The following is a 144,179-nucleotide window of genomic DNA, read 5'->3' as shown; positions in this document are numbered from 1 at the left end:
ACACACACAAGCACAAATGATAATTCATATCCATTACATGATTGAATCAGTGGTTTGCGGCACCATTTCTAGGTTTCATGAGTCTCTATCCCTGGAAAGAGAAACAGATTGGCCTAGTGGGTGTAATACCAAGACGGTAATGATGTAAAATGAAACTGATTTCTTGTCTTAAGCATCATCACACACACAAACACACATACATAAGGGGTTAGCTTTGCTCTAGACACTGGTGTCAATGCTATTTGTGTTTGTAAATGGCAGGTATTCTCTACAATACATCTACATAAAATGCAAGCCTATTTATTTTTGCCTCACAATTTATAAAACACAGGCATATGCCTTGAGCCAAGATGTGACAACAAGATTAAATCTTACAGGATGCACATTTTGTAATAATCCCGTTCTGTGTGTTTGTACCAAAACGGAGGAAGGAGCTCATCCATATTCCCACATATAAGACTGTCTGTCTAACTGCACTATTTCACACCAATAATGTCAACGATGACATGAAAGAAAAAACACCAGCAGATTATATCTATCCATCTATACCTGTCCATCTATCAATTTCTGACTTGTAAGACTTTTTAAACACAAATTTAAGACCAACTTTACCCCAAAAATCAACCTCAAGAGCAAAATACACAGTAAAATATGCATCTGTGCAACCAGGGAGACTTCTCACTAGGAAAGTAGTGCACCAAGGAAAAACTAAAATTTTCAGACTTAACATTTTCAGACTTTTCACAGACCTGCAGACACCCTGATCTCTCTTTCTCTCTGTCTGTCCTCTTTGCCTGTTTGCCTGTCTGTAAACCTAATTGTCAGTCCCTCTGTCTTTCTCATGTCTCCTGCTGTTGCGTTTCCTGTGTCTCTCTTGGTTGGTTTCATTCTGTTTCTGGTTCGGTTGACTGGGCCCATGTGTTCAGAGCCTTAGTTGTGGTATGCAGCAAGAGCCAAATTAACGCTGCATGTTGCCATCTGAGAGATTGAAGTACAACAAGTAACACAGAACAGATGGACAGCAGGGTCTGGTTGTTGGAAAAGTATTTTCCACTGATGTTGCAAACTCCTCGCTCGCTGTCAGTGCAAGAGAGGGGGGGCGGGGGGGGGGGGGGGGGGAGAGAGAGAGAGAGAGAGAGCGAGAGAGAGAGAGAAGCACTGGATGGATGCAGACAGAAAAATGCACAAAAATAAACATGCATAAAAGCACACTGAAACACATACACATTTGACTGTTGGTTTAATGAGGCATAACTCCACATTTGCCGTGCTTACCAGGCCTATTTACTCCTTTTATTTTCTTTTTACTGAAGGCTCAAGATAACGTGTCACATGACCCTGATGGGACGGAAAGGCCAAGAAAAGACAACGCTTTTACCATATAAGCCAACATGCATCAAAATATACGTAAGAACGCACAGAAAGTACACGCACGCACACATCAACTACACACAAACTACACACATTCTCACAAAGTACACATACACGAAGTAAATACACACACAGAGGGACAAACTCAGAGGAACATGATACATACTGTAGCCACACGTACGCACAAAATGAAACCATGTGGAAAAGATTAAGGCTAGAAAAGCTGGAACAAACATATGCAAGAGCACAAACACTCATACACACACACACACACACACACACACACACACACACACACACACACACACACACAGCTGAGATGAGAGTGGTGTGATTAAGATGTAGCCTACAGGAGGTCTAGAGGAAACATATCCGCCATCAGACAGCAGCAGTCTGTGGGAACTGACTTTGTAAGACAGAACACCAGGATTTTCCTGGCAAGACACTTTGACAGAGACAGAAGGACAGAGGTAGAGAGAGCGAGGGAGAGAGAGAGACACTAACCTTGTCTTTGGCCTTGACTACTGTACATCAGAAGAAAGGAAAGTGGGGTTCACTGTTACCTCAGTGGAGATCAAGTCAAGACCACAACTCAAGAAGGTTCAGAGACATTTTGCAGAAAAACTATCCAAGTTTTTCAAAGTTACACTATTAACGACATCCCACAATCAATGTCACACATTTAGTTTCTTCTCTGTGCGTAAGGTGTAGTCTAAATAATCAAAGTAGCACAAACATAAATGTTTGGCTTATGGAACATCATAACATGTAAGTTTATTCTCACCAAGAAACTCAAGACCAAAGCTAAAGAACAAGCCGAGACAGATAATTTAAGGCCAGAGACTGAGACAAGACCAAGACCATTAGGTTTCTGTTTGTTTCAGCTGACAAACAAGTTCCACTTCTCCAACACTGCTATATAATATTGCCTGAATTAGGCTCTTTGTCATTCTATTTCCAAAACAACATGTAGACCTCAAACTCTGCTTGTGTATAATTGCCAGTTAAACACAATCATGAGGTATGACCTCAACATATCATAACGGATTTACCCTGCAAACCAAATCAATACAAACACACCGGTATAACAATGGATCACACCCATAGTATGAGCAAGTGGATTGTTGTAGAATTTTATAATATTTTCTTTTACTCAACTTGTAAGAAATTCAGTTAGGATAACTTTCATTTACATAGCTAGTTAAGTGTTTGGCACAAGATTTCAGGTTCCAAAGAAACAAACACACATCATATCACGCTTTTTGTTGATTCAAAATCAATTCTCCAAATGAAAATCACCTAGCCCACACTATTTCACAACTGTAAAACTGGGGCACATGCCATTTTTACTATTATCGTAATCGTAAAGACTCCCATAGGTGTCTGTGTCATACTGATCTTTTCACAGCTTACATGGAAATAGCAAGTGACAGACGGCAGCTCTAGCTACTAGCAAGGTTTTTTTTTCACCAATAATTAGTTTGTCTTGGCTCAAACCAGAAGTGAAATTATTTCTCTGTGGCCATTTTTCATTGGTTTTGTTATTTTTCCTATTGCCAGCAAACAAAACATACTTTATGGATGAAGCCATGTGATCATGCTGGTCAAAATTTTGGACTGGACAAATACAAAACCTGTCATTTCCACTTTGACAACAGAGACGATTAAAAAATAAATACATAACATTTTTCAAACATCGAGCTGCATTGGTTACACAGTTCACTGTCAACGGCTATGTTTACATGCGCATAACAATGTGACTATTGCCTACCTATTGTTCAAGTAAGACAAACAGTGTGAGTAAGCTATTTACATGATTACATGATTCTATAAAGTGAAATCTCTCTGAACAATACGGTTTACATGATACTTGTGGTTCCTGCGAGTTTTGCCTCGCCTCTGATAGAACAACATGAGCTCTGTCACCAACTCCACACGCACAACTGCATCACACTTGAAGAAATGCAATTAAGGTGTCTACATGTTCTGACTGGACTCTATTAATGCAACTAAAACTGGAGTCCTCTGCATATATAATATATTTCTGCGATTATGCATACTCCAACTAAGAACATACAACACAGTTACAGAAGAGTATGGAGTTTACATGGGTCCTGCCTTACTCACATATTGTACTAAGTTTTGCAGTTTTGTGTACACATCAACACGCTTGATATTGCAGCATTATTTAGCTAAATAACAGAAAGCATGCACATTTGGAAACATTCGAAGATGTTCGAAAAAAGTCAAATCTCTAGGCTGCTTTCCTGTCTTTGATCTGAATGCATTCTCACCTCTAACTAGCTGTTTCAGAGCTCATTTGACAGCGATATAAGACCACCTCTCTCAGGCAAACTACAAAGCGCTCGTTTGTTGCACACCTAAAGTCCACTGGGATGCTCTCACCTCCCCAAGTGAACTAAACTTAGCGGGTTAACACTTGCGGGTTCATCTGCAGCAAACAAGGCAGAGATGAGAGCAACCTCAGTTTGACATTTGAAAAAACTGAACAAAAATTCTCACAAGGACCAACGAGGATGGTTTTTGTCCCCAACAATGGAATTGGGGAGAGGACTATGGATCCGTCTCCATCTGTTCATTCGCAGACTCCACTGATTGATTTTGACGAAACTTGGAGAAATGTTGCATCTCGCCACTGTGTTCCAGCATTTTCCAAATATAATTGGCCCAAGGAGGGGGGTACGATAAATACAGGTCAAAACAGGGTGACATTTGTTAGTGCTTGCCCAGAGGGGGACTGTATCTTCCGTGGGGGACGACATGTTTACTGTTGCTTTGTCTTTTTTCCAAATTTTAGCGTTTAAACTAAAGTCCATAGCTAAGCCTGATGATAATGAGCATTAATAATGTAACGTGTTAGTATGAAATCTGACAGCAGAATATCTTGTACTCAGTCTTGGGAGCTAGGGGCTGCCTTCCCTGGAGCCTTCTCACGCAAACACACACATTATCAGCCTCTATGCAGCTTCCTCTTTCTGCAAAATGAATCCATCAACATTGCTACTGTAGTCCGCACACATAAGAGACAGGCATAAGCATAAGACATATGCATAAGAAGACACAAGCATGTTCGCTACCCATGGATTTCTTTGTATGCAGTCAGGATATGTGTACGGTGTGTGCACACACCTACAGACACACACAGTCACAGACAGAAGCCATCGATGTGTGAAATCTCTCTTTAAGTCTGCAAAAAGGAACAAACGCAATAACATAGCGACCCCAGCAAATTCTAAGTTTATGCATCTAAATTACTTTTTTGTAGAGTGTGAATGCATGTGTTTTTTGTGTGTGTGTGTGTGCGTGTCTGTGTGTGTATGTTTAAATGTGTGCATGCTACTCCACAGCTCTCCTTCCTTTTAAGGCTATTCTCAGGGCCTTAACTCTCCGCCCTGCCAAGATTCCACACACACACACATACACACACAAAACCCATAAGGAGAGGGAGAGCAGCAATGCAGTTGGCTAACTAAAACATCGTTGCAATCAGCCAGGCAAATCCCCACCACCAACGCCTCCCCCCTCTGACCACGCATACATGCGCACACACACACACACACACACACACACACACACACACACACACACACACACACAGGGACAGCTCTGGCTCTATCATCAACTGAATTACCTCACACACATGGTTAGGGCTGCAGCTGGCTGAAGAGCGCAGGGCTGCTAAATATAAAACACTACAAGCAAACGCGCACACACGCATGCAGAGTCTTTTTATTAAGCCATGTTTGTGCCAAAATACACACTTGCACACACCCTGAAGAGACTGACTTCTGCATCCAATGACCTGTAAAGATGGTGGCGGCCAGGACAGCATTTAACCTAGTCGCTGTGGTTACTGGTTTAGGGATCTGGGGGGACTGGGTGTGTGAGCACATGCAGCCCTGCAGCTGGCCCCATCGGGACATTTCATAAAGTTGTATGCGATCGGTCTCGTGGGGAGCCAAGCAACTGCATACAAGACAAAAGACATCCTGTTGTGCTGTGATGAGCTGTCAAGCAAAGTCAAGGGAACACAAGATGATCTTTATTGTTTCTATCCCTCTCATAACCCCAAGGATTCAAACCTACATACTGCAAATATATGCATGTGATGTAATTTTCTCATGTTCTGATTGCTGTGCTTTTAAATTCTGATGTGTTAATGATGGGATGTTAAGTAAAAAAGTCAAGACTGGCTGAGGTAGACCCCAAACAAACAGGAAACAGTGTAGGAGGCATATCTAACTCACTCACCCTCGGGTAGAGGAAGACTACATTAATTCATGCCGATTCCTCGAGGTAACTGAGCACAAAGTTAACATCTAGGCCAAGTGCTAAAGCTCAGAGTGCTACTACGAAAAAGTAGTCTATGATGAGGGAACGTTTCACAGTAATCAGTAAAACCTCAAGAGATTAAATCGAGGTAATGATACCAACAGCCACTCTTCTTCCTCAAGTTTCTTCAGCCAGGTTAACAAGCAATAATTCTCTTTTATCTTAGAAAGTTATCAGTCTGACAGAAAGGATAGGATGGATTTTAGGCTAACAATGACGCCACTGCATGCATGACAAGCGAACATGATTTTCATTACTCCCAAGCTCTGACTAGACTAGTACTATCACTGTTTGGCTACTTCAATACAGTTAAAACCAAGGCCTGCTCTACATCACAGCACACTCTGTAGCTGCAGTTGAAAAACAAATCAATCACTCAAGGCAAAGATGTGATGAGAGCCGTCGGCGAAACGTGAAGTTTTCTGAGGCAATGCTAAATGTCATCACTACTTTGCTCTTGTTCTGTCATGTGGCCTACTGTATACCAAAAGGAGCTTCTTAGATGCAGCAAAGATCAATTATGAAAACAAAACAACACTAGGGAGAGATGAGAGATGGTTTGAAGAAGGAGGGGGGGGAACCCCTGAGACTGAAACAGCTGGAAACAGGAAATGACTGTGTGTGTGTGTGTGTGTGTGTGTGTGTGTGTGTGTGTGTTACTTTATGTGCATGTATTTGGGACACAGCCTGGTATATCGGCACTAACAGACCCTAAAAGGCTCTTGTGGTTTTTCATTTTATTGAAGAACACAAGCAGATCTACAAAATGATGCATCTTGCACCAATACCAAAGAAAAATTGAGGAAGCTACCGGTTGTTAAATGTTTCTACGCTGTGGAGAGTTCTGAGAAAAAGCTCCCCAAAGATTTGCAAGGTTTGCAGGCAGTCAATAGCTCCAATGGTAGCAGATATCTACTGCATTTAGAACTACAGAAACCCTATGAAAACTGTCAGCCATTGATTATGCTACACAAGTGCAGTGATTCCATGCTGAATATCTGATAAATTTTTGAGCTGTAAACATGGTGATATGGCTTCTATATAGTGATTAGCATTAATCCTGTACTTAATTTCAACATTTTTAGCTGCGACCAGCATCTAGTGTAAGTTATTCTGTCAAAGTATGTCACATTTAAGTAAACCAAAGATTAATACACGACCAGAATCAAACTAGTAATGTGTACATGACTTGTGTAATATATGTGCCAGTATAAATGTGTACGAGCATGTGTTTCTACCTTTGGAGGATCATAAAGTTCTAGCTGGTACTTCTCCCCTCCTCCTCCTCCTCCTCCTCTTCCTCCTCCTCCTTGTGCGTCCCTGGTCCTCCTGACCAGCAGGCGGCAGCGTTGCCAGCGAGGCTGAGTGTCTGAGATAGTGTCGTCCACCAGCAGGTACCTCAGTTGGCCCTCTTTACAGCAGCCACTCACCTCCGACCTCCTCTGCCTCATGCTCCCGCTGCGTAACCAACGGAAACGATCCAGGAAGTGAGAGGCTGCTCCAGCCATAGAGGTGTGAGAAGAGGCTGGGGGCGTGGCTTCAGGGTTTAGGGAAGAGGAGGATGACAGAGGCGTCACTTGCTCAATCATGGAGGAAACCCCGCCCACTCTGTCGCCATTGTTTGGTGGATTGCTGTTGTTCGTGGTGGGGTTGGGATTGCTAGGAGACAGGTCCTGGTGGGAGGGGGGACTGGGAACGGGCCGTTTCTTGAAAAGCCGTCTAACGCTCTGGCGGATTTGGCTGACAGAGAAGTGCGTGACGTCATGGCCAGGGTTGGAGGTTGTGGAGTCGGAGGAGTACCGTTCAGATGCCTGGCGACGATCAGTGCCAGAGACCTCCTCGTTGCTATGGCTACGAACCAGCAATGACCCGCCGCCAATACTACGAGTTGACCCCCTGAGCACCACTGGGTTTCCTGATAAGGGGTTTCCCGCAGAACATCGCAGTGGCTGCTCCTGCTCCCGGCTCACCGCCACCGGCTCGGCCTTCGGGGACATGACAGCGAATAGCGCGGCTCCTCCACTCGGTCGGCCCGCCTCCCGGTAGTCCAGCGCCCCAGAGAAGGACGTGATCCGCAGTCGACCGATCACAGCCTGTGGGGTAGGGGGAGGCGGGAGGGGAGGGGCCACTGGAGTGGTAGGGGAAGTGCTACCAGCAGTGGTAGAGCATGTGTTCTGGTTGAGGGGAGTTCCATCTTTGTCGACCTCACAGCAGAAGTGCTGCTGGAAGAGGTCGGTGAACTGCTTGGAAAAGGTTTCCGGTGGGAGCACGTCATGCTGGGGCCGCTCTCTGGCGAAGCTCCGGTAGTGTCCAGCCAGCTCCCGGGCTGTGGCGATGGCGTGCAGCTCGCAGAACTCCCTCCAGCCTCTTGGGGGCGCTGCCACGCCTGGGCCTCCTCCTGCTGTTGTGGTGGTGGTGTTGGCTGGATGGATAGTGTTACCATTCATTGCAGTAACCAGACCGGCTGAGAATCACTGCTGTGAGAGAGAGGAGGTTGGAAAGCGGAAGACATGGAGACACAGAGGCAGGAAGACAGAGAGAGAGAGAGGGAGGAATGGAAGGGGGGAGAGAGAGAGATAAAGGGGACGATGGGGGAGAGGAGAGAGGAAGGATGGAAGGTTTAGGACAGGAAAGAGAAAATAAAAGACGATTGAGGGACAAACAAGGGAGAGAAATAGAAATATAATTAGAGGCAAATCAAGATATGTGGAGTGTTGTGCAAGAACTGGAGAGTTAAAGATGGAACTGGCAAACAGTCACAGCATTTCTTTGAACTACTTGAAAGTTTGAAACAGTTCAAACATTTAGAAAGGACAGCCAAAAGTCTGATTTTATCAGTACTCAATCTTAATCAGCCCAAATTGGATTACATGGGATTGCAAAGGATCTCTGGCAATCAACCAGTCATAAAGTATTTTAATAGATGAGGACAGTCACGGTTCACCAAAAGAAACAATGGGCTACTATTCAGTTTGGAAAAAAAACATCAATCGAATAAATCGCAAAAACAATAAAAGTGGAGATACATTCAAGTCAAAATTGTGGAAATCTTATTCTGCTAAGGAGATGAATAGAGTTGGAAAGAGCAATGGAGCAGAGGGAAGGGGGGAGAGAAGGAGGGAGGCAATAAAAGTCAATTGAATCAGTTCCAAATCACGCTGATACGGATGACACAGAGGCAAGTAGCTAAGATGAATGAAAACAGTAATAAGACAGTCAGACACTGAATGAAGTCCTGACTGAGGAAGTACGGTTAGAACATTTCTCAATCAACCACACTGCCTGCCTGTCCAGCTGTGTGTGTGTGTCTATGTGTGTGTGTGTGTGTGTGTATAAACATGTGACCTGTTTGACTGTAGCTTCTCCTTTCTTTAGATTCATAATGTCAGGGCCATAATATGGATTATTACTGCTATGGTCTCTTGACTCCGTCTCCCATTTTCTCACTCTCTTTGTCTCTTTCTCAGTGGTCACTGTGCAAGAATTTCCCTAAATGTTGTAACAGTGGCCATGCAACAACTTATGAATTTGAAATATCACTGTATATCTAAGAGTGTTTTCACACCTAGTTTGTTTTGAGCCGTTATTTTGAACTGTGGACCGGTCTCCCCCTTAGTTCGGTTCGTTTGGGCATACGATAATACCACAGTTGCACTCGGGTGCGGTCCAAAACAATGAGACAGAGACCTTACTGAGGGTGGTCTTGGTACATTCTCGGTACCACAGGAAGCCTTGTGCAGCAGTTAGGTCGGATCACGGTCGGATCATGTTCTCACTCCACATACAACAGATGCTCATGCTCCATGTTTGTTTACCTCGGAAGAAAGTCCTTTCCCACACCAAATTTCTGACCAGTGAAGGAAATGACTGCTCCAATGTGGCTTTTGTTGATGAAATTATGGTTTGTTTGAAATTTTGCCGAGCATTACTGAACCAACGCGTAAAAGCAATAACTCGTCCTCCGATCTGGACCAAAGCAAACGGCTTATAGGTTTGAAAACGGCCTAAAATGTTTCCAATCTGCCAATTTCAGACTGATCACTTTAGTAGTAACATTCCTTATGATCAATAGTGTCCCAGCACCACTTTATCACCAAATCCTGGGGAGAATTTGGTCGTAATTGCACATGCCAATCCTGTTCTTCTACAGCACACGTGCTTTTATCCATCCACCACGATTAACTAACAGCTACCACTGGAGTAACGAAGAAATGAGCCAATGGTTTAAGAGTTAGCCACATATAGTTCCACGGAAAAGAGGAAACAGGATGCATTCCTAAACTATTCAATGAGAGCCCTACCCTAACCTTCATCTTTTCAAACGTTCTCCTGCCGTTCCCTCATGTGCACGCACTATTCACCTCAAGTGCACTCAACCCATAGTTATGGGAGATTAGTGGAAGGAAGGACACATTTTCAAAGAACCACAACAGGCCTGAGCTGATGAAAGAGCTGAGCTTATTGGCTTATGCAGACAGTCAATGGATGAATACAATGCTATCTTCAGGCCCATATAAGGATATTTAATGTTTTATCCCTCTAACTGAAAATGTGCTTTTATGAAAGACGTCTCTACACCAAGCAATGTCCTTGTTATTTTCTGTATAAATAAATTAAAAAAAAATTTTTTTTTATCAAGAAGCCTGGGGAAATAGTTTCTGTTTTGAACCGTTATACAGGATAGATTGAATACAAACTATAGCCCACTTAAGGTCTCCCTTGAAAAAGATATTTCAAATCTCAATGGGATCTATCTGGTTAAATAAAGGTTAAATAAATGCAGCATGATAGATTTTTGTAATTGCATTGGGACAGTAATAATGGATGACTATTTCAGCAAAAGCAGTGAACACGTTAACATATCACAAAACACTTCCTAGCAGGAAAATGTTATGCAGACCTCTGAGTAAGTTAGTTAGTAAGTAAGTAAGGCTTTATTTATATAGCACTTTTTAAAACACATTGTTATGAAGTGCTGCACATAGAAAAGTGGCAGAGGATGCAAAAACAGTAAAAACAAGATCAAAATCAGACATATTTAAACAAGAGGACAAACAAAGATAAAGTTTTGGCGAGGCTGAGGAACCTGAAGATGTTTTTGAAGATATCACCATGCATTATATAACAACTCCAGCTCATCTCTTCACACGCACTGTTGCACTCATGGCTTGCACCTTCTTTAAAATGAGCTGCTAAACAACAACAGTTGAATACTGTCATAGTAAGAGATCAGCTATAACTAGGGTTTAGCCTAAATGTTACTCAAATGTCAACATGTGCCTACATACCACTCTTCCTCCAATGCAGCAGAAAAGGGTCTATTCTAGATAGCGGAAGTATGAGTGTGTGGGGGGGGGGTTCACTGACTGTGGTCCAACAGATCACAGAAAACCACGAGAAAGGGGGTGGGGGGGGGGAGGGGTTGTGGTTGGGCCAAACATGGAGCAACATGTCTTGTTATCTCTCCGCTAACATCTCTCTCCCTCTCTCTCCGTATCACACACATGACTACATTCAGGGAAGAAAAGTCGTACATTCTTGCTCGTGTGTCACGCGATGAACCCATACTTTCTTATTGGTATCATAAGACATACCAGGGGACACTTACGTCAATGAGGCAGTGAAAACTTGGCATCGTGAAATATTGCGTCACTTAAGTTCCTGGATGTGTCCTGTCACAACAACTAATACCCTTTCCTGTGCTTTTTAGAGCATGCTCAGAGCGTGCCCCCTTGTGCCCCTCCAGCTGGCCCCCCAGAAGCCTGTTTCTATCTGCCTGGCCAGCCCAGCCATGACTCAGCACTGGCTGGCTGAGTACACCACACGCACGCACGCACGCACTCTCTCACACACACACACACACACACACACACACACACACACACACACACACACACACACACACACACACACACACACACACACACACACACACACACACACACACACACACACACACACACTTCCTCTCTCCGTATCCCTCTGGGGGCTTGGCTGTCTCTGTTCCCATGGTTTTCCCTTTCTTTTCATCCTCTCCGTCTTCTAGTATGAGGATCCCCAGATGTGTTTGAATTCAGGCTTCCTTTCCTTTTACCTTGATGGAAAAGCCTAATCATATGCGTAAGTTTCAAGGGAAGAAGAAAGGTCAAAATACAGTTTTGAGTCTCCTCTCCCTGTTCCCCTACCTCTCCCCCTGGACTTCTGACCTCAGCCATGGTGTTCCTGTGTTATATTAATTTATTCATTTTTTTAAATTTTATTTCAGGGCATTTCTGTTTGCAGCAGAAACCAAAAATAGTCAGAAAATACAGGCCATGAGCCCCATTTGAACTCAGTAAGTTGCAAGTACATGGACAATGTTGTAGAACAATCACCTTACTCATCATCCCTTCTCTTCTTCCTCAACAACTGCATTCTTCAGTGTGACACACACTGACACACTGACTGCTATCTTTGTCTCTCCCATGTGCTTTATAGCGATCTGGAAAAGCAATTCCTGCAGCATCAACACCACAAGCAATTTGAGAAATTAGTCCCCGTAAGTCTATTTGTTTTGTGCTGAGCAACTGAGACAACATGGCTGATGTTGACAGTTGAGTGGAGTCTGTTGGCAAGAAAAACTACAGTTCAACTTCCGAGCAGCACTGCGGGTCAGTAACCAATCACATGCCACTGTTGATACGTCCCACCAATGACTGTGAAACCACTTAGTTTATACTGGCAAATGAACAGTGAATGGGTGCTTGCTATCTAAATTTATCCTCAGGCATGCACTGACTGGTCTACTAAATGGGAACAATGCACTCTTATTGTAGACTTTTGGTTGGTTCTTCTGCAATTGAATCAATTCAAAATGTAAGCTGAGACCATGATTGATTGATAAATTCACTTCATTATCAATAGGCTAAAGGCCTACACCAATGTGCCTTGTTTTCATATTTCAGTATTTAAATTTCGAAAAGAATCATTTTCTTGAATGGCTGAAAAGTGAATTAATAATATCCCTCATGACATCATAGTAATTCATTGCTCCTGAGACCAGAAATGGAACCAGATTTTTAGCTGTGACCAGCAGTATAACTCACTCTGTCAGTCGGTCAGAAAAATTTCAAAAAACATAACATGCATGTGTACAGTGTAAGTGGTACACACTTATAAAGACTATATGAGCCTGATTACTGCATCATTTTGAGTTCAGCTCGGTCGGTAAAGCATAGGTTTGCCACACCAGAGATCCCGGGTTCAAGGCCAGTGTCCACCAGAGCTGTTTTTGATCCAGTATTTAGACATGTGTGTGTGTTGCTGTGTCCACCGGGCGCAGTGGGGGAGCCGGAAGGGAACCTTGTTTATTTTTGCCGCAGTCGCTTGAGTAAATATTGTGCCTACAGCAATACTATAGGAATATTATAGTGATTTTTTCCTCTATGTTTTTAGGCTGTATTTGAGCCTACCTTTTTTCTCTGGGTTCGACTGCTCTGTAGCCTGGTTTGTTATTGGTCTTGGCAGCTCTGTGCCTAAAAATGAATATATAACCTAAAGTAACCTTTTTATTGAGCCAGGAGTTCAGATTCCTGACTGAAGCCACAGACTGAAACGAAAAAACGTGATGCGACTGCCACGCCTTCTCGAAGCGCCAAGCTGGTCGCAGCTTATCACGAATTACGTGCTTGTTTTGCTGGGGACAGCCTAAAACCGATTTTAATCAAACAGCAAGGAAACAGGATACGAGAAAGACACACATGAATTGATCTTGTCAGCCTGAGTAACCACTGTGGTCTTGAGCGCTCTGGTCACGTGTCAGCTCACCAAGTTTATTATCAACAAGACTCAACCCTGACTCAACCTTGGGACACCTTGGGGGATCAGTGGGCTAAGGTGCGTGACATGAACTTGCGATGTTGTGGGTTCAAATCTGGTGGTCAACCCGTGTCATATGGCATCCCCCCTCATTCTCCTCTCTTTTTCCACTCCACTTTAATTAAGTAGGCTACTCTTAAAAACAGGAACATCGCTCAAAACCCCATGAGGAAGCATCTACCAGCATGCCTATAGCGGCCAGTAAACAGAACCCTATAGCTGTGGCCTATTGGGAGCAGAGCCAAAACACAGCTCCTTGCAACCAGCATTGCCTTCAAAATGCACACACAGCCACAGACTATGATGCCAACACAAACATTAGAGCAAATGGTCACAGACACACACACAGTTCAATTTTTAGGTATTCATCGTGACACCAGAGACTAAAACACACATGATGACACAGTGAGTTTGTGGATAGAGAATTATCAGTGTTGCTAGTGGAAGCCCTGCTGCAGGGTGGTCCTATTTATATCTCAGAGGCTGGTATCAGCTCTCACACACCACTAAGTGCTCCCTGTTATCCCCAGTTGGGAACAGCTCTTGTTCAATGCCATGGACGCACACAAACTCAAAAGAGATTCTCTTGAGTCTTTGGGTCATTTACACATACACAACTCGCCGTTAGGTGGCCGTTTAGAGCATTTTTCACACACACTGAGAGAAAGAGAGAGAGAGAGATGTGTGTGTGAGAAAATGTGTCTGTCCGCACACCTACATGCGCCTTTTGTTTGTTAATTGCAATAAAAGAGGATGTGCTCTTAATCGTCATCCTCGTTATACAAAATGCAATTAACTGTTTAACCAGAGCACAAGCAAAGACATCGGCCTCGGTGATATCTCTTACAATAACCCACATCCTTCTGACCTTTATATAGCACTGGCCTTATTACCAATATCAGCCGGATCCAATCTATTGCTTACGACTCAATTAGTCTGCATGGCATTAAGGCTCTTTGAGACAACAAACACTGTCTTTCCAGTAAAACAGGAAAAAAATAAAACAGGCAGCAACATGTGCGTAACAGAGGTTGGGATGAAAAACAGATTTTGTTACCACCTTTGAATTTTCATTCTCTGAATCACTGAATGAATCACAGAGCTTGGATAAATTTACAAAGCAGAGAGAGAGAGAGAGAGTGTGTGTGTGTGTGTGTGTGTGTGTGTGTGTGTGTGTGTGTGTGTGTGTGTGGGGAGGGGTGTGTGTGGGTGTGTGTGTGGGGGGGCTGAGTAAAATTAAGTGAGTGAGAAGAGGGCGGAGAAAACGATTGCAACCACAGTCCTGGCTGCAGTGCCTGAGGGGATGAAACAAGAAAAGGAAGCGCAGGAGAGAGGCCAGAAGCCAGACACACGACACACAATGAGAGAGAGAGAGAGAGAGGGAGATAGATAGAGAGAGAGAGGGGGGGGGGGGGGGGACATCAACAGAAATGGAGAGAGAATGAGAAGGAGCCAGGCAGGAAGTCAGACAAACAGAGCGGGAGAAAGGTGAGAGGAGAGAGGAGATGGTGCCAGGCGCGGGGTGAGAGTCCAGGTGGCAGAGAGGAACAGAGAGGAACAGAGACCAGAGGATTTCTGCTCTGCTCAGTCTGGGCAGCAATCACAGGAACAGGAAGCCCTGCCCTGCCCTGGCAAGCAGCGACCAGGCAGCGACCAGCACACACACACACACACACACACACACACACACACACACACACACACACACATGCACAACACCCTGCATGCCAAAATGCACCCATGTATGAATGCAAACACAAGTAAAACATACATGAGTGTAACCTCACACAGGATCGTCATGCTAGTCTATGCTAACCTTGTCATTAGAAGAACAAGGTAAGGAATTTCCTCCCATGCAGTTACAACATGGATATAACAGGCAAAACAGTCCATTCCACTGTTAGCCAACATACCAGTTTGTTGACTGAAAAGACTGAAAGAAGACCATTATCTTGTCCATGTGACCTTCCTCTATGTGACCTTTTGTTCATGTTTCATACTTAAATGCATCAAGCTGTTGTGCGTCAAGCAAAAACGGCATAACCTAAAAACAGATACATGCAGCATAAAGTGTTGATTTATTTATTAACTGATTGATCCGCTACATAAAAGAAGAGGCCTACATGAAAAGGTTTTGGGTTGGAGGCATGGGATTGGCTGAGACTCGGTGTTCCTGTTTGTGTGAAGTGAGATGTGAAAGAGCTTTGATAATGAACAGAGCAGAAAGCGAGACGCTTACATAATTGAAGAACATATTGTAAAGGAGGAAGTGGTGCTGAAACATGAGATAACCTCGGCCTTACTTTCCATAGCCTGAGGAAAGGATCAGCTGATTCAGGGAAAAACAAGGGAGGATGAGGCTACACAGTAGATAAATTGCAAATAAGCTAGACCAGAGTCTATTCTGAATATATCAGTAAAACGAATATTGCAAATAACCTAGACAAAAGTCTTTTCTGCATCAATAAAACAAACTGACTCAAGGCAAGGAGGCAAATGCTCATTCAATGTCATTAGAAAAAAAGAAGGCATGTAGCCTATTCTGAAAGATAAAAGAATTAGCACAGAATAGCATGGGATCAGCAAAGGAAAATGTGTCTAGGATGGCAACTTTGTGACTTATTTAGTTCAAGAAATCTTGAAGTGTTTTGATCCTACAAGAGGTGGGAAAGGCATAGTCATTTGGTCTCAGCAGTAATTATGTAGCTGAAGAAGCTGAGAATAGCCCAACATGAGGTGTTACCAGTGGCTAACACCTATTATCTATTGACAGTAACAAAGAAAAACATTGATATGTCAATATATCAACACTACATAAGCTATAGGCCTATATTTTTACATCTAGGCCTCTATATTAGGCATTTACTGCAGCTGAAGGTCTTATCCAGAGCAGCTTACATAAACACCAACAGCAGAGCAAGTCAATATTTCTGAATCTGTATAACTGCAACTAGCCCACTAATAAAATAAAATAAGAGAGAGCAAAAGCTATGAACTAGTGAAGAATAGAAGACTGTTTTTTTTAAATATCGCATATGCAGAATGTGTGAGAGTTTTGGTGAGAGTATTTTCTAGCTCAGTCGTACTTTCCCACAACAATGCAGGCTCCAACATAACACAATGCTGCTATTCTTGAGACCCACAGAAACAAGGCCCGGCCACTCTCTGGCCATTTCCTGTGGTCTGGGAACGGAGAGGCAGGTTGGGAGAGAAGAAAAAAACCGAACTGAGTCTGAGAGTGTAAGAAGGAATTGTGCAGGGCTGCAAAGGGTGAAAAGTAAGCAAGAGAGAGAATCCTATGGAAACTAAATGTTGGGCTGTCGAAAAATACTTTCCCCCCTCAGTACTTGAGTGGAAAGCAAATCTGGGGTTCGTGTTAAATTGAAACAGCTTATGATGCAAGAACATTGTTCAACTGCTATACCACACTGTCACAGTTTTGTATATGAAAGCTGTAAAAGCAGAAGGTGTTCCCAGTACTTTCCAGTATGCTGGTTAGACTCTTTCAGGGGTCCATTAACCAGCATCCGTCTATCTGTCAGGCTTTCTACCAGTGACTAATACAAAGCATCTCTGTACGGTTTGTAGTCTGTCATTAGCCTTCCAAGACAGACCCTGGCATGTCAAAGAAATGCTAAACTATAGGGCAACTGAGAGACATAATGACAGAGAAAAAGCCCATGAGAGAGGAGAGGAGAGGAGAGGAGAGGATTTAGGGTTTGGATGGATGAGATGTGAAGGGAATGGAGAGTAAGGGAATGGGGTCAACGGACCGGACTGTCTGACATCAACAACAATTCAACCTCTATGCAACTTCTCCTCCACTCACACACACCGAGTCCTAGTTAAATAAATAAATAAATAAATAAATAAATATTGATTGCACACATTACGTTAAGTACTCCCAGACTGAACATTAATAATTAGTAAACAGTTGAATTATGTTTCTCAGCTACTGAGTCACTCCAGGCTGATCTCAACTCGTTATTGAGGCTTTCAAACGCAGGCTTAGTCTCTAACAGGCTAAATACAGCATTCCATCTTTCATGACTTGGCCGAGTCAAATCAATACAATTCAGCCAATTCAAGCTAGACTCTGTTCCAGCTCTGTGAATGCAGCAGACAACTCTCGCTGAACTCTGCAAGCACTTTATGAATGAGTCACCCCCTCTCTTGATGGGTTTCTGATTGATTCTGAATAGTGAATGTATGATAACGTTTAGGGATGTGGGGTCGGACGTAATTGACTCCTTCAGTCACCCTAATTGGATGTGAATCATTTGGAGCCAAGTGAATTCCTTGGAAGGCTAATTCAGGGGGTTATAAACTTTTTCACATTGGGACCCAGGTTAGGGTTAGGTTAGAACTCACTACTGAATAAATCAACATTTTAAACTAAGGTAACATTTTGATTAGCCTCTTTGACCTACAAATATTATGTTTCCTTGACTTACTTCAGTCAAGGATGCATACGGACACAAAAAGAAAGGAGAAAGGTGCGGTTAGAGATCTGGCACAACGGGACCGTCCTCTACACTATCAAGCCTCCCGGTATGTAAAACCTAAAGGAAGCAGGAGCGCATTCTCCCTCTATTTAAAGGAGGAGCCCATCATGGGATTAAAGGGGACAGGAGGACAGAATTTTGAATAGATATCTAGCAGGAAACCTGTTCTGGGTTCCCACCTGTGGTGAGAGGAATGCCGGGATTTTGTTTGAACGGGGGAATGAACTGAAGTGACATGATGCGAGTCGTCTATTTGGCTGCTCCATGAGTGTACAGTGAGACAAGAGAAAGGGTTCTTACTTTCACTTCAACCTTCCACTTCCTCTCAGACCTAATGACTCCCCTCTCGGCCACACACACACGCACACACACACACACACACACACACACACACACACACACACACACCAGGCTACCTGATATAAACACGCACCTGTGCAAGCTGGAGAAACTACTCATAACTACAAATCAAACATTCAGGCTTTGTTTCCTTTCTAATGTTAGATTGGGCTATTTGGAAAAAAAAACACCACATCATAACTCTACACACATACACACATACACACACACACACACACACACACTAATGAATTACAACTGCAAAGCAGCGCCTACAAGCACACACTTGTTTTGGCCGATATTCTTCTACTGCTAGCTAAATCTGGCCTATAATCAACATTCCTCCAATAACAAGAACAAGGGTACATTGGGGTAAACACACACAAATACACAGTCTCTAATTATTGCTGCTTTGGAAAAAATACACAGACGTGCACGTGTGGGTGTGTGCTCAAACACACTCACACAAACAAGGGGAACTGGCGTATGTGTGTGTGTGTGTGTGCAGGTGAGATTCCCCAGTTAAGTCTGAGATTTCAGGCTTTGCTGTGTGTGTGGCCTACTGCCTAGGTGAGTCACGCCTCACACACACACAAAAACACACACTGTTATAAGGTGTGTGTGTTTCTCGTCATGCTTAGGAGGTCCCCATATCACCAGCTCACATCACTACATGCCGTTCCCCAAGAGAGGAACCTCACTTCTGCCCCCATTTCTCCCTACTTCCCGTCTTTCTTCCTTGTTTCTCCGTCATTCTTCCCATTTCTATTCGTCGGCCAATTTATCTCCCACGGCCCCTCTTCATCTCTCTGCCCGTCTCTCCTTCATTCCCTCTCTCCTTTCGCTCCTTCTCCTTCCCCTCCCCTCCCCTGCTCTCCCCGCAGGGCCGTTGTGGGTCAGACCTCCTCCCTTGTGGTCTCATCAGTGGATTTCTTAGAAGCCCTGAGGCGAGCGGAAGCGCTGGCGTCTGATAACATCTCAGTTAAAGACATGGAACCATGCGTGACACTGTCTGATCCACTGCTGATAGCTAAGGCAACACACCACTACTTTTTTTAGCACTGCTAGTCATTGCTTGGTCTGCAACGGCCACACACACACACACACACACACACACACGCAAGCACATGTTAGATGCTCTCAGAATAGGTTTGGTTAGGGCTGCACACAATACAACCGAAACGTTGCAAAAATGCAAAAGTGACGAGTGCAATTTCCTAATTACAGGTTGCAATTTGTTTGATGTTTCAGACAGCTTCCTAAACAATTCTTGTACTTTGTAGAATCCTGAACCAAGTAATCGAGTTTCACTGGAGAAAATCGTATTATTATTCAAACTGAGCAAATCCTAAACATTAGCATCTCACCGCCCTCCTAAAGTGTTACTTGTTGTAGGTGCTAATAAAGTAACATAAAACTACTATCACAATTGCAATGTTCAGATGTTCATATGATTGAGGATTTAGGCTGTATGATTTTTGTCAACATTGTGTGGCCCTAGTTGTTACATTTATATGCCTTACAGCTTTCATGCACATACACATGCCCAATACAGATTGGGTAAAAGAGAAGTGAAGACTACTAAAATATCCAAGAGTCAAAAACTAAGGAAGCCATCAGGGCAGAAAACTAACTTTTTCTGTAAATCATCAGCCACATTCTCAATTTTACCAGCCTATTTGATTTTTGGAATAGAATACAACCTCCAAATGACTCGTCAGGGAGACTGGTAGAGTTAACAAACTTGTAGTAGAGTTTAGCTGGTTGCTGGCATCAATTTCCCATCCTAAAGGCATGTCTTTCTGTCTTTTGTGCTTCAACCAAAGAGCGAGGCGCTCTTGAAATAAAGGTGTGAGAACTGTCGCATCTACATCATCGAATCAACAAAGAACACCAACCTCAGCCTATCGGTGTGTTTTCTTATTCCAGAAGGTAAACGTGTTCCTGACAGCAGCGCTTTTCAGACTTCTGAAGTGATCCACATTTTTGAAGAGTTTGGCAATACAACACAGCTGATAACTTCTGATACCAATTTTGTCAGAAATTGTTCTGGGAACCAAACTACACACTTGCTGCTTCAGTATTTCTTATCAAACAGACCGAGGACTACAGTATAGAAACACACACACACACCTGTACTCGTACACACACACAGGACACATATGAATAGAAATGAATACCCCCCTCCCCAAACACACACACACACACACACTCACACTTACTTGTAGGCTACTAAAGTGTTCACATGCACACACTATGAATAGAAATTAATCCCCAACACACACACACACAATTACTGTTTTGGTTTACTGCTACACACCACTGGATTGTGAAACAACTGGCTGCTCCCTATTTGTTCCTGTTCTCCATCCAGCAGTCATGAGTGGCCAATGAGCCGAGCAAGCGCACACCCACAGTCGCGCACGCGCGCAGGCACGCGCACCACATAGCAGACATTTCACTGCAAAATTTAGATTCACATTTCAAACACACACTAGAGGCGTATAGGCCGTATTACAGGCCAAGTCATCCAAGTTCAAACGGTCGAGAGTTGAAGTGCAGCGAGCTTATAACTTAAAATCAACCTTAGTGGCTGGCTCCAGATCAGGCCTGCTAACATTTTGTTTGCCTTACAATGGAGGGACATATTGTATTAATTGCGTCATTATCATGTTGACCACCCAAAGGATTTAGGCCTAATCATCCAGATAATCGTTAGGCTCAGGAATAACCAAATTATTATCGTTAAGTTATAAAAGGTGCAAAAAGCACGTGCCCTGTGCATCTTTTGTGCCAACCATCCCTGTTGGTGAGACACCAAGCAACTCTCAGATGAAGAAAAGCCTGGACTGTGTTTCTCTTAGCAAACTTTACTCCATCGCCAATAGTCCGCGCAGCATCGCTTCGAGGGTGAAGAGACGCTCGAGCCCTTTAAATTTCACCCATGATGAGCACATTTCGACGATTATTTAGGGAACAAAAACGAATTTTGGATGAAAGCTACCCACAACTGCCGTGGTTCGTCATTTCGGGACATTTCCCATGCAGTTAAGAGACTTTGTGTCCTATTAAAAGCACTTGGAGACAACAAGGGTAAATGTTGACAGGGTCTCAGTCTTGACAACATACTCACGTTCTCCGTTATCTCGGACGGGCACCCACCGCAGCACGACGACTAACCAACAAGTTGGACTTGGCATAACGGAAATGTGTTGTGAAGCATCTAAAGTAACTCAAAATGACGTCGGTGAAGAGCAACAAACATGTTATGGTAGAGGAATACCTGCATGCTAAAAAGCCCGTCGCTTTCTCTCTCATTGTGAATGCATACAACGGATCCTTAGCGCAAAAAAAAAAAAAAAAAAACTTTCAGGAAGGAAACTTAGACGCGGAAAAAAGTGGTGACTCTCCTCATTTCCGCTGTCAAAAAATGTGGCGCGGTCCAGCTGTGTGAAGCTCGAAACACTTTACATACTACTTCCGATTCTGCCTCGGAAAAGCATCTACCTTTCAAAATAAAGGTCCCATACTTGTCGCTCCAAGAGGCATCAGCAGCCTAGTTCCCGTGCAACATGCTTTCCTTTCTTTACCCTGACCCATTTTTTGTTTTGCAAACAGTTAATATTGTATTGTCTCATCTCAGCTAATTCCACAGCTAGGCTTTAGCCGAGCAATCTGATTGGAGAAAGACACATTCCAACCTTGCGTATGATTCTTTATGGTAACCAGGGAGCTATTTGTGCTCTTACTTGTTTTTAACTCCCTTTTCATTATTTAAATGCACAATACTATGGCAATGACAGCAATGATTTTAGTAAAATAGAAAGATTTGCAAATAGTTTGGATCCCATTTTATTCCAAAGCCAATATAATTCATTTCTGCGACAAGATTTGTCTGTTTGGGAGCATTCAGAGTCTAGCGAGCATTTCTAATTTTCTCTTTCTGTTTGTCTGCATGTGACAATTGTTTTATGCAATTATGTGGCTTCAATAGAGAATGGCTATTTTGTCCTGATGAGAACATTTACAGGCCAACTTTGTCTTCCTGGAAAAGGCAAATGCTTAAATTTAGTTTGTTCTGTGACCATTCAGCATCCATGAACAGAGGTGCACATTTGTTTTGATACCTTAGTATTTCATGTCTATCTAATCCAATAAATGTGGCCTGAGAAGCATGGCTACTACAATCTTGACCTTATTGAAGCATTGACAGTATTTTACAATATTTGGCATGCAATTTATGACAAATATTTTAGTCTACGCATGTAGATGTAAACACGTACTTTTACTTTGAAAGTAGTGTACCGGGAGTGGTTCAGCTCTTCTAGGCAGCTTCACGTCGTTTGGCTCACCTCAAGTAGCTCCGTGGTCAAATATGTGCACGATGCACAAACTGTCATGACTGCTCGCATTAAGCCAGTCTGGCCCGATGCGGACGGTCTGCTAATAACTCTTACATGCAGATCAGCGTGTCACTGCTCTGGTAGCTAGTGCTACAGATCCTAAATTATTCACACTGGCGTCCTATCCCATCTGGCTCGGTGGGATGAATTGTTTTTACAACAATTCTGTAACAAACTGATAAGCCCTCCGAAAACAGCATGTTGTACTGAACACTGAACACTTGTATTCACTCAAAGAGCAAATACATGAACTAAAAACAAACTTTTCTTCCTCCCAATGCAACTCTGCAGACCATACAGGCCTAATACTGCGCTGTGTGCATTCAGCTTCTACATGTGTGCATTTCTCTAAGTGATCACAAGAAGATATTATCAATACTTACTATATAAATACAGTAGGAAAATTTAAAACGCATAATTTACACAGACCGACCTTCCATGTGGCTAAAAGTGCTGGTCGGATACATTACCTAAAATCAGTGTGTACTGCTGCTTTTCTATCCTGACAGGGAGTTAAATATTCACTTATATTCACTTGGCGCAACAGGTGTAAAATAAATAAATAAATAGATGGATAGAATGAAAAGCAGCGGGGCCTGTGGGTCAGAGGAGCAGGACTGAAGACCACCGCTGACTAACATTGTTACAGAGCGACACCTGGTGATAGAGAGCTGGAGTAGCACAAAGAGTGTGTGTGTGTGTGTGTGTGTGTGTGTGTGTGTGTGTGTGTGTGTGTGTGTGTGTGTGTGTGTGTGTGTGTGTGTGTGTGCGTGTGTGCGTGTGTGTGTTTGGTCTTGGCAGTTAATTATCTATTCATAATTGTTGATTCGCTTCTTGAAACTGTCATTTTGTAATTATCTCCTCGTGGTCCCTGATACTCAGTAAAAAAACAAACGCATAATACCTAAAACGAAAACATCTTGCTGTTGCTATACTCCAGATCTAGAAAACTAAATTCCAGTTCAAATGTCTGACAACCAGAAAAGTGCATTAGAAGCAGAAATTATGATCTTGTAAAAAAAAAAAAGGCAATGACATGTTAACAGTATTTATTGATTTGTTTAAATGCTTAACAAACATCTTTTCAAGGTACAATCATGTCAGGAAAATGTGTTAAATATTATTGGTTATTCGAAATGGTCTGCATATACTGCGCAGTATAGTATTGGAAAATGTTCTTAGAGTCGTGTTTATGAAGACATATAAACTGAGTGTAGGTCTTTTGGCACTCTTGAATAAAGACATGTAGAATTGTCATTTATGTGGTTAATTTGACACGTTCTCGAAATGCTTACAATATTAAATTGAAATTGAAATGTAACATTATTTTCGTCAGTACGCATAGTAACCCTCCCCTGGAGTCAATAAAACAGTTTTTATCACAACCGTAAGTGTCGATAATATAAATGTCAACAGCCTGATATATAGTAGTAATGATAGTGTTGTGCACCGAGGCAGGCTGAAGGAAGTGAGCCATTGTCACAAACTGATTGCACCAAGATGAGGCTTTGGCAAGAAAGAAAATAAAAGAGCCGTACCGTAGAAATAGAGGAAAACAAGACACAATCCCCCGTCATTGTGGCCCTCTGGCAATGGTCTCATGTGCAATAACAGAGCTGGAAAGAAATCATAAGGCACGTATACAACTAAAATGTAAACCGTTACGTGATTGGATATAGAAATAGAAGTGATCATTTTTTACATGGCCCATTTCGCAGACTGCTGGTGTTATTGGACCTGAATTTCCAACATGGAATAATTAATATCTTCATAGATGCTCAGAAACAGGCCTATATCAGCTATAGTACACTCATTCAGTAACATTCAGGTGTCATACTTTATCAACTGCTACAAACAAACCAATAGTGTGATGAAATAACAAAATAAAGATATGATTTGATTGTATACAGTCAATTCTCTCTTGATGTGAAACGAACACAGAATCACAAGGACATTGTACGTTTTTTAAGTTCAAGGATAAAAATGTTCCTTTTTGAAACGTACGAGTCAAAAAAGAACTAAGTGACAAGCATTCATATGACACAGCATCATCTGGCTGCTGGCTAACAAGAGCTAAAAATACCAGAATGTGTTGCTCTTAGCGAGACATCCAGCTCGCTCCACGGCCCCCAGCGCCCGGAGAGAGGCTGCTCTCTCTGACATTAAGCACCAAAGTCCTCTGGGGTGAAATGTGCCCTGGTGGGAGTCTGGGGGAAGATCAGGACTGCTTTTCCCCAAAGCACCTCCTAGCCTGAGAGCATCTTCACTCCACTGTGAGTCAATGGATTAAAAATGATCTTAGTGGTGAGATGGGTTAGGTGCGGCGTATTCAGGAGGGCAGAAAAATCCTTGAATGTTGGCAATGTAATAAAATATGAGTAATAGTTTGCTGTGCATTTGTTCCATCAAACTCCAAACAACCTTTATCTGGATGCATTTGCATCTTGCTGCCAAAAGAGATGAATTGTCAGTTGGGCTACATTTTCTAATAAATGGTTAGCACTTTTAATCCTGTATTGCTAACATTCTGTGTTGGCCTTGACAAACTTCACTTAGCACATCTGTGAAAAAAGCTATTTTGAGTTTGCTTTAGTTTGCCTGGATTGTAAGACGGGTGGTGTTAACACTTTAGACACTTTGATTGATTCCCCTGTGCCAGACAAGATCTAGAATCAATCGCAGACATTTTTAGTTCAATACATCCATTTAGTTCAATCCATCCAGTAGTGATTTGACTGCAATTTGTACCTTTCAGCTAGGTTCAGAAGGCTATAACATCGTAGAATGTTGAGAAAGGAATGATACGATTGTGTGGTGGAAAGAAACGCTCCGTCTCCGTCACTTTACTGGCTCTGCAGCCACTCCACTCTCAGTTCCTCCACCTCTCTGCCGTACCAGTCGTGGAGCTTGGAGAAGCAGCCGGTGCCAGGAGAGACGGGGCTCTCCAGAGACGCTCCTCTCCTCCTTGGGGGCACAGGAGGAGGCCTCACGCCGTCACCCCCACCTCCAACCGCACCGCCATTCCCAGAGTCTGTGCTGCCTTCCCAGGCCACGCAGGACGAAGCTCCCTCCCCGAAGCCATTAGCCAGGGCAGCGGGCGATTTACTCCACGCGACTCCGTTCTCCTTGGAACACCCAGAGGTGAGCTGGACTTCATCCTGGAGGTTCCTCTGGGTAGAGAAGGGGACGGGTGGGGGAGGCGCAGTAGATGACGTCGATGATGAGGATGAAGACGATGATGTAGAGGACGCTCCGGACCTGGACCGTGCCACCTGGTTTCTCCTGGAGGACTTGGTCTTGCCCTGAGGTCCTGCAGCTCCGGCCCCACCACAGCCACCTGCCCCGGCCTCCTGGATCTCCTCCAGCTGCCGCTCCAGCTCCTTCACCACCAGCCTCATGTAGTCAAAGCTGGCCCGGGACAACGCCTTCACCCACGACTCCATGGCTGCTTGGTTCTCAGCAGCCATCTTGTAGATCCGGGCTTTGGCACAGTCGAACTTGATGGCAAAGGCAAACTCCTCGGCCGACTCGCACAGCTCCACGGTGCATCCCTCCAGGACGATGACGCCGATGGGCTCGCGGCTCTCGCGCTCCTCAAAGTAGAAGAGCATGTTGCCCTTCAGGACGAACCAGCGACGGTGATAAGCCGTGTTGCGCTCACCCTTTTTGAACAGGAAGCCCGTCTTGTCCGGCGGCGAGTCGCAGGTGGCGTAGTGCGCCACGCTGCGTTCGTTCAGCTTCATCTCTCCTGCTCCTCCTTTTCCCTCGGCGGATGCTTGACTTATCTAAAGAAAAACGTAAAGACAGACGTTGTTGATTGGAAAACCTGCATACCTGGACGCCACCGAGTTAGACTATATGGACTAATCTTTCAAACCAATCACTTCACCAGGTAATTTAATTAATGAGTTGCTCCCTTTCTGCTTGAAGGTGTGAGAATCAGTAAAATAAACTGATGCAGTGTTTGGTTGGAAGGAAAACCTGCAAACTCTTAGCTCTCCATGGCACATGACTGTATACTACTAGTCTAACTACATGGGTTTGAATATAATAACAATAACAATGTGTGATACTTCATTGATCCCCATAGACAGAAACTTGTAAATCCTGTTGCCAAATTCAATGAAAACTACTCATTTTAAAAATATGGGCTGTGCAAAGAAATATACGGCTGCCTCACTGCAAATACAGGCTAACTGAACAGGCAAACAGACTGTTCATACAGCAGGGAGAAATTCTTGGGTTACACACCATGTAATGACCAGTGTAAATACTGTAAACTAGGGACTCTGACCTTGCCCCTGTGTACAGAACAACTAATCCCATTTTAATCCTTTCTTTCTTGAGATGGAGGCATTAAAGTTCAAGTATGACTCCACATCGGCTTACATCTGTTTACTCAATTAGCATTTTAAATCCATTTGTGTAGCGGCTGCTCGCTCTACCTCACAGAGCATCAGTCCTAACTCAAATTATGCTTAAAATCTGATTATTTCTACTGTCAATAAAATCTACACACTTTGAAGAGTGTAGCTGTACTTACCTGTCTATCTCATATCCAGCTGATATCCCCCTCTCCTCCCTTTACAACAGGAGCTCACAGTGCTGTAGCTCTGTTGAAGCTCACAACTCAACATGTCTCCATCTTTTCTTGTCTTTTCTCTCTCTCTCTTTCACCTTGAAAAGAAAAAGTGGCAGGCGTTAGTTGTTGCATTTATTTTCCCACAAATTCCTCTCCATGGGTTGACCAGCAACGGCAGTTAAATGAGCAGGATGACTGTGGTCTTCTTGGTTTTACAAGTGCGAGTGGAAAGGACGACCAAGTGCAAGAGGGGAAAATGTTTTCGCCATGGGAGGCAAACATATTGCAGATTTTTTTCCTTCCCTCCTCTAATCGTATTTGGGAGAATGATTCAGTCTCAAGCGGAGTGGGATTGGTCACAAGCTTTTGACACATCAGCACTTTGCAGCATTTGCGGCATTTATTTCGGTCTACAGTAACAGCTTCGCTTACTGAAGGCCATAAGATGCTGAACCGAGAACAACCAGGGTCTGTCTGTCTCTGAACAAAAGGCTGTCAAGACTCAATACACTGTCTGTGCGTGTGTGTGTGTGTGTGTGTGTGTCTGTCACTACTAGCTTACGTTAGCCACTTTGGCGAATACAATTTTTTATCCAACGTCAGCATTTTGCAGCCAGGACAGTCCACCAAAACCTTGAGGTGATAGCTAGCTGTTTGAGCGACAGAAGGACGTTCATTACAACACATAGTATCTGACAGGAGTGTGTTAGCTTACTTCGTACCTGCGACCAAAGACGTTTCCTCTGCCAGATATGTTTTCTTCCCGTTTCTTTCTTTTTTTTTTTTTTTGCTTTGTGTCTCTTCCTTCCTCCGGCTTCCCTGTCACGTGACCGTCCGCGAAGTGCACGCGTTGTGAGTACGCGGGCTGCTTGAATGGGGCGGACAATTATATCCTTCCGTTCCCGCCCTGAAAATTCCGTCATTCGGGTGATCGGTGAAATAAAACAGTCGCACCCCGTCTTTGCCCTTGGAAATGTAGTACAGTGCGTGCAGGCTTTGGATAGCGTGAGAGCTGTAACACCTGCACTGGTCTGAAAGAGCTGATGTGGACTACACAAATGCTTAAGTTATAACATTATTATTCGAATAGAATAGAATAGAATAGAATAGAATAGAATAGAATATGAATAGATGTTGCTTGATGAAATACAATGAAATGAGCGAAATTAATATGTCCTGCTTTTGAGGGTTTTTTTTTTAGTTTTTTTTTTACCTCTATTCAACGTCTTTTTTTTCTTTTTTTTTTAACCTTCCTTTATTTACCCAGGGAGAGTCGACTGCTTGCTGTTTTCCAGCAACGCCCTGCTTCACATTTCCACACAGTTGCGCCTCGAAGCTGCCCAGTCTTCCTCTGTTGGCCACTGACCTGCTCAGTTAGGGGTTGGATGCCTTGCTCAAGGGCACCACATTTTCCTGCCACCCACATTTTCCCAGCTGGTTTCTCCGGTTCGGGGATTTTAACCAGCGACCTTGCAGTCAGCAGTGTGCTTCTCTAGCCTGCAGGCTGCCGCTGCCCCGTCCCTCTAACCCCATCCCTCAGTTTTATGGCACTGAGCCGTGTGATAATGTATTTGACCATGACAAGCCATTATGCATTCATCAGAATATCTTCTGGAGACAGCCGATGGCCTTTGGCACTGCTGGTCTGGTATCTCATCACGCTAATCTTCAATTAACTGATGCAGCTGCTGATGGTATTTGATGTATTTTTCTTTCTGAAAGGTTTGCTTGCACTGCCTTTGGTATCTTTGATAAGTGTGATGTTCTTGCAGTCAGTTTAATTTCCTCTATTTGACTTCCAGTTCACAGAGTCCTGACATTAGACAGGATTAATTTGTAAAAGGAAATTTTATCATAAAACAAATTTAAACACCAGATCAACACAGTCTGTACTCAAAATCATTGTGAAATAATTCACATTAAAGGAAAAGTCCACAAAGTATATACAGAGACACCAGCGTTAAGTGCAAAGTGTTTACTTCTCACATGTTATTTTCCAACAGTTTGCGGACACGCACACAACAAAACATCACTGACAGCTTTTTGAGACATTCCATCCCTCTTTCCAGCTGATTCTTGATTGGTCCAGAGTTCGGTCATGAATTCAGTCTCTGTGCCCAGTGAGAACAAAGAGAGGTGGGGTTTACAAGTGTGGTGCCTCCAGGTTGACTGTGGAGAAAGGCTGTGTACATCATCAACCAACATTTGATGCTCTCCATTTCATAGAGCTGTTTCTCCCATCCCAGCTGACGTTTCTCTCCCTTTAATAGATCCAAAATGACTGTCCAGCCTATACAGATCATATTTGTTCACTTATATAATGTAAGATTCTATCCTTCTTACTTGCTTAACAACTACTTGCCGGTCTAGGCAATGTGATGGCACCTTTACCCAGGCCGCATGTCAGCTTAGCAGTGGCTGCAGAGATACCTTTGTTCGACTTGCGATGGACAGCAAATGAGGAAACGGGAGGGAATACTTGTCAATTCTGTCTCTATAGCATGGAGAGCAGAGCACCCTGCGCGTCAGACGCACCGACAGACAGCCTCTCCACAGAAATGCATAGAAAAACACAGTGATGGCAGGACAAAGTGGAAGAGTCAGTCATGCTTTCATTCAGCCTCATGCCTCCCATAAAGCACAACTCGGTATTTGGTTTACGCCATTTCTCTTCTCCACGGCACTTTCTTTCTCCCAATACAGCTCACTCCCACGCCCCCGTAATGTTTATTATAATGACCATACCGAAGCATTTATTTTTCATCCATATAAAGAATGTTCTGTTGCTATATATAAATAAATCATCCTGTTATGCCCTGCAGAGAAACATGTACCTCTAGGGAATGTCATCTTTCTTCAAAATACCTCTCAGTCATCCAACACAATATCAAAAATATCATCTCTTTAAATGTTAAAGTCTCTGTAGAAAAATGCTTGAAATATATATATTAAACATGTACATGTATATTTGTATACAAAGAAAATTTGATGCAAATTATTACTTATTCAAGGATCCTTTAAAGCTGTAACTATATGCCACACTATATCTCTGCATGTTATTGTGAAAAAAAATAGCTTGCATGGCACCGGTCGAGCACATAGATTTAGATGAACATAATGTCTGGACACAGACCAGTGACCACATCATCGTTACTTTCAAATCATTAATCTTTCCAAAACTATACTGTGAATGTGGAATGTGCAATATGGCACATAATGAGATGATATTGTTTCTCCTCATTTGCAGTCCAGCAGAACAGAGTTTTCCTCACAGGCAGACCCATTGGTCTCTCCAGACACAAACAATTGCAGTTCTTTAAAAGGCAAATTCCGTTGGTTGAGTGGAGCTATTGATTTTTATCTGAGCATGCACAGAGCAAAAGCCTGTGTAACCAACACTCAAACAATGGCTGACATCATTTCATTCACTAGATCCTCCATCTAGTCTCTCTATTTTCGATAACAGCAGTTTCAGCAGTGCTATAACGAGTACACACCAGGCAGGATCTCCCCTTTGGAAACCCCCATTCTACTCTTTAATTCAACTACTTTTTATGTAACAAAATATATCAGCTTCACTACTGTAAATTCATCCATCTGTGTGCGAATACAGGGCCGCCCCTCTCCTTTCCCCAATTTCACAGTAACATTTCCCCCCTTTGAACACCATTGTGCCTGGAGGTTGTTCAGTGTTCGGTCTCCAGGTATGAATTTGGTTAGAAGGTCTTGTCTCCTGTTGGCTGACAGCCATTAACGCTTCAAAAAAAGGGGATTCGCTGCCTCAGCTCTGGCTCCTCCCTCCTCGATCAACCAGAGTTGATCAATTTATGAAACAAACGTTCCTTCCGCTCATATCTCGATGGGCCCTGCAGGGGAAAAGGAGGAAACATATTAGTGTGAACAGAAGTCATACCAACAACAGTGGCTTTTCATAGAGCAACGTATAACAAGATATCAATGCCCACACACAAGCACACAGACAAACAAGCACACACACACACACACACACCTACCCACACACACAAAGTAATCAAAGTTAATAGGACTGAGCCGTCTGCCACTTTTGCTCTGTATGAAATAAAAAGCTTTCCCTTTTGTGAAAAGAAAATGGCCTGGCATCCTGTCTCTCCTTAAATAGCTGCCATTTCTTCAGTGTTTCTTAGTCAATTTTGGAGTGGTGCAGTGAGCAGAAGACCCCATCTGGGTTACTGTGGCTCTGATAAAGCTGATCCTGTTGTTGGGATATTGTTTACCTTCCCTCAGCAAGGTGCAGCTGATGCCTCTAACTTTTAACAATCTCCAAAGGAGCGTGAAATCCTCAGATTAAGTTTGCTTCACCACAGAAGCTTTCTAAGTTGCGTTGAGCCCTCTCACGCCCTTTGACTCATTCTCACACACATGGATGCATGTACTCATGCACGCCTTTCTGCACTCACACACATACAAACACATGCACGTGTGTCTCTCAAACAGTTGCACACAAAAAATGAAATCCACGTATGAGTCGGCACATACGTATACATAAATGCACACACATTTGGACATACACACACACACGCCCACACTTTCCAACATCATGACTTTGTCTGAGTCACAGATAACAAAGCACTAAGACAAGCCAGTATCCATGCCTAATGTGCACCAGATTTACTTTTGAACGCTCTGATGTTTGCCAATGTAGGTCAAGTCTATTTTGTATTGTAATGAACTTTGCATATCTCCATTACAGATGTAATGCCTCTGGCACACAACACCACAATTATTTGGCTTTCATTTTGTTTAATGTTTTCCACTTTTAACATTTTCATTTTCAATGATGACAATGAAATGCAGCCAATTGAGAGAAACAAAAATCAAAGTAAATGATGCATGCAGAATTGGGATGAGCAAATAGACAATTGAGTCTCTTGGCAGACTATCACCACCAACAATCAGACAGAGGAACAACGGCTAATTAATATTCATTGGCAAAATCTGTGTCTCACTCTGACACATTTATTGAGTTTTATTGCACACTGTGTGCTTGCCAAGTTGAAAAATGAGATGAGGACAACATAGTCAGTGGAAGACTGAAGAAACATATATGGCCATCGGGTTATAAGGCAGCAAATCAGAGTAATACATTTACATAATAACCCTATCATGAATAATCAATATCTCTGATGCAAACTAACCATTCAGCTGCATGGGATTTTGAGTTGAGAATTCAAATGCATCGACATGCTCTCTAATTATGGAAGCAGCAGGTTTGCTCATACTCATACCATACAACATTCATGTGGTTTCACCTTCTCTCACGCATTCCCAGAAAGCAGTGCTAGGTGGATATAGACAGGGATGGTGAAGAACTGAGCTGAGCTGTCCCACTACTGACGTCAGCAGGATTTGGGATTGAAACTGAAAATGCGCAGCCTCTAAATCGGGGAGCTACAGGATAATTTATTAGCGGGTACAGAATAAGTAGGAGTAGTTTTTTCATCCCTAGAAGGTCATCCCACATCCAAATTTACACAGATCCGACGTGAAGGGTGCAGAGGCTGCTGCAATTGCGGAAAGAAACAAAAAAACATCTCAAGTCAATGAACTTTGTGACTAAAAATTACAAATGCAAAAAAGCAGTTGCTCACTGCACGCAAGTATCAGATATATTTTAATAATAGCTCGCCTACCCACATGCATATGGAGATACATGTGCACACAGCGCTGGTCTTATGCATACAGCTGCTGCAGAGTGGGAGTGAAGCATCATCCGGGGAGAGAAGGAACGAGAGGGAGAGAGAGAGAGAGAGTGAGAGAGAGTGAGAGAGAAGGAGGGAGAGAGGTGGGGCATGAGCTAGAGCTGTAGCTGTGAGCTGTAGGGAGTAGGTCAGTGTAGGTGAGTCAGTCCTGACTCACGATGGGGGCGGTGAAGATCCACCTCCTCCCTGCCCATTACAACTCCGTCCTCGAGCCTGGAGCGATGGAATTCAGTTAACCATTATAAAAACAGTGAAAACCTCCTACATCCGTGATTGGGAGAGCAACGGATTCTGATTACAAATAATAGATGACTGTAATCTGTTTAAAGCTGCTACGTGTAGAATATTACCTACATATATGATTCTCAAATTGATATTGATAGCTTAGTATAATGGCTGTAGAAAAAATGAGCCCACTGCAGAGAAAACTGGTCTATTCTATGTGTTGCTTTCTGTTTGTTTATTCTATGTTTCCCCAGGTACGATTTCCTGCGAATTGTGCAGGATTGATGGCACCAAGGAAGGGCCTCATGCTGCGCTCATGTCATGCTGGGTTTACCGTAAATATGAACTGCCAACTGGGAAAAGACTTTCATGGCAATGAATGTTTTTAGGATATGTGGGATTTTTTGTGGCCTCCAATAACTGATGTATAGTGTGCCATTACAGGCGGCAAACACTACAGGGAATCCACCGATGTCAGCAGTCCAAGATAATAAAAAATGAAATTATATGTTATATTCACACTAATACTCTACTCTACTTATGAAAAATGAGTAATGTCTGCTACAGTTTGTTTATGCTATGATTTTTAATTAAAATTATTTTGGATGTGGGCATTCCAATGAGTTAAACACGTGAACGCTTCCAAGTTGTGGCAATGAGATATCATCCCATTCCTACGCTTCTTCCAATACGACTGCCTCATTTTTAACAAGCAGCATGAAGCTACTTAAAACAGCAGGCGGTAGAACTACTGAAAACCTGCCACTCCCAACAGCTGTACCTTCGTCAATAAAACACAAAAAGAAGCCTTTGACAGAGAAAGCTAAAAGAGCGAAGAAGGAGAGTGAGCGAGCCCGGGGGAAGACCAGAGAGAGCTAGTTAGCGGTACAACAGTAAAATTTGTTACCAAAGCTTTTTAATCAGCTCTTTCCGAATCATTGTGGCTGATTTCTGGGTTTCTAGTCTGTGCACAAAGGTGAGTCCTCTTTGCGACAGTGATGTACAGTAAAACACTACCACTAAGGCACTTGAGGTGTCACCAAAGTCATTACATTTCAAATTCTACTGGCAGCAGCTTTAATGTACTAATTACACAGTAATTAGGTAGCAGATATGTTGGCTGTTGGATTATGGGAAAATGGGCTTGTAGAAATGTGTAATGGATAACAATTTTAATGTAACTTTCCAAACCCTGTGCAAATCCTTATGTGCTGGACAAAAAGAAGGAAAAGCACAAGCACAGTGAAAAGGAAAAGAACTAGCTTAAGTGCAGACTCCTTTACTTTTTCAATGTGTTCACTTAATCATACACTGCCAAGTCCACCGTGTCAATTTCCTCGGTTCATTGAATAGTGCATTAGGCAGTAGCTACAGTAGCAAAGCCCTTATGAGCTGCATCTATTGATAATACTGGCTGCACTCCATTCTGTAGCACACTACTCCGTTTAGCATGAGTGTGTATTGTGTGTGTGTGTGTGTGCGTGCGTGCGTGTGTGCATATGCTGCCGCGAGAGTCATTAGGATTCATTAATGCAAGGTAAATATAGTGAATGTTCTGCAGCGAGAGCAATCATCTTGAGGACAAACATACACACACACACACAAATATGAGCAAACACAATGCAGCCGATCCAGCCAATACAGCATCCACCTCCATTGCACTACTAATTCTTTTCTACTCTATTCACTTTCTTTCACCATTTCTTTCTGCCTCTCTCTATCTCACATGCTCTCTTTTCCCCCTCTCTCTCTCTCTCTCTCTCTCTCTGTCACACTTTCTCTCTCCCTCTCTCCCCCTCTCTCTCTCTCTCTCTCTCTCTCATTTTTCTCATGGTTGAATATCCACTGATCCCTAATCCAGACGCCGATTTTGGATTGTAGAGGCCAGGGAGGTCATGCATTGAATTTAGTCATCACTGTTTGCTATTTCATACCCTGATTTTCTCAGCCTTAAACCCAAGCCTCCCACCCCCACAACCCTGACACACACATCCCCCCCAACACACACACAAACATAAACATACACACACACATATACTGTATATAACTCCTTGCCCCCTAAGCACACACAACTGACCCCGATTCCACACACATTATGTCTTTCTTCCTCTCTTTCTTTCTTTCTTGCTCTCTCTTTCTGTCACTCTCTCTCTCTCTTTTCCATGAAAATATGTGCAGCAGCAGTTCAGAGCTTGGTCAAGGCTAATGTTGGTACAAAGGCTGTCTGAGGCAGTGCTGTTATCTCCTGTAGTCTAATCCGGCTAATTAAGGGCATCGCTGGGAGGAAGGTGCTACTATTCTCATCCAACTCCAGGGTATGCCCCATCTCCCCATGTCTGAGCAACTGACATGTGCTTTTACACACACACACACACACACACACACGCACACACACGCACACACACACGCATAAACACACACAAAAAGATACATGATTTCAACATGAAATTATTATTTTAGTCACACTCATACGCACACACACACACACACACACAGAAAAACACACACACACACACACACACACACACACACACACACACACACACACACACTCACACAGGCTCTCTTACTGATCATTGAAAGCCAATATAATGAAGACTACCACCTACTCATGTAGACTGATATCATCACTTATGGTCCATTAAGCCAATAAAGGCCAGCGTGTGTTCCATCTGATTCTCTCTATTCATGAGTAGAAATGATTAGCCTACTGTGCATTTAGTCTCATAGATATCATAAGGACTGATAATGGGAGTCTACGAGAATGAGGAGTTAAGTTGCTCACTCAGGATTTGATTGTGAAATGAAATGCAAGATTGTTCAAGCCGAATTAAAATGAAATATTCCTCTTCTGTACAAGTTATCAGTAGATACAGCGCTAGATCAGAAAGACCATTTTGTCATCTAACGCTTCTCTCCCTCCACCCGCCCACCATGTCACTCTCTCTCCCTCTCATTTTCTCTCCCTCACTTCGTTCCTTCAGTTTGACACATCAGCAAAATGGGACTTCTAGAGACGAGAGGTGATGAAGGGAGAGGTAGTGCGAAGTCACTTGTCAGTCTCTCACCCCTAGTCACTCAGCTTGGCAGGTGTATGTGTATTTGTGTGGAAGCAGGTACCTGCCAGCACTAACTTCTATGTATTGTGCATCCTGCAACAGCCTTCATCCATACGTGTGTGTGTGTGTGTGTGTGTGTGTGTGTGTGTGTGTGTGTGTGTGGGGGGGGGTTATTTGTGTGTGCGTAGGTGTCGGTGTGTGTGTGAAGAACATCTTTAGGGCTCTGGATGAAATTTGAGGGAAGCTGGTTTTCTTGTTTCATCCAGAAGGACATGAATTAATCAGAGCCCCTCTTTGACAGAAATTCCTGAGTTTGAGAAACCTCCCGACTCGTTAGTACCAAGAGCTCCCAGGAAGACACAGATACAATTTAGCTTTAGTGTTGTCAGCACAGGCTTGCCTGAAACTTTACAGTCCCTGGGCATTTGTCAGTCAGTGCTCGGTACCTGCAAACATCACACACTGCACATATACGTACGCCTATACATGCACCCAAAAACATACACACATGCATAGAGTAAAGGCACATTTATGCATACAGACGCACGCACATATGCATCAGTGCACATATGTAATTGCGCTTTCTCTCCCTCTCTTTCACACACATTCACTCACCGCTTCTTCCCCATCTCTCTGTGTGTACATCTCAGCGCCCATGGCGATGCCTTTGTCTCCATTCCATTCAGCTTCTCCATCCATTGCTTCCTATTTTCCCAACCCTCCCTCTCGCTGTTTGGATAATCCAAAGTTCAACTAGAGTAGAAAGCTCTCATAAAGTAGAAAACACTATGAATGATTCAAGAATGTTTAAGTTAGACAGAGTCAGGGTTCAGCGTCAAACCGTGGTGGTGGTTGATTTGCGTAGGATTGTTTTCTGGGGCTTGAGGGAAGGCGGGTGAGGAGGCACACAAGGTGGAAGAGTGTTTGCCGTCGGCGGGAAACTGTGGCTGACCGAGAGGGTGCCATTTTCCAACATCAGTTCGTGAGGAAGAGCATGGGGAGGAGGAGGGGAGGCGGAGGAGCAGCAGTGCACAGGGCTGAGCCTCATGTCGCTCAGCTCAGCCTGTAAATGGAGCTCTGTGTCGTCCACGTCGTACTGCAGGTCACAGTCCGGGCAGTAGCCGTGATACTGGACCTTCTCGCTGAACCGGACCCGCTCCCGCTCTCGAGGCTCCCTGCCCGGAGCCTGGGGGCACTTGTTCTTTTCATGGCGTAGAAGAGGCATGGGCCTTGGCAACGTAGGCACAAGCCCCGACTCTGGGACCCCGCTGTCACCGGAGATGAAACACGGCGAGGAGGAGAACAACTCCCTGCCCGGTTTCATCGGAAAGACCCCGCCATTCCTCATTAGAGTCCCGTTCGCCTTGGATAGATTCCCTGATAACACTAACGTAGGATGAGGCAGATTCTTCATGTTATGGTCCTCGGCTTTCAGCGGGGTGAGTCTGGGTGGGGGTAAGGGAGGGTGGGGTTTCTTGAGTACCGTCAGGACAGTGGGAGGGTTGGCGGGGACCGGGGCGATGGGTGCAGGCGGCCTGAAGATGCAGTCATCGGGGTAGAGCTTCATCTTTTCCAGGCTGGAAGCGGTGGTGGTGGTGGTGGAGCTAGAGCTGGAGTTAAGCGTGTCTGTCTTGGAGCTGTCTGTCATTCCGTCCTCCTCCAGTTGCAGGTCACAAGTCAGGGTGTCAATGTCATGCACGACCTGGTGAGAAGAAGAGCAAGTGTCACTATGACAGCTGAGGACAGCAAGAATACATGTAAACACACAGGTGGAGGAACAGGAGGAGGAAATAGCCTTTGCAACAATTTGAGTTAGGAACTGAGGAAAAATCACTATGACAACTGGTAATCAGGAAAAAAATAATTATTAAAATGTAGGCTTGAGGGCAAGAAAAGAGGTGATTAAAACAATGAAAAGTTAGTGCCTGTGAGGAGGTGATGTCTTTATCTCCTCAAGTTCTTAATTAATGAATTGTAAAGCACGTTGCTTTAAATTTTGTACAGAATGGGAAAAAGATACACTTTGGTTTAAGAGATTGATTTATGAGATTAAAGATTGATTAAGGTATCACTATGACATCCCAGCCTGGGAGAAGAGAAATATCACTGCAATTTATGGGAACAACCATGAGAGTGCCAGACTCTGACTGAAGTGATATACTGCAACAATCCCATGCACCATCAGAACGAGGAGAAATAACAATATCAACCATATCCTGCAAGTCAAGAAACAAAAACTGTAATTCGAAATACAAAACAATACAAAATGAATGCTGGGAGTGAAAGAAGATACATGTGATAGAAATAATATACATACTGTATGCCAGTGCAGAGGACAGAGACAAACACGGGGAAAGGGTACAGATACAAAACAAATAGACTCTCAGACTCCCTTTGGGCAAAATCTGGGCAAGAAAGAACAACAGATTGCAATATTTGGCTGAAAGGACAACCTGAGAGAGCGAGACAGAGATGGATAAGAATCTTTGAAATACTGCAGCTTACAGTACACCTGAACCAGGGAGAGGGTAAACACATACAATACTGAAACAGAAGTTAGGAGAGAGAAGTGCCACATTTGCTACCAACAGAACCAGATGGAGGAAAAGGAGACAATTCCTTATGGAATCTAGTTCTTAGAGAGATGCAGTCTGCATGAGGCAGAGCAGAGATGAGTAATACAGCCAAACAATGTGCGTCAGGAGGAGCTAATTTCAAGCAGAACCTGAACCTTGCCATGGCAGAAAGAAAACAAAACAAATAGATATGATATGAAGAGCGGAATACATGCAACCTGAACTGTGTGTGTGTTTGAATATGTGTGTGTGGGCGTTGGGTAGTGGGTAGATTTACATGGTAGGGGCGGGGGGGAAAAAACAGGGGTGCAATGTTTGTTTTCATCATGAATATTATGCAGTAGCCTCAGAAATGCACTCCACAAGCAACACAATGCAAGAGAGCAAATAAAATCTATCATATTTGAGGCAGGGTGGAAAAGGAAATAGAAGAAATGCACTGTGACATATGAACATTATCTGGGACAGGGGTAAGGGAAAATAGAGAAATATTTAAATACTTAATCTGCAATCTACAACTCTACAGTAATTTAAGAAGTACCATACACTCCATACTAAAATTGACGATAAATAAAATAAAAATACACATAAAAGGAAGATAGAAATGTGCTGCCTGGTGCAGTAGAGATGAATACATAACGCTGTTATCTCCAGATGCTATGTATAGATAGATACTTCAAATAGATAGATCATTTGCTGTCCTCCAAGAGGAAATCTCTTTTCAAAGCCTGCACGGGGAAACATTAAAGAACAGTAATACAGGAATATGGAAAACAATAAAGAACAGTAATACAGGAAGGTGGAAAACAATAAAGAACAGTAATACCAGACATTATGAGTTCACAGCACACAGACATGTAGATATGTTGGCAGTACAAAAGGCAATTTAACCAAAAAGTAGTTGTAGTAGTAGTAAGTATGCAGCAGGACAGGGCGAGATATTACATATATACATACGTACATACGTACATATATACATACATACATACATACATACATACATACATTCATTACATACATACATACATACATACATTGAGCATACTGGCTCATATTTGATTGAATTGGATTCAGTATCCATGCACCAAACTAAAAGGCCAACTAAGGCCAGCATTTACACTATACTGTACTATCCTTTGGTTTGTAAGTGGAAAGCCTTTGGCTATGAACTTCTCTTCTACAGCTGATCACACTTTGTCTACTTTAAGCAAGCAAGCACTTGCACTGTGGGCACATCCATTGGAAATAAAAGCACTGTGAGGACACAGTCTCTCACCCATACATTTATCTTTGTAGTGCTAAGAAAATACCTGGAGGCTGAAAGAATTGAAATGACATGTACTACTACACATAATAAACTTAGCCCAATAAAAAGCGATTTATTTAACAGACACGCACTGAATAGACATGCTGTTTATCTCTGCTGGGTTAGGGTTAGGGAATTGGCATCATCTGTGGAGACTCCCTCACACGAACAGAGGCAAAAATAATACTGAGATTAAACTCTGGGAAGGAAGGATAAGGAATTTTCCATTACACTACTCATAAAATCCTTAGGAAAACAATGTGCTTATGTTCATGTTCTGAATTAGTTATGTTCATCTCAGAGTACATTATCCCACTGTAAAACAGCATTATTATCATCTAAGGGTTTGAAATATAACTGACATGTCCAAACAATGGCTTGAGGAGCATGGCGAAAGGCTGAGAGAGAAAGAGGGAAGAGGGGGGGATGGAGAGAAGAGAAAGAGAGGGAGAAGGAGAGAGAAAGAGAGAGGGGGCAGGGGCAGAAAAAAAAAGCAGGAGTGGAGCTAAAATCTCCATGCAGTCTTTAAATGGATAATTTGTTGGGACACACACAATAGGTAGTACTAGTATCCCAGTGTGCACCCCTGCTGTAGGCCAGGCAGCTTCTGTGGCTGTGCCAAGCATCTGGGCAGGGTCCTTCCTCAGAGCCAGGCTCAGCTCCAGCCCTGTCTGTGAGTTATAACAGATAACTGCATTTCAAATGGATTATACCCCAAACACTGGCTTTGATAGTAACACCCCCCTCGAGGTATGTGTTTAGTGTGTGCGGCGTCAGAATAACTGATCCTCTACACAATTTCCTGCGAGCGAAAAAGAAAGCGAGCACATCACAAAAACTCACAATAGACAGATTACAATGCCTCCTTGTTCTCGTTTATCTCCGGTGCGTGTTGTGAAACGTTGTAAACTGTGCAGGGAACACAAAAGGGAGTCTAATTCAGCTCAAGTTGCGAAAACAGAGAGCGAGGGGAGCAGGGAGGCAGAAGGAGACAGATGCTGTGAAGACTACCCATCCCATTCATAATGTAGGAACCACAGGCTGTACGCAATAGGGTTTTATTAGAATGACAGCCTGTCATGTTAGGGTGAGAGGTTCGGTGCAGCAAGCCGGATGCCTGGTATGTAGCTGGTGGAGGAACGTAAACATAAAAGCAGGTTAGGTTGAAGCCCACAGTAGGGGCTAATGACAGAGACGTGGTACCATGGGAATACCAGATGATTGACATTAAGGGGAAAACAGGTCTGAAGCAAGGAGCGCACACGTGCAGCTGAATGAATTGAAAGAGAAAATATGTCTCTCAGTCACTTAGATGTGATACGCCGCTGAGAGGGTCTTGTTATTTTAACAAGGTGTTTGGAAAGAGAGAGAGAGAGAAGGAGACAGAGAGAGAAAGAAAGAGAGGCAGGCAGACAAGAGATAAAGAAGGGTTGAAGATGAGAGATGAAGATAAGAGTGGGTGTGATAGGCACAGACAGAGGTGGGAGATAAAGAAAGAGACCAAAAGACAGAGATGGAGAGACACAGAGGCAGAAAGGAGAAAGTGAGAAGGCGAGAGAGTGAAAGAGAAAGATAACTGCTATATTATTTGGCAGGGGATACAATTTTGCAGAAAACAACAGCAGCATTAAGATGATGAAATGCAATGCAAAGCGCCTTCCTTGGTGAACTAACTCTTCCATTAACTATTAATTGAGATTAATTTTTCCTCACTTTAATCAAAGCCTGCACGTCAAGGCGGAGCTGCCTTGTCATTTTACACCACACATCCTGTCCCACGCGTCTTTCATGTTGGAGATACTGATCACATACATTAGCGGCGGAGGAGGAGCTTCCCGCTGCGTGCGTCTCTGTGTGTGTGTGTGTGTGTGTGTGTGTGTGTGTTCACTCTGTCATAGCCTTTTCCAGGCCCCACTGAGGTGGACGTCAGCCTCCCATCTCCCCTCACACAAGGCTGCTTAGAAAGAGCGTCCTCAAACCAAACTGGCCTGTAGAAACAACACATCGTAATCCTGCTGTAAAAGGCTTTGCACAGACGGTGTCAGTGTCTCCTATTCCTTTACCTCTTTGAGCTCCTTGGCTACATCCTTAAGGTCTCCCAGGATGGTTTCCAAATTCTCCACGATTGTCTTGATCTCCTTTTTCACTTGTACTTTGGAGACTACTCCTTCAGCTTCTGCATTTGGTACCCCTGACATTCTTCAGTTTATGGCACAATCTGTCTCGTCAAGGATCTCAGTCAAATCCTTTGGTTGCCACGCTGCCACTTTGCCAATGCATTTTTTTTTTTTTTTTTTTTTTTTTTAGTCCTCTGCTCTCTTCACTTTTCCTCCTACATCACGGCCAGAATGGAGCGAAGCAGCGTCGGACAGCGTTTTACCGACCACTACGCATGCGCAATAGACCGTATAAAAAAATACCGTTATATTAAAATATTGTAACATACTGTCGGCGAAGCAGTGCTTGTCCACAATATTGTTCACGGCTTTCACGTTCATGTCCAACGGCAAAAATTGACGTGCCACGAGTAGCCTACACGTCGAGAGAGCGCTAAATCCAACATTTCGGAGATAAGTAAAATGTTTGAGATGAAATCGTTAAAAAAAAAAGAGATTAGAAATAGAAATAAGAAGACGAAGAAGAAACAGTATGCAGGCTGTCATCCGAACCGTTACGCTGCCGGTCGTTATTGTAACGGTCCATAATCCCAGGCATCAACAAAATGGTAAAATGCTCCCTCTTTTCTCAAAAATGTTACACCCTATGGTTCTGGTAATGATACACCCTTGAAAGCTGTCAGATAAAGCCACTCCAGCGGCACTTTCCTCAGAGAAAAATACCCCGTCAGTTTCATCCTGTCTCCATCGTAGCCTCCTTGGAGTGTCTGCTACGTCGGGGCGCAGAGGATGCTCGCTCGCTCGCTCTCGCTCTCTCTCTCTCTCTCTCTCTCTCTCTCTCTCTCTCTCTCTCTCCTCTGTCTCTCTCTCTCTCTCCCCTCCTTCTCAGCTGCTGTTAAGTAGAGGCTATTGTTGTCATTTCATGTCACACGCCGAGGCAGGTCACCATTGAAAAGGGAAAAAGGTCTTCCAGTTATTTCAGTGTTAGCTATGGCCTACAGTGACTTTGGAGCGGATTACGGACAGTGTTGAGTGGTAGGCTAGCTGCGTTACAGTAACTTCAATACTTTCCCCCCATTTACGAGTAACGAGTGGCTAAAAAAGTACATTTCAGTAATAGCCAGTTACAGTTTCAGTTACAACTCAAAACAATCATCCAATTTATACTATTCGTCAGAATCAGTCGTCCTCGTCCCACACTAAACTAGCTTAGATGAGAAATAGTTGAGAAGTTCACTTAGTTACAAAAAGATGTCAAAGATGTCAAGAACACTATTGGACCGCTATCTAGGTATTCCAAATACAAAAAAATGCAATTGTATTCCCTAACGTTACCTAAAAAAAATTATGCAACCAATTCAAGTTACAGAGAGGCTACATGTGAAGTGGAAAAGACAGATGATTACTTATAAGAATACGTAAACAGCGGCTAGGCCTATTTAACTTTATTACTTAAACAGCGACTAGGCGATAGGCCTATTTCAGACATTATAGTGGTCTGCAGGCATATAACATGTTACCCTGTTGTGTTGTACACTGAGGGGCGAATTCACAAAGAATGGATTGCGGCCGCTAATAGCACCATGAATTGCGCATCATTTGCACCCGCTATTTGCTCCGTCTCAAGGACCGATTCACAAAAGATATTGCGCTAATGATATGCCAGCGCAAACACGCCCATAACCTGTTGCAGCTGAGCGCAATTTGCCCCTGTTTTGCGTCTGATTGCAATTTGCCCCTGTTTTGCGTCTGATTGCAATTACCAATGTGGCAAAGTATAAACGTTGCCTTTGCGCGAAGAACACAGTAGGCAGGACAATGGCAGAGAGAAAGAGAAAAATGAAATTTTTAGACCGCGAGCTGCGAGTCCTGGCGGACAAGGTGCAGAGGCATTCCTCAAAACTTCAGGCAAGAAATTTAACCGGGACTGCGAGAAACCATATTTGGGATTTAATATCCCAGTCTGTCAGTGCTGTTGGTGTTTCCAAACGCACCTTCAGACTGCAAAAGAAGATGGCATGATTTGAAGCGGAGAACAAAGGAGAATGTATTCATTTATTTTTCATGACACAATTGCATCCTGTCACTGCATCCTTTGTTTGTCATTGCATCTCACTGCATCCCAAAATAAACTAGAAGGGCACTCGCGAGCGCAGACCTCCGCCAAGGCCAATCCAGTCTTCTATGATATGCAAATGTGCAAGCGCAACCAATATACGGATCCGCTCCAAAATTTAATGGGTTCTTCCTTGGCCCATGCTACACCCTTCCACGAAGTTTCATGAAAATCGGGCCAGTAGTTTTTCCGTAATCCTGCTGACAGACAGACAAACACACACACAAACACACGGCACCGAAAACATAACCTCCTTGGCGGAGGTAATACTGTAAATGAGTTTGAGCGGGGCTGTCCATGGTGCTGGATCTTTAGGCCAAAATAAAGCCCACTGTGCTGACTAGTGAGATAAGTGAAAATGAAATTGAGTTGTATCAAGGGCGGATATTTCATTTCACTGTTGGGGGGGACAATAAACAGAAAAATTTCTCAAGAGCAATTCCTGAAGGGGACACCAAAGGTGCCGCCAAAAGTACTGTTGTATTAAATGTATATAGAGGTCCATTATGAAACATTTCCATAAGCACTTCATTCCTTTCTTATGAAGATTTTATCAGATTGCCTTTGATATTACTGGGGTCTTTTTACTTGGCGTTTCGGTGCACTGAAAAATGATCGGATGTCTGTTTTTCTTTTCTCTGCCATTTTAACTGACTGGCTGACAAATAGGCACACACACACACACACACACACACACACACACACACACACACCCCACACACACACAGCATGCAGGTTATTTACAGTAGTAGGTGAGATGCAACACCCATTAACTGAACTAAAGCTAATATATGCCTAATTAGATTTAGTTTTCCCGAAAAAGCAGATCTCTAATGTTTTGCTGTCAATGTGTAAAAGTCCATAACGCTATGAAGCCTGCCAGAAACTTACTTATATTTTAACATGTTTGTTGTAATTATGTCTTTTTTATTAATTAAGTCTTCATTTATTTCCAAAATTATGAACAAAATAACATAGTGGCAGCCATTTTACATGCAGTAAGAAAAAAATAATATACTTAGAACCTAATTACGTAGGGTAAGTTAATCTTAAATATTATATTATAGAAATATTACTGTTACCATCTACAAAAGATAAAGTATTTTGGTATGAAAACCGGCATTTTAATTTAACCAAGTATCCTGTATCATAAATACATGTCTGGCATTTGTAACAAACCAAACCGCTTGAAAATCGATCGAAAATTCAGTGAGTTATGATGATTTTAATTGTGGATAGACCTCCTGCCTCCATACACACACATGCATTAGGAGACGCGGCTCCGTACCAACACGCTAACGCACAAGATTCAACCGCGAGGTAACGGAACAAAATGTAGTCTGGTTACAATTGTGAATGTGTTTTATTCTATTGAGTGGTAGAAGTAAAGAAAAATGTCTGACACATCCTTTGTTTTAAGTTAACCTTTGCGAAGCAGCTACTTACTGGAGGTCAGCCACCACTGACACACTTCCAGAGATCCTCCACAGACACTCGTACCGAGGGCTAATGTGTGTGTGGGGGTTCGGGGAGGCAGGTAGGCAGTGGACCAAACCACTGTGAGGCGTATGAGGGGGGGACACAATCTTTCGAAACTTAAAAACGCATTGTTTTGCGTCTATAATTAGCACAAGTGCTTTCAATGCATATTATTATATTATTTAAAATTATATAGTTATGTTTACAATGATATATTGAGGGGGACAACTCTCTGTTAGTCCCAGGAAGGGGGGGTCCGGACCCCCCTGTCCCCCCCGTAATTTCCGCCCCTGAGTTGTATTGATTGTTTGGTTGTACTGATTTATTTGCTTTTGTTTGTGAAGCAATCTGTGTTAAAGTTCTATAGTAATAATAATAATAATGTCAAAATATTATTTACAGACTGTATTTACAGACAATTTTATTTTTTAGGTAACACAAAGGTGGAATTGTTGCAGAGACATTTGCAAGGTCAATTCAATTCAATTCTCAGTTAAATCAACAAGTGATAAAGTCTGGGCGTGACAGCCCTTATAAATGCTTCAGTTACCACCAACTCTCTGAAGACGCTAATAATTTCACTCTAACTGCGTGTGGCAATTAGCGCCGACCTTTGTGAATTGGACTGTTTTTGCAATGAGGCTCATTTGCATAGAAAGGGGGCAATTTTGCGCCAAATGTATGCATATTACCTAATTTAAATACGTGCAAATAGCACAGGAGCACCGAGACGCTATTTGCGTGGCAGCGCAGTTAGCGGTGCATTTCACCCTTTGCGAGTGCTTTGTGAATTAGACGGTTTCTTTTTGTCTTATTTGCACAGGTTTAGCGTCAGCAAAAGCCGCGCAATCCTTTTGTGAATTCGCCCCTGAGTAGCCTAATGCTGCCCTTGGGGCAGGAATAGTGTTGGCAACTGGTGTATGATATGTTTCCCTGGTGTCAATCTATTGTATACAGGTTAGAAAATGCTACTCTTGGGGCAGGAATAGTACTGTATGCATTTATCACCCTACATTGGTGTCAATCTATGTATACAGGGTATACAATGCTGCTGCTGCGGCAGGAAAGTGCAGGTATATAACACCTTACCCTAGTATTACTCTGTTGTACACTGAGTAATGCTGCTCTTGGGGCAGGAATAATATACTGTAGCAGCTGTGTTTAAATTAAATTAAAAATTGGGTTTATTGGTATGCAAACTGGAAATAGGCCTAAATTTACTGAACTTTGTAATTTTTCACTCTTTCTTACCTCAATCTGAAAGTAATTAGAGTTCACTAGTGAGTTTGAGTAAGCTACGTCACTGATTACAGTTTTGATGAGGTAACTACTAACTGTAATGGAATAGCCAACATTTTTAAAGTAATCTACCTCACCCTGCCATACCCAGATCATTCACAAAGAAGATAGGAGATAGGATTTTTGATGGCAGTAAATATGCAATCGGCAATTATGAGGGTGTAACAGAAAAGTAGCCTAATACCTATAACTAGCAGTGTAACGAATCACTAACAAATTAGGCCTAATAACATTAAAGTGTACTTCTAGGCTACTTTTGATAGGGGTTACGAGTAAGCTAATGAGTAATGCCAGCTCCTCTGATTCAGTGCCTGGGGCCTATGGATGGGTCTTTATGGTGTAGCTTCATCCCAGACAGAATATTTAAATTTCAGTGCTGTGATGTTTTACTTGAAACAATATACTGTCAAAGCAATTTGCAAAATAAGATTACATTCATTGAGCTTCAGAACTGGGCTATTTGTTGTGATTACTAAATTATAGACTGAAAGAAAAAGAGGATGTTTAAACTAAACCTCTCTTCCAATAAATCACATTTACATAACATGTAACATTCGTATAATTATTGGAATTGTTACCAGTAGTAGTAATTAAAAAGGTGAGTAAACTGTGACTTCCACTCAGTGATCATCATACGGCAAACAACCATCAATATTTTCAGAAAAGCATGAATTTCTTAGTATTATTCTTATACCTGAAAATACCCTATCTTCATGTAACTTAGCCTACATCAGTTTGACACTACTGTTTGCTAAGAATTTATGTCAAAAAGATTAATTGCAGACTGAGTAAACTCTATTCTGCAATTAAAAAGGTGAGTGAAGTGGGTTTAATTGTTACAACAAAAACCCTCTATAATACTATTATGTACTACAGTAGCCTACATTCTATAGAATAATGTAGTAAACTAGTGTTCCTCAAATTACTACACCACAGATCAACCTCATGCTACAGTAAATACTATAGAATAGTGCAGAATACTATGGTATTTTTCAAATTACAACACTATACATCAGTGATGTCACTGCAAGCGTTTTGTTGATGCTGCCATACTGACTCTCAAAAAGGGTCCACAACAACCACAAAACAGCAAGTCATGAATAGCATTTTTTAATGTCTATTCTGTAGATATACCACACTGCTGTATACTGCATGCAAGCCATACAAAGTATGCAGTTACTAAAGGGTGACTTCAGCTCTTTGGTTGTTCACACGATGCCCAGTTGAGTGCTATAGAAAGTAAATATGTCCTTTCAAGAGTGCAACCTCAGTATCTCAGTAGAGTTGTCAGGTAAAGTCAGTAGAGATGTGAGTCAAAGACCAGGCAGTTAAAATGGCAGGTCGAGGTGAGTTTATTGCAATCAGACATATGTGGATCTTCATCAAGCTAAAAATGGATAGAGATAATAAGATCAAAGCAAGGCCAACCTATATAGGGTTTTATTTCATCATTCTTTATCATGTGAATCATAGTAGTAGCTTTTTATTAGTGCTTTGCAGTCATTTACAGACTGAAATTACACACCAATTTACATACAGTATATCAAAACAGCAGGGAGATAAAAATACATTTTCAATAATTGTGAAAGTAGTAGCATATACAATCTACAATGAAATGTAAACAGGGTAGTCAGGCCAGATCTAGTGCAAATCCTATGAAGAAGGGATTCTGGAATGCTGTAGTAATATCAGTAGTCTGGGGGGAAAAAAGGGGAAAGTAAGAAGAGTGAAAACTATGATGTATGGTTGTTGATGAGTCTTGTGAGGTAGGGGATTGGAGAATTGTAGTAACGACCTGTTCTTGCCAGCGGGGTGTTAAGTTTGTGACCATTGCGAGTGGTACGTCCAGATATTTGTTCTCTAGACGGGGGGGGGGGGGGGGGAGCCAGTCAAAGGAGTGGGAGGATTGCAGTGAAAGAGCAAATTTCAGGCAGATCTGCTCCCTCCTCTTCTCAAGAAGGGGGATGCCTAGGGTGTTTAGGGCTTGCTGGTAGCTGATGTAAGATGCTCCCAGGATAATGCGACATGCCCTCTTTTGCACACGCTCCAACTAGGTGGACAAGGCTTGGGTGAGACCAGGATGCCAAGCAGGGACTGCATACTCCAGCACTGGTCTAATGTAGCCGATATAAATGGCTCTTAGGTCAGCGTGAGTGACGGAGAAACGCTTGATGCGCTTGAGGAGGAAAAGCTTCCTGCTAGCACTTGCCATCATGGTGTTTACCTGGTCACTCCACCTGAGGTTGTGCTGGATGGAAAGTCCCAGCACTTTGATTTTAGGCAGGACAGACAGGGGGATGTTGTTAATGGAAAGAGGTGGTGCTGGTGGTGGATTTTTACTGAATGATATGTGCATAGCGACACATTTCAAAATCATGTTTTTCTACTGAAGAGCTCTAGTGCTTGTATTCTTTAGCATAGTTTTGCTTGCTTTCTGGAATATCAATAGGCCTATTTCTAGTCAAAGCACAGCATTAGTGAAGTACCTAAAAGTTTTTTAGAAGAAGAATTTTAGGCTATATTTGGTTTTTTTTTGTGTTCAGAAGGGACATGTGACTATGCCTGTTAAAAGCTGAGTTAGGGTGGGGGTTATGGATCGGGGCTGTGTCCATCCATCCGTCCATCCATCCATCAAACGTGATATCTCAGGTGACATCTGCGACACCACTGGTCTGATTTTGATGAAACTTTGAGGGATGATCCATCTTTGCACTGTGATCTGACATTTAAAATCATTACACTCACTGGCCTCATGGAGGTACTTTAATTACTGGTCAAAATTTCAAACTTTGAAAGTCTCTAACTCCTACATTAGAATTCTGTGATGCATCTTGTTACTGCCTTGATTGACTCAATCATTGATGACGTTTGGGGATGATGTTTATTTTCCTTGATCCTGGAGTCAACTTGGTGTCATTCCATGCTTGAATTCGATGTTGACCAACACTGTGGAGGGAGGCCAGCTGCTTCACATCCCATACTATATTTACTTCTAATGTAAAGTGTATGTATGAATGTTATTTGTTTGGACTGATTTGTGTAATAAATCTGCCAACTGTTCTATTTCATACATAACGTTTCATCTTGTCATCCTATGAATCAATTATGACTCAGAGCCTAGGTAGCTGATGTATAGCTATCCTTTATAAATTGGAATAGGAGGGTTACATGTAGTAAATCAAATAGAATGTGGTAAGCTATACTGGCTATTAATCTTAATGTGAAGACCCTCATCCAATAGAAGTTAAACAGTGCCTCCAAACTTAAAGGACTTTGTGTGTGTGTGTGTATGTGTGTGTGCATGCAAGCGTGGGAGTGCATGTGTGTGTGTGAAGTGACTGAGTGTAAATGGAAGACTCAAGTGAATGTGTGAAAGTGAATGAGTGTGAAAGGAGGGCAGTGTGTAAATGTGACTGTGGAAAAACGATGTCCATCCATCTATTTTCTAGTTTCTTATCCGGGTCAGGGTCGTGGTAGCAACAGGGAAAACACAGTAGCCCAGACGTCCTTTTCCTCAGCAACTTTCTCAGATGTAGCCCCTCCAGTGTGTCCTGGGTCTCTTCCCAGTCTGTCATGCCTGGTACACCTCCAAAGGGAGGCATCCAGGGGGGCATCCTTACCAGGTGCCTGAACCACCTCAACTGGCTCCTCTCAATGTCGAAGAGCAGCGGCTCGACACCGAGGTCCTCCTGGATCGCTGAGCTCCTCACCCTATTACAAAGAGCGAGGCCAGCCACCCTGCGGAGAAACCTAATTTCGCCCACTGGTATTCGCAATCTCATTCTTTTGGTGACAACCCAGAGTTAGTGGCCATAGGTCAGGGTTGGAACCAAGATCAACCGGTAAATTGATCACTTTGTTTTGTGGCTCAGTTCTTTCTTCACCACCATGATCTGACACAACAGCTGCATTACTCGAGGTGATGCACCAAACCGGTGGTCAATCTCACAATATTTCTTACCCTCACTCGTGAATAAGACCCCAAGATAAACCTGAACTCCTCCACTTGAGGCAGTTGCTCACCCCTCACCTGGATGGGACAAGCCACCTTTTTCTAGGAGAGAACGATGACCTCAGACTTGGAGATGCTGATTCTCATCCAGACCGCGTCACACTCAGCTGCAAACCGCTCCGGTGCACATTGGAGATCACGGTCTGATGAAGCCAGAAGGACGACATCATCCACAAACAGCAGAGATGCCACCCTAATGTCACTGACCTGAACAGTCTCCGGGCCTTGGCTGTGTTGGAGTCTGATGGCCACCTTCAATGAGTTTGATTTTATTCCAAGAATGCTAACACAGCTCTTGCTCTGAGTGGATAGGGACTGAATGTCTTGCATGCAGCGGTCCCAGCACCCCATGCTCCCACAGCACCTTCCAGGATACCTCGGGGAGCATAGTCGTAAGCCTTCTCCAAATCCACAAAACACATGTAGACAGGATTAGCAAATTCCCATGACCCCTCGATTATCTGTGAGAGGGTAAAAAGCTGAAAAAGCTGAATCCAAGGATCGACAATTGGCTGAAGTCTCCTTTCCAGCACATTGGCATAGGCTTTCCCAGGGAGACTGAGCAGTGTGATTCCTCGATAGTCAAAAGACACCTTCTGGTCCCATTTAGTGATTCAAGAAGACCCTTATGAGTGGTTCAGTAAGTTGGGTCAAAGGTCGATGATCAACTTTGTAGTTGTGTCATCAGACCTGAGGCCATATATTCTGGAAACTCGGGTGAAGAGAGAGTAAATACAGTGATTCTTCTACATCAGAGGATAGTAACTACTACAGTAAATAGTATAATATATAGTACTACAGTACACACTATAGAAGCTGTTGTAGTACCTAACACAGTAGGATGTACTATAGAAACACTACAGTACATACTAAAGTAAAAGTACTAGGCCTACAATAGAATGATATAGTATAGTATTTTTACTGTAGTGTAGTGTAGTGTTTTTTAATTTACCCTCCATGACATTCCTGATTATTGTCATATTAGAGAGGTTGCTCCTCTTGGACAACTGGCATCTCACTGGCATGGGCTACTCATCTTCAAACGCCTTGGTCTGGCCTGTGATGGATATTTGGCTAATAACGTAATGCAGAATATAGCTCATTACAACTTGACTGATAAATCTTTTAGCCCTGTAGCAGTCATAAGGAATGATGTTAAACTCGATTTTAGTTACATATTTGTGCATATTACTTGCAGCCTCCATATTGGGCTGCATAACCACTTAACTAAACTACTTACTATGTAAGAATCAGTTGACTGTGGCCTTTTCACAAAAGCCCATGAGCATGAGCATAGGTTACATAATCAGTAGTTCAAATTATATTTGAACAGTACCATCTTGTACAAGGAACTGGAGAGTGAGTCTTTTGTGAGAAGTATAAAAAATACATAAAATAAAAAAATAAAAAAATAGTCTTAATACAGATCGCTTGGGCATGCTGAGTTGCCCACTCCATTTTATAGATTTTTTCTGCTGATGATGATATGCAAAATGCTGTGAGGCATTGGTACAGCTGCACCATTGCTGGTTTCTTTAACCCAAGCCAGTCTACCCACACCCACAGGATAAATATCTAAGTCTCACACAATTGATTTTGAGTTTTAGGTTTGATAAGTTTTAACAGATTTTCAAAATAATCAAACACTGGTCTGAAGAAGAGCTTAAGCTCGAAACGTTACATGTGGTGGTAATTAAACACCTTTGGAGCAATCTCTAGTGTGCGGACTCTATCTTGTAATAATTGAGTGTCCTTCTGTCCAGCACCTAGGTTTAGTTTGGATGTGCGTGCTTCCTTGTATCTTTAAAATAATCAAACACAACATAAAACTGGCTGTTGTATACAATCATTTAATTCAGTAGACTTTAAAATATTGATTGGTTGTTTTTTTTGTTTTTTTAATGACAGGCACAGGCTGTTACTTAATAATTCCAAGAACATGACTGTAGTTGGTGGTGATCACATTTCACCTGCCAGCAATTTATCATCATCATCATCATCATCGCCTTATTAAATTACACACATGCTGAATTGTTGTATATCAGAGTAATGAGACAAACACATTGAAAGAGGATAATGGAATATAAAAAAAAAAGAAACTAAATTCAGTGGATTGTCAAGTGACTCTCAATTCAAAATCAGAAATTGTTTCTTTGAGATCAATCAAAGTAGACTACCTTTATACGACCTTTATAATATTTACATGCGGGGGAAAGGGGTTAAAAGAATCCTGGTTTCTGATTGGTTGCTGCTGAGACTGCCCCCTCGCAATTGCGGAAGTGACTGTTAAAGTTCACCCTGCTAGCTGTCAAAACAGTGTTACTGTTGTACTGTCCTGCTGGTACAGCTCAATCAAAAATCAGCATCTCACCGCAATGTCTTTGACATTCGAGGGAAAAGTCGTGCTCGTCACCGGGGCCGGAGGAGGTAAAACTGTGCATGCAAACTTTACAGCTAACTAACCTAACGTTACTGGTGCTGCTAATTGCAAGTTATCTTAGTAAGCTGGGTAACGTTAGCCAGCAGTGCTAACCTTCTAGTTGTGAAGATTTAAATAATTGAGAGTGGCGAATTATCAAACCAACCATTACAGGAATATATTCGCTTTTAGTTGCGTCGCTAATTGCTATGCCTATTAGCTAGCTAGCAGCTTATTCTGGTAGCTTGTCAGTTGCTGATACTGGTAAAGTAGGTTGGTTGCAACTTGCAAATCGCTTCATTAGTCAAAGCCAGTAACGTTAAATTTAAATTCAGTTGCTTAATGTTGGTGACACCCCGGGGGGCTTTTAAAAACCAGTTGACATTTTCATAGTTATTCAACAAATCTTACTATCTCGACTCGTACTCTGTAGCTTGTGTGCCAGAGAACAAAGTACAATGTTGTGGCACCGTGCTAACGCTAGTGTGTGAAAGGTCATAGGCCACCACAGCAGTGCCTGTTGGTGTTTGCTGTTGCCATTTATTATACAGCTGGTTTTTGTAGCTGTGGTGCAAATCCACTGACATAGGGCCTAAGCATCACCATTTGTCACAGACAATTTCTGTGAATATACATATGCTTTGTTGTCATTGTCATGCTGTATCATGTTTTATTCTGTAAATGTCTACCTTGAAATGTCACTGTCCTCACTTTGTTTCCACAGGTCTTGGCAGAGAATATGCACTGGCTTTTGGTGAGAGAGGAGCCTCAGTTGTAGGTAAGTAAAGTATCTTCATTTTAAACCCTTTATACTCCCTCTATATTGAAACAGGTATATGGAATACAATGTGATTAACACAGCCAGTCTTTGATCTAATCTACAGTGCTTCAGATTAAAGTAGAGTGTCACAATTTTGTTTTATTACATTTAATGTGTAATGCTTGCTAAAAGTGAAATGTGGATAGTAAGTAGCCACAATGTGCTCTCTTTCTCTGTTTGTATTGGAGAGACCATCATGTCATAATCCATGCTGAAATTTGGCTCAGCATGATTCAAGATTTGTTTTTTCTTGAACTGTCAAGGTCAACTTCTCATTTTGGCATACAGAATTCAGCAAGCAGATCTTACTTCAATAAAATGTCAACTTTTTAAAATGGGTTGACACTACTCACTGCCTCCCATGGAAGGGAATATTTTGGAAGTATACTGAAATGAGGAGTAATGAAAAGGGATTAGAGCAGTGGTCTCTAACCATATGCCATGGAGGGCCAAGAGTATGCAGGATTTTTACCAACCAAATACCACAGCATGGCCCGGTTAGTTCCCAGTCACCCCCTGTGAAAGTTAAAGTCACCTGTGTGGCACAATTTGAGAAACCTTCTCATTGATCCTCAATTCTATGGTTTTATTGTCTAGTTTACGTAGTGTGGTTAATAATTCACCAAGAACAAATAGATAGAAATCAATGCACGGTATTAATATTTTTAAAGATGGATTAATTTGCTTGCATGTTGGTTTACCACTCCACCTAAGGACTGGGTAAGATAAATTCTGATCACCAGCCTGCGCCTGTAGGAGCAGCACCTAGAGTGTGGGACGTTTGCTGCATCCCTGGAGTTGTGACAGAGCGGGTGGCTGCATCAGGGGCACTGGGGATAGGTGTGTCCCGGGCCTCACAGCAGCTTATTTCACTGATTAACTCCCCTCACTCTGGTTGAAGTTGGTGTGAGACCACTGGTTTAGAGACATCTCAATTTTGATGTTGGTGAATATATCACTCAATACAGACAAGTTATAGCAGTTGTGTGCATGCATTGGCCATTACAGTTAAAGCCGTACTTATTTTTGAGCCTAAACGGTTAATGATGCAGGAATAAACATATGCTCTCCCCAAAATAATAGCTTTACCTGCTGCTGGGGGTGAACTTGCCCCTGAAATCTACTGCTCCCTTCCCTAACCTTAATCACCAGTAGAGAATTGCACAACTCGCCCCATTATAGCTAATCTTTTGCTTCTCATTGCATTACAGTGAATGACCTTGGGGGAGACATTAAAGGGGGTGGGAAGAGTTCTGCAGCTGCTGATAAGGTGGTGGAGGAGATAAGAGCCAAGGGAGGCAAGGCTGTGGCCAACTACGGTGAGCAGTTTGGACTCTTCTCTTCTCCCCACACACATCTCTACGTCTCTACCTTTTACCATGTCTTATCTGTCTTTTTTTTCTGTTTATCTATTGTTACATTATATAGCTTATGTAATGGTACTCTCAAGAACAAGATTGATTTCTGTCAATCTGACTAGCACACGGATGAGACTCTGTCAGTGAATAAATAGCTTAGATAAATCTCCTTCTCTCAGTCATGTATGTGCATCTTACACCTGTGAGGAAAAAAATGGTATCAAAGAACTAATTGACAAGACAATGATTTGACCTTTGGGTTTATTTGGTATTTTTAACCATGGCAGATGTCTTTGTAGATGTATCACAGAGGTATCACGTACCAGGGCTGTTGGCATACCGTGAACACCTGCAATTACAAGTTTTATTTTGATCCAGTTTTTTATCCAGCAATAAATAGATAAACACATTAGTGTAAGAAGGTGATGGATGTATCAGTACATCACACATCATTACTGAACTTACTGAGCACATTTTGCGGTCATCTCTCCCGAGTACATTATAAACCTATTCATATGAATTAGTGTATTTATCTGTAAACGTAAGTGCAGCCAGCGTAAACCAAGCTGAGCGTCAGATAATATAACTCTAGCTTTTTCTCATAGAACAACACATACAGTAGATGCAGTATTCTTGAAACCCGATTATGCACAAAAACATTAAAGATTCAGCATGTATCAAGTAAATGAATTGAATTTTCTATGAACATTCTCCCTTTTGCATCTATAGATTCTGTAGAAGATGGAGAGAAACTGATCCAGACAGCACTGGATACATTTGGAAGAATAGGTAAGTACTCTCTGTGCATGACATCATCCCACATCAACTAAGTTGTTTTAGCAGAGCTATTACCGGTACCTAATAGTATTTAATCGGTTAATATATTTTTTTCTTCCAGATATTGTTGTTAACAATGCTGGGTAAGTTATTATACAGTAATATCTCACTTAAGGTTTAATCGAGCCAACTAATTTCAGAGTGGTCATTTTATTGCAGTTATCAAGTAAAAGAGATAAGACTCAAATGCAGTGTTGCTTTTCTTTACCCAAGGATACTTCGTGACCGATCTTTTGCCCGGACGAGTGATTTGGATTGGGGTAATTATTTTTAATCATTACATTCACTTAGTTGCTACCATGTATCAGTTAATATCTTATCATCACATTGTTTCATTTCACCTGTCTCACCTCATACCCATGATGCTATTAATGTGTACTACTAGTAGAAGACTATTTGAAATTCATTTATTTATTTGTTTGTTTGTTTTTGTATTGTATTGTAATCAAAAGGAAAATCAGGGCATGGCATACGAGGCTTACAAGTTGTATCTCAGAGGGAAAATTCACTCTGAAATTAAATTGATATAATATTCCTAAAGTATCATATTTGACAGTTGAATTAATTTTAGTGACACGAACAGCTTTCTTAAAGCTCAAACCCAGAAAACCCAGAATCTTTGATGCCAATTTGACATTTTCTGGAGCGACTATATTGACAAGGCATGAAAGGTTAGCTTTGTGAACTCAAAGAATATTGCTTGCGCCTTCACACCCAAAAGAGATAATATTTTTGAACCAGATACTGAAAAAAACCCATATCCTTGGAAATGTACACTGTGTACTGTCACAGGGATCACACAGTTAATAAATTACCTCCGCCAACGAAGTTGAGGTAATGGAGGTAATGTTTTCGCCCCATTCCGTCTGTTTGTCTCAGCAGGATATCTCAAAAAGTTATGAATGGATTTGCACAAAACTTTGTGCCGGTGGGCGTGGGTTCTTACAAAAAGTCATATAACTTCCGAATGGATTCAAGTAACACCATCAAACTTTTGTGGAAACTTTGGTCATGGGGAAAGGAAGAACTTCAAACTCAACTTCAAACTGATTGTCCTTATGGGGCGTGGCAGTGGGTGTGGGTTCTCACTAAAAGGCATATAACTTCCGAAAGGATTCATGTAACACCATCAAACGTTGTATGTCTGCCTATCAGCAGACATAAGAAGAGGCAAACCCTCCATTATTGGCCTAGTCAAACAACATGGGGGCACAGGAGAGCTCATTTCCGGTTTAGACATAACCGCCCTTCCAGTTTTTTCAAAATGTTTCCAAAACCTAGCTTGAAATGAACTGCTGACCCAGCTAACGAAATAAGAAGACATGGGTGTGGCAATAAAGTTTGTAAAGCAACACGTTTATTTCCTGGTGGAGACTTCCATTTCTCCATGTGGGCGTCAGGTGATTGACAGCAGGCAGAGTGTAACATCATTTTCGCACTTACATGAAAACACACACATCTCAAGCACAATGATATGGCGATAAAACAGAAACTTTGACAAAACCAAAGGCTTCACGTATTTGTATGTATTTGTATATGTATATATTGTGATGGATTATCTAGCTCGGGCATTGTTCAAGTCTGTGGAAGTTGTTTTTCATACTGTACAAGAATGAATGGCAGCAAATGGCTTCTTCTGAAGACAGGAAAACGAGCCCTGATATCTCTAACAACTAAGTGTGTGCAGACACCACCAAGAGAGGGGCAACCTAGACAATTGACACAAACTTACTTACTACTACACCTGTATTATCCTTTAATTGCCCCTGAGCTGAGAGGGAGGCACACAAAATCTCTTGAGAAACTGTCTTGAGAAATTGTCCCATTATTCTATTTCTCTTCATACTCTATGTTCCAGACCTACTCAGCACTACTTATCTGCAGCTATTTTTCTATTCTAACTTTTACTGAGTTTTATGTATCTGTATGAGTTGTATATTGTTGTTCAAGTTGGTATTGTGTCCCTGTACCTTTATGTTTGTAAAACAGATTGCCCCTTTGGGAGTTTAAAAATCTACTCCAATCTCTACCTGATCCACAAAGCTGTTCTGTTAAATAGCTAATGTGTGAAGCACTATCAAATATCACATTTTCATTTGCTTTATGTCATTGTTTACTGTGTTGTACTGCTTCTCTTGCTCTGCATTCCAGACCTGATTCACAGAGTTCACTTGAGGGGCTCCTTCATGGTGACCAGAGCAGCCTGGAACCACATGAAGAACCAGAAGTTTGGCAGGTAAGGAGCCCAGCTACTAATGGGTCAGTGGCATGGAAACTTTGCTAGCCCCATATTATGCGGCAAGAATTTTGCTCAGATTTGACAAAATTATCCTTGGCCACCAGAACCTGACTGGACCAGAACTGGGTCCAGTCTTACCTGTCTTATCTGGAAGATGTGCACTTCAGGTGATGAATATGTGAATCAGGGCGTACCTACCTTCACATCATGATACACCGGTTCTGACTCTGACTTTTCTCATTTGAAACCCTACAATATGTCTAGTGCTCCCATCGGTTTTGTGATGCAAAACAATAAATCTCTATACTAATTAAAGCTGAAGACATCTAATAGGATATGAATATTTGAGTCACAAAAACAAAGAAAGAAATTAATTTGGTTATGCGGCTCTGTTGATTAATCTCTGAACAATTGGAATAGTATTTAAATCAATTTGACAACTCCTCACAGCTAAGCTGTCAAGATGTGACCTGCCATTTACGTGCTTGAGTTTTTAAGGGATCATCAAGCGTGCACAGAGCGTGGTGAGACATTGTTTAAATGTACTGAGTTTAACAGACATCCAGTGTGTCCAGTGTTTCCTCATGGATAGGGCCTCCTCAGCTGAGCTGTGCCGTCTTTTGAATGATAATGTGCAGAGCCAGATCACACAGCCAACATCCCTCCCATGTTACTCCAGGTAACATGCACCGTCTCCATCTTGGTGACAGGTGCTGCGTCAGCCAGACAGGGCGTCTGGGGATGTTGTGGGAATATGTCAGCCCTCTGTCTCCTACTTGTGGGGAGAGTTCTTAATGCCATTGAGCAGATGCACCAAAGAACATGCATTGGCCAGACACTGACGCCCCGAAATGCACAATCAGGGACAGATTTCATCACGTTGTGGGCTTTCCAAACGTCACATATGCTGTCAATTGTAGGAATTTGTTGGTCAGGGTGCCAAGTGCACACACACACACAGTTTTACAGGAATAGGAAAAGACAATATTCCATGAACATTCAAGTGACAGACAGTCTATTTCATACTGACATGGACACAACAAATACTTGCACAAAGTTTCATTGCAATGAGCAAAGCAATTGGAGAGTGGCTTGTTGGTGAGTTGGAACAGTTGTCATTAAGAAAGTCCTTGCATCAAATTTTTTATGTGAAAACATTCTTTCAGTGATTTCCTGTAAGCAAAAAAGTTGAACAAGCTAAATAATTTCAGATTTTGCTAAGTATATTTTATTAGGTTTTCATGCAGTGTCCCAAGGGCAAATTTCCAATTCAAAGTTTCTGTGCAGTCATCCTGAACAAAACTGAATTAAAGGTGCATTTAAAGGTAAAGCCTCAGTAGAGAGACATGAAAAGGTGAAAAGTCCACCGCCCAATTTTCCACCACACCAATGGCAAGTACAGGAACAAGCCAAGGTTTAGAATAAAAGTATGTGCAAGCAAAGGCATGCTAAAAATCAGTGAGCGCAACGAATAGGCCAAGTGTGCGTAGGAACAGCTCAAATGCACAAAGGTCAAGCCCAGCTGTAGTATCTATGGGAAACTGGGGAGTAGGCAGCATTGTCACAGGGCGACACAGGCACCCAAAGCTCATCTACTGTGGCATGTTTCCCTCACTAGGAATGAATGAAGAATGTGTGTACTGGCATGCTTCTGTTTAAATGTTCGACCTGCTCATTGAATTTATTTTCTCTGCACGTGTTGTGCTGCGGCTCTCTGTGATGACACCTGTCCTGTCCTTGTTGGACACGTGTTCTTTCTTGTAGACTGCTTTTAAGAGTAGGAAATAGAAACAGACACATGCACACACACGCACACGCACACACACACACACATTTACAGCAGGCAACAGTTATCGAATGACAATGGAATAAAATGAATGAATGTGGAATGGAGTGAGGGAATTTGTGTATCTGTTAGGTCTGCTTAATACAATCACATAAGCAGGCAGTTAGAAGCCGGATGCATAGCAGCGTGACAGTTGACTGCCGTGTCTCCTCACTTATTTTGTGTGTCCATAAGGGAGAGATTGGAAGAGAGAGAGAGAGAGAAAATTATATCTTCATGACTCCCTATGATTTGCAGCCAGCCAGTCAACTTGGCTGACAAATGCCATCCTCTTCAACGTGTGTGTGTGTGTGTGTGTGTGTGTGTGTGTGTGTGTGTGTGTGTGTGTGTGTGTGTGTGTGTGTGTGTGTGTGTGTGTGTGTGTGTGTGTGTGTGTGTGTGTGTGTGTGTGTGAGAACTGGGTGGAGGTGGAGAAAATTACCCCTTTGTTCCTGCTGAATTACATCCAGTCAGCTTGACAGGCTAATGCTTCGTCTTTAAATTGTCTCCATTTTTGAATGCACATCTTATGAAAAAACGTGACACTGTGTCAGTAGGTTCATTTGTATTTCTGTGCTGTTAATGAAAGACTCCCCTGCATAGTTACATTCTGTCACATGATGCTCTTGAAAATGAAGAACATGGTCCTTGTTAGAATGCTTGATAGTCTGAAAGGTCTTGAATGTCCTTTAGTAATTGATTCATGGGTGTTTACTTGTGTTGTTTACTATTATCAATATATACCACATATACATTTTATTGCTCTGAGCGAGTCAGATGAAATAAAAACAAAAACATGTAAATTGCAGTATATACAAAGCACAAAACTTAGTCTATCGCAAAACATCAAAACTAACCACATTATTGTATTGTGGCCCTCATGATGGTATCATGTTGGCAATTCTGGTGATTCCCTACCATCGTTAGATATGAGTGTGCTGTGATTTGGATCACTGCTTTGTGACGGGCAGAGAGACAGCATGCTACAGATGTCTCCTACGGTTGATTTAGTGTTTGTATGGTGTTTCACCCCATTACATTTGCTTGACTGAAGCTAACTCACTGCCTGTGACTATGGTATATGCTTGCAAAACTGTGTGCGAGACTGTGTGTGTAACTGTGCTGTGCATGCGTGCATGCATTTATTTCTGTGTATATCCTATGTGTAGAATTGAGTAGAGGGTACATGGTGACTGTAGTGGGTGCTGCTTTTGTATGTATGATAGAGCAATACGGTATAGTGTGTGTGAATGTGTTTATGCATGGAAGTATAAATGTGTCAATTTGTGAGACTGTGTGTGTGTGTGCAGACCCTCTGTGACATCCATTACTGCGTAGCGATGGCTGTCTCTCTGCATTAGCACTGACTTGTTGCCTTGGGATGTCTGTGGCCAGAATCATCATGACATCGTCAGCCGCAGGCATCTACGGTAACTTCGGCCAGGCCAACTACAGCGCCGCCAAGCTGGGCATGCTGGGCCTGGCGAACACCTTGGCCATCGAGGGACAAAAGTACAACATCCACTGCAACACTATCGCTCCCACTGCTGGCTCCCGACTCACACAGACCGTCATGCCCCCAGGTAAGCCAGACGCACACATATTAAGCAACATATGTAAATGCATGCAGTAGGACTATATGATGCATACTGTGGTGTATTCATGTGCATACACATTCACACACACACACACACATGTTTTTTTGGACAGGCTGATTTAGGCAAATGGATTTTAACTGCAGCTTTTTCTTCTGAGCTGTTGCATAATGTAACGCCCATGTAATGTTGATTTACAAAATTTGAGGTAACAGCGCTCCCGTTTGACATGCAAATTTGTCGTCTAATATTAAAGAGCTGTGTTTTTTTTGCTGTTCTAACAGCTATGATGAAATCACGCACCCTCTTGGTGGTTTAAAAGTTTTGCAGTGTCAGCCCTTGATTTAAACTGCCGGCTCTGGCCACCTTAATTTACTGTAGGTTTTGGGGAAAATCTAACACACAAGTACTCCCAAATATCCACAGAAATATATTACAGTGAGTGTGCATATGAAAGTTTTATCATAGTGTTCAGATTTTAAATATTTATATAAAGTGAAGTTAATAATGCTTGAATTTGAGCTATACAAGAAGGCTATTACATTATGGGTTATCAAGTTTGGGTGGTAATGAAGCCTTAAAGGTCCCATATCGTGTAAAACAGGATTTCCCTTGCCTCTTTGATTATAAAGGAGTTGGATGTGCTATCTAAACATCATGAAAGTATCAAAACGCACGGTAGCCAACTAAATCCACACAATCCATATCAGAAATGCGAGCCTCTAAACGAGCCATTTGACTTCCGTAACTTTGTGGCGTCACAAAGGTTCGCTCATTATCATTTTTGTAAGAAATAATAGACTAACAAAGCGTTTTTTTCAAAGCAGTTGAGCGGTTGTTATTGTGTATTTACCGGAGAGTTTTCCCTACCTGTCACTGCCGGGCTGTGGTGTCTCACATCAGTCAGAACAGAGGGGTCGTTAATATTAATGAACCTTAAAGACACAGCAACAGAAACAGCCTGTTCTTGGTAAGGCTCAGAGAGATGCTGGAAAATGAACATGTAGAAATGGATTGAGAGTGTTTTTGGTATGTAACACCACACAAACAGCTTTTAATGAACCTCGAGACATAAAATAAAACACTGGAAAGTGTAGAATATGGGACCTTTAATGTTGTATACCTACCATCAGAAAATGAAGAATGGCTGTCATGGTGTATGACACAAAAAGTCATAGTCATTTGGCATATCATCACTGTCTGGTGAAAACCTTGTATCTCCAAAATGTAAACTTTTCAGGAATAAAAAAACAAAAACATTTTTTACATTATCCAGTGGTTTTTGAAAGGGTTTCATGAGACCAAGACATCAGATAATTTCCTCAACCCATAGAGGAACATTGTAATCCTTAAAATGAAGTGAAAACATGAAAATCAGCAAAATTGGAGTTACAGGGTTTTCACACGACAACAGCGATATGTTAAACTGGAAATGGAAATGTGTATGCTGCAGGAAGATGTTGTGCATGCTGTGTAACTGCAGCTCTGAGGATAGGGGTAATTAGAGACATGAAAGGAATGCCTCTGTTGACCCGCCTTGCTGGTCTAGAGTGGCATCTGTCACACTGTGCCGTGCCAACTGTCACAGGAGGGCCTCTCATTCTGAGTAAATGACATGCTTCCATATGTCAGCTAGCCTTCATTGACTCAGGCTTCTCTAAAAAAACAAAAACCTTACAGTTCATAGCAGGTGACCATTATTAGCCTGACTTGTTTCCAACATGATTATATGAACATATGTTCATATATCCATGTTGGAATCAAGTCAGGCTGATAATTCATTAGCTTTTAATTAGAGGTATTCTGTATGACATGATGTAGAACTGTCCCTCTAATGGTCGTCTGCTAAATATGAACTGTAAGGTAAAACATAGTGGTAAAAGAACAGGCACTCTGCTTAATTGCAGACTGCAATGATGTTTTTTTCATTCAAAAGTAAGTAATGTTAGTAATTACTGTATATAGGCTATAAAATCATTTTACAATTAACATTAATATACTTGTACTGAGGTTAGTATTTGCTAGATTGCTTTGTTAGATTATATTAAATAATGTAGACATTTTAATGTAGTCAGACTCTTGATATTGTATGTTGTCTTTCCAGCCTTTTTGCATGGACACAATGGTTTGCTAAATGAGTATAGGTAAACTAGGGTCTGACGTCAAACCATGTTGAATCATTATACTCCAGTTATAGAGCTTAGAAATATACAGAAATAACTTAAAGCAATTATTTATTTATGTTTATAAGCTCTGTAGCGAGAGCATGATTATTTGAGGCTTGTCTGGTAACTCAGACCCTTGTGTGCTTGTAAGCCTTTACTTGTACCCTAATCTATATGTTGATGGGTAAATAGACACTCTACACTCTAAATTCTGCTTTAGTGTATTTTATTATTTTACAAGGAAATGGTAACCCTGGGCACAGGTAATCTTTGATTGTTTGCAGATAGTAAATGAATTCACTGTTGGAAATATAACAGGGGAATGAATTAAAACTGTGATGGTAGCTGTGAAAAAACCAAAATAAATTACAAATTGTTCTCTATACTATTGCACATTGCCATCTTGTTGCCACCTAAGCACATTTAAAACCAACACTTTACTTACACAATTTAACAATGGCCATTGGCCATTCTGTCTATACATTTGGAACATTAATTTGTTTAAAATACTATAAGCCTAATTTACTACTTTTGGTATCAACACACGGCACCCACACTGATTCCCCTGCGGCTTTTAACTGTACACAAGCTCCCTTCCCCGCTGGTGTTAAAATTTTAACACCGATTAGGAGGAAATCCCTCAAAACTTAAATTACTTATACAAATTTTAACTTTATTTAAAAGATTAACCTTACATGCCACCAGTATGGCTAATTCACCCCAGGTGAGACAACTGTACAGCAGACTTCCCTTCCCCACCACAGTGCAGCACACTTAACCCTTTGCTTTCTACTAATTCATCACATGAACGGTGGTGTACCCAGTTCACTCACCTGTATATATGTGGACATACTGTATATATAGACAGACCTAACAAATACTGCACCATTTCAATAATGATCAACTGAGTAATGAGCAGTAATACCATTCTCCTTTGCATGCCATCTAGTACTATCGTATAAACAGAAGTGCCATAAAAAGAGGCTCTACTATATTATTATGATACGTTTTGTTTTTATGTAGACCTGCTGGAGTCTCTGAAGGCAGAGTACGTTGCTCCCCTGGTCCTCTGGCTCTGCCATGAACAGTGCCAAGAAAGTGGAGGACTGTTTGAGGTATGGGAAAATAAATAAAACACTTCCTCTTTCTTTGTCAGTAAGAGCGGTAATGTGCCGCTCCCATTGAATTGCCTTTACCTTTGTGTCTTTTTTTCTTCTGTCATTGAGAGCAGTAATATGCCACTCTCACGTTTTCAATTTCCATAAACGCAGCCACTATTTTTATTTCCTGTGTGCTTTCTTCTCTCTCTCCTGATGTTTCATCTCCTTTCAGGTTGGGGCAGGCTGGATTGGAAAATGTGAGTACTGTGTTTTTTTTACTTAGGAAATGTCTGTACTCATCTACGATATTCAGTAGCCCCTGGTACATGAGTATGTGTGTGGTTTGCGATATTCAATGACCCCTTTATTTGTGTGTGCCCGTGTGTGCAGTGCGCTGGGAGCGTTCTCGAGGCCGCACTGTGAGATACAAGAACCAGAGTATGACTCCAGAGGCTGTCAGGGACCAGTGGGACAACATCTGTGATTTTACAGACGCCACCAAGCCTGCTAGCATACAAGGTCAGTAACACATGGTAGTAAATACACAAACACATGTGCATCCATGTGCACACACATGGATGCACATGTGTTTGTGTACCCATGGACCCATGGACCCATACACTTGTATGTACACTCACATGGACATACACACCAAGCATGAATGCCATGTTAAGAATTTCTTATGGTCTAATTGTCTACAACTTATGGTTTGATTTGGAAACCACTAAATTTAAGAATTTGTATTATTCCTTTTGTCTTGGACAGGCCCATCAATAATTGTGAAACAAAGATAATAGGCGTGCTTGACTCCAAACTTCAACTTCTTCGGGTGCCGACTCAAGAAACATAAGCTATATAGAAAAATGTCCGCACTCACGGGTATATATTGCCATATATGCCAGTCTTTTATTTGCACAGCAGCTATAGAACGTACGCATTTCAGCCCTTGGCCTTCCTCAGTGTTTCTATTTCCCTAGTGGGAGTGACCCATATTTATAAACAACCAGGGTCTTCAAATTATCAATCAAGCAAATAACTGTGCGTAGAACATAAGTAAACATAAGAAAATACACAAAATATATGTACATATAATATGAAAAAACACTCATCAATATGAAAAAACATGAAAAAACATGAAAAAACACTTAATCATATTATCTGGACATATTCCCATCAATCAGTTTCATAAGAAGCAGGACAATGTTAACTCCTCATTCAAGCCTTTGGGATATTCAGTCTGTAGCTGGTGTATCCAATAAGCTTCTCTTTGCAGAAGTTTTCTATCTCTGTCTCCTCCCCTCCTCAGAGGCATAACTATCTCAATGCCCTGAAAACGTCTACAGACCTCATGGCCAGTAGGAGTGAAATGTCTGGCTGTGGGAGACTGCTCATCTCTGGTCCTGATGTTACTCTTATGTTCAGAAATTCTGGTCTTTAATTCTCATCCTTCATCAATAATTGTGAACATGAGAATCTCTCTCTCAAAGCCAGAAACAAGAGCTACGGCTTGAAGCTGTGATGTTATTAACATGTAAAATCTGGAGCTGCTCAGATGAAAAACGAAGGGGTAATTAAGGGTAATGTTTGACCATTTAAACCCAAATAATTTTTATTGTACAGTAGTGTTATCAGTTCTGAACCAGAAAATATCCCCTTTCCCCAAGACAGCCCCCGTGGGTGCTATCACAGTCACATTTTCCAGATAACTAAGACTTGACATCTGTTTTGTTATCAAAACGTAACATCTGGAGCTGCTTCATAGAGAATCAGTTGCGGAAAAATACAATGTCTTTCTCTTTGGAGCAGCCCTTCATTTACAGGTTATTTAGTTCTCTGTTCTATGGCTTTGGGAAATAGTTGTTCATGTTCACAATAATATTCAGACTGTCCTAGAAAACAGGAATAATATGAATTTTTATTTTTTTTAATGAATTTTCACTAAGTCACATGACAAGGCTATTCTTTACCTGGCTACTGTGGCCAGGTATATGGCCAGGTATATTCTGTCCTAGGGCAAATCATTCTTTGAATAGAGTACCAGTGTCCATAGTTCAGAAGTGTTGTTTTGCTTGGACAATGAAAAACACAACCAATGTGGAACACTCACTCAAAAAAATACACTTTAAGTGACACAGATAAAGGTTACAGAGAGCAAAACAATGTCAGAGACATGGAGAATTAACCTACTGTTTGCTCCCATCTTTCTCTATTTCTCATCCTATTGAATCGTTTTGTCTGCTTTTTTTAAATGCAGAGCATATATGTCCTATACGTCACCTCATAGTGAGGCATCAAGCTCTTTCATTTTATGAGATGCTTGGGAGATGCACCTTTATAAGAGGCAGACTGTGTGTACGTTCATGCGCCCGTTTGTTCATTTGTTTATAACACTTGCTTAGGGGAATCACGGTCTGCACTGTTTAGGCTGCATAGAGCCGCAGAACTCAGCATAACAGAAATACAGTGTGCGCTTGTACACCAGGCAGTACGGTAGAAGCCAAACAAGCATCAACCAACTCAAGACTGGTGAGCTGTACATCCACATACCAGGAAGTAGCTCAGTGATTTTCTAACTGTAGTGGGTCAGTCAACGCATGATATTTTGTTCAGTGATTCTCTTGGTTACAACAACACTGTGCTACCACAGCAGTTTGGTGTTAACAGGTGGAGTTTTTAAAGTCAACATAATTTCACTCACTCCAATCATGTATAGCCCCCCTTTCAGAGCACTGAAAAAGCGCAACCACACTTATTGAGTTCAAACTTCAAACTTTAATGTCTTTAACTGATTTAACAGATTTTAACTGATTTGTAACTGTTCTTGTCTCACTTTGATCACCCTAGTATAAAAAACACGGAGCAAACTGTATTGACTCATTAAGGAATGCAACATTTTTATCTTTAGTATGGGACAATTAATGTATTCTAATGGGCGGTTAGCAACTCAGTGTTGATATGAGAGTGTGTGACATTGATAGAGTAAAATAATGATGGATAAGTCTTGCTTATGAAACAGGAAAACAAAGAAGCAAAGTTGTAGAATATTAACATTCATATTCATCTACAACATGTAGAATTGAAGACGTGATTAGCTGATATGGAGTGGAAACAGAATGCAGAACCAAAACCTCATCTTGAAGGAGACAATGTAAAAATGAAATCAGTGAAGAAAAAATGTAAAAACAGTATGTCAGCAAAACAGTAATGCTTCCAACTAAGAATCAGATAACAAAGCCACATTGTCAGTGCAGTAGCCATACAGCACTATAAATAAAATCATACTTTGACTATCGTGTAAATGAAGCTGATGTGAGAGAGGGAACCTTTTGAAACGACACGGCCTCAATTAGTTTTCAGTAGAATAAGCCCATGTCCTGTCTGCTCATCTGTCTACACAAAGACAGTGAGGTTATACAGAGAGAAGACAAGAGAGTGAGACATCAAACTAATAAGGCAGAGAAAAGTGAATACACCATATGTTAGTATGAACAAGATGAGTATTGTTGCCTTAAGGTCACATGTAGATAAGAAGGTGGCAAATGTTGATCATTATTTCTCTCCGCCTCCTCCATCCCTCTCCATGCTCTCAGATGTACAATCGAAAAGAGGGCGGCGGTGTTAGCATTAACTGAACGGGGGTGGCAGTCCCACAGGGTCCTAGCTAGCCTCATTAGCATGGCTTTGTAGTGCCTCCTCATTTGTAGCTTATTACAGAGACTTGTTGCTGCCTCTGTTCTGTAACAGCCTGCTGCTGAGTGACGGTAATTAGTGGCTGTACTCTTCCTACTCTCACTCTGTTTCTGTTCCTCTATTTTCTCCTCTCAGCTCTCTTCCTGTGTTTGTTTTGGCTGATTCCTCAGAGTCGTATTACCTGGATGGATGTATTTATATTCTATTTTGAAGCAGTAGGCAAAGTGAGGACAAATGAAGTGTGAACTCAAGGTCCTGAGTATGTAAACTGCTGTATGTTAGAATAGGGCTGCTGATCCTGGATCAATGTCTTAGATCAGTATCGTTACCGAGCATACACACTGTGAGCAACACGATCAACAAGTCACTGTAAGTCCATTCATTTCTTATAGAGCTAATCGACTGGGGGAACTCAGCCGATGTTTGGATGGTCAACAAGCTTGTTGGCAGATTAAAGTTTGCCATGGCAGAACTTTTCGCCATAGTTCGATCAATAGTTCGCCGAACTATTGACCATCAACAGCCAATCAGATTTCCGCGCATCCTTGTTTCCCTACTGATGTTGTTTCATTTCGTGAACAATAGTTCCACTTGACAAGTGCAAAATGGATGAGAAGTTGATTACTGCTATTCAAAGCTTCCCAGTTCTCTGCGACTTTTATTTCAAAGACTACAGAACTAAACGTCTCAAAAGCGATGCTTGGAGAACGGTTGCATGGGGGTGATGGTAAGCTCTGAAGTGATTTTTATTTATTTTTTGATTAATGCTATCTAATTAGCTATGTTAACTCACAAAAACAATCCACCATTATGAAAGGCCATACCAAAGCAGCGAAAAATACCAGATTTTCCTGCTCCAAACATTGTAGCTGCACGAAACTACATGCAATCAGAGCCTCTCGCACTGCATAGTCAGAATAGAACGACCCATCAACCAAGTTCCTCAGTGTGAACGCAATGTTTTAGGCCGCACAAATATTGGCTGTAGTCACCAAAAGGCATAAATATTATTGTACGACCATTTCTGTGTTTTCTACACTGCCAGCCGGGTCAGAGATTCACATTCTTCAGGTGATCCAAGCTACTCTCTCGGCTCGTTGGTCAGTGTGTAATGGGTTGCATTGAGGGTGAATTGGTTTATCTGTCTCTGTGTCCCCTAATCTGGCTGTCTCTCAATCCCCCGTTCTCTTGTGTGCTTCCCCTCTCTCTCTCTTGCTCTCTCTCTTCCTCTCACCTCTGTGTAGAGTCTCTGCATACACTGGTGGATGTGCTGTCTAAAGTGGACTCAGAGGGAGGAGTCGCTGCCAACCCAACAGCGTCTGCAGCCACCGCATCCTCGGCCTCCGGGATCAATCCTGTGAGTAGAGTAGTCTCCATGGCGCACCTAGTTGGCTATTGGTGCCATTCTCCCTGAACCCTTGAGGGTAAAGTACATATGTGTCAGAGGTGCATGGATATGTGTGTCGGAGGGGAATATGCAAAGTAAGGCATTCTTAATTACACCTTATGTGTAATATGCCGATGACCTGCTTCTGCCTCTAATTTGCCTACACCTGACCCTTTTCTACTTGCATTGCTTTCTGTTCTTACTCATCACCAGCCCATTCCCCATCCTCTGCTCCCTCCCTTCTTCCCTCCTTCCCTCATATGTTATTCCTTCCCAACGTCCCTCTCTACTGTCATCATCTCCTCCATTTCTTTTTGACTTTCTGCCTATTTCTGTCTTTTGCCCCGTTTTCACCACTTTGATCTGTGTCCATCAGTGTTCCCCTCCGTCTCTTTCTGGGTCTGTACCACTGATTTTCTCTCATATACATATATATACTGTATATCTTCCTTCCTACTGAGGCTGTTGTGGAGTCAGTAACGGACGGTTGATAATGAATTCTTGCAGTCTGGAGCTGTAAACTCTCCGACTGTTTCAAACATAGGGCAACTCATGACTGTTTAATAACACTACACTGCACTTAGTCATAACCTTTTCAACACTACTCCTACAACATAAATAAAGTATAATTCATACCCTTCGCCTGTGTACATAAAACAGTGGTGCGCTTGACAAGTGCCAACTCAGATTTGTTTTTTAGAACGTAATGTACAAAAGACGGGTGGAGCACAATGGTGCAGTGACAGCTCCCGCGACGGGTGCTCGTTCACTGTGTTCTCCATCATGAAATCATGGACTGAACTGGTTACAGCTCACAGATGACTGAGTCACTTAAATAAAACATGGGCCACAAGTATAATTCTATCACATCAAATAGTTATCCTCAAACACAGCTACCATTTTCTGTACAAATGGTTGTAGCATGCATAACTAACACAACAGTAAGAGTACAACTTAATTTAGTCAGCAGATTAATATGTTTTGTCACATTACTTAAACAGCTGACTGTACGATTTCTTCACTATATCTTATTTCACCAAAAACTTTTTCCTTCTTGCAAACTTTCTTTGTAAAATGCAAGCTGTGAATTTTTTCCATTTTGTTTAGCTCTCAGTAAACTTGTATACCAGGAAGTAGTTTCAGTTCACTTAAATTTAGTTGTAATTAGTCATACAAACTGATTTCAGAATTGTGTTGTCATTGTGTCAGTATTGCAGAAACAGCATGGATTACAGTCATCATCGCAATTTGTTAGTCCATTCAGGATAATTTGAAGGGCTTTGTTAAAAAATTGAAAGATGTTTTTCAAAGATACATTTGGGGAAAAATACCTTTTGATTGTTCAGTATTTCAAAAGTACAAATTGTTACATCCTCTAAAATGTTAGCATTACTATTGTTGCTATTTTCCAGGGAAGGTTTTAAGATGGATTACAAGTTCAGTAATATTCCATAGTAAGTTTTACTTTCATGTCAGCACACATTTTATAACTTAGTCTTAAAGTCTACATAGTAGCCAACTGACATTCTCTGTCATGATATACTGTATAAACAGCTTCATTGAATCATGAGATCATTTTGTAAGAGTGGGTGTCAGCTTTTCAAAATGGTATACATCTCAATTTTGATTAAAACTCTTTTTTTACATCACATGAAACACTATCAGCACTCACTAGCCCTCTGCAATAATATCATAACTCGGGTTATTAGCAAATTTTTAATGATGTTCACTGTCTCGGTATCAGTGCTCTCCCCGCTGTGCCCATGACTTGTGTGTGTGTGTGTGTGTGTGTGTGTGTGTGTGTGTGTGTGCGTGTGTGTGTGCGGCTGTTTGGACTGGAGACTTGGAACAAAGTCACCATGTACCCTCAAGACAAACACCACCACTGTGTCCCCAGCTGACTTAGCTGAGTGCTAGATGCGTGTTTGTGCATGTGTGTGTGTGTGTAGTGCTAGATGCGTGTGTGTGTGTAAGTGCATGTATTTGTATCTGTGTCCTTGCATGCTATGGTGCACTTTTGCTACAGTTATGCTCCTGTGTGCTACTGCTGTGGTTTTATGTATTTCATGCCAAGTACCTCTCTGACTGCATAGAGGTCTCTAGGTTGGTTAAACATTACAGTTGTCCCTTTATAAAGTATTTGGAGCAAAATGTCAAAAGTGTCATATTAGCCCTTGTTCCGTCTAAAAGCAGAGCGAGCTAATGTATGCCTGCATTTTTAACAATGCTCCTCTCCTCTCCTCTCCTCTCCCCTTCCCTCTCTTCCCACCTTTTAGATTGAGGCAGTGGGACAGAAACTACCAGAGACCACATTCAGCTTCTCCCACACCCAGTGTATCCTCTACGCATTGGGGGTGGGCATGTCCACCAAGGACCCAGACCATCTTAGGTGTGTATCTGTGCGTCTGTGTGTGATATGAGTGTTAACACAAGCCATTGGAAGCTAGTGACTTATGTCTTGTAACTGCTCCAAAGGGTCTGAAAAGGCAATCTGTGTGAAATTGTATTGAAAGAAATGATTGTCACAATACTTTTGCTGTGCCATACCTCAAGAAACACCACTTGCAAAATGCTAGTTTGTGCTGTGATCTTTTATTTGTCTTCATCTGTCAAATATCCCTACGAAAGCGTGATTTTCACAGTTCCGAAACACTGACGTTTTCATATAGGTTCCTGTACGAAGGCCATGAGTACTTTAGCTGCCTACCCACCTTCGGGGTCATTCCCTCCCAGGCAGCCATGATGGATGGCGGTCTGACCTCGGTCCCTGGACTCAACATAGATTTCACGCAGGTATGCCTCTATTAGAAAACATACATGTTCAAGTCTTTAGTGTGTGTGTGTGTGTGTGTGTGTGTGTGTGTGTGTGTGTGTGCATTCACCTATGTACGTGTTTGACATTTTCGTGTGTACGTTTGTATATGTGTTTGCGTGTATTTGTATTTATATGTTTTGTGTCTCACAGTACTGCACATAAATAGAGCAATAATACACACATTACTCACTCCACTGGGCTTTAAGACACTAAGATGACATGATTATTATATGTCACAGCTGTTTCTATGCTCTATACCAGGTATTGCATGGAGAACAGTATCTGGAGCTTTACAAACCTCTACCAACCTCAGGTATTTCCTCCTATACTATTACAGTACATACAACAATATTATTGTAGGTTCTACAGTATATACATTACAATAAAAGCAATGAAAAGCAATTCAAGTTTTTGTACCAAAGGTGAAAGACAATCATTTTATTTGGATTCACCCCCAGCCTTAACTGGGTCCACTCTGAGTTCAATAGATGATTGAAGCCATAATGAAATTAAATTTCTACCGTATGATTATCTGATTGCATGTCTTAAAATAGCATATCCATACTGAGAAACCTAATAAATATGGCCCAATCATGTCTCAAAGTACAGAGCTAGTTCTGTAATGTTAAGCACTTCTAGGACTAAATTATGATGCACTGTTTAAGTAATGAAATGGATGAAATGCATTTACAGGTAACCTTAAATCTCAGGCCACCATAGCAGATGTGTTGGACAAAGGATCTGGAGCGGTCATCCTCTTGGATGGTGAGTTTTATTCCCATTTTGTGCACAGCCTCTATCATATAGTGTATTTATACCATATTAATTTGTTTTTGTCATTTTAATGTGTGCTTTCCTGAAAGTTGCCTGTTAGGCTGAATTAATGAAACTTAATTTACAGTGTGTGTCTGCAGGGGTTGGAGTAAGGGACTGAGAATGGTTCATTTTTCTCTTTGACATTTCCATAGAGATGGATGATATTAGAACCACTCTGATCTATAATTAAACAGACTTAAAACAAATAACATGGGACCTTAAATTCCCAGAGATTTCACAGAGGGGAATTTTATGTAATTTCTTGATATTCTCTAAACAAGTCAGTTTCTATTATCCTCCTAAGCTGAATGCAAAGTTATTTCTGGGCGATACAGCAAGTCACAGTAATGTTGTCCTGCAGAAGCAGCCTTGTTTATCTTTATGCCTGTTTATATTTTGAATAGACCTAATTAAATAAGCCAACCAGTAAGTAGAGACTAGTCTGGGTCCGATTCCTTCTGACAGCTGCTAATTGCCTTTTCATAGCCAGCCTCCAAACGACTGTTTCCCTGCGCTCTAATTTCGCTATAAATGTGCTATAATGAGAAAATGTTGCTCAAGCGGGTGTTCTTTTTGATGTGTTTATGGGTGTTAAGGTGATGTGTCATGATCTTTGGTACTTCTGTTGAGTATCGTTCAAAGTGATTACTAGGCTGAAACGGTACAATAAATAAATACATTATGAAGACACAGTAGTGTCGAAACGTTAGTCTGTTTGCATAATTAAAGGCTGTGAATCAATCGGTGTGCTCCAGTCCCTTTTGTTTTCTGGAAATAAATACATTATTTTTGCTTCCCCTTAGTCAGTATCTACATTGGTGATTCCCTTGTCTCAGTTTTTTTGTGTTGTGAGAAGAAAAGACTTATATACTAGTCAAGTTTATTTATATAGCCCTTAATTACAAGCATGTCTTAAAGGGCTTTATATACCATATCATATACATGTTCTGTACCATACAAATGCCTATGGGCAATCTCTGGACTGTGGGAGGAAGCCGGAGCAACCGGAGGAAACCCACGCAGATATGGGGAAAATATGCAAACTCCACACACAAAGGACCAGGGCTGATATTTGAACCCAGGACCTTGTTACTGTGAGGCGACTGGTGCTAACCACTGAGCCACTGTGCCACCCACTATGCTTGCATTGTCCACAGTGAACCGCATAATTGTTAACTACTCTGTACTCTGCAGTAGAGCCATTAGCAATGCTGCGGAAAAATAGTTTAGGGGAGTAAAATGTTACGCGTTCTGACACACATGGAAACATTAGGCCAAAGCTTATTAAAAGCATTCGCTAGATGAGATTCTACTGTCATTTCTACTGGTAATGTCTCTGCACTTCATTAAGTTTAAATGCCATGGTAAATGAGTGTCACCATTGTGCTGCTCTACAGTGAACACCTACAGCGGTGAGGAGCTGGTGTGCTACAACCAGTGGTCAGTGTTTGTGGTTGGAGCCGGAGGCTTCGGAGGGAAGAGAACCTCCGAGAAAGCCAAGGTATTATTCCAGATTTTAGTTGCTTTATGAAAACAGACAAAAAGACATGAGAAAGAATATATACAGAGTTTGCCTTGTATTTGATTTGTTTTTTTCCCTCCAGACCCTTGTGCCTCCTCCTAAAAGGGCACCAGATGCTGTGGTGATTGATTCTACCACAAGAGACCAAGTGAGTGCGCGTGGGTTGTGTTTGAAAATAAACCTGATGCATTGATAATATGCATATGAAAATGGGACAGACTTTTTGCTTCCTAATGCTGCTCCAGTAATCATGAAGTTTCAGACAAATAAAATATGCAGTACTGTGTGGCAGATTGTGCAACAGATCAACATGTTCCAGAACTGGTGAAAAAGGTTTTCATACTGAACGCCGAGGCACTGTATGATGCAGCAAAAAAAACGTGAAATCCCTTGAGCAATTTACACGACTGCAACTGTATCACTTCAAAGACATTCTTATTTTAGGTATCTCTTCTATGGCCTTCATGATAATTTAATTTCTCCCCACATCTGTGCATGAAAAGTTCAGGGGTTTATGAATTAGATATAGATCTAAACAGTGTCTATTTCCCCTGTGGTTACAGGCGGCCTTGTACCGATTGAGTGGAGACTGGAACCCTCTTCATATAGATCCCAGTTTTGCTGCCATGGGAGGTGAGGGTGCACCGTAAATCTGTTGTAACGTCTGGCTTGAGTGGAGTTTATACACTCATCAAACATTTCTTAAAATGTTTGCTCCCAACTGAGATTGCTCCTTGTTTCAGTTCATGTAAGCATAAACTGTTTTAAATGCGTGTATGCTCGATGTTTGTTGTCCCTCAAGATCAGTATTCTACCCGTTGCCTATCTCAGCTCTACATTTTGCTGACCGTGGGTGTAATCGATTACCCTAGAAATATGTTGACTCTTTAGTTCAGTTTGGCTACATTGCTCAGGGTTAATTTGAATTCCTAAAACTCCTTATGTATTATGCCAGGTAAAAGCTACTAAAAAATAATGAAAAATGATTATCGCTCTCTGAGGCTTTGAGCCACGCTGTTTTCACCCGTTTTATTGTGTTTCATTGTCTGTTTCACAATGATTCTGATATCATACGGAGGATAAAATTAAACGCTTGAACTTTTAAGCAACTTTCAAACGAAATGAAAACAATAGTTTATTTAAAGTATAGTATAAGTTATTTAAAGTTTTGTGACAAGTTTTGTGGGCCTTGTTTAATACAAAGAAAAATTGAGATTCTAGAGATGGAGGCATAGGAACAATAGTATTACAGTAAAACCAGTGTTTGTTTGTTGTTTTTTTTTTATCTTTTTTTTTACCACACACTTTACTTTTAACATCCAAGATAGGCTTGTGTTCACGCAAGTAACACAAGGGCTCGTTACATCAGATCCTGTGCATTGGTAAAGGATATGTTACTGTTGTGAGAACAGTGAAGCACTGCAGTGTGAGAAGTGCCAGTGACTTTAAGATGTTGAATTAACGGCACCTGTACCCTCTCTACGTGACAAATGCTTCAGAAAACGTAGCTCCTGTCTGGAGAGCAGGACTGAAAGATATTGGCTCTGACAGCACTGATACCTGTGAACCTTTATCGTGAGACAAGTCACCCTTACCACGCCAGTCAAACTGACATTATTCAGGAAACAGCTTGGAGTGCTTCCGACACTCCGTGACCTCTTGCCATCTAGGAATGTGGTGGGGATTTGGAAACACAATGCAGAAATCAAGCAATAAGCCACGAGAGTCCGCGCTTACTGTAATTAGTGACAGCTGTACAAAGTGGTTGCTAAGCGACAACATATGAGCAGAATTTTTCATTATTATTTAAGTTAACTGTTAGATGGTCACAGATGTTAAACATAAAATTAATAATTTAATTTTTTTTATTTTTACTACATCATGTAACAGCCAGATTCTGTCCCCTTCTGGTTTACCTCTAAGTCTTCCTGTTTCTACATCTAATGGTAATGTTCTGGCCTTAATTATGCACAGAGTGATATATAAAATGTGCAAAATATCTTGCATGACATCTTGGGTTTGAAATTTTTCATATGTAGTCAGGATAAAAACCTTTTACCCTGGAGTTTAGGTAAAACGCTGTAATTTGATCTCGGTGGTACTTAAACATGCTATACTTAAAAATGCTCTTTCAGGTTTCAAGGCTCCCATCCTGCATGGCTTGTGCTCGTTTGGCTTCGCTGCCAGACACGTCCTGAAGCAGTACGCCAACAATGACCTCTCCAGATTCAAGGCTATCAAGGTAAGGAATGCACACATTACCTGAGATGTAAATCCTGTCAGACATTATTATAAGATTTGCCCAGACTGTACAATTACTATTCACCTGGCACGCAATGAAGATTTGTTTGTTCCACAGTGGTCTTTAAGGCTTTGTTAATCATACCCAATAAATAATGTATACTAAACTTACCCAATATATTTTTATGAAGTAAAATCATTTAATTACACAGCCACTCTAACACCCATTCTTAATCCCCCGTCTCTCTTCCTCAGGTTCGCTTTGTGAAGCCGGTGCTGCCAGGCCAGTCGCTACAGACTGAGATGTGGAAGGAAGGCAACAGGATTCACATCCAGTGCAAAGTCAGTAGCAGTGCACTTCAGTTTTTATTACAGTGCAGAAATAGGCAAGGTCTATTATGTGTTGGTGTGTGTGTGTGTGCATTGGTCACACCTTTGGTCCTACAGCACTGTATTTAGCAACACTGTGGATTACGATAACTATAATATATCTATGGATAAATAATTCTGCCTTGTCATTTCAGTACCGCTGGGACTTTTAAATGAACTGCAGGTTCTGATGAATACTCTGCTCTTTCTCTCATCCAGGTGAAGGAGACAGATGCTGTGGTCCTGTCTGGGGCCTATGTGGATTTACACGGAGCACCAGAGGCTTCGCCAGAAAAGCTTCCTCAAGTATGGCACTCTGAAAATGCTCCGTCCTTTCATCCATCCATCTGTCTATTCATCCCAACTATCTGTCCTCGCTATCCTACCTTTCTTCTTTCAGCTAACTTCCAAAGCTCTTTTTCTCTCAGTTCTATACACAAGTTAGAATCAGAGACCAATTTAATTTGTTCTTTTGGTATGTCATGAACATATACTTCTGAATATTTTATGAACACTGTATGCTCTATTTCTCCCTCTCTGCAGGGTGGGGGCCTTCAGAGCGAACTGGTGTTTGCGGAGATCGGCCGTCGTATTAAAGACATGGGGTCAGAGCTCGTCAAGCAGGTCAATGCTGTGTTTCACTGGGAGATCACCAAAGACGGAAAGAATGCTGCTGAGTGGAGTAAGTCCAGTCAGCATGATACAAACACAAACACACTAACCACATCACTGGAGGCTAGAGACGTCTGTCAATTAAATCAAACATTAATCATGATGATATCTCATTGAATTGTACACTACTGAATGTCTGCAATGTCGGCAAAATATTACAGCTGGAGTGAGCCGCACACTTGGTTTATTGATGAATGTTTTCCTCCACTTACGTCTGAACATGTCAGTCTCTTCAATGCTACTGAGGTGAAGGAATAGATTGAAATAGCCGCAGGAACTGTACAAGTGACAAGTTCATTTTACCCTGATTGACACTCTGCTAACCAGCTGTCAAGTGAGTCGCAGCAATAAAAGCAAAACATGAGCAATGTTTATGACGAAACAAGAACGACTTTCTTGAAGTAGGCAAAGCCGACCCGGGGAAACTAAGCTTTCCAAGGTGCTTATGATTTATTCTGTCTTGTCACCCTGTCTTCCCTTTTTATTCTCTCCCCCCCTCGCTCCCTCCCTCCCTCGCTGTCTTTCACTAGCCATTGATCTGAAGAGCGGTGCTGGTGCCTTACATAAAGGCCCTTACAGCGGGAAGGCGGATGTGACCTTCACAGTGTCAGATGAAGACTTCATGGAGGTGGTGCAGGGAAAACTCAACCCTCAGAAGGTAACGAACAAGTAGTCAGACTTATTCCAGCCTCAGTCAGTGAACCTTTATTGATCTGGCATGTTGCACTAAAGGGCAATTCACATCGCTTTGCAGGAAACCGCTTTGAAATGGATTTTTTTTTATTCTGAATGGGCTGAAATTGTTCACGTTTATCGAAATGAAAGGATTTATACACTCAAGGTATAGCACAGCACCTCCCACTGAAGATTGTGTTTTCTATTTTGAACTACATGTGAGTGTGTGTGTTCACAAAGGGAGTATTTTAGTACCTGGGAAGGGTTCACAGTACACACACTTCACCTGCTTGACTTCTCTGAGAGGCTTCCAAAATAGATGGTGAACTGTCTTCAAATAGTTTCAGGTTTTGGCAAAACTTAGACTATATTATGTACTGTGTCTCTTCCCAATTTAAAAGCCACTAGACATTTTTTTTAGTACATTTTAATTAGAGAGAAAGTGCTTCTGAAGAACCCTTCATTCTCTAATGATTTCTCCCTTGGTCTTGTCGTGTCAGATAAAAAATGGAAGGTAATGATCTCTCAAACTTAGTTCAGACAGCACTCAGCTCTGATAATCAACCGTCGCTGCTTGTTATGTCCGTCACAGGAAGTGGCCATCACTGTGTACAGAATTTATATGCTTCCCAGAGTGCTTGATATGCTTCCCAGAGTGCATGATATTGATCTGAGGCCACTGTGTGTGCGCTCTCCAAAGAGCATCACAAGGCTGCGGTGCTGAAGATCCCCCAGGCAGGGTCCGTTTGAGTCTCTCCAGCAGGCTTGGAACGCCGATGAAAGCCTTAAAAGGCAGCAGCTGGAGAAAGATTAGTTGGTGGAGTTGAAAAGTAAACTGATAACTGTCATCCAAGGTCATGATAACAGTCCTCGCTCGATTGATTCCAGCCTAGGCAAGTACTAGCATAGCTTTAGTAGTTCAGTCCACCCAATAAAGAGAATTTTCCGCTACAAGTTGCTCAAGTCCCAGCTCTTTACCTTATGAATATGAATAATGTGTTACTGTTCTGCTGCCAAAGCGGCAATGGTCAGATACCCCAAGGCCTGGCTTGTTGCTTTAGCGTTTGTATAAAATGTTAGCCTGAGGCATCTTGGCCCTATTTTACCTCCCATCTAACTGAAAATGACTAGTAGCCAGCCAGCCAGCCAGCAATCTGGGGGGACGTTCTGCTTGCCTGAAAAACACTCAAGCGTGTGTCTTTGTTCTCCTGCAAGGCATTCTTTGCTGGCAAACTGAAGGTTAGAGGGAACATCATGCTGAGTCAGAAGCTGGAGGTCATCCTGAAAGACCACGCCAAGCTGTGAGCTCCTCAACCAACCAATCCCTCGACTGCAGGGACTAACCGACCTACCAATCACAGAGCGGCTTCCTCCTCCTTTCTCTTTTGACTTGTTGTGCGTGCTTTGACGATCTGCACTTACATGCCTTGCCTTTCAGTGGAAACGCATGATAAATTACCCAACATACTTCTATGGAATGGATTCTCTGATATGGTGAATTAGCTTTCACTGTAGTGATCAAATCTACAGATACTTCTTAATGTGAAGTTTCTTTCACTTTAGCATATCGATGCAGATGTGTTTTGGAAAACAGAGGGAGGAAACGGTGGTAGATTACTGAGGTGGAGGTAAGGCTTTTGTCACATCTTCATTCACAATAACAGAAGAAGCAATAATTTACTATCATTTCAGTTGGTTATCATTTCAGTTATTTTCCGTCTCTCTGCCTAAATGTGCACTTACACACTTGCCTTCAAAGATTCAAATGAGAACTTGACCACTGGTCTTCATAGATGAAACGTCCTATAATTTTTCCACCAATCAGCAGTTTTCTTCTTTATCTAGGCCAGGTTCACACTTTGGCTAGTTGTAAGAGAATTCAGACTAAGTTTATGTACTACAGTGATCCAAAATGTGAGTTGATTCTGCCTGATGTTGGTTGAATGTAATGGACTACAGTAGGTGTTGATGATGACAGCCGCTTGGTTTGACAGTCCATGGAAGAGGCACAACTGTTTTACTACAGACTAAAAACATGATAATTCACCGGTCCATGAATTCATGATGATAATGATTGATATGCCTTGAGCCCATGAAGTCAGAGGCAGTTTGATGTACCTGATACTGTAATCACAACTTATTTTTTTTAACAGAAACTTTATACCTAATGATTGTGATGAAATGTAGAGTAATGTACAGTTTATGAACTATGAAAATTATTGAGGTTAAAATTGTAGCACCATTAATGCAATTCTAATGAAATTAAATTGTTTTTTTTTGTCATTTCCCTGATGAGAGTAAGTAAGTATGAAAGTAATTTACTCTAGAAGCTCGTGGAGGTTTCAGTATCTTTAATACTTACAACTGTGGACATTAATTGTTGCAATGAAAATTGACATTTACCTGTACTAATACTGAAAGTTATGAACACCGTTTGGTCTGGACTGAGGTGATGGGTGTCATCAGTGGTTTGTCTGACTTAAGTCAAGAATTTTAATGTGAACCCAAATGTGTGATGAACCTCAAAATGTTATGCAATAATGTGAGCACGTGATGGTGTTGATCTCATTATTTTGAATAAATATGACCCAATCTGGAGTTGTTTTGTTGAGATGTTGTTACCATGGTAATGAGCGCCTCTCAATCTGTGACACTGTTTTATAAACAGGGTCCAACCGAGGCAAAGACAATCTGGAGGGAAAACATCACCGCCCTCTCTGCCATTCTCTTCACACCAGGCCCACTTTTTGTCAAAGTGGGACTGGTGCAAACAGATAGACGGCAAAATGTAATGAATAAAAAACAGTCACCGCCGCTTTCAAAATTACACAGACAACATGGGAACATGTTACTTTAAGTTCATTTTTTATTACATCCGTACATTTTATGTATATAATACAGTACGATTTATACAATATCTTCATTATAAAATTAGAATTATCTGATCAAATTCACATTTGCAAGATTGAAGAGCAAGAAAAAGCATAAAGCCAGATTAGAATGTAATGTGGTTCTTTGAGTTGATTAATCCAAGGTTTGTCTATCCACTTGTGCAATAGCTAAACACCCTAACACACTGATATAGTCTCTAGTTATTATTAAATTGAGCCGTTTATGATGCAAGGCTTTAAAGGAAAAATAAGTAATCTTTGGGGGGAAAAAAACGCTTGCTTTGATAAAATATCTTATTCAGTTGCTATGGGAGTACACCATATAGTTTTCCAACCAGTGTGACTTGTGGGAAAATCGCATTGTGCTTGCGGTTGTTCTGGCCCATATCATCAAAATTATACCAAAAAGAAGCAACCTCATGAGAAAAAGAGAGAAAAGAAGAAAAGATTACATCTGCCTTATGATGAAACCAACCAGTATATATTCCTAAATATGAACACAAATCATAAATATACCTGGTATTTGTACATAATTATATTCTTCCTAAAGTGGAGTCTGTCATTACCCACTGTATGTCTACTAGTCATCACAGTTATGCAGAGTTATTATGAGAGGCCTAGTTTATGAATCTATGTATATACACAATTGCAATAAAACTGCTTCATCTACAAGTTTTTCCTCAGTTTGTCCTCCCTGAAATCAAAGCAAATGTACATTTCTCTCCCTACAGCAGCGTAACAAGGTTCTATGGGTGGTTAGCTATATGGATTATACTCCTTCAAACAAAATGGCTATGTGACAGTATGAGTTCGCATAAACCCCTTCCTTTATTATGTGGAAGACACATTTTAATATACATTGACCTAGATTACATTTCTAAGCATGTCCTGAAGGCGATGTAATGTATTTGGATGGTATAAAAAAAAAAAAAAGATTTTGGTAAAAATAAATGCAGTAAAGGTTATTACTATAATCTGCCAAAGCCACAAAATAACACTAGCTAGCAAACCAGACCAAGCTAGTCCGCTAAATAAAATTAAGATTAGAACAAGGCAAATTAAACAATATTGTTTTCAAGGCAGTTTTCAATCATGGTCCATATGGAAATGAAAGTTTGTTAAGGGAAGGGAAGTGCATTGTTGTTGGAATAAAACACAATTTCCACCAAAATATAATTTCCATTAAAATTTGTGTAATTGTCCCCCCGCCCCATCCCAAAGTCAACAGCAAAGTTTCAATTACGCTACATGTTCTTAAGATTAACACTGAACATCTGAAAGACACAGACAGAAAAGGTATTATTCATGGTGTCCCATATCAACAAGGGCCTAAATGTTAAATTAAAGCTACTTTGTGCAACTTAATATCACCAATAATCATCATCATTATCAGGACCAACAGTACTAGTACAGTTCAGTAGTTTCCAGAGATTAAGGACACTTAATAATAATACCACTGGTTAAATCTAGGCCAAGACCATAACAAACACCGTACTGCATATTACTCTTTATTACGAAAGGCTTGATGTGCTCTCTTGACATCGAGCCTTGCAGTTATGTGCATCGCACTACATATAATTTTGCTTAATTTATATGTGCAAATAGAGAAAGAGAAATGGCGCATTCGGGCAGTCCTTGTAAATTATTAGTGGCACAAGAATGTCTGATAAAGCTGTAAATACAAATGACAAATTCAGGCTAATTTGATTAAATTTAACTTTAAGAGATGTGATGTGTGTTCTTTTCACCTATATAATAAAAAAAAAATCACAAACAAGGCTTTAAGTTTCTTCTATTCATTTTAAGTCGCATTGGATAAGAGCATCAGCTAAATGCCTAAAATATAAAATGTAAATGTTTCTGCATGAAACATCAACAGCGATATGGAACTGACTTACTGTGAATCCTAAAATGTGGCTGAGTTCCACGCATCTAGAGGAACACCCGGTCCCAAGGTGGCCAAGTCACTCGTTGAGGAGTTAATGAATTTATGTGGAGCACCAGAATGCGCCAGGAGTCCTTGTGACTGGATATGATGTGCTTTGTACGATGTCAACTGGCCTTACTGCATTGTGCGAAGCGGGGACGACGGCGTTGTACAGTGATGAACGAACAAACGCCTGTGTGAACACCTGGCGCCCCTGTAAGATACACTGTATACACGTCTCAGTCTATATTACCAATACTTAGTCAATACTCCAATTTCTACCCGATAAATGATCACATTCCAGCAGGAATTCCAGAAGAGCTTCCACAGAATTCCGTTCTAGAACACAGAATCCCGCCATCATGATTGCTTTACTAATACATGCTAAGGATATGGTGATACTGTTTAGGAATAATGCTGTAGTTCTACTTTCTTCTTCAGCATTCACAGTCTCTTCTCGCTCCTCCTGCTGCTTCTTCTGCAGTCTCTTGTGCAAAAAAACGTCGTCTTCTCAGGCCCTGCTCAGACAGGACAGACCTCCAGCTCTGTTTCTGTCTGCTTTCAAACAGTTTGTTCTGACTGAACACGCCCTTGGTCCGTACCCTGTGCCCACTGTGACCGTGTCTATGCTTTAGACACTCGTAGAGGCTCCTGTGTGCATTTGGTCGGCTGCGGAGCCTTTGGTTACAGGCGGCGCCAGGACTGTGGGTTCGGTTCCCGCAGTGAGCGCCGTAGTTACATCATACCACAGCGCGACCCGCCTTGGGCTCCTGTGTCACATGACGCGCTCTCACTTGTGTGCCTTGCTATGAAGGTTTGTAAATTCTACGAACGTTCTACCTGTTCTGTCATTGTGAACGCCGTTCTTCAGTTACACTGGATGATACACAAGGCATCGTTGTTCTGTCATGTGGTATCATTCCTCCAAAATGAACAACCAATGACGGCCATTGTTCCAATAGATTCAGTTAAAAGTATTTCCACAATTGTACTGCTGGCAACCTTGCTCTATCACACAATGCACTTCACATTCAATCAAGCGACTTAGCTGGACACCACAGGTTTCAGTATTCCATGCTGTCTATATGATGAACTTGACGTCGTTCTTGAGGTTGCCGTGGTTATTGCTGTTGTTACTGACAACGCTGTAGCGGTCGGGGAGGATCCTCATCTTCATGGTTCCGTCGGCGCCACAGGAGAAGATGTGATTGGCCGGTCCCACCTCTATCTGCATGACGCCCGTGCCGAGGTTCCTGAACAGCGACTGCCGAGCGTGTTCGTTTGGAAAGGTGTGGAGCAGACACTGAGTGGCCAGGCTCCAAACCTGAGGGGGCAGATTCAAAATCAACTTTACTGTTTGACAACACGGCTTATGCACTCAAGACTTACGTGAGGGCTTTTCAAAATAGTGTTGCAAATGAAATGATTATTTTGACAGATAGGAAATTATTCACACAAGAGGAGCCTCCGCTGAGAACCATCATTAGCTTTGAGCGACTTGCAATGTTCGATTCATCTTCCCAGTCTGAGAACTTTATCATTTTATAAGGTGTTTCACGGACTGAAAGTTGTGCATACTAGTTCGTCAGTTTCGCGAAACAGTTTATACATTTGCAGCATACCCATGTTAAATTTCCAATCAGCCCATCTGCAATCGATGGGTCACAGCACCACCTTCTTATAAAATCTTCAACCTTTACTTTGAATTGATGTCACAGTTGCCATTTCACAGCAGGAATTTTGTACATCTCCATGTAAACATTTGCCTCTCTCTTACCTTATTCCTCCTACACAAACTCACACACAGCGTCAGAGGTTTCTGTGAGGCTTTTGAATTTCAACTAGATATCCACTGCCCCATTCCTTGCACATCGGTCTGACACTGCGGCTTCACTCTTGGACTGACGGCCGCGCCGTGTGTGTCAACTTACCCAAATCGTAAAGACGAAAGAAACTCATTTCTACAGGCCGTTTTTGTTTCTTGCATTACGAGTCAAATCTGCTGTCTTTGTGACAATATTATGTGAAGACAGTCTACTGTGTTACACATCGCCTGTCTGTTCAATCCAAACGGTGCTTTCCCGTGTCGTTTCCCCATCTAACCCCGCTTCCCTTACACTTAAGTCTTCATCAGTCGCACCACACTGTTGTTCTGAGGGCAGGTGAGCAATCGTAAGTGTGAAATGAGTTTCGACTGGGACTGATGGCGCTCACTGTCTCAATGGATGAACACAACAGCCATCTGATGGTTGAAGAGGGCGGTGGAGGAGAGGGAGAGACATTCACACCTGGGTCCCAATGCCCTGTAGCCTGTTGTTCTGGCACCGATGGGTGTACTTTGTGTGGAGAAAATGTGTAAACTATATTTATATTTGTGTTTATCGTACAAGTCGATATTTTAGTATCAGGGTTTCCAGCGTGGCCCTGATGTAAAATTCCATGACTCTCCATAACAAAGTCTGAGCGCTTCCGTGACCTAACAATTTTTCTCCTTCCTGACTTGTTTATGTTTTTTTTTGCTCTGAAAAGTTGTAAAGGGGTAAACAGTCTGGTTTCCACTAGGGTTTGCTGTAGAGTTCCCCAGAGAATTTATCGAATTCCCTTTTCTTTCCCTGTTTGGAATACGCCTCAAAATACACCTCAAACTTTCAAGAAACTGGCATTTAAAGGCAGCATATTTCAGAAAAGTCATGGAAGGATAAAGACGTTGCATTTACAATGTTGGAGAAATTTAGGTTTTAACTCTTAACGGGTTCTTCGCATTTCTTGAACTAATTCAATTGGGGATGCAAAATGGCGTGCGTGAAAGCCACCCGTAAGCTGGCGGGAATCAGTCGACATACCTTGATGTTGCCCTCAGCGGAGCCGCTGATGAAGCTTCCTTCGGTCGGATCGACGGCCAGCGCTTTGACCGGCGAGTCGTGGGCCTGGAAGCTCTGGCGCTGGTGCCTGTGGGGAAGCTCCAGGACGCTGATCCAGCCCTTCCTACCGCCGGTGATCAGCAGCTGCTGCCGGGGGGCCAGCGAGAGCACAGTAGCACCCGACTCATGGCAGCAGAACGCTGAGGAGGGAGAGGGGAAGGAAGCGGGATGATGGACAGAGGAGGGGCAAGGAGTAAAGGAGTAAGGGAGGGAGGAAAGGTGAAGGTGAAGAAGGAAGTATTAAAGGAGATGGACGGAAGAGAGGGAATGGGGAGGAGCACGGAGCATGGAGAAAGGCAGGGCAGAGAAGAGAAGAGAAGGTTGAATATCGAGAGGAAATATTGAGTGTAGACAGGGAAGATGAATAAAAAAGAAATGAGGCAGAAGAGAGGGAAATGGGGGAAATTTAACATGTTATCGATGTATCAGTTGATTACAAAAGCTTCAAGCCAAATCCTTTCCTCTCGCTGGAGGTAGTGCTGGGCCTCACCATGTACTAGGCTGTTCATTGGAGTCACCAGAGTGTCCCACAGACACACATTCCTGTGGAGACAGAATCACCACATTACTATCCATTCCAACATTTCCACTCAGTGCTTAGATTAAACGACGCGTCATTATCCTCGCTGGCGGTGTCTCGTCCACAGCGCAGTGGAGCTGAATGGAAAGAGGGTCAACATTTAATTGGAAATTCATGACACGGAATTCAATGCTTGGGGAGAATGCGGGAGGATAATCGGAGATGAATTTCCCCTGCCATTCTCTTGTACCTGTTGTCTATCGAAAGGCCTGCGGTGGCGATGAGGGAGGAGGAGCCCACAAAGACGAAGTCATGAGCCGTCTTGGTGTGGCAATGCAACGTCTGGCCCAGAGAAACAAAGAAAACCGTCAGTGATAGTAATAGAGAGACAAGATAAGAGTAAACAAGACAATGACAGGGGGAAAGGGAGAGGGCACTAAGGGGAGAGAGAGAGAGAGAGAGAATAGAGAGAGACAAACAAGAAACGTATAAATAAGAGAAATATGGGAAGAAAGGAAAAGGCAGCATATCAATTGGCCCTGCGAGTTTCTTACCAGGTAGGGTTTAGGTGCATTCCCGCTCGTATTGGTCTGCCAGAGACTCAACCCTCCGTCCGCATCCACGATACCAAACTACACAACACAGTCAGACAGCAGACATTAGACTTAGGTGAAAATAAGTTTTGAAAATACCGGATTTATTTTGCTTGACAGTTCAAACAGCCTCTAAAGTGAAACCATCACTTACATAAGGATTTGTTTTCAAAATGTTAAAGCATATCCCAACTATTTTGCCCCAGACTGACAGATAGAAAATGATTAGCACGGGGAAGAGCACCCACTGAGAACCACCGCTACCTTTGAGCGACTTGTGGTGTGTGCTTGATTTATCTTCCCGGACACTTCAGCAGCCTCCAAAGTAAAAGCAACACTTACATAACTAAAATCAAGTGCTCCTCATGTCCTCTCTTTCCAATATTTTAAGGCTATTTCACTCTTTTGCCCAGGACAGGCAGATAAGGCATTAGTAGTGCAGGAGAGGCACCGTGTGAGAAAATGATTAGCTTGAGGCGAACGCCTGAGTTCAGAGCGGTTGAATCACTCAGCTGAGGAGTGATGTGTGTTGAAGCAAAACCCGACTGTAGCTTGAGCCTGAATGGCAGAGCTGTGAGAGAAAGTGTGAAAATGTAGCTGAAGCACACTCACAGCACAATTCAGTCATGTTGCAACGCTAAATATAGTGTGACATCTGTATGGTGGTAGTTAGCCAAACCGTTCAACTTCACATTCCATATGTGTATGCGTGTATGTGTGTGTGACTTTGTAACCTTGTTTCCCTGATGGTTGAATCGTATCCTGGTGACTCTGGAGTTCCCCGGGCTTCTGAAGCAGATGATCTGCTGGGAGTGACCCCACTCAAACATCCTCACACTGCCATCCTGCGCTCCCGTCAGGTCTGCAAAACAGGAAAAAAAAAAAAAAAGTTACACCGGTGAGGCTCAGTCTCCCGATGGAGGCTGTGGTCCCAACATGGTCTTCTGGCATTGCACTGTTTTCCAAAATTTTCTACTGTATAATTGATAGAGGAAATGGCTGAATTCACAGACACTTCAACAGCCGTTACTTCGACCTGCTGGGAACGATTCCACCCAAACACCTCACCACTGAATTCCCAGTGGTTTTACTCCAGTTCTAGCAGAAAATACATGGTTGTAACAAATAGGGCTCACTCAGCCTTTTCTAAATCAACATCAGTACTGAGACCAGAATAAAAAAAACTTTGCCACTTGCTAAGCATCGAGATAACTTAACGAGAGAAACTTTTTGGGTGATGTAATCACCGCCTAAAGGCCATTTTAATATGGGAAATATGATGTCGGGATAGCACCTTCAAAGGTAGTTATTCTCATAATGTATTGTCAGTCATCACAAAGCTACTTACAGTAAGGCAGTGTGGGATGGGAGGTCATCCTTCTCACGTTGTTGATATTCCTCTTGATCAGCTGGGGGAAGAAAGTGAAGAGGAGGAGGATACTAAGTGAAGCTACTTTTTCAGAAAACAATGTAGGATTTGATTTTGAACAGTGACCCTTGAGAACAGACAAATATTGCTACATAGTAGTTGAGCAATTGCTGTACTCTAACTGTAGTTAAAATCCACTCAATAAAATTCAAAGGTCAGAAAAACAATTGTAATCTGTATCATCAGGTTCTAATGCTTCATTTACAGCTACAGCATATAGATATCGAGTGATAGATTCATCACCATTAATGGTACAAATTGCCTTGTTACAGCTCAGTTACCATTTGCTGTCCTGTATCGAGATCGGCAGCCTCGCAAGGCAGAATTTAACAGTGACGTCTACCGAGGAAGAATTAGATTTATCATTGTGTCCAACTGTATTCTGCTCAAAGCCTGAGCGTTATGCCGAACTGGTTGGTAAATAATTAGGATGCAGAGTGGCTCTTGCTGTCCGGTCCGCTCAACAAGGGCAATGCTGTAACTGGACGATATCAACAAACATGACTCACAATTGCTTGATTCAAAAAGGCATTGCTACTATCAGAACCAGATCAAGCACCCAACTGCTGACTCCTAGTTGTCAGCTACGTCTAAGTGCCTTTCCAAACTCTTTAATTAAAAAAAGAATTTGGAGTGTGGGGAAGACGATGGAAGGAGATTTGGACCTAGTGTCTCACAAGCATCGCAGCAACCAAAAACATCTTAGTTCCTTTGTAAGTCAATGAGGGAAGCTAATGTTAGAGCCATGGTGCTTTTGGCAAACTGGCAGAGATTAATTATTAATTAAAAACATTTTAATTACATTGAGGATTTTGCTTTGAGTACAAAGAAGGGCTGAGGTTGGGACTTTTGAGACACCCCGATTGGTTCCATAGCAACAGACAAGATCAATTAATTACAGAAAAGCAGTAAAGATACAGTATACTAAAGCCTTGGCAGTGTGTGTGTGCAAGCTTAATCCGAGACAGGGGAGTGATCGGGATAATAACACAATAAAGCAGGAAAAGTGGGGTGGGGAAAATGGATCGGTCAGGCATTGTGATTTGTATGTCCAAAAATCTTTAAAGTCTGGTAATACATGAAATATCACAAGCAACTGAAACCATTTCAAATAGTCCTGTGTGTTGATTCAGAGACCGAGGTCGAGAGCTACTGCTTTGTTTTACTTCCTTAAGTTTGCGTTACGTCATTCTGTTCTATGATTGATTGTCGATCAGTGCTTTGAGACATGCTTGTGACGAAGGACTACAGAAATAGATGAACTTGAACTTGAGAGGGGCTCACCACGGATGCACCCCTGCCGGTCTGCAGGCCTCCGAGCCATGGCATGTTGATGGGCGTGCCGGGGCTGCTGTGGGTGTAGGGTGTGGTGCCATGGAGGGTGCCAAAGTCATCGCGCGCATGGACCACCAGGAAATCGTCGCCAGCACCACTGAGAGAGACAGAAAGTAATACTTAGTTGGGACAGTTGGGAATTCTTTAATGATTGTTTAGCGGGGAGGATCGTTTTAATGATAGTTTCATCTTCAGTGTTTGTGTTTTATCTTCCATTAAAGAAAGTCATCACAGCTGTCATGAGAAAGACAACAGGAGACAATGAATATTTCAATAAGCAAGGAACCATTATCCATCTCCTGGTGAGAGAAAATAACTTAATTCAGCAAGGATAATGTTAAGTACCTTGTTACCTTGTTTGCAAGCCGCCTGGTTTATTGTTAGCACTGTGTGCATGTGCGGCAGAAATTATGACTCAGTATGTACGACAAGGATAAGGACAAATCCAGATAGAGGGTGACCCTGCTCCCAGACACAATAATCTGTCTCATCAGTTAATGGAGCAGCCACACATGAATACATATAGATCACACACACACATACAGGCACACAGATAGAGACACACAATGCAGCTGCACACACACCAGCTACACCCCCACTGTTACAACTATGAGCTCACACACAATGTAGCTCTAAGGGTTTAAAGTTGAAAAGGTGAGTTGATGATGCTCTGGATGTGCTGTTTCTCAGCATGCATGTACGCACGCACACACACGCCTGCTCCCTTACCCTTTGGCTTCGGCCTCATCATCATCGATCCACGTCAAGATCTGTGTGGCCAAGATGGATGACACGTCCAACTCCTGAATGTCATGGGTGGAGGCCATGACTAAACAATTACGATTTGCCTGGGAACCAGACAGAGACAGGAAGAGGGAGAAGGAAGAGGGGGGACACAGAGTGGGGTGAGGAGGAGGAGGAGAGAAAGAGCAGAAGAGGGATATATGGGAAGAAACAATAAAAAAAAAATTAGGCAAGTTGAAAGAGTGAGAGGCAGCGAAAAAAAAAGGGGTTTCTCATCCTCCATTCAGCCTATGGTCACAGCATCATCCAGCTCTCTGCATTTAATGATGACCTAAGGTGCGCCTTGCTTTGATCGTCGGTGAGGGAGCTAAAAGAGGCCAGTGCCACTGCTTTCCTTAAAATAAAGCGCTCTATCCAACCAAGAGCATCACTGTGTGAACCTCTTCCTTTATCAAACAAGGACAACTCAGGCTGAATAGCATCAAAAGGGCTACAAAGCACTGCTACTCTGCTCAGCGGGGATAAAGCATTGGGATTTAGAAAAAGTTTGCCTGAAAGAAAATCTCTGAAGGTGAGCTCCGCAGCTTTCACAGTTAAGTGGCTGATGACAGACTACTAATTCTCACTTAAGGTTACATGATGCTACAATTACAATAAACTAAGCCTTTTAAATGACGTTGGATTTCACTGACATTTTTTGAGTAGTTCTCTAATGGTTGGAAGTAGGGTTTGAACAATATGGCTTTTTGAATGCCAATACTGACACAAATATTTATGGATTGAAGACACTGAATACTTCTATAGATAAGCATTCTGGGTCATTAAAGTTCTCCACTGAAACACAGGATAGTAAGAAGGAGGAGGAGACAAAATAAATAATAAGAAGACGACCAAGACAAAGAAGACGATGAAAAAGATGAAGAAGAAAACATTCATGCATAATTGTTGGGAATCTGATTAAAATGTTGTCTTATAATCAGTTCAGGCTAAGGGCTTCCCATAGACAACCATAGAGGCAGTAATAGAGAAAATAACAACAATAATAATAATAAACAGAAATATATACAGGTCTAGAGAATATTACACTGGCTTACAGAGTATTGATCAATTATAAAATAAATACTCAAACAAATTGCATCATATCGATGGTAGATGACCGGCCAATATCAGATTTTTAATAAAAGGACAATATCGGACCAATAGATTGGCAAAAAAATATATTGGTCTAACCCTAGTTGGAACTACACTCTGCTTTTCTCATATTGTATCACGTTGTTCATTAAGATCTGTGTAAAGGAGCGGTACCTTGTTAATGGCAAAGGCAGTGATGATGTCAGATTCCTTGTGGATGATGCGTGCCTTTCCGCCAGGGTATCCCAGATCTGCCTCGATCTGCAGAGTGGACACACACACACACAAATAACCACCATGGAGTTTCACCAAATATCACAGCTGAAACATAGGTAATCATTTCCTCCAGACAAAATAACAGGTCAAACCTCTGATGCATTTCCCCCTGCCTAACGCTATAGAGCCAAATTACATAACAGGACCCACAAGATGAGGTGAAGAATGAATAAGTGTCCGACTTACTTACGGTTACAACAGAGCGATGTTTCAATAAAGGCCTATTCTTTGTTTGCAACACGTTGTTCTTTGTTTGTAATATGTGTACTGTGTGTGTCTTGCCTTAGGTGTTATGAGAAGGTATGTGCAGTGCATCAGGCCACACTGTTACGCTACAGCAGCCAACATAACTTGGCTAGTGGCATTAGATAGCATGACCGCAAACAATCCTTCAGCGATGAGCACAAGCACACACTGTACTGTAGAAATCCTATGGGATGTATGCGGTAGTAGAGTAGCAGTACTGCATATTATATAGAGATGTTACATTTTGATGCCAAAGTTATTCAAAATGAGGCAGGCATCCTTTGAGCATGAGATTGAATTAGAGTCTTTACTGCGCTTATTCAAGGGGAAAAGACCATGTCTTTGTCTGTCAGAAGGAATGAAGGGAAACTCGACTTATAGAAATCTAAATATGGTGGTTTGCCATTTTCACAGAGCACATAATCCCTGTGGGACGCGGATTCGCTGTGACAGTGTTGGGCCCATTAATCAGAAGCTATTCAACTTCATAGCATGTCCTCAGAGAGACTGGGTTAATTAACGCTGAGCCAAACGGAGTGGCTATGTGGCAGCTTGCACAGAGAGAACTAGAAGATTAGCAAACCTCTACGAAGCATCAATGTACAGCGCAATGTAAGATTTATGGTTCAGCCTCACATGAAAATTCAGACAGCTAAATGTAAGATTTATATCCAAGACTAACATGAACGTACATAGTTCATGGCCCGGAACACACACGTCATTCTGTCAAAAACATAATTTTAATGTCTCTTACATTGTATGAGCCATATCTAATATTTTATAAGGCAAATACAAGGCACATGATGAGTATGTTCCCATATCTAACCTACTGCACACTCTGTACCATTCACACTGAAGCATGGTGATGCATATTTCAGAAGGTTTCACAACATTTATACAGAATAGCAGTTTGTTTGGTTATTCTTCTTGAGAAAATATTAGGATTTTTTTTGAATGATAAAAGCATCACACATTTTTGTGAACATGCTAAAACAATTCTCAAATAAAAATGATGCTGTTTTCTGTTACAGGCTGGTACTTGAAAAATTAGATGAGATTAGAATGATAGAGACACCAGTGAGATGCAAGATATAACATTTAAATGAGATGCTAAAAATGAGCATGGTTTTACTTGTTAGTCATTCAACTGTCATGATTTCAAACTCCCACTTTGCTGTCCCATATCTAGCACCACAATGTCCTCCCCATCCCACCACCAGAAGCCGTTATTGATCCAAAGCAGCAGTACCTGATTGCTTCCGGTCTCGTCCATCCCTGAACATTTCATATTGTCAGTCTGGTCCTCTACCGACTTTAATTATTGGGGAAGCAGCACAACACACAGGGCAGACACACACACAAAACACACACATACAAAACAATAACCAGTGATGAACCATGCAGTCAAACACACACACAGAGACTGTATTATTGGGCTATTAATCAACCAGGCTGAATTAATGGAATTATTTGACCAAAATGAAAGCACTGTACTGCAAATAGAGAGAGTATTAACACATGTGGGTTGGCATGCGGAACAAAAAAGCACAAATGCGCCACCAGGGATTTAGGAGCAATAATGACACAGTTTGCTTGGGGGTGAATACAGAGATGCGTTGTGGGTTTTAACATTACAAAGTAGTTAAATGTGTTATTCAGTGACAATGCAATGTGCAAGAGGGTTCTACAGTTGTGCAATATGTAGACGGTTCATGCAGCAGGGTAGCGTGGTGGGAACCCTGTACCTCGTTCTGGTCCCGTTTTTTAGTAAAGATGTTTCTAATGAACGTCTCCTGCACTTCTTCCTGCTTGACCAGAAACTGCCACAGACGCTTCACTGGCAGTGCCGAATGGTGGCTAGACCTGGAAGGATAGAAAAGCTCCTGCATATTAACACTCCTGCTCATTAAAGCAGTTATATCAGTTCATTGAAGCACAATGAATTGTGTTCACAAAATTTCTCTTTTCAACAACGATTTGTGCCATTGGTGCTGATCTGAACACTCCAGATATCTGGCGCTTTAGGCAAGATACATCAAATGCACACAACTGCTGTTCATCCAAGAACAGTAAATCCCACTGAAAGAGCTATGTGGAAAGCCACAGCAGGTCACCACTGCTTAAGGATAGACCCTGGAATCTAGGGAGATCCTGAGGAGCAGCTTTTGAACCCAATCCACTGGTATGGATGAGATGTAAAGGCTCTGCACATTTGGCGCTGAAGGCAAGTTGAAATCAAATGTACCACATTGTGTTAACATAAAGTCTCCATGTTTAAAAGCTGAAGGGTATGTCTTAAGGCTTGATGCAGTCTTGTAAAGTACTAAATCATAGCTTTTGTCTAGTCAAAAACAGGAATGCCTTGCTAAAATGCGCACATTAATAAACATGCTAGGGTTGACTAATTTTTATTTTAATAAATTCAAAATGTAATTTAAAACTTCTGATTCATTTAGCAATAATAAATATTTTAGCATTATTCCATTGCAGATTGGATCCAAAAACATGTCTCTCATAATGATTTTTCACACATTAATTTTAAACAAAGATTTTGATTATTGATTGGCTTGAAAGCCAGCAGACCCTGACCCAGGGCGTTACCTGAATGGCGTGTTGGATGGCTCAAACAGGGCCTTGTGTCTGAGGAGGGCAGGGCCGGGGGTGGCTGTCTCGTCCTGGGGGTGCGTGGAGATGTACTTGGAAGGAGGACCTCCAAAGATCTCCAGCCTCTTCTGCAGCACCTGCTCCCAGCGCTGCAGCGTCTTCAGCACCGCATGGCAGAGCGGAGAGCCCACAGGCAGATCTGGGTAAGCAGAGGCAGGCACACACAAACGGAGGGAGAAAAAACATAAGATCAGTTAAAATAGGCCATGAAAATTGTGGCAGCACTTGTCTAAGTACCACACATTAGTATGTCAGAGGGTAGTGTGTAGTGTATTTTAGTGTTTACCTAACAGATCATGTCCTGCCATTGGGTAGAAGGACTTGAGGTTGCCCAGCACCAGTTGAACCATTGTCAGACGCATCAAACACCAACTGCAAGGACAGAGAGCAGCCATTACATGCAACTGTTTAATAACAGTTAAACATTGCCATGCATTTATGCCATTTGGTGGACTTAACCCGTTGGTGGACGCTCTTATCCAAAGTGTGTTAAAGCACCATGGGTGGCTCTAGTGGGAATTGAGGCCCTACTTCTGGCAGTATTTGTGAAATCCGCAACCCAATGAGCAACAGAACCACATTTCCTAATTCTGTGCAGTACCTTAAACACAGCTTATTAACTGTGACTGTAATAATAAACTCCAAGATAAACTCCATCAGCATCTACTGCCAGGTTGGAGAAGTTAAGACAATTTTTCAGGGTTTACAGTGATATCACCTCTCTCATGTGCTATGCCATTCAAAAAGTTTCTGTACCTGTATGAGTTGTGGTTAGAATGCTCTTTCATTGGAGAGTTGGGGTCAAACACGTCTTCGTACTCATCGTCATCTTCATCTTCATCCTGACTGCCCTGGCTCTCCTCTGAGTCATACTCAACTCTGCTTTCTGACGGTGGCAGGAATGGCTAAATGACACATGAAATGCAGCAACAACAACAACAACAATGAAGGAAGACTGACTTTGTGGATACGGTGACAGTATCCTGGTTGATTTCCCAGGCGTATGGGTGCATCGGCTGGTTCACAGTTTAAACTGCTGAGATTTACACCTCATTCTGGTTAGACAAACATTCCCAAAGCTCAAACAAACATACTACATTCCACAGATTCGGCCTTTCATTTGCTGCCTTTCAGCTTTAGGATGTCTCTTGATGACTACAGCGGATCACACAGTGTAATTAGATGATTTCCAATTACCAGTTTGTTTACAAGTTTGCACGGGATATAAATTAGTACGAAAACAATCATACATTCAAAATGTAAACACACAGCTAAACATGATATCATCAAGAAAGAGGATTACATTATCACAATGATAAGCTGATCTATTATAACACTGGAGGGATGTGCACTGAGTTTCAGTACAAGTCATTATAGACCATGAATTAAATATTCAAGTCAAGCTGGACCTAAAAAAAGAATATAAAAGAAGCAATATGTTTATATATGCTAATAACGCTACTTTTTTTTAGTATGATATGAGGGTTTTTTTATGATGTGATTTGAGGTGATATGATGCATTCATTCTGGGTTACCTTGGCAATGAAGTAGTCCCAAATGCTGAGTTCTGGAGGGACAAAACGTTCTTTAAAGATGGAGGCAGCTTCTTGTTCCACTACGGGTCCAAGCCTGGGACTGGCTGGGCTGGCTGGCCCCTCCCTCTCCCTCTCCAACCCCGACTCCTCTTTGGAGCCGCTACGCGAGGACAGGAGCCTGAAGCGTCTGGACTTCCTCTCTGAGTGCTCGTTGGCTGGTGAGGCTGCAGGGACCACACAAAATGTTCTTTAAATCGCTATATTTGACTGATATAGGCTGGCATCACAGCCACACCCACTCATGCATTTTCACGTCATACACAGTACATACACAAAGCCTGATATATGTAACTACTTTGATATGTATATGTAAAAGCTTTTCTGAACTTCTGATGCTTTTTCTTCTGATATTCATAAGTCCTTTTCTAGAAATCTAAAGACCCGTGGTGTAATTTACCTAAATTTTGTCAAATGAAGGAGTTACAGTAATGTTACATCAGGCGTCCTCTGGCAACCATCAAAGACAGAAAGACGAGGGAAACAGGACCCCCACTGATAGGTTGATGGGTTTTGCTATGACAGACAGTCAGGACCCCCACTAACTTGGCAAGGCTGATTTGATCTGGCTACTGGGTCACCTCTATAAGCAAAACCCCATACAGAGAGACAACCACTCAGACAGACAGACAGACAGACAAAAAGAAACCCTGCCAACCTAGCGGCGGTGATTTCGCTGGGCTGTGGGGTTTCTCTATGACAGGGGTCCGGGCCCCTCCTCCGAACACCGCCACCCACAGCTTGCTGTTGAGAGGGTGGGCCACGATGCGGAACAGCTCGTTGCTGGAGTGGGTGGCCATGCCGTGGACGAACAGGCTGAGGAAGACAGCAGTCAGGATCTCGCAGAGCAGCACAGCTAAGCCTGGCTGGCTCTCCTCACCCGCCGAGTTCAACAGACGGATCAGAGAGGCAATACCTGGAGAGAGGGATGGGAAGAAGAGAAAGAGAGAAAGATAGGCAGAGGTGAGGGGGGAGAGAAGGAGAGAGGGACAGAGAAAGGTATGGAGGGCATGGAAAGTGGAGGCAATGGAGGGAGAAGAGGGAGTAGGAGAAGAAGGGAGGTAGAAAGGGTGGTTGAGTGGGGAGAGGGAGGAGTGGAGGAGATGAGAAGCATGGAGGGTAGAGTATATGACGTTTCAAGGGTGTTTAAATATACTAAGTAACAGCAAAACACTGATTTCAGTAGTTGACAAACTCGGATGTTCTGGAGTTATAATGGTTAAAGTGTCTCTCCGGTGACCTCACCAAAAATTTGAAAATCGAACAAGCCCCAAACGATATACCCTACTTAGATATATACACACACACAACTGAGAACAACATCAGGTCCATCATCACTTGAATAAATTGAACAAAGGAATAAAGAACATACAACCTATTGTAGGAAAAGTAAACTCACTGTGGAATATATTTAGTCATTAGCCATTTTTAAGCTTTGATTACCTTAGAAAAATGTGTTTTTGGGGTGGTTTTGTAAATTATGTGTTGTACACAAAAAATGTGGAATTATGGGTATTGAAGTAGAGAACAGCATGTTCATCTGTTGTGTGATTTACCTGGCCACTGTGCAGGAGAAGTGTTGGGCAGGACAGTCTCCTCCATGCTGACTGTTCTGATTGGCTGCTTCTGAGACAGCAACACACCCTGATACACAATCCCTGTGAAAGGGTTCACATGGCTGTGGGAGACACGGTAGAAAAAAAAAAGCACACACACACACACACACACACACACACACACACACACACACACACACACACACACACACACACACACACACACACACACACACACACACACACACACACACACAGTCAGTATGAGGGCACAAAGGAAAACATTTATATTAAACATGAAATACAGTACTAAAAAGTGGAAATCGAAAATGGGGTTAGGTGGTGTAAATATATAATGTCAAACAGTAAATGTTTCAACTTTGCTCTGAATTCTGTGAGATTTCTTGTAAGAAACGGAGAGGAGCAGCACTGTCAAGCTCTGTTCTGCCAAGACATGAAATACTAATGGGCTACAAGGCAGGTTAGCTGCCTATCTATTCCATCTGATTATAGTGAAGAAATACAGAACATCTTTAAGATCAAGTGTCATAGCCAAGTTCTCACATCATGGGGCTTTTCAGCATACACAATATGATCTTGGATAGTTGGATAGTTTCTTACGGAAATTTTAACAGGGAATACGGAATACCCAACCCACTAGGGAGTCTATTACGTTTCTCTCTAACATCCAATAAGTCCCCCTTTATGCTACTGTCAAAAAACCAATTGCCTCCACATCAGAAGGAATTCAAAAGTCAAGGGGAATATAATTTAGAAGGGAGAGTGGCAGTCTCTTTGCTGCTTCCTGCAAATTCAATCTCCACATTCACATCGTCCGTCTACTGTCACGGCACCCAGAGTGTACAGGTAATCACCGATGCTTTTAGGTTTTATGTAGATGGACTTATTAAATGATGCATGTTTTCCATAATGTAAATTAAAACAAACAGAAGCTAACATGAACAACAGGGAGAGAACGAATGTGGATCAGAATGCTGTCAGCTTGGCTAAAACACTCGCGACCTACATCGTGAAATTTCTTCTAAAACATTCACTCACTCTCTCTCACTCACACACTCAGGAGGAAAACGCAGAAGCAGAGTTTCATCAAACCTCTGTAGCGACACACCAAGAGAGCTTATATCATAATTACCATTACAAAGACACTGTTAAATTAGAAATAGCCTTGCTAATTTAGTTAGACTGTTCAACTCCCAGTAGCACATGATAGATGGCTGTGTGTGTGTGTGCGTGTATGCTCGTGAATTAGCATGCATATGTTGCACTAGCTAAGGACGATGCAAAGTGCTCATTCAATCACATCTCTGAGCTGTGAAATACCAAGGGCAGAGAGCACGCTCTGCAGAGCCAGCCAGTTTGCCAGTAAATCAGGAGAAGGTGGAACTATTAGGTCACCCAGCTACAATAATGAATAAGCTTTCTCCCTGCTCTCCTAGCCTAAAAACCTTTGCCCTTTCCTGTGACACATTTCTCAATGTCACAAGCAATCCTATCTCTGGGTCACCGCACTGTAGCTGCAGGGTTCACGATCCGGTCAAGCACGCGTTAAAGGGATTCTGTACAGCATCGAGCAATCTGACAGAGCCGTGACAGAGATTCACACAAGCAGCACATTTGTAGCCAAAATGTATGAAATCCTCCAAAGCTTTAACCAAAGCTAAATCTTTGATCAGTTAAAGCATTTCAGCCATACCACTAAAATACTTCATCAAACCAACAAAAGATTGCCAAATAGAACAAATATGATCACAGTGCTAGGATGACTTTGGGAAACCCAGACTAGGACAACTTCAAAAGGATATTTCACTTTGGTATAACATTTGTATTTTTGGCATGCATATCCCTGTATGCGTGCATGAACACACACCCCCCATAAAAAAGTATGCCCCGTTTACCATTAGTAATGTCCCTCTCCTCTTATTTCCTATTATTCTGCTTCCATAAGTCTGAAAAACTACTTCTAACACATACACACACTTCAACTGAAAAACAAAACACTGTTTCTTCAATTTTACTGTTCATATATTCATACTCATGTCATTATTTTACTTCATACTTAATTTTATCTTCATTTATTTATTATCACTTTTGTACCAATTGTTTTATGTATTTTATATATTTATTTTCCTTTTCCCTTTGCTGTTGTAAAATGTCTTTGAGTACCATGTAAAGCACTTAATAAAATGTATTATTATTATCATCATCATCATCATCATCATCATCATCATCATCATCTACTGTATAAATGAAACCAGAGTGCCCAAGATAACGTCATTTCTGTCTGTGTTTTGTTGTCTTTTTCAGTACAGAATTTTTGCTGTTTGTAAATACTGAGAATCTGGGAAAAAAAAGCCTGATAACTCAATGATGGATAAATAATCCAGTGGCGGCTAATGCTGGTGTCTGACTCTTAATGGAGTCGTGTCAAGGTGAATGTTCTGGAAAATGAAGATGTTGTATCAAAGTTAAACATCGCTTTAAAACATAAAGAATTCAAGAAGCTTGCTCCCAGAGATGCTCCGCTGTAGATATCAGAACGCACTGAACTCAACCCATCCCAAGTCAGGCAGCATAAAAGTGTTTTTCAAAGTTTGGGCTGGGACCTGGGAAGATGCATTTCCCCAGACCCCTGAATCATTGTGAAGAAATTGATGGCTTCAAAATAGCTCAGAGTTTGTGATGTATTCAAATTATGTATGAAGTTACTGACTATGCTACAACAGTCCTTGCAACACAAGATAGGTTGAAGAGTACATCTGGTTTAGATGAGTCTGTTAAACAATAGCTCAAGTAACACTGTCTTGTAAAAGTCATTGCTTGATGAGACTCTGACCTGTAGCTATGTCCATCACAGAGACACTGATAGATGCAGGCAGACAAGGAGGCAGCCAGGGTGTGCAGCACATAGATCTGAAACAACAGTCATGGACAAAAGAACAAACATGAATTAGCATGAGGGTCTAGTTGAGGTGCTTCTTCAATCAAAACCAAACTGAAAAAATGAACCATTACTTGTCCACAACTTGCTTAAAACACTAAAATCACTTTCAATTTTCTGTACTACTAATGAACTACTACTAATAAAATTATACAATGAATTTCATTTTATAGGTCTCCCAGTGTCCTTGGCCTCTTGCAATGTAAATCAAATTCATTGCTCTTCCATCAAGAGGAAACCTCAGACTCCACACTTTAAATGATAATTATGGTTATTTTCAACCTGGGTCTTACACTCCAGATTTTTGCCATTATGCAGATTGATTCTGATCAAGATTTCATCAATTACTTCACTGTAGAGTTCTACGTACCCCTGGTTCGCAGGGAACGCAATGTAGGGCACAAATGTTTTGAAAAGGAGATGTTTTGCGTGCTTTTTGGAGTCGACTGTTTGAATTTCCATTGGCCCAGTTGGATTGTATTGGAGAGCAGCGCTCTCTGTAAACTAGAGCTCTACAGTAAAGCAATTGATGACATTTTGACCAGAATCGATCAGCATGATGGCAAAAACTAGGAAAAATAAGGGCAGGTTGAAAATAACTGGAATTATGCTTCAAAAGCAATTTCTTTTGTATGAATTGAGTGATTTCTGCCGAACTGTCGCTTAAATCGCTCAGCAATTTCTGTGCTCTGCAATGGCCTTCTACATGAATGACTTCTGCAAAGAGCAAAAACTACTGATTGTTGGTGAACCAAAGGCTGGTGAGGTTTCAGGAATTCAAACTAATTGTAACTAATTCTGGATAAATGGCAAGAAGTGAAACAAAGGATTTAGAGGTCTGCCTCACCTTATTGTTGATCACATCAGGATGCGGAGGAGAGTCGAGTGCATTGATGGTCTGTAAGATGTCATGAGTCAGGTTGGTCAAGTGGACAATGGGATTGGCTACCACTGTCTTTGCGTTGGCTGTGCAGGCCAACAGAAGAGGGATGGAGGCGGGATGGGAACAGGGTGTCACCGTTAGTTCGGTGGAGTCATCCTGTGGGCAGAGGTCAAAAAAGCACATGGTTTAATTTGTGCCCATCCATTATGTCTTCAGGTACACCAATATTCAGATGCTCCCATGAATGCATAGGCGCAAATACATGGCATGCACAAACACAAGTAGGCACAAATACACTCTTCATCAGACCCTCACACACACCTTTACACTTGGTCATAGCTACAATTATAACTGGTGAAACTTAACAACTTTGCTCCACAGTTAACATGGAAAATAAGAATAGACACATCAAACTTTCTCATCCTCTTTTTCAGGAAGAGACATTTCACAAAGGGAGCTACTGTAAGAAATTAGGGGTGATGCTTTGAACTGTGAAACAACAACAAGCCTCTTGCTGAGTAATTTGTAATGAGCTGATTGCCAGAGTGTGATGTAAGTAAAGTAACCCATACTTAGAGAGTGAGGGATGTGTGTGCCACTGTGTGTGAATGACATTAAGAAAGATAGAGGAAAAGAGGAGGACATACAGAACCAAGAAAGAGTGACTTTTTTGTTTGTATATATATATTATATATATGCATATGTGTGTAAACCAAATCCCTCCGCATGACTTTGTGTGTGTGTGTGTGTGTGAATACCGCATGCTTATGTTTGTCACGCTTAATTAATCACATCCAGTTGTCACCAACTTCACCAGAAGCTCTACATACCGACTACAGTGAAGACAAAGGCAAAATTCTCAAATTTCCTCGACAACAATCCAGAAATTTGACAACCGTGGGACCGGAGCTGGGAGCAAAGCAACTGCTTTTATTTCAAAATCAAAGTAGGGGAGCAGAAAGGACTCCCAGTGCCCATCATCTGTGCTAACATTCAAGAGCGCAGTTCCCATGCCAGCTCATTGAGTTGTTTACCTCCTCAAACTTGGACTCAGCCTTCTAATAGTAAGCCTAAGGCAGGACGTCCCTCAGGAGCTTGGCGAATCAGCACAACCTGTCAGCCCGTTGCTGGAGGTGTGTTAGCAATCACCAGTGAACAGGAAGTAGGTCTGTGTGTGTGTCTTGGGAGCTCCGGTTGCAGTAAGACAAGCTTTCAGAGGGCTCAGTGTTCGTCTTTCATTTGTACTTTGCCCCCCTTCTGTTCTGTATCCTTCCACTCAAAGAAACATGTGTGCAGTAGAATACTACTGCAGCTCTGTTGGCTGGTGTGGAAGTACTGTATATGCAGGTTATTACCCTGCAATTTTTTTTGTGTTTCACAAAAAACTGAGAAACATATTCTGCTCACATTATTATGACAAATGTTTATTTCCTAGCTAACTCATTCCATATTACTTTGAGCAGTAATACTGTGTGCATTTAGTTTGTGTGTGCTCAGAGCCATTCACAGAAGAGTTGGGGCAGTTGTACTTGGTTGCTATGTCTCTGCCACAAATATGAAACGATGCCCTCTGTACTGTCTCCATGGTAAGACCACTAACATCCATAAAATCAGCTGGCATAGTGTTAAAACTTGGTAACAGCTACAGAGCCAGACTGTGGAGCTAACATGGCGCTACCACTGAAAACTGCAAAGGGCACACACTGTCCATCAATGGCTATGCGTCTGTGTATGTTTCAATTACCTGGTGTGACTCCTGAAGCAATAATATGAGCTCCATGCGTACAGAGGCCAGTCCTCCACCATGGGAGCCATGCAGGCTGCAGTAGCTCAGAAACATCCTCAGTAGGGGCTGGTTACTCTGCAGCCAGTGCCTCCTGCTCCGCTGGCTGTCGCCACGTGGGCTCCTGGGCTGCAAAATCAGTTTTACTTTATTAATTTTATAGACACATCAATCAACATCACTGCAAATGGGCCAAGTTTAGTCAGTTGGCTAGAGTTCAAACTAAAGCCCCAGAGCAGTACGCAAAAAAAACAACACATTAAACCATGCATATTAATTAGTTCTGTCATCATTTTATAAATATACAGTAAGTGTAGCGCAAGTGCAATTCATTTAATAAATTTTATGAATCAGGTGTGCTGCTGAAATTGAATCAATGGTAAACAGAATGTAGAGCAAAATTTCCAGCAGTGAGTTCAAGGGATTTTTATACTCAATCAAAGGAAACAGAGGTCCAAAGGAGAAGATTGGAATCTCTTCAATAAAACATGATTTTTTCAAAAAAATTCACAACATTGATACTGTATCATTATCTCAATAAGTCAAATTTTAATGCAGTGAGTGTTGCATTGATCTTTACTCATGAACATCTGACAAATCTCCTAGCATGGCAGCTACCATCACCCACCCGTTCCTCCTCTACTGCCCCGGAGACGGGGGCCATGCCATGGACAGACAGCTCTGGCAGGCAGGGCTTGTAGCTGCAGCAACGCTGGAGAGCCACCACCTGGGGGAAACAAAATTTAATTTGAATGTTAATTTATTAACAAGGAATTTATCATCCATGGGCAGGAGCAACTGTGGAATGCATAAACATTTCATCAAGCTGTTAAACAGTTTTCACAAGCGAATGTTTGATAGGCAAACAAACCATTTGTCTTTTTCGAATTTCATAAGAGAAAACCATTGCCGTTATTATCAAGTCTAAATGCAACCATTATCATGTCTACATGCACTGAAACAGTACACACAGAAAGATACAATCATCAGTGTACATTCATGAGAAAAGTGGAAATGTGTGAGAGGTATATAAGATACAAATTTTAGTAGTGTGTGTGTACATACATCTGTGAGTGTGTTTGAATGAGTGTGCCCTCACCTCTCTCTCCAGCCACTGGTAGAGCTGGTGACGTAGCTTCCCTCCATCCAGTTCATACCCTGTCGACAGAGTCCTAAGCTCATTGGTCAGAATCTTCAAGCAGGCGCTGAACTTCAGTTGGGCCGCTAAGATGTCTTCAGACGGAGCAATGAAGTCACTGCTGTCCTCACTGTCCTCCCCCGTCACTGTCTCCGTTAGCAGCGATATGGCGTCCTGCGTGTCCTGGAACACACTGCTGCTGTCCGCAGCTTCATCTTTCTTAACGTTCGTATTTTCTTCATCATCCTCGTTGTCTTCATCATCTTTGTCGCTGTCCCACTTCAGTTCCAGGGGCTCGTCTGGGACAGTCACTGATGGTTGGCTCCAGTCAAAACTTAGAACTGAATCTGATCGGCTGTTGCATAAGCTGTCCCCGCCTGACTCGTAACCATTCAGAACCGGCTGAGACCAGTCCAGGTCCGATGCCCGGCCAGTCTTACTCCTGTCGCTGAGTTCTGCAGCGATACCCGTATCCTCCTGGTTGGGCAGTTTGGAGTGCTTGTGGACTTTGGGCATCTTGGAGACGACTTCAAGGGCTAGCATAGGGCAGCCAGCCTGCAGGTGTGCATATGCTGCTGTGAAAAACAGCCTTCTCTCCACCAAGCTGATGGAATCCGCCCTGCGGCCCTCAGCGGTGAGGCCAACTTTAGCCTTGTCCGAGGAGCCAAAATGGCGGCGAAGGAGGAGTGGGTGGGTACGGAGGTAGGTGTAGAAGTTGAAAACCTCAGGGTTGCATGGGGACATGGAAGAGGAACCTGCCATAGATATACAAGAGAGGTACAAAAGAAAGGACAATGGTTTTTATCTGTGGCGGTGGCACAAACCTGCAGCCTTTACTGCTTTGATCGCAGTATTACCTGCAGGACAAGTTGTGTTATGGGATGAGACACAGAGATGGAGCCGTAGTCGGCCACACTGAATCTGTAATGAACCTCTAGACGAACTGTAGCTCCCAGCAGTGTGAACCCTCTTATCTTGACAAATTGTATACGACAGTCACTTATAGGGGGATGGAAGCCGAAGTTGGGAGCTCAAAAACTTTCTGACAGCTTACTGAGAAGGGTTGATAGACAAAAAGGTGATGCAAATGTTCTTTCTCTTTCATTCTAGGACATACAAAATGTAGAAGAAACAGACAACCCACACTGTAAATCCAGTGAGGACTGCACATTATCTATCAAATGGAAGAGGCATTTTAACCTTTATATAAGTCCCGGTGTTTTGTTCTCCCTAAACATATCACGTGCTCGGGAGCGTCCTGTAAGACCAAAACAATTTAGCATTGGGATGTTAATCTGGGACTGGTTTGTCTCTTAAGTAATAGTGAGGTTCATATTAAGTTCAGTACTACTTCCATTCTTAAGGCAAGACTTAAACATGTATAATGTCTCCAATTGAAAGAGCTTTCTGTGTCCCATAGGTTGCTTTCACGTGTGAAATTTCACATACAATAGGTACTTAAATGGAATACATCACATGCTCACTATGGAGGACCAAAAATCTGGTGAAAGCAAAGGATAGGCCTCCCAGTGTCAGCCATGCTCAAAGTAGCAGCACATTAAAATCTGCAATAAATATAGTCTACTGCCCATGTTTACTGCCAATAGTGCCTCTGACAGGCGTGTATCTGTATTGTTCCCAGCAGAACAAGATCCACATAGTTAGCAGCCTCCGAGTTTGTTGGCAGGCTGTTCCACCTAAATCACAGCAACTACAGATACAAAATCTTTAGCACTACAGTATAGTCCTACCCGTGTCAGATGTACTCCCAGTGGACCCAGAGCCGGTGCTGTTGGCAGGCTGTTCAAGCAGAGTGTCCAGAGCTCTGCTGTAGTCCTCCAGGACCCAGTGGGCCATGCTCCGCAGGAACGGGTCCTGGTGGGCAGGAATCTGAACAGGAACATACAAAGAATTAGAATGGTTCTTTGTATTAAGTCTCAAAAAGCTGGAATGTCAAACAAGACTGGGATGTTTGGTCAAATCATTCATTTTCAGTCTCTGACACACGCACAAACTCTGTGTACCTGTTTGTCTTGTCCCAGAACATGTCTCTGGAGGATCTTTTTGTAGGTGGATGCCGTCTCAAACTCAGACTCGTACAATCTGGAGATCACCAGGGCCAGCTGTAGGTCCTGCATTTTCTCTAAACACACCTGGGAGAGGAAATAAAGGAAAATAATACTTGTGTCAGTCAGTTCACCATTATTTAAAAGGGTTTCTTAACTCTATTGAGACAGGACACAACAAGACAAATATATTCTGAATATATTGCAGAAGGAGAAAGGGGATTGCATCAAACTTTGGTCTCAAATAATAATGATTTTGATGATCAAAATCATTTCTGAGATTCATTTAGCTTGGAACTTTCCTATTTATCTCTAATGAAGAAAAAGAAGGAACCAAAACATGTAAAAATAAAAGCCTGCACACACAGCAAGGAGGTAGGTGAGGGGTGCAAGTTGTTTCCACCTCTCAAGGTGTGAGGTGCATTTCAATTAGACTACCTCTCAGCCAGAGAGACTAAACAAAGTCAACTATTGCCCTTTGCTTGGATGATGCTCATTTACATAAAATGCTTAGAGAAAGTTGCCGTTACTCATGCAGATGAAATAATGTGACTTTTTCCTTCCAGGACTTTCTCAACAGGAATAACCTCGATGAGTAAAAGGTTAAACAAACAAACATGATAACCAAAAGCAGGTCTGCAGATATGCATGCAAAAAGATGGAGAGCAATTGTGGGTTTTTTTGTGGTTTGCCTGACAGACAGCAGAAATACCAATGCTACATTATAAATCACTGTAAACTGCAAAAGCCATCCTAAAAATCATGCACAATAGGAAACAAATCTAAATTTAGACACAGGGATATGCAGTAACAAGAAAAAATTATGCAAATATATATTTTTTTAAATGAAGGTAGTCGGTTTACTGTCCCCATTAAAGAGGCTTCAATAGGAGTGTGGTGCTGATTTATGGATGTGATACCATGCAATAGAAAATGCTCAAAAAAGGAGGAAAGACAGCAACACCCAAGAGTCAGCTGCCAACATCAATAATTCTTCAGCATATAGTGCTAAAAGCTCTTGACAAAGACACCACTGTTGGAATGTGTCAAGCTGTTTTAATAATAAAAAGGGCACTACACACTGAAAAAGTATTGGTGGTACGGTCTGTTATTGTGAGTTGTGGTTTCTCAGCTTTTTGGTGATTATTTACTATAGTTTCAAGAAATATATCTCTTGCCCATGAAAATTCAGTTCCAAAAGACTTGCTTATAATGCTGCGGACAGGAGAGGATGATATCATTTACTAGAAAAGGGTATAATAAAAATTGAATATGACCTGAATATGGAAAAATCATGAGCAGCGCTTGATTTAACTCATCTTGAAAGCAAAGTTTCCACTTAAGTTTAGTAGACTGTCAAGTGCCACTTGCAGTTGAAGGGACAAGTGCCTCTTGAAAATAGTTTTTTTGTCTCATGTCTATTCTCCATTTACCTCCACAGCATCCTTGAGGGAACCAGCAAGCAGGAAGAAGGCTGCGGAATGCTGAAACCGCTGCTTTCCCAGCAGAGAAAAAGCATTTTTCAACGCTGCTTTCCTCCACCGGTCCTCGCTGAAGTTGTTGCTGAAAAAGTCTGTCATCTTGGCATTCTTTTGAGACCTGGAGAGAATAAGATTGTAGATTCAAAACAACAGCACTGATGCCATTAGTCCTCTGCAATCTGACAGCACTGATCTTGGTTTGAGGTGGGGGGCAAATAATGTGAAAGACAATAAATGTGTGTGCATGTGTACTCCATATGTAAAAGCCTGTCAGAGTGTGCCTGCCTGTACAGTCCCCAGACCACTGCCTTCTTCTTCATTGCGAGGTAAAAGATAGCTGCATCCAGGGGATCGTTGTTTCTCTGAAAAGAAGCCTTGGCAACCTGACAAATAAAAAAAGAAAATAAAATTTCAGCTCACGTCTCCCCCGCCTATGCAGCTTTATCTAGAGAGCAAGTTGTAGCTTTATGGGTCATTTCAGGGAGCAGCACATACTCAATTATAGCGTTGTATTTTACAGCAACCTCAGCAAAACTCCACTTTCTCCTTCTCTGATAGCACTTCATTTCTAAAAGAAGCAATCAATATGAAGTATGGCGGGTGAACACACCAATGGCCAACCTTTAATCAAACGCATATAGATGATGCAGTTGTAGACTTTAATTAATGCAGTTTGGCATCCAATAGTACCAATTTCTTCCAACCCATTCAATAAACCAACAAAGGTTTCTAACTGATGATTTCATTACGAACTTAATAGCCAATAGCTGCATTGTATTCGAACCACCAACCAAAGAATGGGGATTGAAATACTTGAGTGCTTGATCTAACTTGATCTAACTCTAACAGACACTGAACTGCCTCGTGAATGCCTGTAAAAAAAAGATTAAAACAAGCACTGTAGAATCAATACTCAAATGTATTCAAACATAATAAACTAAAGTTTCACGGAGGTACTGAACCTACTGCTCTTTCATCATTCATTTGTTAGTGATGTGCAGTCTACCACATTTATACTGCAAATTAGACAATTCTGGGTCCTTAAAAACAACTGCCATGAGTATTTTTTGTTTTGATTACGGTTTGGCCAAGAGCACAGACACCTATATTGATGATGATGATGTCACTAGCCCCCACACCTTCTCGATACACCTTCGGAGCTTGTTGGTGCTGCGCAGCCACCAGCCCACGCCCATGGAGCGCAGCTCCGGCCAGGTGGGCTCTCCCTTCTGCAGGGCAGGCAGCATGTTTAGCAGCTCCTCCTCAGCTTCAGAGTGGAAGGCCCAGGCGTAATGACATGTTGACAGGCCTGCAGAAGAGGAGAGAGGAATACGTGGCATGCATTTCATTGTTACAATATCAACACTGTGCTGCCATTTTAACATGTATTTAACAACATTCATTTCCCTTGCTGAGACTTTGAGAGCCAAAGAATTTAGAATTTGAGACCTGTGAGTCACAAGCCGGCTTCAGTACTCTTCAAGCTACTAGTGCCCCAAAACCAAACTGGGTACTGGTGCTGTATCTGAAGGGGTGCATGGATACAGAGCAGATCCACCAACTCCTTAAGCAGCAGGCTGGAAAATGCTACATGAAGCCTAGTATGATCGCACAATGTGAGGCAACAACATATTAAGACCTTCTGGCCAAGGAACAAAGTGTTGATTTTGAGGGGGATTAGGGTTATTTAATGTGTATTTGGTAAATGTTTTTTGTTAGATTAGCCTAGAATTCCTTAAATAAAGTGTCTCTCTATTAATCTATCTGGCAGTGGCCCAGTGTGGGGGAAGGTTTACTCCTTGTCAACCTGCTTGTGTCCGCCACAGAAGTTCCCCAGTGAAAAAGTTTGAAAACCACTGTCCAACTGTACCTTGCCGTAGCAGCTGTGCTCGGTGAGCCGGGGGAAGGGAGGTAGAGAGGAAGGTATGGAGTCTGACGGCCAGCAAGAACTTCAGACCACAGTCATCCAATGTCTCTCCACCTGGTTGGTTAATGACAGAAAACATTATGTCTGCTACTTTTCAAAATACTCTTACAGAACGCTGTAAACAAATGGTGTAAAATGCTTCAAGCATGACTCCAAATCCACTTAACAAACACTAAATAAATAACAATGAGACTTTTCTCAAGATGCAAATACTTGCTTTATCGCAGCAAAAAAGCAGGCTGTAAGAACATAACTATTTACACTCTCAATAACCCTGGGTGCACAAACAGATATTACCATCTATGCTTCACCTCTCTTTGCAGTTTGTATAGAAAACTAGAAAGCAAGCAGCACTTTTGACAATTCTTAATAGCCAACTTAAAACGTATCTAGAGCTTTGCAAGGGGAAAAAATGAGCTTCATAGAGAAATTCCCAATCGCAAGAAGCACAGTGCCGTCGCCCTGCGGTACCTTTGCTCTTGCCCTGGCTGTCCCTGAGGTCTGTGCTGGTGGTTGCGATGGTGTCGGCCAGCGCCATGAGAGACATCTGCTCCATGCGGGTCAGGCCTGGCAGACTGGAGTGGAGAAGGTGGCTAGACAGAACCTGGGCGTGTTCTGGACCAAAGTATGTAGGACTGTACTGGGACAGGTCGATTACCTGGAAAGAGGAGACAATGACATAAGAGGATAACCTTTCTCTCTAATATTACTTTTATGGCATTTCTAATTTATCAGACATAGTTTACATATAATGGACCCTGACGTGCAGAATGATGCACTTTGGAGCTAAACACCAACAGAGCCACAAAAATTCCTAAGACCCGTTATTCCTGTCAACTCTCATCTTTATGCGTTCTCTTTGACTATAGTAGAAGCAACAGAAACTGACCTTGTTCCCCGATTCCTCCTGATCGCTGTCCAAAGGGTCCAGGTCTACCATGCTGGGTGTATGGAACAGCTCGTCATATGCATCCGTGTGACTGGAACCATGCCCACTATCTCTGCTCACACTGCCCACTTTGTCTGCAGGGAGACACAAGACAGAATCGAATTACGCAAGACATTTATTTCATAAGAGACCTGGAGAAAAATCCCCTCTTGCCGGGGAGACAGCAGATCAAATTAGTATGCCAAAGAGCAGGAAATCATTTTACTGTATATCTGTGTCCGCTGTCTGCACTCATACTTCCCACTTTGTGTCTACAGAGACACAATGGAGAGAACTAGGAGGCAAACGAGTGGGATATTATTCTGTCTGTTACAACAGAACATAAAATCGTTTTTGATATTTGTCAGAATGCACATTCTGACAAATGGACCTGGAGAAAGTCATCCATGCCTTCATCTCATCTTATATTGACTGCTGTAGCTCCCTGTCTTCTTTCCTCAACCGGAAAGCTTTATCTTGTCTGAAACTTGTCCAGAACTTTTAAAACTACAACTACAGAAATCATATTTGTCCCATTTTAGTCTACCAGGTAATTTTAGGATTGATTTATGAAAAATGTTATTGATCACTTTCAAAGCAATAAATGGTCTGGCTCCAGCTTATATTTCAGAGTTGTCTCCTTATGTGCAGAAGCACAGTCTCAGATCGGCAGACAAAACTCTTTGACTGAAGGTGATCGTGCCTTTGCAGTCAGGGCGCCTAAATATTGGAACAATTTACCTTAAATAATACATTCATCTAACTCTACATATTCTTTTAAGAGCCAACTGAAAACTCACTTTAATCAAATTGCATTCAATTATCTTGTTTTATGTTATGATCATTTTATGTTGCTTTGTTTTCTATTCAAAGTAGGTAGACATCTTTTGTCCATACTTTGTTCTGCTGCTTCTTGTAACTTTCCCCATGTAGCCTATGTCTTATATGTGTGTTTGTTTTTCTTTTAACTGTGAAGCACTTTGCAAGTCAAGTGCTATAGAAATAAAGCTAATTATTATTATTATTGTCATTATTATTAAGCATCACTTTAATTAATCACTTAAATTGCTTTTTTTAATTAAACTATTCCTTAATCCCTAATAATTAATCACTGAACTGGTCTATAATTATTACGGTGGCACAGATAAAGTTTTGTATTTTCCCACACAAACCTCTAAAACCACATATACCTACCAGGTTTGATCAAGGTAATGCCATCATCAGCTGCCAATCGGGCGTACAGAGGCAGAGGAGGGTAATAAAATAGTTAGTTTTTTTCCAGTCTAACCTGTAAAACCACATACTGTTTACCTACCAGGCTTTGTTGAGGTGTCCTCATCAGCTGCCAGCAGGGCGTACAGAGGCAGGGGAGGGATGGAGTTGATCTCTGTGTAGTCTGGGGAGGAGCCCTCTCCCTTGCTGAACATCTTGCTGTCCCTGGCCGTGCTGCCGCCGGCGCCGATGGTTCGAGAGCGCACACGCTTCTCTTGATTGGTGGTATTGTCTTTTAAAGCCACAATTTCACCGGCAATGCATTTCACTAAGTGGGAGAGGATGGCTTTGGCGCGATGAACCTTAAGAGAGATAAAATATTTAATACAGGGGTCCATTGATATGACTGGTTTTGTCAATATCAACCTCCTTAATTGTTAATCTCTCAGACTTTTAACATTATTCACATTTATTCCTCTTCCTCCCCTCACCACAGCTTCTAAAACACATTACATTAACTGGCTAAACTGACCAGTATTCTCAATTAGAGAAGCTCCATGAATCAATACAATGAAATTATAAAAAGAAAAAAAAATAGAACATATCAAAAGCATAAAAGACATTCAGTAATTCCATTAACTTACCTTTCCCAGATCCATGAGTTCCAGTAATTGCACCGGGTGATACTGGGGCAAGGTGGGGAAGAGTTGGTGAGCTGCTTCAAACAGCCCAGAATCTTCCATCTCTACCGGCAGGTCATAAACTGTCCTCTTCCCGCTGAGTTTCTGAGCCAGGCTCATCATCGACCTTGTGAGGGCCTTTTTGGGCGGGGCCAGTGTTGACATGGCGCCACCAGGGCTAAGCCCCTCCTCCTGGCTCTGTCGGACTGCGGAGAGAATGGAGGAGACGCTGCTGCTCATGTCTGTGTCTTGGGCGATGGCAGCGTTGGGTTTTGGTGACGCCGGGGGCTGCCACTGGGAGTAGACGTGCATCTCACAGTCCATGCCTACCACCAAGATGCCATCTCGTACCCAGGAGAGGGAGACTGGGATCGGTAAGGAGCCTTCGACAGAGGAGACCAGATCAACCGATCGAAGCAGAACCAGGCGAGACAAGCTTTGGTCTCTAGCACTATCGGATGACAGGCCCAGTTCTGGAGGCTTACCAGAGAGAAGCCCGTACATGTAGAGCTTTGTCCCGATACCAACGGTTAGAATATGGGACCCATCCTCTTGGGAGACCCAGTCCAAATGAACCAGGTTCTTACTGGTAGAACCAAGACAGTTCTCATTAGGCATAGAGAAGTCCATGTTACTGCTGGGAATATTGGCACTCCGAGTTGTGCTACCGCTAATATCGTAGTTAGCTGTGGGACCTGCGCTGTCCAAGACTATGGTCTGCTCTAGAATCCACTGAGAACCTCCTGTGGACTCGCACTGGAAGATGCCAATACGGACCGATGGTTCTCTAGCGTTTGTTGGGTTTGGGCTACGTTGTGCGGCAAGGGTTGGGGTCAGGTGGGTGTTGGTGTTATAGTGCACATAAGGGGTGGAGGCGAGGGTAGGGGGAGAGGTCAAAGAGGGGTGAGAGTTCATCTGAGGCGTAGAGTTCAGAGGTACATTCGGCATCTGCCTGTAGGCCACTGCAATCCGGCTGGTGTGACAGCAGCTGACCTCAACCGGGCGACCTGGCACGCTTACTGCGCTGCTACTGGCCAGCCCCTCCTCCACCAGGACAGGCCACTCCTCCCACTGGTACACCAGCTTGTCCATAGCGGCGGGTTCTGAGTCCGACCCCATGACACTGCACTTCCAGAAGCGCACCTTGCCGTCAGAACAGGAAGTGGCGAGGAGGTAAGGCGCACGGCCGGCCGGCAGTAAAGACGACGCGCTCAGGTGACCTGGGAGGAGAGTTCACAATTAGATACTGAGGTTTTCTCCACTTCAAAATTCACTACTTTTACAAAATTCCAGACTTTAATTTCTGTGAACTTCTTCGAATGGAAGATTTTGGTCAGTGTTCAAAAGGATATACTGTATCCTAACTGCAGATGGGCAACATCACTATAAACCAGGCTATTGGCATTCTATTGATGAATATTTTTCTTTTTCTATCACAAAATGTGAAATGACAGTGGGTGCATGGATACATAAAAGTGTGTAGACTTAAGTGCACTGGGGCTAAACAACATGTTTCCATCCTTTTCTAGACTTTTTGTGAAATGTATAGAACTGGAAACTATTAAAGTTTTAATTAAAGTTTAGTTTTTCAAGCTTTCCAAACTATCCAATAACCCTGACACACTTCTTCAAAGTTATCGCTAGTCTTTATCAGCCTCAATTTTTTATCCCAATGATAATAAGAGAAACTATTGTTTGGTTGAGAAAGAAACATCAATATGTTCCTAATAATAGACAAAAAGACACTTCAGGAAGGTTGCTTGAATCAATGTCTTGAATCAATTGCCTCTCTGAAGAGCCAAGAGTTACTCAGCATTCTTTAGAAATCAGGTTCCCATGGCAACATGAAATTTGCACCTCAGTCTATGCTGGTGTCAATAAATGCCTCAGTGGCTGCTAATGCTTATCAGATTTCTGCCTCTGTGGCCAGCCATTAGATTGGCATACTCGCATTGCGGGCCAAACCGGAAGGGCCTGTTATACTGGCATTACTCCAATAATGTGTGAGTGCAAATACAAAAGTAACTGTCTGGGGACATTTTAGCTGGGAGTTTAACAAAGGAAGTTGGTGTAATTGGGGAATGCATTCTCGCCTGCCAAGCTGTGTGTGTCTCCTGCATCTCACTGGCAGAGTTCCTAGACCCTGTGTGTGTGTGTATGTGTGTGTGTGTTGCTGTAGCATGTCATTGACAATGTCATTATGTGTGTGTTTGTACATGAGTGTCTTTCCTCATTTCCCCCCCACCTGCTGAGGGCGTAACACTGATGGCCTCCACTCCTGCTGGCAGAGCCATCTCTTGGCTGTACAGCCTGTGTGTTGTGAGGCTGAGGCGACAGGCACTCTGCAGATTTGAGGTACAGGGTCTACTCTTCTGAGGTAGCGGGGAACCGAACATCTCAAAGTTAAACTGGGAGCAATTAATGGGAGAAGCCGTGGCAGCATCCTTCTCCGGCAGAGCTGTGGGCTCTTCTGCAAGCAAACAAACAGGAACAGAGAAAATAAATAAATAAATAACTGAATTCCACACATTTTTAGACACTGCAGAGTTATTGCTCACTATTTTACATTACAATTTTGTCCATAGGCTACTAATGATGCACACAGACTCTCTCCGGGACAAGAATGGTAAAACTAAAAAGTGAGGGCTTTAGGCAAAATAAATTGTCAAAGTGCCATTCCTTTATTTGCTGGTGCTGGTTGGGGAATGAACAAGACGATGGATAGAAGTGCTCGTCCTCAAACAATACGCTGTGGTGGTGAATCTCTAAAACTTTCCAACTTTTTAAAAGGATTTGTGTGTTTTTCGATACTTTTAATGACCTAGAAATTCTCAAAATAATTTTCCCTAGCTTCCACAACTGCGTAGCAACTTTAAGTCTTTTGTTAAAAACAGTACCCACCCATGGTGACGGGTCGGGCCGCAAGATGGAGGTGCCACATGTGGAGGAGGGAGCGACCTGTCGGTGTCAATTCCACCACCACAAGGAAAAACCGTGCTGAAAAAGCTGGCTGGCTGGAGGCTGCAGGGGAAACACACATACACACACACACACACAAATACAAACACATTAATGCACTGTGCCAATGTAAACAAAGCAGTGATTCAATATTTATAAGACATCTCCTTGTTAAAGAAATGAGTTGGTATTAGAAAAACTAAATTATGTGTATACCAGCATGAATCGTATCTGAGGTTTCCTGTGTGCTCTCTGTCCTCTCACTGCCAAGGATCAGTTCTTCCTCAAAAACATGCAGGAGCTGGGTCTCTTTCCCCTGCTGCACAGGACAAGAACGACCATTAGATCACATCAGATACAGACACAGAACTACAGCTGGGTCTCCTTCCCCCACTGTGGAGAATATACACAGATACACTGACACAGACACATGATGTGTTGATGTTAGACACACTAACACACACACACACACACACACACACACACACACTGCCTGAGGGGATTTCAAGAGGTTTACTCTGGACCTGACATTTTTCATGGTTGACCTTTCACAGGAACGCAGGAAGCCTACTGCAGAACATTTCATGCTGCAAAGAGTCTAGAATTCAACTGTGGCCTTTTAATTTATTTTACTTTATATATCTTTTATTTTAGCAGGAAACTCTCATTGAGCTTCTTTTTCAGCCAAGATCCTTAGAGTGTCTCTATATTGTTAGACATGCGAGCTAGGCAGACCACGTGAATGGCTTGAAACCATGTCTCAGAGAGAGAGAGAGAGAGAGAGAGAGAGAGAGAGAGAGAGAGAGAGAGAGAGAGAGAGAGAGAGAGAGAGAGAGAGAGAGAGAGAGAGAGAGAGAGAGAGAGAGAGAGAGAGAGAGAGAGAGAGAGAGAGAGAGAGCGACAGTGAGAGAGAGAGTTGTTTAGATAGAGAAGCATTACGTTCTCACCATGCTTATATGTGTTACTCTTTGCATTCATGTATACTTACAAAGTCAGTGATGGAATCCAGTTCAATGATGCACCCTGGTTTTGCTGTGGACTGCTGACTAATGATGTTAAACACCTCACCCACATATTTCTGAATTGAAACAAACAAACAAATAAAACATCAGCAATTTTTCTTTATCTGAGCATTTTTAAACCACATGGTTCATTACAAAATTGGGCCATTACAAAAAAACAATATGACTGTATTATCAGGCCTGTCATTGATGATATTTACATGGATATCTGATAATTGCACTTATTTTATGACTATAATGTGCTGTTTATATGCACAAAAGAATGTTCTGAAAAATGGAAAAAAATAAATCTCCTGTTAATGTGTGTATTTATGCATACACACTGTATGTAACTACATGTCAACTGTCCCCTCCCCTACTGTATGGGACTACAAGCATCACTGACTGCTGTCTTATTGCTCCCATGTTATCTCATTGTGCTGCTATGTATTTTCTAAGTCATCCAAAGCTGACATTAATATCAAGACTGCATATAAATAACATTGTTCCTGCCTCACCGCTGCTGTAAAGGTCCAAGAGGAAACACTGAGACGATGATATTGGCGTGCATGTAAAATTAGTCACTTTATGACATTTTATTGCAGACTACACCCTGTAGAGTTTGAGTGTGATAATGCTGGTTGTTGACTTACTGATATCTCAGGATTGGAGAGCTCACTTAGGAGTTTCTTAGCTTCAATAACAGCCTGGTACAGCCGGAGTGAGTGGCCGTCACTGGCTACGAAGCAGGCGCTGGGAGAGTTACAGTACGCACCTAAAGAAAGACAACAACTAAGTCTGAAGGCCATCTGCCATTAGGTTTGGTATGATACCTTTGCTCTTCTGAGAGCTAATAAAAAAAGGGACAAATTCAAATACATACCGAGGTACAGTGTGTTTGACAAGCAAGAGAATAATAAAGACTCCGGTAGAAGAGTCACAAAGTTTTTCATTGCTGCAGTAAAAAAAAAGTTATATGGTAGAGTTGCCCTGGATTCTTTATTACTGGGATATTACTTGGAGGATTTGGAACCTAGATGGATTTTGTGAAGCTGAACACATTGTTTATTTATTTACAAGTTAAGGTAAAACAGGGACTCAAAAATAGTTCTAAAAATTATATTTATGGGAATATGATGTACCCTTGCTAGTCTCATTAGGGCATATTTATTTACAAAAACACATACTTCCTTTCCTCCTTCTCGCTAAACCAAAATGATTACTTTTCATGACAAAATCATGTTTTATTCAAGAGGAATTATGAAATTCAAGCAGTTTTCAGTAAAAGGTAAAATCATCAATGCAAAAGAGAATCAAATCCTCAGCAACTGCCAAACAATATGAATATTTCCTTACCCAGACAGTTACTGGGGATGAGTGTGGGAAGCCAGGCTACATTAGCGAACGCTGAGGCATGGAGAGAATTGATCCTTGCTAGCTCGGAGACCCCTCCAGAGAAGGACAGCGGCCCCACGGGGTCCACTCTCCACAAGATCAGCTCGCTGTAGATGGCATTGGGATCCTGGGAAACCACACCCAGGGACACCCGGCTGGGCCGTGCCCCCCGAGGGAGAAATGTTGGCTGAGCGAGACCGGAGGAGCAGGCCCCCGGAGGAGCCAGGATGTTGTCCACCTCTGGCGTCCGCAAGGCGTTGTGGTGCGAGGTGGTGAGGAGGAGAGGCAGTAGTGAGTGACAGGCTAGGTCGTTGAGGTGGAAGCGGTGGCCGCAGTACCGTGATTTGTGAGAGACGCTGAGCACCGTGGAGAAAGCGGAGTCTTCGGCGAAACTGACCGCCCATTGGTTTAGGGAGCCATCGGCGTGCGTGGAGATCATGAGGACGTTGGGGGTGAAAATGCTGAGGCGAAGACTGCTGCTGGGCGGAGCTTTTCCCTGACCACCATAGCTGATGAGAGCAGAGGTGGACTGAGGCAATGTTCCCCCAGAAGGCCGCTGTCTGCCGTGTTGGATGGCAAGATCTACGTTCTTGTTGCAGGCGTACATGACCACACTACGGCTTAGGGAGTTTGCATCACCTGTAGGGAACGCCACAGGGATACGGGACACAAACGACACCTGAGAGAGAAAGAGGAAAACAAAGCTAGGAATCAACAGCAACTAAAAACTACAAGTACATAGCTAACAGCTTGGGGTCAGTAATGAGGAGGCTCACTTTGTTCTGACTGGAGCACACTTTTCTTGAATCAAGTAATCATAGGTCAGTTTGCTGATATTGCTCTGTACCATCACTTCCCCACGAACCCTGCATTCAGACTGCAACACAATCAACAAGTCACCAGAGGTCCGTTCCTTTCCTATAGAGCTGAGCGACCAGGGAAACTCGGCTGATGTGCGGACGGTCAACAAGCTTGTTGGCCGAGAAAAGTTGGCCACAGCTGAACGTTTTGAGGTCATTGGCTGTCAGCATTGGCTATCTCTCTCCCTTGTTCCCCTACCGCTGTGATTTCGTTCTATGAACCATAGTTCCACCTGGCAAGTGCAAAATGAATGATGAAGCTGATTACAGCCATTCAAAGCTTTCCAGTTCTCTACAAATTATTTGACAGACTACAGGAATGAAATTCTCAAAAATTATGCTTAGAGGATGGTTGCATCCATCATTTGAGTTGATGGTAAACTCTGAATTAATTTTATAGATTATTTTATTAATGCAAATTAAACATTGTTAACTCATTAGAAATATGATACAATGTTGTGACAAGCAATACAAAAGTAGCAAAAAACACATGATTTGCCTGTTTTAACTTTATAGCTGCATGAGACCACTACACAGATCAAATGACCCATCAACCAAGTCACTTGCAGTGTGTACGCCCTGTGAGTGATGAGGACACCAACTGCTGCTGTTTGAATTAGATTATTTACCAGCTAATCAATTCATTCTGCTCCAGCTTGTGAAACAATCAAGTCGCTAGTTGCTACACAACACTGTAATGGAAGTCTAGTTTGCTAGGCTGACTATAAGTACTATTCATATTAAACAGTAATGGCGCTAATGCCTTCTGAGGATCTTGAACTCAATTCATTGATTAGCCATCAGCTCATGAAAAGTGACAAAAATGCCTCATTCTAGAGCTGAGCATCAATTGATTTCCTGAAATTACTACTACTGAAGGGACTCTGACAGTGATGGAGAGTGAAGAAGTACTCCCCTCCTCACAGATGTAAAAAACAATATGCAGCCACTCAGTTTCAAGCCCGTTTTATCTAATGAAAGCAGCCAGGCCTAATCAACCTGGATGCCACTGAAACTTGTGATTCTATCAGCTGCCTTGCCTGACTGACTGCCTTGTCATGAGCTTCTCATCATTTCACCGCTGATAAAAATGCATCAAGGGAATTTTCAATTTCATATGAAGTCACACTTAATTAGAATATAATTATCTGAACGGCTGGATGAGAAACCATTAGAATAGGAGCCAGACAATCACGGCTGTCAAAATGATTCACAGCCTTATTGAGATGACTGCTAATGCTTTCTCCAAGGAGCACTCTGCTGTGTGATATAATTGCAAAATATATTAAGGGCTATAAAAATATAGAAAGTGGCAGTTATTAAAGTAATATATCTATATCAACCTATACGATCACAGATGACACAAATATGATCCATTTCTGTTAAATGAGAATCTAAACCGTTACTGACCAGAGAAAAGAAATGCCAGTCTGGTTAGTTTACTGTGTACCTACTAAATCTAAAAGTATATCTAAAGTATATCTAAAGTATTACGTTGCGATGATGACAAATGAAACAACACCTTTCAAAAGGAGGGAAAAATGTTGCATCTCTTTGCTGTAACTTCACAACTATTATGAGTTTCAGCATTGATAATATGTAACAAAACAAAATGGCTGAGGCTATTATTCGTTTACAGTAGAACAAAGACAACATAGTGTGATTGAACCCGGGGCCCCACAACAAAAAGGAAAGAGAGGGAAACACAATGTCAGCTTTCCTACATTGACTGTGTATCTGAGCTTATCTGATCAGGTTGTGAGGGAACTAAGGACCATACAAATTGTAGGAAGAGTTGGATTAGTATGTACACATATAGAATGTGAGGGATTAGGTTTGATAATAGAAAACAAATGAAATTTGCATACTCCATCATTTTCCATAAATTTAAACAACAACAATGAACTGACCTGAGCTTGTCTGAACATGCCCGGCTGGTATTCATCCAACCAGTCGACATGCCAGACCAACAGAGATCCATCCATTGGGTGGATGCTGAACAACATGTCTGCCCCTCTGTTCCACTCCTCCAGCAGCACCTCCACCTGGTGCTCCACTGCGGCCAAGGGAAGCTCCATGGACCCACCGTCAGGTCCTTGGGGGTCACTGGAAATTGGCCTGGTAGTATGATCTTCTTCATCGAAGTTATCCTCGTCTTCAGGCTCTGGAGGAGAACATGAATCATGACGAATTGCATCAGAGTCATATCAGATTGTGCTCCAGTGTAAATGTTGAGAATTAACATGGAAACTATTCAATACAAAGGAGAGGCAGCACTCCTAAAGCGGGGAAGACGCTCTCATTTGGCCTGAATGAAAATGAAAATTCACTATCTGGCCTTATTACTCAGTCTGCCCATAAGAAAACATAATATTAACTGCAATTACAGCACAGTTGTCAATATATCATGATATAAGCCAAATAAAATATATGATATAATCCAAATGTATGTCAACACCTACTCTAACTGATCCTAAAGTGGACTCAGGGTGTACCTGGGTCTCAGGACCAAAATTACCCCCACCACCCACATACAAAAAAAAAAAATCAAAAGTCATCTTCCCTTTAGTTCTAGCCTGATCCAACTGCTTTTCTATACCTTCCTGGGAACAGTCATTCTGTTGCTCCAGGCTGCCCCGGAGCTGCTGCAGGAAGACTTCCATGGCCAGAGTGAGATGGAGCTCTTTGTTGTTGAGCCAGTGAACGGTGAAAGGACCTCCAGGTTCCTCATCATCCGCTGTGCATAGAGAGGAGATGGAGGGAAGCAGCGGGATGTCTGGGATAAAGAAATAAGCAGCATGTAATCAAGATAAGATGGAAAAAAAAAAATCTGAAAAAGCAGGCAAATTTCCATTTGAAAAGAATGGGGGTACAGGGCACCAAAAGCCATCTTCCAGAGCAAATTCCCATCTGTGAACATGACTTGAAATGTGCTACAAGTTAATAAATGCTGAGGGGACAGAGGGGACCAAAGGAATAAATAAGATAAAATAACAATGTAAAATAACAAGAGTTATCTTTTTTAAACATTAAGCATGATTTCACTTTCTTGGAATAATGTCTTGTGTGAGAACAGGCTCACTTATCATGTCTGACACTATTCAAAATAAAGTCACTACAGAACTACAGGACTCTCATTATTCATTTTGCAGGTGTGAAGGTTTGACTTTCCCATCTCACTCATGTCACAGCCTCAAGGCTTTAACATTCTACAAGATTTTGCCCAGATTCAGTTCAAACTAATCTGCGCCACAATAAAACCCATACAGGAACAGAGTAAAAGCCTCACTGGGATGGTAACGTTTGTGCTAAATAACCTCAGGAAATCTACAAGGAACTTTACAGCTTTTTTTACTCTAAGAAAGGCTGAGAGGTGTTTGCCTCTGACCTACAGTGGGTTTCATTCAGGCAGTACTAACTCTATCTAAGCAGTCCCTATGGTTTAGGAACTATCAGTATATTGTTATCGGTGTAAAACAGAGTTCCTACATTTTCCATTTCAAAAGTCCATACTTTCTTCTAGCCTCAATTAATTGATTGGATTTAGAGGATTTGGTTGGTGTTAATGAGTGTGCAATAAGACAAGTAGTCACAGACAGAACCACAGTTTCCCATACTACTTCATTCATTTTCAATACATTTCATAGGACACCTGTTAATACAATAGGCTGGATATACTGGTACTGGAAATATTAATCTAATAAATTATATTTGTAAAAAGATGGGTGCATAAAGATGGGTGTGTCTCAGTCTAACCTGTGGCAGGATTGATGCTGGCAGCGATGTGGAAGTGGCAGAGAGCATTGGCATGGGGCATGCTGCTGCTGCTGGTCTTGTGGTTGTTGTGTCGGCTCTGATGGTGAGGCAGGCAGCCGGTCAGAGACGGCTGGGCCACACCCCGAAGAGACGAGGAATGCCATGATTCCTGCAGATTCAACTGCAAGGGAAAACATCAAATATACAAGCTGATTAACAAACACTTGCCAAAAGTAGGGTGACCTCTTTGGCTAAAAATCCTTATTTTAAGAATATACGTAGATAGGCTTGGGTTTATCAAAGTGCTTTTTCCAAAGCTCAACATATAGGCAAATCAAGTAGATCTTCTTAAATAACTTCATGGGCAACGTGTTTTGGGGGCGGGGCGTGGGCCAGGCATACAACATAAGTAAAGTTCTCTGTGTTAAGTATGAGAGTCAAGAACCAGGATTTATTTTGGTACTATTTAAAAGGAAATCCTCCTTTAGCAGCTTGGGGTTTATGGATAAAATTACTTGTTTGAATTTCACTGATTCTCCAACTCCTCTGGTGAAGGGTGATTACTATAAACAGAGAGCTGTAAGATTTTAGGTTCTCATTATAAAGTTTTGCCTGCTCAACATACCTGCACAGAACTTGTGAGATCAAACACAGATATGAAAATACATGTACACACCATTTGAGTATGAATGTGCATGCACAAAGCACATACACACACTTTTGACTGGTTTCATATCAAAGTAGAAAACTCTACAAAAATTAAAAATTTAGTCTCAATTAAACTGTGGCACAAAAAATGAGATTGCGAAGGAAATCCCACATCACTGTCTTTCCCAGAGGTTTTCAAACAGCACCCTGATCAAGCAACTTGGGGCTTAATTAAGTACAATGAATCTGCAAGAAATCTTGTTTATCCCACCCTAAGGCGTCACAGAAAAATGTAGTTTAAAATTGGGCTTTCTCTCAGTATCGTCCATCCAGCAGGTCTTGGAGACAGATACAGTTAAGACAGAGTTAACGGTGCCTGGTTCGTCCTGCACAGTCTGTGATTTTTAATGAATAATTCCACACATGTACTCTTACAGACTTTCCTCAGGGCACAGCGGAGGAATTTGCATACCTATTTTTCCTGTAATCTAATGTGCCCCGAGCTCTGTAATTGCCAGTGAGACCCATAACCATGTAAATGGCCATATTCAAATGGTTGCAAGTATTGTGTTGGAGGCATAGTTAGGCCTACGCTTGTCAGCAACAACCTAGGTCAACCAAAGCTGAACACACAACCATTACAATTCTGAGCTAACAACAGCAAAATGCCACAGAAAAAACAACTGTCAAAATAATATTTTGAGGTGTAGCACAGATTACAGAAACGAGGCCAATATTCCTCACTGATGTTCCTCTTAAGCCCTACAAAGCTCGAAAAACCATCTTCATGTCTGATAGCCAATTAATTTTCCCTTTTAACTCCACTAAGCCTCCTCTGCCTTTTCTATCTCCCTTCTCCCTCTCCCATGCCCTCTTTCTCTTATCTCTGCAGTACCCTAATGTGCTACATTAGCAGTGGTGAATATACAGTAGTCTGGTTTCAACTCCAGGGCCAAACAGGACAAACCAGAGCTTAAAGCATTTGTGCCATTTATTTTCCCTGGACAAGCCCTTGTTGGCAAGGTTGCAGAAAAGTGGCCAGACATGGTTTAGCTTTTGTCAACCTTGAGGGTTTTTCTATGCTGTGCTTTAAAATTACAGAAAGTCTTCAGTCTCAATCTGTGCCAAAGTACAGTACCAAAACTAGTCCTAGATTTGAGAAGGGTTACAACTTAGCTACAGTATGTACAGTATGTTGCTTTGTTAAATCTTATGCTCTGATTCAGGATCTAATTGAAGAGGAACATACTGCCTGCATTCTTCTTTGAAAAATACATCAAATTAGCATTATAATTAAAAACCCTTTTAGCCTCCACCATGCCAGAGCCTGGCTTACCTCTAGTGGTGTTCGTCCTTGTGACTTCCCATTGGAGGCATTTTTCCTGCTGGTACCAGTACCTCTGAGCGGGTCAGTGTGTTGACCACTGCCATGGTTGTTATGGTGACCAGACAGGAGGCTGTCGCCTGGCAACAGCGTCTCTGCCCAGAGACGACACACGCTGTCCTTACAGCAGGTTAGCAGTACGTTACACACTGAACCTCTGTTGGGAGAGAAAAAGGAAAAAAGTCAAAAGGTTAAGGCTGAAGTCCAGTGGAAGGTGATGATCTTATCAGTAATGATGGTTATCACCCAGTACTAATAGTGCTGTTCAGCAGCATGTTGAACAACAAACGCCTGGTGGTAGATAAGGTAAAGGTCAAAAAGTGAAGGTTAACGTTATCAGTGATGACTCCGATAGTAATTCTGTGATAAAGACGGCACTGATGGCAATCCTGTGCTTACAGCAGGCCAACACTACAGTACATTACACAACAAATTGCTTAAGAGGGTAGTAAAATAAATTGGTAGATATAAACACAGAAGCTTGAGAGGTGGAATAAAGAGACCTGTAAAATATATTTCACTGACAGGCCTTCCACATAGTGTAAAACAGGGATCACTTGAGGACTGACAGCAAAGCCCAATTTATAGCGGTAAATGAGCTTATTTCAGCATAAAAATTTTGCCTAAACATTACTTTCCCTTACTGTCTAGGTTATATGGCTGAGGTGATAGGTAGAGTTACAGTAATCTCTTCCCAACTAAACCTCTTGTATGCTAAAACGGTGGTGAACGGTGTCATATTATCATTTGAGTCAGAGGACAATTACAGGTCAGATAAGAACATTAGCAATGCTGAAACAAAGCTAAACAGAACTGGAAGCTCTACTGGGAGTTTGTACCGCTGTGCAGGGTCTAACCTATTTTGCATTTGCTGCTTATAAAACCCCTTAATTTCCATCCCACCCACGGAATATACTTGGTGGCTGTATAAACAGAAACAGTGAAACTACCTTTGGCAACAGCAGTAGGACAAAACTTCCAGCCAGTAAAAGAGGCCTGTAAAAATTAGGATTTATGTCTACTGAGGCATGCATTTTTTATTCCAGGATAATAATGCATGCCACAGTGTAAAAAGGCTTATAAAACTATTTTATAGCTTTTCATAAAGCCTCCGATTCCTCAGAAACATGTTCTTTAGGCCGCAAGAAGGTATTTCCATTACTTTATTAAGCGGCTATAGTTGCTGTTGTTGGTATGATTGATGACTCTTTCATATCGAGGGCTTGGAGCCAAAGGGGCGTAAGTGCGTTATAGTAGATTTTACAGGAGAGCCAAAACAAATTTTGATCAAACTTTGATCAGCTGCCGTTATACTAAGCACAATATTTTAACTTTTTGTGTTATCAGATTGAGCATTACTATAAAAACAATACTGCTACAGTTTAAGTTGAATTATATTTGTTAACTTTTTTAAAAATAGTGAAATATGCCTTTTTGGCACAAACAATGTCCCAATACAGCCATGCAGAATATGGGCATATGTAAGTAAACAATTGTAAAACACATTCATTTTAATACAAATCTAGCAATTACACTTCAATCAACACTGAAATATAAAACAAGATCAGAATGAATATCTTTATCTTGAAGTAATGCTCAGCAACTTTCACCAAGGCCTTTAAAATTGTAGGCTACATGGAACATCTCAAATTGATTGATACATTTTTTCTGTTAAAAACTTTTAATAAACCTTTTTAATAAACCTCTATAGACATAAGAAACTACTTTTGATTCTAAACTACTACTTTTTTTTTCTTTTGCTAGTATAATAGCCTACATTTTTGTATGTGTCCCAGGACACATCACTTATTGATGTGTCCTGGGACACATTCAAAGACCTGTAAAACTCCTCATAACACTGAGGGATAACTTCAGCTACCAGCAGTCTTACTACCAGAGCTCATCTTGACCAGTTCACACTCCTAACATTATAAAATAACATTTTGAATCTATAGGCCTAAGTATTTCATGGGAATATTAACATATTTACATTAATCTAATATTGACCTAGAATATTAATTAGGATATGAATAGGATACTAAAAATGATGTGCTCATGCTGCCATGCTAGCATTACTTACGTCAGCATGCATTTTGAGTTGACCTAAGTGCTGTTAGAATCCTCTACCCACAATGCTTGTTATGTGTCAAAAGTGGGGTTTTGCTTGGTGTCAAAAGGGCGTAAGTGCAGTTACGCCCTTTTGGCAGCAAACAAAACCCTACTTTTACTGTTACGGCTTTCAGTTTTTGTTGACTTAAAACTTATGTGTCATGATTTCAGTTGTGTCCTTTTGGCACTGAAAAGATCTCACTGAGACCTTTCAATTGATATATAATACTCATATTCGCCCAAAATCGCACTTACGCCCCTTTGGCTCCAAGCCTTCGATATACTGTACAACAGGGTTACAGTGGTCTTAAACAGAAAAAAGCCCATGCCTGCATGATAAATCATCCATAAATCATATATCATGATTGCTTCCACAATTCATAATCCTCAAATATTGGTATATCTGCAATATTGACACATTTCATGTCACTTAGAAGGCCTGCTGTAGTTGAAAATATTTCAGATGTTAATTCAAAGGAATAGTTCATAGTTCATTATTTTCTCACCCTCCACAAGTAGAATAAAAAAATGTGTTTCTCAAATAATCAAGACTAATTTTGTGATTTTTATGATCACAAATATCTACCAAAATAATCATAATAATAATAAAAATATAACATTTCAGTCATAATCGTCCAACCCTACCTAAGGCTATTGTCTTAACCTGGCAGGTACTTGATGTTTACTAACTTACGCCTTTCTTATTCTGTATTATAGAATTATATGTTGCTGTAACTTGTCAGTGTCAGTGTGGTGCATTGTCTAGCAAATGGGCCAGACGATAAATTAAACATATGATGGCTGTAGAAGGGATCTGTGACAAAGAGTCAAGACAGAAATTGTGGTTTCTTCCACTGCATTTAAGACTCCTAATGCAACCTTTACAGCTGTCCGTACCGTGGCATGTACTTGCTGGTCTTCCTCCAGGAGAAGCCGGTGACAGAGCGTGGATGGGCCAGGTAGACAAAGGAGAAGGCCAGCTCTCCCTGGGTGTTGATGCTGGGCTCTGGAGGTGTGAAGAGCTTGGAAACCCCAGACTGCCACTTACTGGTGCTGTACCACACCTTCACCAGGCAGTCGTCCTGCAGAGGAGAGACAAACAGGGATATGACAAAGGCAAAAATGCTTAAAAGTAATAAAAAAAAAAGGATTTTGCTGGATTGTTCTTGTGCATGCTGTTTGATATGCAAATCACAGTGTTTACACATACAACAATTAAAATACAACTGTACAAATCTTCATGAATGATGGAATGCATGTAACTAAATATATTAGGAGCTATGAGAAGCTCCATTTCTGTTAAAGTCATGTACTGACACAGTTAAGTAGCCTTCCACATTCTTCTAAATAAACCAGTTCTCTTTCTGTCGCACCTTTTTTCAAAGGCCTGGTTTATTAAACAATGGATTGGGACCCAAAATGGGTCTCAGGCGAGTGGCTGGTGGGTCTCTACAGTATGTGAGAAGAGCGGTAATATGGTTCAATGAGCCTAGGTCCTGGGGTTAGAGTAAATTTCTTGTTTGGGTCCAAGTTTGCACAAGGAACTCGTGGTAAAAGCCAACATACCTGTCCAGCAGTAGCAAAGAATTCCCCGTCAGAAGAGAACTTCATTAGATTGACTGGAGAGGCCGTTCTACAACACAAAAAACACTAATATCAGCATTTTAAGTTGGAATAAAATATCAAAATAGGTAAATTCAAAGTAAGATGTGCTTAATAGAATATCCGTAGCCAGACAGCTCAAAATGACATATGTTTGGTTTTACTAAAGCATTCACTATTTACTACATAGATACAGACAGATAATAGTGTTATACAAACAAATACAAGGCAATGGTACAACACATCCAATTTTAGCAAATTTTGGGAAGTAAAGCAATACTGTTAAAACATTCACTGCATGACACTAGGGCTGCAACTAACGATTATTTTCATTGTCGATTAATCTGTCGATTATTAATCGATTAGTTGTTTGGTCTATAAAATGTCAGAAAATGGTGAAAAATGTCGATCAGTGTTTCCTAAAGCCCAAGATGACGTCCTCAAATGTCTTGTTTTGTCCACAACCCAAAGATATTCACTTTACTGTCATAGAGGAGTAAAGAAACCAGAAAATATTCACATTTAAGAAGCTGGAATCAGAGAGTTTTGACTTATTTTTCTTAAAAAATTACTCAAACCGATTAATCGATTATCAAAATAGTTGGCGATTAATTTAATAGTTGACAACTAATCGATTAATCGATTAATCGTTGCAGCTCTACATGACACAAAAGAAAACACAATCACCATATTGAAATTCAAGAGGGAGGCAACACAAAGTGCACATTTTGTAATTTTCAGTTCTTACTTGCTGTGCCAGATGCACCGCCAGGCAGAATGAGTATCGCCTATGGTCATCTCTGTCTGCTTCCCTTCCTCCTTAACTTCATCTTTCACCCTGTCACCATTGGACCACAACTGGAGGCTACTAGAGCCTGTTAGGAGATGGCTGCCTGGGTGCACAAAATACACATTCACTCTTTACCTCATAGATACGTTCATGTTTAGTTTCATATTTGCTGGACAAATAATCTGTTAAAAAAGAGAACTGTAGGCATGTATTACAACAGGGGAGATTCACTGACAATTTACTGAAATTCTCATTCTAACTTAAAACCTTAAACCATTCTTGTAATTTTTACTTTCTGAAGATTTAATACTGTATATTTTTGTGTAGTGCTCAGGTTTCAACAGTACCTGTGGGGTGCCAGGCCAGGTTCCGCACTATAGACTGTAAAACAAATTGACCACTCTTCTGCCACTGGCAGTTCAACTTCTGTACACAAAGAACAAAGACAACATTAAAAAACACCATTAATCTCAAAAAACATAAGATGGGTCCAGAAACAAATAATTTTCTGTGGACCTTCATATCAGGAGGTACTATTGCATGTAAGAAACAACGGTGAAGCTGCTCTCATGTGAATCACATGGGATCAGGCCACATGGACGGCAGCCATAATATCAGAAAACTTCTGCTGTGAAAGAGGTATTGGGCTGCGTTCAAGATACAAATCCTTCCATTCCTTGTGACTGTTCTTGGACTTCTCTAACAAAAGAACACTGTGCAAAACATCGATATAACCTGACTTGACTACTGGATAGGAATAAACAAAATTCAAAAGAAAATGTGGGAATACAAAAACGTTCTGTTGACTGTAAAGTTAATACTGCAGTTATTGGTCTTTCCTTGCTTCTATACAAACTAGATTAAAACTTCAAATAAGACATGATAGATCATTTGAATAAGAATGTAAATACATTCATATATTAAGTTTTGCATTGGTGTGGACTTTCAATACATTCCACTGTACTGATGGATTTGGATGAACAATGTTCTACTTTATTTGAAATGTCAAGATAACTCTGACAGAAAGAAAAAAGGTCTCATTTTCCAGGATGATCTGAATACATGAATAACTAGAAGGGCACTCGGAGAGCGCAGACCTCCGCCAAGGTTCGTGCTATTATTGCTTGTTCGTGAGTCGGATCCGGATCCGCTCCAAAATTGAATGGGTTCTTCCTTGGCCCATGCTACACCCTTCCATGAAGTTTCATGAAAATCGGGCCAGTAGTTTTTCCGTAATCCTGCTAACAGACAAACAAACAGACAAACAAACAAACAAACGGCACCGAAAGCATAACCTCCTTGGCGGAGGTAACTAGTCTATGACTGGAAGATGCTGTACTCACAGTTGACGACGTGTCTTTCTGATCTGGGTGCTGAACTGGCTCAAAGACACACACAATGCTTCCATAGGAAGCTGCAATCTGTCAGCAGCAAAAAAGAAAGACATATATCAGGTATTGAGTAGATATTTTTTTATTCTGATACAGGATACACAAGTAAAGCTAAGGACATAAAATTCTAAAATCTGTAAGAACCACAAATGCATTGAGTTTCATTACAAAATGAGATCTGCATCATATGAAAAAAAAATAAAAAAATAATCCTCACCTACTTTTACAAAATGACTGTTGTAAAGCACATAATGGGTTACTATTAAATGTATCACAGCATTTGACTTATTAAATCTCACATAAAAACAAAATCACACAAAATATTTATTTTCAGAATCATCTCTGTTTTTGAAATACTGTGAATTACATGTAGCAAAAATGGATATAGATAGCATTTTGGAATGAAACCTTTCATTTGTTTTTGATCATTTAAATCTTGAATTGTGAGTGTAACAAAAACAACTTCCTAATTGGGACCAAAGAAAGGAACGACCTATATTGTACAAAAGTCTCAGCAGCAAGAGTGTAGTCACTGGTTATTGAACATTAAGCTTTTGAAAAAAGGCCAAAAATATCCTGGGCCTATGACAATCCTTTGTTGGGTTAGGGTTGTGTAGGGTAGTGTCTCGGCTACAGTAGGCACTCCTCCCATTAATTAGGGAGGGGCATTAGTTGGGGCTACATGCTCAAGTACTAACCATGGGAGCCACAGTTGCTATGCTAAACAGACTGAATGGATGAAATTTCTGCAGCAGGGAACAGAAATAACAAGCTTAATAAGGGCTAGGACCTTAGATAATACAAGTTGTGTGTCTAATGGGGTAAATAATATGCCAACTGTCAGAGACGCTGAATGTCACGAAGGAATGAGTCACACACATACACGTACAAATGTGCATGTGTAAAGACACACACACACACACACACACACACACACACACACACACACACACACACACACACACAATCTACTGCAGACAGACAATGGCTCATGGCACAATGATACATCAGGAAACTACATTCTTTTTTCCAGAAACTAGTTTTTTTTTTCTTACTAAGTAGATGCAGAATACATATGCTCTTTTTCCACTTTGGTTGACTGGTGTCTTTCCACATCGTTCTAATACAGCTTGGCCTGCTTGTCCATTTGTTCAGGCTTGACAGCCAAAGAAATGCAGTTGTTCAAGCTTCATCACATTCCAATGCAGGCCAAAATGTAACCTACTTATCCTGTAAAACAACTAACAATATAGATCTTGTCCAAGCAATAAAGTTGTCATGTCGGCATGGGCCTAATTTGAGAAGTGGCATCGAGCAAAAACTGGGCAATAAAAAGATTACATCTCTTTTTCTCAGGTTATGATGGTTATTGTACTTTGGTCTATCTTTCATAAAATCCATCTGTGCTTTTGGGATCATATGAGGTGACAGAGATAGGCCCAACTTACATCTTAAAGATCCAGTTAAATTATTTTGATTAAGTCGTGAAAATCTTGCAACAACATCAGTAGTCTGATGAAAACAAAATCCCTGTTCAAGATAAGGGGAGAAATCAGAAATTGCAAATAACCACATTCTCATCATTGAACACCAGCCACCAAAGCACCTCTGACTTGCCTTTCTCCTCTCTTTCATGCACACTGTCCCTGACAACTGTCTGAGAGACTACACAACATCTCATTAACTATGATGCATGCGGTCAACCAATCAGAACATTCATTAAAATCTTTAATTATTTGACAGAACTTTGACCAGGAGGGTGTTAATCAAAATCCACAACACTGAAGTAATAATAATTTGAGTAACTTTACATAAACATGCCCTTTGTGTCACTGTGACACAAGCATTTTGTGCTTCTCAAATGCCACATTTCCTATAAACCCTGCTGCTTTCTGTCGCAAAGAGGATGTTGCAATTTGTCCCCCCTCCCTGGCGGCGCTCTGCGTGCATTTGTTTTGAAGAGCAAGAAGAGGAATAAGAGCCGATATCAGGCCTTGATAACAGTGAATATGCATTCCAATGAGGTAAGCTAACGTGGAGTTGAAACTATGCAGTCACAATAGTGGAACTGGAATTTAGTTGTGTATTACTTGCAATATAAAACAATTCCCGTTTTGCGTCGTAAAGCAATCCAGCAGACTTCCCGGTGGCACACAGTGTAAAATTAAGTGTAGAGGCTGGTAGACGCTCCCACCCTTCTCGACAATGGTCTCATTTGTTTATGGAAATGTTTCAAAATGTATGTGGTAATGATTTACCACATACACATTCTGTGCACTGTGCACTGTGCACTGTGCGCTGACAATATGAGCACAGGGAATATAGGGTAAATAGCACGGTGTAAACTCACAGCATAGTAAATAACACAACGTGAAGTGGGGAAATGAGTTGGAGTTAGCAAGCATACCAGTAGAGCATGCTTAACCAAATACTGCTAGAGGCATGTGAGGTTAGCCCTGTCTCAACTGAATCAGATTAAAGCATCACATGATGGGAGTGATGGCTGATTGGGTGACTTTATTTTTAATATCCATTAAATCAGGCGTGCCTGCTGTTTTAACAAGGCTACCACCACCCCCAGTTAAGAATTAATGCTAGACTACAATGATAGCCTGGCAGTGATCACTTCTGCCTTTCATATCACTGTGACTGAAATGGTCAGAATGATGATGCAGATGTAGCAATCCAGGAAGTCCCACTTTCTGTTTGACTGCAGCATTGTTGCTCAGTAACTAAGAGGAATTGTTTAGTGAATACTGCAGTAATAATGCAGGATAGGGGGATTTGGCTTCCACTGTAGATAGTGCTGCACAATATTGATGAATAATCATATTGCAATTATGTTGCTGAATATTGCAATTGTGATATAAATTGCAATACAATATACAGAAACAGATTTTTCAGTATTTCGGATTTTTCAGCAAACAAGAAATTTTTTTTGCTCTGTTTGAATACAATAAATGTTTTTTTTACATTGTGCAATTTAATTTATTAGCCAGAAATTGGCAGCAGCAGATTACCATGTTTTAGAGTCCATTTAAGCAGCCACCACTCTGAAGTAGTTTACATTGCAATTTTCTTTTTTTTTTTTTCAATTAATTGTGCAGCGCTAAGTGTAGCTCAGCAGTCTTACTCTGAGAAGTTTGATAAATATGGGTAATAAGATTACCTTCCATCCATACTGCACTGTTCTTGTGTTTGAAAATAATTTTATGGCATTTCTGCTTTATCAGAAATTATGCAGTGGAGAAGCAGGAATCATGGAGCACAGAGGGAAGGGATAATATGCAACAAAATAAATGAGGGGGATTTCAACTTATGTTACACGTACATACAATGCACAACACATCAACCTGTAGATCCAATAGGACAGACCGCCGCTCCATTGCTCTTACCTGTCCTCCCTGTAGGGAGCAGTCCACACAGCCCACCTGGATGTTGCCATGCTTGGCCCCTGGGATGATCTGCAGACGCTCGAAGTCACTGCCCAAAATCACCACGTCACAGCCAGACGCGTAAGCCTGTCACATGAGAAAAGGAAAGAGGGGAAAGAAGGACAGAGATGAGGAGGACACTCAAACCCATCCAGAGAGAATTGCATGAAGGGTCACTTGAACCGGAATTAAAGCTTATGAGTGTCCTGTGGCCAGTGTCACAGCATCAGACATGCCATCATATGATAGCTGTGGAGTACAAGCAGACAAGACTGACATTCTACGCTCAATTTCCGTGGCTCTCAGGAGGAGATCCTCATATGAGCTGCGATTCACTGTGACTATCCACAGACATCTATCCTTTGCCTCCTTCACAAGAGGACGGAGGGGCATAAATAGTTCTGTTATTGATCCACTCAGTGACAGACTCCATAGGAGGAGTATCAGATTCAGTTTGCTATTAGATCCCAGTGTGCAAAGGCAGTCACAGATACTGTCTTTATATTCCAGTCATGCAGCACAATCCTAAAATCTAGGTCCTTAACCATGAAACTTCCTACAGTGGGGATAGTGATCTTGCACCAGGAGCCGAGTGTCTGATCTCAATAACATAGCGGTAACATAACGGGATGATAACACAATAATATAGGCTAAATTCTAAGGTAATTTTAGATTAGCACTACTTCACTGAGACATCTGATGAAGCTAACATATAATATGCATGTGCCACTTGGTGAATGCCTTTATCTAAATGCCTTGCAATACCATGACTGCATATATTGTGCATATATTTTTAGCTTGGGTAGCCCCAGTGGCAATCGAACCCCTGACCCTGGCTGTGTTAGTCCATGCTCTACCCAGTAATACTGCCAACACGGCTTACTACACTTCAGGTCAGGGAGAATTGAGCGCTCCTGAACAACACCAATGTAAGTTTTATTCTCTATTTAGGCCAGAAGACTAAGGGCTAGAGTTACAAATGCCGATGAATGGCTGGGAGGGAAATACTTCCAGAGCCTGAAATATCTTACCGTGAATGGCACATTGTTGACACTCCCTACAGAGAAACAATTGTCTCCAGGGTTGACAGCCCCTGTGAGGACCTGATGGAGATTCATGGTTCTTGTTTATAGTCCCCTTGTGTTGTCTTTCCCTCACAACACACTCCTGGTCCAGGTGAGATTCATGGGAAACCAGTGTAAGGACGTGTTCATCCTGGCCTGTAGCTTGTAATTTCACTACAGTATCTCCACAGACGTCCTGGTAGGGAGAGAGAGAGGCAGGGAGAGATAAAAACAGTGAGATCTAAACAGAGAGAGTGTTTTGGATCAGTAATCGTCAAGCCCAGAGCACTGACATTAACAAAGCATATTACTGACTGCCGGATATTGACTGTAAATTGATTTAACACTCAACACTAGTAATGTGATCAAGGAGGAAACAGTTCATCCGCACATTGTCTCTATGGTACAATATATCAGACCCTGGATATACGGTCAGTGCTTAATTTGTAAATGATGAGGTCCTGGAACACCAAGGGGTCGGTGTTCCCGCGAGTCGGTGTGGAGGGAAAAGGTTCCGGAACATATCAAGACAACAAGCGCATTGGAGGCACGGTGGTGCTCAGTACAGCCATATAGCTTACTGTAGACCAACAGCCTAAACATTAGTAAATGACCGACTATATGACCTTAGAGCTCCGACTACTGGGGACCTATAACAATATTTGATTATTGCATAGGCTTAATAATGCTCATTTTGTCCAAACCGATGGGTTTTTACAAACCTGCCCTTCAAGTAGTAGACTAAAGATATAACTGCACTGTGCACAACATAGAAATGCCCGCATAGGCTACTTGGCTATGAGACATCCTAATCATACATAAACACATCAAGGAAACTGCAATGGCTTCAACCATTTACCAGACAAATTCTGCCTCGAGTAGTTATGCATCAATATTCAACACAAATACTTTCATAGGATATCGATTTTGAATATAGGAAACAATGTCAGCGAATAATGAAATGACAGCAATAAAACGTGTCATGGTCATGCCACGCAGCTAGAAGTCGGCCTAAATGCGACACTCAGCTGGACCGCGCTGGTTTTAAAATGCCCACATTGATGTGGGGCTTACAGCCCTTCACTCAACCAATTCTCATGTTATTACCAATTATTTCTGGACACTCAACATAACATGCGCAATTGCCCACATATTTAACTGTGGGACTTACAGGTCCACACTCCAAATAATTTCTGTTTCGCAGTCATCTATGCAAATATGAATTTAGATGTTATTGTCCCAGCAGAGACCTAATAGAATTACAGAATATGCTAACACGTTTACAAACAAAAAAATCATGCTTACCTTTCCAAAATTTTCCAAAATAGTCCACACAGCGGACATATAAAGGACAGCAAATTCAACTTTTAGTCATGACACTGTCTGATGTTTACCATAACACACTCTGCAGAGCAGCTCACTCATGTGACGTGATTACTATGCGCTTCTTGCTACTTTCTAATAGGGTAGTCACCTTCCTTCATATGGAAATGAGCCAATTAGGTTTTTGGAAGGGAGGGGAAAGGAAAGAAGAGTCAACTATTGGGATTATTACATGGCAGACAAAAAAACAACAACAAAAAAAACAAAAACGTTTCATGCCACCACAGGTGCCGGGTCCATGCAAATAGGTACCGGAATGCAGGTAGTCCAAAACCGTGAGGTGCTGGATCTTGTTCCGGCATAATCCGGCACAAATTAAGCACTGTATATGGTACATCAAGTTTTCTTAAACCTTTTCTGCCACAGTCTAAAACTACATGAATTTAGTCTCACCATGGGACCCAGACTCATGAAAACATACTAGTACTACTGTCAAGAGAGGACCCACTGCAAACAAGAATGGAACCCATTTGGCATATTGACGTATAGATTAAAAGCGCATATCAAAAGTGCTAATCTTATCTTGCTGGCCTGTTTCCCCACATAAAATGCATGTCTGTCCTTTTTTTAGGGGTTTATCATCAAGAGTTTTCTGTTTGGGTGTGTATTGGTGAGGGGGGGGTTGGGGTGTATGTGGGGCGGGGGGATACTTTCAGGGGGCCCAAAGCAAGAGGAGGCCCTCAGACAGGCAAGGTGATACTGCACTAAAGTACAGTATGCATCAGGTAGTGGTCCGTCCTGTCAGAGGGCCAAGAATAGCAGCACCCCTGCCAGCAGGTTGACCTGGGATCAGCTTCTATGTGTTGCCCCAGGTGGAATTGGCAAAATATTGTAACAACATTTACAGTGCAATTTGGGTCACGTCTGAAAACATGTTATGTATTTGACACAGACACAGTACACAGAATGATTGTCACAGTAATGAATAACATAAGCAGATGAAAAGTTAAGTCACTAAAAAGTGTTTTAGATGCATGCTTACGGCCTTAGGACTATGAGACAAGTCAATTTAAACAAAAATCTCTACAGAGGCACTGGATGGGATTCGTTATTTGGGTAGGCGGAAAGACAACACCAGATAACATCAGAGCTATCCTTTTAGAAATGCTAGAGAATATATTCCATATCTGTAAACTATCACCAAGCAACTACAATAGTTTACAACAGCCCATTATTTAAATAGGGTGTAGGTCAGGTCATGTCAATGCAAAACCGGTTATTCCACTTGTCCCGGCAGCTAGAGGCTTTGATCACAAAACTGTCATGCAGACACAGGCAGGACCGGGCTAATCAAGCTGACCCACACAGTAAATAAGCTAAATCTCTATCACAAAGCTAGCTACGCAAGTCTGAATGCTTTATTACTAAGCAAACGAGTTAGCTGCCCTACATGTCAGGCTAGCAGATCTTTGAAACTGCCGGTTGATAGCATGTATTGGGCGCAAGTTACACAAAGTCGGTGTGGATGTCAGCAAGACTAAGAATCGATGATATGACATTTATTTAGTCACTTCACATCACAAAATCTCTACTTTTTCTAAGTGAAAAACAAACTCTCAGATGTCACAGGCTGTCACAGGCCTACTTTGATGGCTAACACACGGTGAAGCAGTATTTTATAACTGAATGAAATTGGGGTTATGTTCCGTGTGGCAACTCACGTGACAACGTTCCACACCAACACATTAAGAAAAAGAATGACAACACAACTGACTGACGCTGTCAGCCGTTCAGATAAACAGTAATACCATTAGTGAAGTGTCTCTATAAATCACTTTAAGCATGCTGTCAATATATCTGTTAAAAGTGTGGGTTCAAGCCCCCGAATCATGAAGCTAACTTAGCTGTCAAGTTTAGCCAACCATCTGCAGCACAAAATATAACAGACATCGTAACACTTAAATGCTGACCAATGTTATACGCAAGTAATTAGCTACTCACCTTGTACTGTTAGTTTGTAACCATGCCCCGTTGGTGTAACGTTAACGGTTAACCTGATTTTTTGCTGCTTTCTTTGATGAATGTACCTGACGTTACAGTTGCAATCTCTTCAGCTAGCTAGCGTTAGCACGCAATAGCTTGAGAAGCTCGCTAGCTAGCGACCTTAGCTAAGCTACAAGGCTAGCTAGAGAGGGCTGAGCATTAGTTACATGACACACATTCAGCTGCTTGCCAAGACAAATATACAGTAGCTACTACTCAAAATGCAACCCATAAGAAGGAGCCAATATCTCTCCCCAAAGTTATCAAATATAAGGCATCCTAAGAGGAAGCTTTTCCTTAATGTTGAAGATGTGTCACGATGATGACTGTTTAGGTGCAATGCATTGTGGTCCTTGTAGTTTATGACAGCAAATCGAGCGAGCTACTAGTTAGCAGCAGTGTTTTGTGGTAGGCAGCAGACAGATTAAGTGCATACTTTTATTGTATCGTAACTATGCAGGCAGTTGTCACATGCAGAGGTTGTCACATGCAGAGGTTCCCAGTGGTTTTTAATGTAAATTTTGCAGCGTCTGAAGGCCATGATCAGCTGCAGCCTCTGACTGGGCTATTACCACTCAAGGTCAGTAGCGTCATCACACACAGATCATCAGCAGTGAAGCTGCTTAGTGGCCACAAGTAGAAGATTGTGGTTGTACAGTGTGAATGTGTTGAACTGTGTTTACAGTAGGCTATGTGAAGGAGGACATGTCGAAAAAGCTAAATTACAACAGATTATTTTACTGTAAATATCAAGTCCTAAAACTGCCACGAAATAAAGTAACCTTTGCTTTATTAAGTAGCTTTTACTACTGCATAGGTTTGTCACCATCCTCAGTTATTTAACCCGCCCTCAGGTTGGAGGAGAGAGGTGGACTGTGTCACATCGAGATGTCCTGCCAAACAACCTTGAACTGAACACAGTCAAAGACTGTGCAGATGTGAATTCACTTCTGGGGGAAGCTCACTGCTCATCAGTCTTAATCGATGGCTCATCTATGAACATCTCTTGCTTAATCATGAGAACATCTCCTGCATAATGAAGACAGGACAACAGAGGATGTTCTTCTGGCAGCAACTGAAGAAGCTCAATGTCTCACAGCAAATTCTGGTCTAAGTTGACAGTTCAATAACAGGACACATTCCCTCATCCTCCATCACAGTTGGGTTCAGCTCTTCCTGTAGCACAAGCTGTGTTGTGTTGTTAGTACTGCTGAGCAGCTGTTTGTCTGTCAGCTGCCCTCCATAAAGGAGCTACTGTATATGACACCAGAGTGAAGAAAAGGACAGCGTGGATTGTTCCAAATATTTTCTGTCTGGTAGTTGCCATCACAGTTATCATGCAAAACTCCAGGACCAACCCCCGACACAGGACTCCTCGTTACATCCCCTATAGCACTGTTTGCACACCTATTTACTTCCATACAATTTCTTATCACCCAACCATTATTTGCACAGTCTCGTAACACTGGCTATGTTTGCACAACGTTAGGCGACTTTAGTCCACAGTATGCCACTTTGCAAGCCCAGGAACTACATGTGTCCATATTCTGTAATACTGATGATCTGTTTCATACGTTAACGACCACTTGGTGCACTTTAGGACACTCAAAGCACCTCTTCCACAGCTGCCACCATGCTGTGCGCCTTGCTGCCTGACCATGCATACTATGATTGTATGCCTGAATATATGGTGCTATGTATAGTCTACTGTCTTTTGTATGTCTTCCACTATTCTTCAGCACTGTATGTAAGGTCCTGCTGTCCTTTTATTATGTACTTGTATGTACTAGTATGTTACTATGTAAGCTATGAGCCATGATCTATTGATTTTTGTTGGACCTTTGAGGCTCAGGAAATGTTGCTTACTCAAACACCTCCCAGCTCAAACTCCTGCTCATTGAAACATGAAATAATCTGGGAATACCGGATTCAGACCGGCAGGTTTGCAAAGTAACCTTGTTTTATATAAATGACGCTCCCCTATAGCCACTGCAGTATGTCAGAATGGATGCACAGTAACTGCTTGTCCACTTCATCGAAAAATAATGCAGAAAACAGGGCATTACACTCTTAATTTCTTATGGGGGAACTGTTTATGTCATATATTTATTTTATTGTATTGTGAATTTGTATTTTGGTGTAGGTCAGTGAAGACTCTAATCTTGTTCTAAATAAAAGCAAAACCAAATAATTGTTATTTATTTGATGAGGGAAGGACAGTTTCCATATTTATATGCCATCTCTGCATGCTTGTGCTGTAAGATGGAAAGTCACTCGGTATTGTTATATTTCATGAACTATTAAATAATAAAATTCCAGGGTGTTTGGTTGATTGATCAAAATATGGATGTAAATTCATCGACGGGTGAGATTATTCCATTTTCAGTGCTGGATAAATTAAATGTTTAAATCTCAATGCCCAGCAGTTTGGGTCTTTGGCCTTTCTAGTGTTGAAGAATTAAATTCTATTTTTTGGGGGTTTTTAAAAATTCATCTCAGACAGTCTTGCTCTAGATTCATGTCTGAGAATCTCCGACTGCAACAGTAAACATCAATGCGGTTTTCTGAGACTGTGAGATGAGAGACTGAGGTGAGGTAGGAGGTGTTTGAAGTCCTCGCATCTGCTGCCACACTGTTTTTACAATGAACCTCTGGGTTGAGCTAGCCTGAATAGCCACATGATGTCACTGTTGTTCAACACACTGGACTCCAGTTTGCTGAGACCAGTTCAAAGGGCCTAGGGTCCAGCTGGACCAGCATCCCTGTTCTTATCTGCTCATCTGCTGAAGGATGTTCATGTTGTGGTGTTTGTGCATGTGCCTTTCTCTGCAGGTTAGACATGAGCCAGTGTCAAATTTTCACATTACAACTACTTTGGTCAAAATTATCCTTGTAAATTGTAGTATGAAATTAGCTGAAAGATTGCTACAACACAGTAAAATCCCTTCATTGCATTGCAAAATCACATTTATTAAGCACAGAACTTTTAATGCTCTATTCAATTTTTATACATTTGCTTGTGTCTACGTTCTAGTGTGTGTGGTGTGATGTTTGCACTGTGTTTCCTGACATTCTGCTTGCCCTCTACTGTAGTGGGCAAAACACTGATGAAGTGTGTGTGTGTGGGGGGGGGGGGGGGGGGGGGGGGGGGGGGGGCACTTCAAGCTCAATTAAAGGGTGTGGAGATAAATGGGACAGACACTCTCCCCATGAATAATTAAAATGGCTGACATGTCACTGACATTAGGGAGGGCTGGCGACATTCTTTGCCATGGCAGTCGGATGGCGGTGATGGTGAAACTGTTGACTTCCCTCTTCGGGAAGTAGGTCACAACGTTATTAAAGATGCAGCCTCATACTATAACTGTACTAAATATTACATTGCTTTTCAGTATTGACACACTCATGAATGAATACTGTATCTATTGACACACACACATGCATGAATATTGTATCCATGCAGTTTCAATTTATGTACATATAAAAACACACAACACATGCACACACACACACACACACACACACACACACACACGCACACAGAGATTCCGTCCATCCCAGTGTAAACATGTCACACCATCTTGTGTTACCGTCTCTTTGTTTTCCACCAGTGGGTTGGGCTTTGAATAACATTCACAAAGAAAATAAGAGAGGATA

At 41.9% G+C, this 144,179-nt stretch overlaps 5 protein-coding genes across 5 annotated transcripts in view; 1 reads left to right on the top strand and 4 right to left on the bottom strand.

Annotated features, from left to right (window-relative positions):
• sh2b3 (SH2B adaptor protein 3) overlaps positions 1-21,727 on the bottom strand; it is a 47,378-nt gene extending 25,651 nt beyond the window's left edge. Inside the window, exons 1-2 of the mRNA XM_071894900.2 lie at positions 21,559-21,727; positions 6,963-8,201 (exon numbers count right to left, since the gene is read on the bottom strand). Of these exons, the coding sequence (XP_071751001.2) occupies positions 6,963-8,171 (1,209 nt within the window). The 5' untranslated portion in view covers positions 8,172-8,201; positions 21,559-21,727. The remainder of the gene's footprint in view (positions 1-6,962; positions 8,202-21,558) is intronic.
• Positions 21,728-23,879: 2,152 nt separating this feature from the next.
• On the bottom strand, positions 23,880-28,215 carry LOC139908270 (sesquipedalian-2). The gene is made up of 3 exons (XM_071894899.2): positions 28,133-28,215; positions 27,372-27,505; positions 23,880-26,613 (listed from the first exon to the last, which is right to left on the bottom strand). The coding sequence occupies exon 3, from the start codon at positions 26,569-26,571 to the stop codon at positions 25,672-25,674; it is 900 nt and encodes a 299-aa protein (XP_071751000.1). The 5' UTR covers positions 26,572-26,613; positions 27,372-27,505; positions 28,133-28,215; the 3' UTR covers positions 23,880-25,671.
• Positions 28,216-37,267: 9,052 nt separating this feature from the next.
• On the bottom strand, positions 37,268-42,470 carry prr16 (proline rich 16). Its single transcript, XM_078285371.1, has 3 exons — positions 42,378-42,470; positions 37,796-38,134; positions 37,268-37,627 (listed from the first exon to the last, which is right to left on the bottom strand). Exons 2-3 carry the CDS (start codon positions 38,078-38,080, stop codon positions 37,268-37,270), a joined length of 645 nt encoding a protein of 214 aa, XP_078141497.1. The 5' UTR covers positions 38,081-38,134; positions 42,378-42,470.
• An 11,184-nt stretch (positions 42,471-53,654) lies between these two features.
• Positions 53,655-82,480, top strand: hsd17b4 (hydroxysteroid (17-beta) dehydrogenase 4). Its single transcript, XM_071894866.2, has 25 exons — positions 53,655-53,764; positions 54,481-54,534; positions 55,788-55,895; positions 56,664-56,723; positions 56,833-56,854; positions 56,985-57,031; positions 58,923-59,007; positions 62,231-62,418; positions 65,619-65,710; positions 65,928-65,952; positions 66,086-66,214; positions 70,630-70,742; positions 73,049-73,161; positions 73,442-73,565; positions 73,849-73,900; positions 74,281-74,352; positions 75,801-75,904; positions 76,008-76,073; positions 76,489-76,558; positions 78,061-78,167; positions 78,422-78,508; positions 78,755-78,841; positions 79,079-79,217; positions 79,738-79,865; positions 81,098-82,480. The coding sequence occupies exons 1-25, from the start codon at positions 53,713-53,715 to the stop codon at positions 81,185-81,187; spliced, it is 2,214 nt and encodes a 737-aa protein (XP_071750967.1). The 5' UTR covers positions 53,655-53,712; the 3' UTR covers positions 81,188-82,480.
• Positions 82,481-83,612: 1,132 nt separating this feature from the next.
• On the bottom strand, positions 83,613-140,830 carry dmxl1 (Dmx like 1). The gene is made up of 51 exons (XM_078285009.1): positions 140,481-140,830; positions 137,124-137,352; positions 136,054-136,179; positions 132,611-132,688; positions 131,615-131,693; positions 131,226-131,370; positions 130,442-130,508; positions 129,773-129,957; positions 126,719-126,923; positions 124,735-124,915; positions 123,578-123,754; positions 122,889-123,142; positions 120,080-120,797; positions 119,377-119,498; positions 118,711-118,800; positions 117,939-118,041; positions 117,666-117,785; positions 117,010-117,234; positions 114,729-115,984; positions 114,188-114,446; positions 112,834-112,967; positions 112,416-112,602; positions 111,888-111,998; positions 111,157-111,326; positions 110,303-110,400; positions 109,970-110,135; positions 108,495-108,623; positions 108,222-108,360; positions 106,432-107,225; positions 105,961-106,059; positions 105,294-105,461; positions 103,514-103,705; positions 102,562-102,638; positions 99,708-99,829; positions 98,810-99,067; positions 98,095-98,318; positions 97,316-97,464; positions 96,846-96,931; positions 96,497-96,698; positions 95,641-95,758; positions 95,145-95,207; positions 93,548-93,634; positions 92,228-92,346; positions 91,448-91,595; positions 90,083-90,143; positions 89,469-89,596; positions 88,696-88,773; positions 88,392-88,483; positions 88,112-88,164; positions 87,544-87,761; positions 83,613-86,024 (listed from the first exon to the last, which is right to left on the bottom strand). Exons 2-51 carry the CDS (start codon positions 137,208-137,210, stop codon positions 85,782-85,784), a joined length of 9,390 nt encoding a protein of 3,129 aa, XP_078141135.1. The 5' UTR covers positions 137,211-137,352; positions 140,481-140,830; the 3' UTR covers positions 83,613-85,781.
• Between the last annotated feature and the right edge of the window lie 3,349 nt (positions 140,831-144,179).

Source organism: Centroberyx gerrardi, chromosome 8 (genome assembly GCF_048128805.1).
Source record: "Centroberyx gerrardi isolate f3 chromosome 8, fCenGer3.hap1.cur.20231027, whole genome shotgun sequence".
Taxonomy (NCBI): domain Eukaryota; kingdom Metazoa; phylum Chordata; class Actinopteri; order Beryciformes; family Berycidae; genus Centroberyx; species Centroberyx gerrardi.
This window is presented reverse-complemented; position numbering and strand designations above follow the sequence as displayed.

What these genes read in the sequence shown, in the direction of transcription:
- LOC139908270 (XM_071894899.2), bottom strand. Translation starts at nt 26,571, where the DNA reads ATGAAGCTGAACGAACGCAGCGTGGCGCACTACGCCACCTGCGACTCG.
- prr16 (XM_078285371.1), bottom strand. Translation starts at nt 38,080, where the DNA reads ATGACAGACAGCTCCAAGACAGACACGCTTAACTCCAGCTCTAGCTCC. An exon ending in TATCAGGGAATCTATCCAAG is followed by an intron (nt 37,628 to 37,795) that starts GCGAACGGGACT and finishes GAAAAGAACAAG; the next exon opens with TGCCCCCAGGCTCCGGGCAG.
- hsd17b4 (XM_071894866.2), top strand. Translation starts at nt 53,713, where the DNA reads ATGTCTTTGACATTCGAGGGAAAAGTCGTGCTCGTCACCGGGGCCGGA. An exon ending in CGTCACCGGGGCCGGAGGAG is followed by an intron (nt 53,765 to 54,480) that starts GTAAAACTGTGC and finishes TTGTTTCCACAG; the next exon opens with GTCTTGGCAGAGAATATGCA. An exon ending in CAAGGCTGTGGCCAACTACG is followed by an intron (nt 55,896 to 56,663) that starts GTGAGCAGTTTG and finishes TTGCATCTATAG; the next exon opens with ATTCTGTAGAAGATGGAGAG.
- dmxl1 (XM_078285009.1), bottom strand. Translation starts at nt 137,210, where the DNA reads ATGAATCTCCATCAGGTCCTCACAGGGGCTGTCAACCCTGGAGACAAT. An exon ending in TCTCCAATCCTGAGATATCA is followed by an intron (nt 118,801 to 119,376) that starts GTAAGTCAACAA and finishes GTTTCAATTCAG; the next exon opens with AAATATGTGGGTGAGGTGTT. An exon ending in TGGGAGTACATCTGACACGG is followed by an intron (nt 107,226 to 108,221) that starts GTAGGACTATAC and finishes TATCTATGGCAG; the next exon opens with GTTCCTCTTCCATGTCCCCA.